This window comes from Schistocerca piceifrons, chromosome 3 (genome assembly GCF_021461385.2).
Source record: "Schistocerca piceifrons isolate TAMUIC-IGC-003096 chromosome 3, iqSchPice1.1, whole genome shotgun sequence".
Classification (NCBI taxonomy): domain Eukaryota; kingdom Metazoa; phylum Arthropoda; class Insecta; order Orthoptera; family Acrididae; genus Schistocerca; species Schistocerca piceifrons.
In genome coordinates this window covers 811,671,153-811,815,331 of record NC_060140.1, presented here as the reverse complement: position 1 = coordinate 811,815,331, position 144,179 = coordinate 811,671,153, and positions in this window count along the sequence as shown.

Below are 144,179 nucleotides of genomic sequence, written 5' to 3'. Positions count from 1 at the left end.
GTAATCAAAGCATACAGAGTAGCTGGTTGGGATTGGAAAGACGTCATTGATATGGAGTGATGTGCTGTAATACACACCACAGTTGATAGCGAGGTAAGTTTTAGCAATTTTACCCAGAAGTCGGAGAGAGCAATATCCACCACATTTTGCAACATGTGTAGAAATAGTGTGAACTGAGTTAATGCTATAGCAGCGTGTTTTGACCATTCGGTGGGAGTGGGAACATGTTATCGTAGCTCCGCCATTCGTGTACGATGTATAAGGTCAACATCAAATGAAACCAGCTGCTGAAAAACGACAACCGCACGAACAGTTAAGGTGGTGTTTCTTGGTGGGGAAATTAGGAAGACTCAACATCGAAGCAGATCCGCATCTGTGTCTTCAGATATATCGAAAACGAATACCATCTACATACCGGCATCGAGCATATGCGGCGATCCTATTAAATATACAGGTGTTTACCCACTAGAGCAGGTGGCCAGCGATCGACGTCGCTTGCACAGCCCCGTGTAAAGTTCATCACCCGTGCTGTATGAGAACCTTCTCCCACATTTTATCAGTCGCAGGACAGGAACCCTGTTACGTTGTATGATACACCACTCTTTTTTGCTGTAACACGCTTTGTTCACTGCCATAGATGTTTTTTCTGTCACGACTTTGCCGTCTCTGTCAGATTCTAAACTGAAATTAACACGTTTGGTCCATTGACTTCCTCAGGAACTAGACATCGCACAGTGTAAATCACATTATGTGGTAATCAACAGTGTACCTCGACTATTGGGATGGAAAAGACACCATCAATGTACTGTAATAATAAGCATCGTAGTTGATAGTGTGAACAATTTTAGCAATTTTATCGTAATTTCAACACCGACCAGTTACAGAGCAGCATGCTTACCAATTTCTGTATCATCACTAAATGGCCCCTCTACCATTTTGAGAGTACCATCGCCAATGTAAGTAGATCACTGTGCAGTACGTTCATTCATTGTTAATTCTCGAACATATACACCAAGGTATAGCAAACAGCGACCTACATATCTCTAGCACTTCGATCATAGTGTGTAACTTACGATCTTTCTCTATGTGGATGGGAGTCACAGGGCATTCTTGCATTCTTGGGATAAAGTTAGAGGTCGACAGATCTCCTCGCATTGTCTTTCACCAACGCTCGCTGCAGCCGACCATTAGTAGACCAGTGCATTCCTCGCTTCATGTAGGAACAGTGCAAACCGGGGCTGTAACTGCTGTCCCGCACCCATCCAAGAGCACAAGATTTCTCCGGATGGGCGAATGTCAAGGAGGTTGGCATCCCTTATCGATGTACATTAGATATGAAACTGTTGTGATGATATAACAGACGCTTAAGAACAAGAACCGGGTGGCTTTTATGGATGCTGGAGCTCCAGATGGACGGAGTTCTCTGAAGTTTTGTTCTAGTGTCTGGAAACATTACCGGGAAGGTACTGGTAAGAGAGAACATTAACGCAAGCACTCCTAAGGAGCTTGAGAGAGCACTAGTTACTCTCTCACCTATTTTTCGTGTACAGAAAATTATTAAAGATTTTATTACAACCTGACACACCTTCAGCGAGACTCCAGAAAGTTAATGGCCTAAGCAGACGTTGATGGTTCAAAAATGGTTCAAATGGCTCTGAGAACTATGGGACTTAACAGCTATGGTCATCAGTCCCTTAGAACTTAGAACCACTTAAACCTAACTAACCTAAGGACATCACACAACACCCAGTCATCATGAGGCAGAGAAAATCCCTGACCCTGCCAGGAATCGAACCCGGGAACCCGGGCGCGGGAAGCGAGAACACTACCGCACGACCACGAGCTGTGGACAGACGTTGATGGAGCTTGGTAGGGCGCTAAAGGCATGAAGTATTTTTATGGTTTTTAGCTCATAGCAATGGCATGTTGGGAGTTAGAAGCAATTGGTAGCGAGCCTATCCCTCAGTAAATCTTGCTGGACAGGCCGACAGCCACACAGAGCAGACAGAACAGCCCCTCGCCAATGCAGGTCTCCAGCAGAACAAAGCCGTGATACCTGCATTGGCACCAGCTGAAGCCTGGGCTGGGGGCGAAGGACTGAAGGAACACATCTGAACCGTTAATTTACTTTCAAAACCTTTTTTTTTTAAGAATTGCTTTTATCTACTAGCGATTCATCAAGAACATTAACACATTTAATCATACTATCTGAGCGTGGAAGTAGTAGCCAGTGGGTAACTGATGAAAATAAATCAAATTTCTTTAAACAAATGGAAATTTTATTCCTAAAGGCCTTTTTTTTTTAGAAACAGATCTAAAATTATAATCAGAAAGTACCCTCTAAATATCAAGTTACAATTTATTCAGAGGCAGAAAGAACAAAATGGCTCACAGCACTATGGGACTTAACATCTGAGGTCATCATCAGTCCCCTAGACTTAGAGCTACTTAAACCTAACTAACCTAAGGACGTCACACACATCCATGCCCGAGGCAGGATTCGAACCTGCGACCGTAGCAGCAGCGCGGTTCCGGACTGAAGCGCCTAGAACCGCACGGTCACATCAGAAAGAACAATTTTGACTGTATGAGCTTCGGGCTGAGAACCTTGCTGCTCCCCTCTGACACGGCCGTAGTCACGACCGCTCACAACAGCCTCTGAAAGACTACACTGGCGCAAATCTGCAACACACCAGATTACTTTAAACTAAAAATTTTAACAACTCACACAAGCACATAAACTATGCACCCCATAGGAGGGATGGAAATGGTACAAAACACTAACATTAAAAGATTAACTTGCCACCGAAGGTGCAACTTGATTTAAAAACAAAAAACAAAATTGGTCTTATGGTGGAAGGGTGGCAACTTTGGATACTAAAATGACCTTTTAAATAAAAACCCATGAAATGCAGTCTTACATAAAATATACAAGGTTAGCTAAACGTGCCCTACATTACACATATACCCCTCTCAAGATGATAGGCAAGATAAAAGCATATTTCAGGAATTCGGCCGTTACACTTCAAGCAATAAATTCGTTAACACCGAATACGACAAACACGACAGAGGCAGCTATTAACGTATGGCAGACCGACAGACAGACAGACACTAACTGCCTAGCAAATGCGGACGTGAGACAGACGAGCAAGCTTGGGACGAGAGACTGACCAAGAAAACAAGTAGAATTTAACAAGTAAATGAAACAACATATCACGAATCACTTAACTTCTAATAAACTGCGATGTCTGGCGAAGACCTGGCGCAGCACCCCTAAAACGCTCTCCCGATCCGTCCGCTGCCAGCCGCTTCAACGGACGCAGGAAGGCGCGCCGATCTCCCGTCTCACGGCGTCGCAGCTCGCACCGGCCAGACCGATGTCGTGGGTTGCCTCCTGTTGCTCTCGTGTCGGCCGCGAAGCCACTAGCCCTCGCTATACGGCGCGGCCCACTGGACTGACTTGGCGACCTCACATGCGCCGACACTCAAGGCGGACAAGTCATCTTGTCTCAGTGCATGACTGACTAACCGATCGATCCAACCGCCAATGACCATTGCCTGAACAAACTCGAGCAGACTGGCGGCCTAACACATACTAGCACTCCGGACGACAGACAGACACTGACTGCCCCACACTGACCCGGCTGACCAACTGACCGACTGGCGAGCTCATAGCGTCCCTTAAATGCACGTGAACAGGCAACCTTTCCCCTTTCCCACAAGAGGGAGACACCAAAGCTGCGATTTCCACAGCGGCGCCACCGCCAGAAACGGAGGGCGACTGCTTCACATTACGAGCTGCGGCGCGATCTTCAAAACAACAATTTTTACCACGACTCAACATCTACACAGTGGAGTCGTAAACCGGGCATTGTGTGCAGAGATACGTGTAATAAAAATTCACAAGTTTTCATCTTTACCGATACTGCAAATGGGCCTGTGACCCACTTCCATCGTCCACCCAACTTGTATAAGTAACTCCGGCGTCTGACAAACGTTAGAGATAGAGTCTCTATTACCCCTCATAGCTAGGAATAACAAGCTCCAAGGCAAAGACGATTAAGATAAAGAACTTTAAGATTGTATCTGTTCACTTGTTGCTGTAGGAAGCGAAGCGACTTGGGAGAAAAATGGCCGGCCGGTGTGGCCGTGCGGATCTAAGCGCTTCAGTTTGGAACCGCGTGACCGCTACGGTCGCATGTTCGAATCCTGCCTCGGACATGGATGTGTGGGATGTCCTTAGGTTAGTTAGGTTTAAGTAGTTCTAAGTTCTAGGGGACTGATGACCTCAGCAGTTAAGTCCCATAGTGCTCAGAGCCATTTTGGGAGAAAAATATCTTCCCCCCTCCATTTTCCTATGACACAAGTTTCTTAACTCTTGCCCTGGCTGGACAGGAGTTTGTGCTATTATGTGGGAGGCGAGAAATGGTTCAAATGGCTCTGAGCACTATGGGACTTAACATCTGAGGTCATCAGTCCTCTAGAACTTAGAACTACTTAAACCTAACTAACCTAAGGACATCACACACATCCATGCCCGAGGCAGGATTCGAACCTGCGACCGTAGCGGTCGCGCGGTTCCAGACTGAAGTGCCTAGAACCGCTCGGCCACTCTGGCCAGCGGAGGCGAGATTTAGCGCCTCTAGAGCGCTGTGATTGGCTCAAGACGGCATTAAGGCGGTTTTGCTCGTGCACTTTGCGGGAAAACGGATTTTTTCTGTAGATGTGTGAAGGACTCGGGTGTTGGATTTTGGTATGGTAAGAGAAGACTTCTGGTCGAAGCTCTGGCATGTGTATTTGGTGTTTGGGACCTGTCCTGAGACTGACTTCACTTGCAAGCAGTTAGACTGGTGAGCCTCTGGTGAAGTTCTTACTGTACCGACAGTGTGACTTCAAAAGTCTCGGACTAGTCGTTTGCCGAGGGCACATTTATTCGCTTTTGGTTTACCAGTCTTGAACTTTGTTATCCTTGTGCGCTCTGTCGTATAAGTGAGCCAAATTGGTCTTTGGTAAGACCAGTGAGCGGGTGTGTCACACACAGAAATCTACTGTAATTTCAGAGCTTTGATAGAGAGTAAATTGCGATCCAACTGCCTGATCGCTGGACCATGAGATTTTATGCATTTCTTTCATAGCCGCGATCTGTTCACAGGTGCCGCCTCATGTCTCACCTCCACTGCACCCATCTCACCAGCTGCAAATTACATCGCCACACGAAGCAAACAGGGTAATGTACTGCTGCTCCGGCATTGTCAGAGCATACAGATCCCAATCGCCACTTGCTCTCAGCTGCACCTATGTAGTGAAACTACTGTAGATTTAATCAAAGTCTGATCAGCGTCAGATCAATTCAGTTTGCATTATCCACATTTTTAGGGCCAGAGTACTTGATCCGCTTCTGCCACCTAGGAACCTTGTCCATTGTTGTCTTAAACCACCTGTTACTAGTTTACAGTATTCAATCAATAACTTGTTTAGCATAATTTATGTCTGTTTTTTTCTTTTGAAATATAAATGTAATTAGACCTCTAGTAAATTTTGCTTCATTCTCAATCATTTTATAACAGCCCCATAGGGTATCTTAAAAACTGTTTAGCAAAGATACAGAAATTGGTAAGCAGGCTGCTGCACCATTAGTCGGCGTTGAAACTACGATACAATTGATAAAAATTGTTCGCACTATCAACTATGGTGCTTCTTATTAGAGTACATCTACGGTGTCTTTTCGATCCCAACAGAAAAGGTACACTGTTGATTACTCCATAATGTAATTTACACTGTGCGATGTCTAGTTTCCTGGGGGAGTCAATGGGCCAAACGTGTTAATGACAGTTTAGAATCTGACAGAGACGTCAAATTTGTGCGGAAAAAAATGTATGGCAATATACAAAGCGTGTTACAGCAGAAAAAGCGGTTTATCATACAACAAAACGGGGTCCCTGTCCTGCTACTGATGTCATGTGGGAGAAGGTTCTCATACAGTACAGGCGATGAAACTTTACACTGGTCTGTGCAAGCGACATCGATCACTGGCAATCTGCTCCAATGGGTAAATACCTGCATATTTAATACGATCGTCGCATATTCTCAATGCCGGCACATAGACGGTATCCGTTTTCTATATATCGGAACAGAGAGATGCGGTAATAATCTATCGGGTGAAATTAAAGGAGCTTTTATAGTTCGTAATTTTTCTCTGCTGGATATTACAGAATAACGATACTAGAATGTTTCAGTGATAGACGTGACTGGATCCTGATGGATGCGGATCTGCATCGATGTTGAGTCTTCCTAATTTCCCCACCAGGAAACACCACCGCAACTATTCGTGCTATTGTTGTGTTGCAGGATCAGGCTTCATTTGACGCTGATCTTACATATCGTACACACTTGTTGCTGAAGAACATGCTATTAAACGTAGAGGTCATCACCTTAATACAGTCGTTTGGAAGCATTCCTCACATACGCTCCGATACCCTAAAAATGCCTTTCTTTTACATTTTTTATTTTTTCCACCAATAAGACAACTGTACCTCTTTTTATTTGTGCAACCTGACATGTGTTGTGAACAGCAACTTCCTACGATGGTCAACACCGGAACTGTAATCATGTACATGACTGCAAAATGAAGAAACAATGCTTTCCGTAATGGAGCACCGAGACATCTGCTACCTTTTCGATGGGAAGATGAGATCAACTGCACAGGTAATCACCTTCGAATTGTTTTGGAAGCGCTCTATAGTACCGCAAACTTTTCCAGTTTCCATATGTTGCAATGTCTTCCAAATTGTACGCGTATAGCTTACGCCATGCGACGTTCAGTATTCTGTGAGAGCCAGAAGATCGAATCGTGGTTCATATGGATCTGAGCACTATGGGACTTAACATCTGAGGTCATCAGTCCCCTAGAACTTAGAACTACTTAAACCTAACTAACCTAAGGACATCACACACATCCATCCCCGAGGCAGGATTCGAACGTGCGGCCGTAGCGGTCTCGCGGTTCCGGACTGACGCGCCTAGAACCGCATGGCCACACCGGCCGGCGGATCGGAACGTGTTAATGTCGGCTTAACAGCAGCTGACACGAGCCTATATGTCACGGTAGAAAAAACAAAGTGTATGGCAGTGTACACTGATTGGGTGTATTACAACCGAAACATAAAAAACCATGTACTAAGCTGCTTATGAAGGAGAAATACAGGAACCCTCTCGTGTGATCGACAGTCTGTTAGATATGGTCATCCTACAAAACAGGTGATGAACCTTTACACAGGTTTGTGGAAGCGACTTTGATCACGAACCACCTGCCCCAATGAATCAATTCCTGTATGTTTAATAGGATTGCCACATAATTTTGGGTGATAGACATGAATTCACCCTGAGAGACACAGATCTCCTTTGGACTACCTGTATGTAGTTTGGAGATGTGTCGCAAAATCTTCGTCTTTCCTCCATGTCATGTATGATGTAGTCTTCCTAATTTTCCCAACAAGAAACACCACCGTAACTGCTCGTACGATCTCTCCTACTACCTCGTTTTGCAGGGCAAATAATTGTTTGCCGGCGACCTTACACGCTGTAGACGGCTGGCGGAGCTATGACAACGTGTTCCTATTCCCACCGAGTGGTCAAAATGCGCTCCTGTCGCATTAACTGAGCTCGTCCTGTTTCCCCACAGGATGCAGAAGGTCTTAGATGTAGCATTCCCTAACTTCTGTAAAGGTCAGACTTAAATTGGGACGATCACATGAACGAAGGTCCAGGAAGGTCTGGGCAGAGACTTAGGAACAGTCACAAGATGCGGAGCGACTGTCTAAAAACAACGCTGGAGGTCTTGGTGCATGGGATCATAAGCAGATAGATTCGTGATTCACCAGTGGCTGTAATCATTAAAAGACGTCTCTACAGGATCCAGTGCAAAAATGTAGTTGAATGGATAGTGTTCATTCCAAATTGCGGACATCTTTTTGTGCAGCACTCCTGCCTGAAAGCGTAACACTATCAGCGCTCGTATGTGCCTGTAGGCTCAAGTCTGTTTTTTATGCAGGGTGATGGGAACGTAGACATTATGACCATGTTTTTAATAGTTCGGTCCTTATGCGATACTTGTGTTGTTGGTGGTAGAATCCCTCTTTGGCCTGCTTCAGATGTCTTTTCGCAATAGCGTTCCTCGAAAAGAACGTCGTGTTTCCACCATGGATTCACAGTTGTCCCACTTGGCGAGTGTAAACCGACTACTGAAAAAAAATTACTCGCCGTACAAAGCGACTCTCATGATCAATTTAATAAATTAGCGTATCAAATTGATATCAGTGACTTGCCGTCTGGCGGGTGGAAGAGATGGCTAGGTCACCACGGAATGATTGTTGGCAAGCTTTTTTTTTCGCTTTGGCGATATCTTTGGAAATTTCAATATCGCACCTACACAGGGCGAGACAGGCTCTCACGATTTGTTTCGTAAACGCTAGCATGATATAGCATCGCACTGGTAAAAGTGGACCTGTCATGGCGTACAAAACAGCTACGTTCTCTTGAATTATAGCTTCTTGTTGTCAAATGTAAAATGAATGTGTTTTTTTGCGACATGTGCCCAATGGCGTGAAAGATTGTCTGAAATGTTTGTAATACACACGTGCATGAGAGTTTATTTGCAGACACTGAACGTTAGAGACGCTCTCAGGTCGCAACAAGCTGGAAGAAATTGCTTAACATAGATGTTTTTCTATGGAGTTTAAATTCTCGCTTCTTCTTTACTCTGATGACGGTTTCAAAATGACGAGGACATTCTGCGGTGATCAGTAGTCCTCGCATTCTGTTTTTACACAGAGTGGGCATGGCCCTGCTGATTATTTGCGATCGGCCGTGATACACATCGCTGGACGTCACAAAATAATGAAATACGACTGCAGCTGAATGTAAAAACTATACCGATTTTGCTGATAAAACTAAAAGAAAATGGACTTTACCTACTTGCGTGGAAAGAGGACATCAGCGCAGCCCTGTGGCAAAGAAATTCCCACCAAAATTCGAATTTCCCGTCAAATTTCGTAATTCCCACCAATAGGGTAGTTTGGGGACAGGAGGGGCTGTGGAATGGGAGGGGAAGAAGGGGGCTGGGTCACATGTGCAGCTGAGAAAACTCGAGACGTCATCTCGGGGTGGGGGTGGCTGTGGCAGGGGCGGGGGTGGTCGGGGATAGGTGGGAGTTGGGGTGATTAATTGATCGATTTAATGAATTTGCATATCAATTTGATATCATAATTGCACCACAAACCCCACTATACTAATACTGTTACTCGCTAAGCTCAATAAAGAATAAATGAAATTGCGCACTTTTCATTTGTGCTTTATCTATAGTTATGAGTTTTTCCAGTGTAATTGTACGTCACTTTAACTGAGCGAAGTTAATACTCAAAATTTCAAATCCTTTAAGCCACTGTTATGCAGATTAAGAACGAACAGTTACTGAGGTAGCAAAATTTACTTTGAATCTGGTCATTAGGAAAGTAACAAAACTGGCAGTAAATAGTTAATCTATTTTATGTTTTTATGACACTCGGTGGCTGCATCGAAAGGAAAAGGACTCTTTTTGGTATTAATGTCTGAGGATAACGACAACACAGGTGCCCTATAAGTGCAAACTATTGCAGGTTATTGTTCGAGAAAGTTAGTCAAAGTTTGTGAAAGAAATGCTACTGTGCGATGCCTGCACAGTGTTTATTATACTCTGTCAGATAACAGTCTTACGATGTTGTAGCTACGCAGACGACGGAGAAGGTAGCGGTCGATAATGCTGAGCTGCTGCTGTTGCTTCTGGTTGCGAACCACGAGTCGTCTCCAGAGCCACGGGTAATTATGGGACAGGCAACAGTTAGAATTGCAGCTTCGTTCACCTGTTCATTCCTACAGGGCTCTCAATACCCACGGGTTAACAAAGTAGATGCGCCTACAATGGCGCCATCATAGCTGCACACCGCAACTGTGGGAGCGCCCAACAAACACTTCCGAACTCTTCCCAAGTCAAGCTCCTCTGCTTCCTCTCTGCTCACAGCGCGACAGAGACGCTCCATATGCAAAGAAAAACAACGGCACAGCGACTGCCATTTCGTCGTTTCTGTCGATACATTTAAATAAAATTCCCTTGGCTATTATCCAGCAATTTACTATATTTACATTATTATTACAAGCAATTATACACATTCACAAATAAATATGTTATTACATCCAATAGATATTAAATATATTTTCTGTAATAAGGCTTGCAGATTCAGAATTAGATGTACAGTACAGGTTATCAACGGATATTAAACTGCGAAAAATTTTGGATGGTGCAGAAGGTTTTTTATCAGCATTTTCAGTGTTAGAAGTTGGTCGTACTTCTTAAATACTTTGACTTTTGTTTGAGATTCGAAAATGGAATACTTCAACGTTTTCGGTGTTACAACGGTATAAAAGGGCAGTTCGTTGGCGGAGTTCTCGTTTGTACAGAGGTGATTCCGGTGAAAAGGTTTCTGACGTGTCTATGGCCGCACGGCAGGAATTAAGACACCGAATGGGGAATGGCATTTGATGCTAAACAAATGAGACTTTCCATTTCGGAAATCCACAGTGTCAAGAGTGTGTCGAGAATATCAAATTGCAAGCATTACCCTCCATCATGGAGAACACAGTGGCCGACGATCTTCACTAAACGACCGAGAACAGCGGCGTTTGCGTAGAGTTGTCACTGCAAACTGACCAGAAACACCGCTTGGAATAGGGGCAGAAATCAATGTGAGACCCACGACGAATGTATACGTTAGAACAGTGGGGTAACGTTTGGCGTTAATGGGCTGTGGTAGCACGCCACCGAGGCGAGTGTCTTCATTAACAGCACGACATCGCCTGCAGCGCTTCTCCTGGACTCGTGACGACATCAGTTGGACCCTGTTGTTGTTGTTGTTGTTGTGGTCTTCAGTCCTGAGACTGGTTTGATGCAGCTCTCCATGCTACTCTATCCTGTGCAACCTTCTTCATCTCCGAGTACCTACTGCAACCTACATCCTTCTGAACTCTTGGTCTCCCTCTACGATTTTTACCCTCCACGCTGCCCTCCAGTACTAAATTGGTGATCCCTTGATGCCTCAGAACATGTCCTACCAACCGATCCCTTCTTCTGGTCAAGTTGCGCCACAAACTTCTCTTCTCCCAATCTTATTCAATACTTCCTCATTAGTTATGTGATCTACCCATCTAATCTTCAGCATTCTTCTGTAGCACCACGTTTCGAAAGCTTCTATTCTCTTCTTGTCAAAGTATTTATCGTCCATGTTTCACTTCAATACATGGAACCTAGGCGGCTGGAAATCCGCGGCTTGTTCAGATGAGTCCCGATTTCAGTTGTTAAGACCTGATGGAAGGATTCGAGTGTGGCACAGACCCCAAGAAGCCACGGACCCAAGTTGTCAACCAGGCACAGTGCAAGCTGGTGGTCGTTCCACAATGGTGTGGGATTTTTTTTGCATGGAATGGACTGGATCTTCTGATTATGTTCGGCTGCTTGGAGACCATTCTCAGACATTCGTGGATTTCATGTTCTCAAACAACGATGCGATTTTTATGGATAGCAATTCACCATGTCACCAGGCCACAGTTGTTCACAGTTGGTTTGAAAAATATTCTGGATATTTCGAACGAATGATTTGGGCACCCTCATCGACCGGCATTAGTCCCATCGAATACAATAGAGAGGCCAGTTCGCGTACAAAATCCTACCGTGGCGGCACTTTCGCAATTGTGTGCAACTGCCGGCCGTTGTGGCCGAGAGGTTCTAGGCGCTACAGTCCGGAACCACACAGCCGCTATTGTCGCAGGTTCGAATCCTGCCTCGGGCATGGATGTGTGTGATGTCCTTAGGTTAGTTAGTTTTAAATAGTTCTAAGTCTAGGGGACTGATGACCTCAGATGTCAAGTCCCATAGTGCTTAGAGCCATTTGAACCAATTTTATGCGCAGCTATAGACACGGCTTGGCTCAGTATTTCTGCAGGGGACTCTTATGAGTCCATGCCACGTCGACTCGATGCACAACGCCGAGCAAATGGAGATCAGATACGATATTAGTGTACATTCAATATCCTGTGATATTCCTATTTAGTATGGGCCCCACACATTCCAGCAATATTCTAGGATGCGTCCACGAGTTTTTTGGTAAGCAATATCCTTTGTAAACAATTTGCATTTTCCACTACCTTGCAAATTAATCACATCACGCCTACTGCATTATGTGCGTCTAAGCCTATGTGGTTACTTCATTTCATGTGCCTGCAAATTTGTACGTTTTAAATGGATCCCGTTGTAGATTATTAGCAATGTAGTCATGATATATTATTACCCATAGGAAAACACGTGGAGGGACTGCTGATAACCAATAAAGTCAATAAGCAGTCGTCCATACACCGAGGTGACAAAAGTCATGGGATAGCAATATGCACACGTAAAGGCATTGCTGCTATCCCGTGCACAAGCGATAGGAGCGCATGCATTGGCGGAGCGCTCGTTTGAGCTCAGGTGATCCTTGTGAAAAGGTTTCATAGCCACACGGCGGAAATTAACAGAATTTGAACGAGCAGTGGTAGCTGGAGTTAGCTGCATAAGACATTAGATTTCGGAATTCAGTATTCCGAGATCTGCAGTGTCAAGGATTTGCCGAAAATACCTAATTTCAGGCTTTGCCTCTCACCACGGACAACGCAGTGGCCGACGGCCTTCACTTAACGAACGAGAGCACCGGCGTTTTCGTAAAATTGTCAGCGTTAACAGACAAGCAACTCTGGCAAAAATAACAACAGAAATCAATGTGACCCTGAATAAAGAAAAGTGTGAAGTTATTCACGTGAGTACTAAAAGAAATCAGCTAAATTTCGATTACACGATAAGTCATACAAATATGAAGGCTGTCAATTCAGCTAAATACTTAGGGATTACAATTACAAATAACCTAAATTAGAACGATCGCATAGATAATATTTTGGGTAGAGCAAATCAAATACTGCGATTCATTGGCAGAACACTTAGAAGGTGAAACAGGTCTACTAAAGAGATTGCTTACATCATGCTTGTTCTCCCTATTCTCGAGTATTGCTGTGCGATGTGGGATCTGCATGAGGTGGGACTGACGGATAACATCGAAAAAGTACAACGAAGGGCAGCTCGTTTTGTATTATCGCGAAATAGGGGAGATAATGTCACAGACATGATACGTGAATTGGAATGGTAATCATTAAATCAAAGGCGTTTTTCGTTGCGACGGGATCTTCTCATGAAATTTCAATCACCAGTTTTCTCCTCCGATCTGGAACCGCGCGACCGCTACGGTCGCGGTTTCGAATCCTGCCTCGGGCATGGATGTGTGTGATGTCTTTAAGTTAGTTAGGTTTAAGTAGTTCTAAGTTCTAGGGGACTGATGACCTGAGAACTTAAGTCCCATAGTGCTCAGAGCCATTTGAACCATTTTTTTTCTCCTCCGACTGCGAAAACATTCTACTGGTACCCACCTACATAGAGCGGAATGATCATCACGATAAAATAAGAGAAATCAGGGCTCGCACAGAAAAATTTAAGTGCTCGTTTTTCTCGCGTGCCGTTCGAGACTGGAACGGTAGAGAGACAGCTTGAAGGTGGTTCATTGAACCCTCTGCCAAGCACTTTATTGTGAATAGCAGAGTTATCACGTAGATGCAGATGTAGATGTAGACGTACGACGCACCTACCCGTTAGGACAGAGCGGCGAAATTTCACGTTAATGGGCTTTGTCAGCAGACGACTGGCGCTAGTGCCTTTGTTGAAAGCACGACATGGCCGTTCGTGACAGTATCGGTTGGACACTAGATGACTGGAAAATCGTAGCCTTCTCAGCCGCGTCCCGACTTCAGATTGGTAAGAGCTGATGGCAGGGTTCGAGTGTAGCACAGACCCTACAAAGACATGGACCCAAGTTGTCAACAAGGCACTATACAAGTTGGTGGTGGCTCCATAATGGTGTGGCTGCATTTAAATGCAATGGACTGGGTCCTCTTGACCACTTTAACAGATCGTTAACTGAAAATGGTTAAGTTCGACTACATGGACACCCTTTGTACCTATTCATGGACTTCATGTTCCCAAATAACGATGGGTTTTTTTGTGGATGACAATGAGCTATGCCAGCATGCCAGAGTTGTTTATGACTGGTCAGAAGAACATTCTGGAAAATTCGAGCGCCCAACATGATTCCCATCAAACATAGTCAATAGGTCAGACGGTGCAAAAATCTCACACCGGCAACGTTTTAGCGTTTATGGACGGCTCTAGAGGCACCATGGCTCAATATTTTTGCACTTGACTTCCAACGACTTGTTCAATCTATGCCACGTTAAGTCGCTCGGGCTAAAGGAGGTCCGGCACAATTTTAGAAGGAATCCCATGAATTTTGTAACGCCAGTGTAATGTATAATGGGTTTGTAATAGATGGATACGATGTCATGTACACACGAAACGTATTAAATCTCTCGTCCTCTAATACGAATACATTCTGTTTCGTCATTGGAAATATGGACGTTTATTTATGTTTATGCTTAACTTAAAGCAGATATTTAAATCGACTGAAGTGTGTAAGCTTTTTTTTTTTATTTCATACCTGATGTGTGTTTGTAATAAACATCACTGGTTCACGTTCAGAGAGTAGCATAGATATTGATAAGAATACAATATATAAGAGTAAACATGTTCTTGGGACTAGAGAACAAGTGGGGAAACACTGTTGATCAGGGGTCTACCAGAGCAAGGCGAGTACGTAGAACGCTCGAACGAAAGTAAGCGTACAGAATAAGAGAACTTGTACAATACATTGCCTCGGATTACGCTAGGGATATTCGCATTCTAAGAGTTTCCCCTGCGAGCTAACATCCCAAAGATGTTCGGGCTCACATGCGGTTCCTCTTCGTCGAAATGTCTTGGCTCAAACTCGTCTAGGGATTGAACCGCATGTGTCGCAACACGCCCTAAAGTAGACACTTGTGACCCTTTGGTTAAATTATTTGACGTATGGCAAGTTTGCGAAATACAAAGTTAATATAACATACTATAATAGTAATAATGATATCGGGAACTAAATTAACGACACATAAATGATGTAGGCCACACAGTTGCGATTTGGTTAGAACAATGTTTATTCAGAAAGCAAACAAGTAGCGAAAGTGGTCGTATATAAAGTTACTATTACACTCGAGCGCATATCCATTTGACACAGATCGATCATTCACAATCTCATCGCGAAATACAAATCTAATATTCCATCTCGTTATCGTCACGAAGGCCGGTTCCCACTAGAGCGCGGCAGCGCGGCGTGCGGCAACGGCAGCGGCAAGCGTTTTCCGCTTTGACGCGGCGGCTCGCGGAATTGGCGTTCCCACCTGGAAGCGGCAGCCGCTAGCGGTAGCCAATGACGGACAGCCACTGAGGTACGGGCTGGGACCCACCGAAACGACCGGTGTGTTTGAATAACTATATCTTACACCTAAATCAAAGAAAGACGAAGTTGGGTGATGACATACCAATTTTTCATTTTCTGTACAATGTACTCTTTCACATATTTCATTATTCGTGTTTTCTCATTTCAACATAAACATATTTCATGACTACCATTCATGATTGTTCACTATCTCCTAACACGTTGAAACAATGTACGACAAAAGAGATTATTCAGATAGTTAAGCGAGACAAAAATTTAAAATGTGATACGGTAGCAGGTACAGGAAAACAGTAAGAACACAAAGGCTTGGGGGGAAGGGATGAAAGTGGAAGCCACCAGATAGAATTTCGCACAGAGCATAATGTAATCATCGCCAGCACCTTGCTTAAGAATCATGAAAGAATAATACATATTTGGAACAAAGTTTTCGAAACCAGATTTTAAATTATAAGACATTTCCTGGTGCAGACGCAAACCTACAATAATTTATTGGTTACGAGCTGCGGTTTACAACTAAAGAAACAGTAAACGGTGGCAAATTACGGAAATGGAACTTGAATAACTCAAGACCCACAGTTTTTCGATAATCTTAAAGTTACCGTAATGCAACGACTGACTGAAACAGAGGGAGGAATCCGCTAGAATACGAATGGATATCTTTGAGAGAAGAAGTGGTCAGTGCTGCAGAGTATGTGAACGGGAAGAAGGTACAGTAGAAATCGTTAGATAAAACGTGATATATTAAATTTGATACGAGGGAAAAATATAAAAATGCAGCAAATAAAGTAGGCCATAGGAAATAGAAATGTCTAAACATGACGTTGACAGAAAGTCCAAAATTGCAACGCAATTTTGCACTTGGAAAACATAAGAGAATGAAAATGAGAAAGAACAAAGTAAACTTTGCTCAAAGGAGAAGCAACTGTCAAGAACTCATTTGGCAAGTCAGAACTAAGCAAATAAGAGAAGGCTAGAAAGTGGAAGGAATATGTAGAGAGGAGAGGGGGAGGGGTTGTACAAACTAACATAAGCACGATGTTAGATTCTTGTGAGATGTCTGAACATGCAAGCCAATACTGATCCTACCACTTAGCTAAGTAGACACACTGAAGAACTGCGAAACTGTGTTTATAGCATTTGCATGTTAAGAGAAAGGTTTTGACAATCTTAATTAAAACATTCCTTGAACCTCTGGAGATATCATCGATAAAACACAGGGCCACAAGATTATCTACAACTTGTACAGAAACCAAATTGCATTCCTGAAACTTGAGTGACTTGAAAGGGAAGCAGTAATTGAGAAGGCAGAAGTAGAGAGGATATAAAATGAAGACTGTGAATAGCAACAAAAGCGTTCTGAAAAAGAAAATTTGTTCACATCGAATATAAATTCTATTGACTGGGTACTATTTTACAAAGGTATTTGTGTGGAGTGCGGTATTTGTGTGGAGTGCAGCCTTGAATGTACGTGAAACGTGGGCGATGAACAGTTCTGTCAAGAAGACAATGGGCGCTTTCAAAACGTGGTGATCAATAAGAATGCTGAAGATTAGATAAGAGGATCATGTAACTAAAGAAGAGGTACGGAATTAAATAGAGGAGGAAGAGGGGTAAGTTGACAGGACATATTATGAGGCATCAAAGATTGAGGACAAAAGGGGTTGGGTGATAGTATTATGATAATAATCATCTGTTGAAATGCTATTCGACTATTTTATCTATTAATGTAAGCAGTGAATTTACTCTTCCATGCACTACTGCACAAAACATTTAAACCAAAACTGAAATCAGCTGAACACCAAATCTTTCAACCACTGTCTGACAACTACTGCATTCACTTTCAACTTTCTATAACTATCACTGGCTAGCCACACACACATACAGATATAAGGAGAACAAAAATAAACAAACATTAGTTTTCACCATATAATTCTTTAGGTTGGCAACATGTACATAAACAAACCAAACAGGAAGGGACATGAGGTGAACACACTGTAGTTACGACTTCAAATCAGTGTTTTCGGTAAAATGTCTACAGCTAGTCACAGAAGAAAAAAAAAAGAACATGAAAATGTGCTTATGTTCCATAATCTAAGTTTTAGTTCAACCTCCAGCATGTGACCAGGTGAGGGGAAACGCAGATGTCCGCCAGAAACTCGATTCACTGTAAGTAATCAGTTATTCACGTAAAAAAAGATGTGAACTGTTTTATGATCTGCAAGTATCACATATCAAAACAAAACTGAATCATTCTAGATTCCACCGAAGATGCCTTAAAGTAAAAGGCGAAACGCGTCTTAAACCAATCAAGTACACTGGATAAAGAAAAAAAACGTTTGTTACTTCCAAAGGAAATAATCAATAGCTGTAGATAATTAGCAAATTACATCTTATGACATACCAGCAAATTAGTCTCGGTTTAAGTTCTCATTACACATGCTATTAAATGCTGTTTAAAAAAATTCATCTATCCCTTCCGAAAAAACTGTAGTTTCTTTCATATCTTGGTAGTTAAACAGATTTTGGATATTTATCATGCGACGAAATACATGAGATTTTACAAGTTATCGTTTGCAAAAAAAAACACGTTTCGATTTCTTGAACCGTTTACGAAATTTGCGGTTGATACAACCACATGGTTTACGACGAGCAGGACGAAAGTATCGGTCGCGTAGCGAGCGACCCGCGCGCGGTCACCGCACAGCCCGTCCGTCGACATATCATCCAATATCTCGAGAACGGTGATAGCTATCGTTCTGCTCTCAGCTTTAAAAACAATTTCGATATGTTGACTAAATTTCATATGCAATAATGTATTACCTAAAATGAACTGTACGCAAAGTCCACGCAATGCGTTTTTACCTCTGCACACTCATTCAAATTTCGTGTAAAGGTTTACGTAAATGCGACACAGCAAGTAACCACGACGAATAACGAAAAGAAATTCGGTCCTTTATCGAGAGAAGATATCAGGCTGTAACATGCCCAAGAATCAAATTTTTCTACCGAATAGTTTCCTTGGAATAGGATGATAAGTATTTCATAGCTGCTGCCGCGTCCGCGCCAGCGGTTCGGCGAAAGTTCGTGTGGCCCGGGGGTCCGTACCTGACGTCACGCTCAGCGCGTTCTGTGATTGGCGGCGCGCACCTGGAGCGCGGCACGCGGCAGCGGAAGCGGTTCGACATGGTCGAACCGCGACGCAGAGCCCGCCGCGCCTTGCCGCTGACGCCATTTCCATGGCAACCACGCCGCTGACGCGCCGTTTTGACGCGCGGCAGCCCTAGTGGGAACCGGCCTTTAGAGTTCACACCACGCGCGGGGCTGCTCACCGCTCAGAGACCAAGTCCCGCGATACCACACAACGGGAAATTTTCTAAGTCGTTTCACTTCATAGCTGCCTAAAGACTGACTGTCTGCTTTCGCGTCTCAAGTCTAACTGTACCCTTTTGTGTCTGCAACCGAACTGTCCGCTTTCGCGTCTGCCTCCGAACTGTCCCCTTTTCGTGTCTCGACCAGAACTGAACTGTGCGCTTTTCGCCTCTGCACCAGCGCTCACTCTGCCCGTCCCCGGCCGCGTTTCCCGCGCGTCGAATATCGCTCAACTGACTAACGCAGTTCCCTTTCCTGAAGCTGTCCATCTGATTGGCTACTGCTTATTCTATATTATTTTACATTTTAACATGTTTAAATAATCAAAGCTTGACCTCTTTCACTTTATAAATAAAGTAACAATAATATCCTTTACATAATAAACGTTAAATTCATTTACATAAAACCAATACAATTTCCTTCTTAACTCTGAATGCCAAGGCCGGTATCCTTGCACCAGTGTGCTTTCTGATAAATAAATAAAGAACAAAAATAAGTATTATGCACTAAACTTTACAACAAATATTCTATTACCTAATGATTCAATATAGTGTCACGCTGTCATCGTTCATTGTCTTTTGTGTGGAGGAAATGATGATCTGCTGCTTAACTGAAAATACTGATATTTTAAATTTACTATATCTTTTAAACAAATGAAGTTACAGAGTTGATATTTACAACATTTGTCATTTTAATGATGCGATTCTATGTGAATGTCGATCGTTAAGATCGACCAAAGTGTTAAGATTTTAGCATTCAAGTCTTTGTTACAAAACTTATGAATTTGTAACAGTAAGTCCGAGTCCGCCCACGCTAGCTGAGTGGTCAGCGCGACAGAATGTCAATCCGAAGGGACCGGGTTCGATTCCCGGCTGGGTCGGAGATTTTCTCCGCTCAGGGACTGGGTGTTGTGTTGCCCTAATCATAATCATTTCGTCCCCCTCGACGCGCAAGTCGCCGAAGTGGCGTCAAATCGAAAGACTTGCACCTGGCGAACGGTCTACCCGACGGGAGGCCCTAGTCACACGACATTTCTTTTAGTGACTTTCGTGATGCAGCTAATAGACTACGACAGAAACATCAGTTGAACATCCAGCAATTCATCACCACCACCACACAATGTGTCGGGGAGCACTGGTACTGTAATAGCCTATGAATTTACAAACTTATATGGACATAACTGATAAATGTTTAAAGCTTACTTTGCCTTGCTGCATACAGTCCTTGACTGGACCCTATGCCTAATCCAGTAGTGTCTAGAGTCCCATACCGAAGACAGCTAAATTACTTGGACATAATTTTTCCTAATCAAGCATTAAAAAACTTGTATAGTATCCAAAAGATTCAGAATTGCATGGTGGTTATGGCAAGAAGTAGTTTGAAAAGTAGTGTTCTAAATAACAAATTCGTTAAATAGCATATTTAATGTTAAGTCAGAAGGTAAAAGATTTGATTGTTCTTGTGGACATATCTACTTAATGCGAGTAAACTCCCTAACAGTTTGTAACCATATTTATTACTGCAGTTTTGAAAATGTGCTTTCCTCGTGGGGCGCACGTGTGTTTTAACTTTACTCATTTAGTTTGGCTTGGGTAAACCTAGTTTCGTAGCTGTTGTGATTGTGAGTTATTAGAGTCGAGCAGTGGAGCTACGTAAATAGTTAGTATAGTATAGTAACTGATGCAAAATTTGACGATAATGCTGATGAGTAAAGTAGGGAAATAAGATGAAAAGAAAGGAAATTAATTACTAATATTTCTGATGATGAGAGTGTCGTAGGAAGCTAATTGAGAAGTAACACAGTAATTAACAACGTATCACATAATTCAAGCGCGTAGTATTCAAAAAGGGTAGCTTGTCGTACATGATGCTACTTATTAAGTCCAGACGAACAATAAAGCCACTTCCATAAAAATATTTTGCGATTAACCTAGAATGACACAGCCCTTAGCAAACGTTGAATTGCGATAATTGTGGTGTCACCGCCAGACACCACACTTGCTAGGTGGTAGCTTAAATCGGCCGCGGTCCATTTAGTACATGTCGGACCCGCGTGTCGCCACTGTGTAATCGCAGACCTAGCGCCACCACCAAGGCAGGTCTCGTGATACGAGAGAGCACTCGCCCCAGTTGTACGAGAACCTAGCTACCGACCAGATGTACGAAGCCTTTTCTCTCTCATTAGCCGAGAGACAGAATAGCCATCAGCTAAGTTAATGGCTACGAACTAGCAAGGCGCCATTAGCCATACAGTGATTGTAATTAAAGTCTCCTGTGTATCGTCAAGATCGATGTACCACAATGATATTAAAGATAAGTATTAATACAGCTACGTACTTTTCTTAATAACATTAATTACGTAGCCTGTTCCAGTACTTCACGCCCGTCTGCGTTAGTCTAGCTTGCCTTTTCAGCCATCTCAACTTCACGGTGTCGGCCCAGCTACCGACACAACAATAATGGTGGGAGATGGTGAACTCGAGCTATTAAGGTTGACTTCGCGTGCATGTCGAATAAACAGTGACTTTATTACGTGCTTCACTTGTTCTGTATTATAGAACAAATACGATTCTCCTAAAATTTATATTCGCTGTTACTATGACTGACCGTCAAACTACAGTGCTGAGCAAAGAAAGTGAAGCACCTATAAGACATAGTCGGGTATGACTGTAGCTTCGTAGGCATATACCTCTTCGGCGAATATACGTAACTTTCTTGTCGAGCAGTTTACATTCCAATCGAAACATGGACATGGCAAGGGCACTAGGCACACTACGACAGCTGTTGACCATCTTAAGCACCCCGTTTTTACCTGAAGGTACGCTCTGTCCTCTCCAAATAAGTAAATTACGATTCCTTTAAAAACGCTCCCAATAACGTCCTTGAGATGTAAGACGTGAAGAGAGGGGAAAAGGGGCAGGATGAAGGGCTGCAAGTTCATTAGTGTAAGGTGGAAAAAGGGGAGTTACAGAAATTTGTCAAAGACTGAACTATACTCTAAGACTGCCATTTTTCATATAACTTACTCCATGAGTCCGGCAAAGTATCGTGCGTGAAGAACAAAATTTGACGAGATATATACAAAATTTTTGTATCTCAAACGATTGATAGGAACCTCCTGATGTTTTTGCCTAAATGACAAGCGTATGTCATTGGCATAAGCACACTACATCTTTTTAGAGTGTTAATGTGAGTATGAATCCTACGTTTTTGATTCTGAGATAAGAAATTAATAATTAAACCCAATAATCTAACTAGTTATTCAAAAAAAAATATATTTTGTTCATGTGGCAATAACGTACAGTATCTCCAACAACGCAGAAATTTCTCAGTTTTTGAAATTTCTCGTGTTGGCAGTTTTCTCAGAAGTTATATATAAAGTACACTAGTTATTAAGAAAAACGCATTTTTCATGCTGCATATTAAGTTATTTTATTTACCTTGTGCACCCAGGCGCGTTTCGCCTTAGTTACACACCGAGCGAGGTGGCGCAGTGGCTAGCACACTGGACTCACATTCGGGAGAACGACGGTTCAATCCCGCGTCCGGCTATCCTGATTCAGGTTTTCCGTGATTTCCCTAAATCACTCCAGGCAAATGCCGGGATGGTTCCTTTGAAAGGCCACGGCCGACTTCCTTCCCTGCCCTTCCCTAATCCGATGAGACCGATGATCTCGCTGTCTGATCTCCTCCCCGAAACATCCCACCCCAACCCTTAGTTACAAGGCATCTTCAGTGGGTATCAGATCAGCGTTTAATTCATTATTTTTTAAGGCGGAAATCTTTGTAGAATACGGTAGTTAAAGTGCTATCATTGCGAAACAGTGACCAAAAAGAAAACTGCAAACTTTCAAACAGTTTGCCACATGAGTGGCGTATCGACGTACTCATCGTTTGTGTACTCGATCGGGAAGTCGCCCTACATGAACTTGGCAGGACCAGTTATGGTTGTTCACTGTGTGGTTAGTAGACACATGCATGCAGTTTAATGGATACCACTGTCACGTGATAGGCTATTGTAACGTAGCAAAATGGCCTGCTTATAAACGATGAGAACTAGGGAACGGACGTCTAAAAAATAAAAAAGGAACCTGGCGAGGCTTGGAACCATAGCTTCATGATGATGGGGGTTCGATGTCCGAGCAGTCTACTGAGTGAGCTGGTACAGTAGTGGGGGGGGGGCGGGGGGTGACAAGTTCCTCTGTACATTCCGATGCACTGCACAAGGTGACAGTGTTGTCAGTTCCCGCTTTCATACATGAGTTTTCAAAATGCACCCAATTTGATTTTAGTATATAAACTCTTGTCTTGACTCTAGGTGAGGACTCTTCTTCACCTGGATTCAGTTATGTTTGAATATCATGTCAAATATCAAAATGCGAACAACGAAAATTACGTGATGGGGAAATCGTGTTAGGGCAGAAGTGGCGGAGGTTTGTGTGTAGGGGAGGGGGAGAGGGTTGCCAGAGGACTGAAATTACAAATGAAACGTGCGCAACTGCGGATGCGTGCAAACGACGTACTTCTAAGTAAATACGGGCAGCTAAGTTCTATCATTTTGAGGCAAAGTCTTTATTTATCCAGTTTAAATTAAGGAGAACTGTGGAAGGTAGGCACGCAGCTCACGGCTAGAAACTCGCCGCTGCTAACACGAGTGTAATTAACGCCGGGCGGTGCCGGTGTTAAATGCAAATAAGCCCCGGATCCGTGCGTCCCGGGTTCGACCCCTGACATTAACCGCCGCAAGCCCGGCCGCCTCCCACGAGCGCCATTGTTCTTCCGCCCGATAATGGACCATCGGACAATGGCGAGTCGGCCACAATATCGGCAGTCGGCCAGCTCGCCTCCAACACATAACAAAGGCAGAGCTTCCCCGCCGCGCGTCTGCACCATTCCCCGCTGCAGTATCGGCGTTCCTACCACTCCAGAGCTCACGCAGCAAAACAAAGCGCGCACACACGGAAAGCGGTCGCAGTCGTTGAGAGGACGGAGAACATTACCGAAAGATATGGATTTTACTTCGTCAGTTAAGCACTAGAACCCATTTCCAGTGCAACTTGTATTTGCCCCTCAGAAGACAATTGTTTTAATCTTACTTAGTTATTCAACCCTAACATCACCCATTTCATTGTGAACGGCGTTTGTCTCAACTACCTTTCATGAAAGCATTACTTGCAATGATTAACTTGGCCTCGCCTAGTCCAGTAGATTTATTTTCTGCCATTTGCTTATCAAACTCGCGTAACAATATCGGGGAGAAGGACTGCATTGGGAACTAGCTTTTTTTTGTTTTTTAAATTGGTTTGGCCTACTAAGGACCACATGAAATAACTTGTTCATTCATTCTTTTCCTTTCTTTCTTTCCACTAATTTTTCATTCTTTCCTTAGGTATTTCTCTTCTTCCTTATGTCCACATTGCACCTGCCTTTTTCTTTGTTTTTTCCTGCAAGCCCTTGAAACCTTTTACTTTTGCTCTGAACATTTCTCTTTCTTCTATTTCTTCCTCAACTATTTCCATTTCCCTCAGATTTGCTTTAACTGCTTTTACTCATGTATTTGATGTTTTGGGGTTTCTATCAAAAAAGTTAAAAATTATTTTTGTTGCGCTATTTTCATCTACCTTTTTTAACTGTCCATAGAACACAGCTCTTCTCTTCCTCATCGTGTCTGATATTCGCAGTATTTTTTCATAAACTTCTTTATTATTTCTCAGTTTCCATATCTGATTCTCGTAATTTGGTCCCAAGATTCTCCTGATTATTTTCCCTTCCTTGTTTTCTACTTCGTCTGATTGTTTGGCTGTGTTTAACAAAAGGCATTCTGATGCATAAAGGAATTTTGCTTTAATGACAGTGTTGTAATGCCGAAGGTTTGCATTTATGGAAACAGATTTCTTGTTATACATGCTTTTTGTTAGCTGAAAAGCCCCCGCCATTTTCCTTACCCTTGATAAGTTAACTTCTTAGTCTAAAGCATTTGATTGCATTATTTCACCTAGATATTTAAATTTTGTTGCCTTTTTCATTCTACAATAATCAGTTTCCGTATATTTCAGTGCCTCCTTCACATCTGTCATGTACTCTGCTTTTTCAAAGGATATACATAGGCCTGCTTTTGAAGGTGTCAGCCGCGCGGAGTGGCCGCGCGGTTAGAGGCGCCATGTCGCGTACTGCACGGCCCCTCCCGCCAGAGGTTCGAGTCCTCCCCCGGTCATGGGTGTGTGTGTTGTTCTTAGCATAAGTTAGTTTAAGTAGTGTGTAAGTCTAGTGACCGATGACCTCAGCAGTTTGGTCCCATTGGAATTCACACACATTTGAACATTCGAAGGTGTCTCTTGTAGGAGATTTATTTACATTGTTGCATCTGCTACAGTTTTAGCGAAGATGGCAAGATCATCTGCAAAAGCCAGACGATCAAAACTCAGATTATCCCCTTTTCTCTCAACCGTGATTCTTCTAATATCTTCTTCTTCTTCTGTCCTTCCCCCCCCCCCCCCCCTCAATTCTCTGATTACTTTTTCTAGTACGAGGTGCATTCAAGTTCTAAGGCCTCCGATTTTTTTCTAATTAACTACTCACCCGAAATCGATGAAACTGGCGTTACTTCTCGACGTAATCGCCCTGCAGACGTACACATTTTTCACAACGCTGACGCCATGATTCCATGGCAGCGGCGAAGGCTTCATTAGGAGTCTGTTTTGACCACTGGAAAATCGCTGAGGCAATAGCAGCACGGCTGGTGAATTTGCGGCCACGGAGAGTGTCTTTCATTGTTGGAAAAAGCCAAAAGTCACTAGGAGCATGAGGAATCACTTCAAAGTTGTTATCACGAAGAAACTGTTGCGTAACGTTAGCTCGATGTGCGGGTGCGTTGTCTTGGTGAAACAGCACATGTGCAGCCCTTCCCGGACGTTTTTGTTGCAGTGCAGGAAGGAATTTGTCCTTCAAAACATTTTCGTAGGATGCACCTGTTACCGTAGTGCCCTTTGGAACGCAGTGGGTAAGGATTACGCCCTCGCTGTCCCAGAACATGGACACCATCATTTTTCCAGCACTGGCGGTTATCCGAAATTTTTTTGGTGGCGGTGAATCTGTGTGCTTTCATTGAGCTGAATGGCGCTTTGTTTCTGGATTGAAAAATGGCATCCACGTCTCATCCATTGTCACAACCAACGAAAAGAAAGTCTCATTCATTCTGTCGTTGCATGTCAACATTGCTTGGCAACATGCTACATGGGCAGCCATGTGGTCGTCTGTCAGCATTCGTGGCACCCACCTGGATGACACTTTTCGCATTTTCAGGTCGTCATGCAGGATTGTGTGCACAGAACCCACAGAAATGCCAATTCTGGAGGCGATCTGTTCAACAGTCATTCGGCGATCCCCCAAAACAATTCTCTCCACTCTCTCGATCATGTCGTCAGACCGGCTTGTGCGAGCCCGAGATTGTTTCAGTTTGTTGTCATACGATGTTCTGCCTTCATTAAACTGTCGCACCCACGAACGCACTTTCGACACATCCATAACTCCATCACCATATGTCTCCTTCAAGTGTCGATGAATTTCAATTGGTTTCACACCACGCAAATTCAGAAAACGAATGATTGTACGCTGTTCAAGTAAGGAAAACGTCGCCATTTTCAGTATTTAAAACAGTTCTCATTCTCGCTGCTGGCGGTAAAATTCCATCTGCCGTACGGTGCTGCCATCTCTGGGACGTATTGACAATGAATGCAGACTCATTTTAAAACAATGCGCATGTTTCTATCTCTTTCCAGTCCGGAGGAAAAAAATTCGGAGGCCTTAGAACTTGAATGCACCTCGTACACAACTGGACAACAGTGGGGACATTCCATCTCCCTGCCTTACGCCAGTTTTGATCACAAAAGCGTTGGAGATTTCGGTTAAAAATTTAATTTCGCATTTTGTATTTGTTAGAGTGCTTTTTATGATTGCCACTGCCATAGCCTGTCCCAAGCACAGTTGGGGAATGGGCAGGGGAGGAGAAACACCTCTTTAAGAAAAACTTGGTTCATCTGGACTGGGTGATAGTACCTCATGAGAGTCCCTAGCCAGGAAAAAGGCGGAGACCTCAACGATAATGAAGACGGAGATGAAGATCGTCGGTACAGCGGAACTGGCGGAAGAGGCAACCCTACTTTTAGGGATAATATAAAAACTAAAGATTAAAATCCAAATACACTCCTGGAAATTGAAATAAGAACACCGTGAATTCATTGTCCCAGGAAGGGGAAACTTTATTGACATATTCCTGGGGTCAGATACATCACATGATCACACTGACAGAACCACAGGCACATAGACACAGGCAACAGAGCATGCACAATGTCGGCACTAGTACAGTGTATATCCACCTTTCGCAGCAATGCAGACTGCTATTCTCCCATGGAGACGATCGTAGAGATGCTGGATGTAGTCCTGTGGAACGGCTTGCCATGCCATTTCCACCTGGCGCCTCAGTTGGACCAGCGTTCGTGCTGGACGTGCAGACCGCGTGAGACGACGCTTCATCCAGTCCCAAACATACTCAATGGGGGACAGATCCGGAGATCTTGCTGGCCAGGGTAGTTGACTTACACCTTCTAGAGCACGTTGGGTGGCACGGGATACATGCGGACGTGCATTGTCCTGTTGGAACAGCAAGTTCCCTTGCCGGTCTAGGAATGGTAGAACGATGGGTTCGATGACGGTTTGGATGTACCGTGCACTATTCAGTGTCCCCTCGACGATCACCAGTGGTGTACGGCCAGTGTAGGAGATCGCTCCCCACACCATGATGCCGGGTGTTGGCCATGTGTGCCTCGGTCGTATGCAGTCCTGATTGTGGCGCTCACCTGCACGGCGCCAAACACGCATACAGCCATCATTGGCACCAAGGCAGAAGCGACTCTCATCGCTGAAGACGACACGTCTCCATTCGTCCCTCCATTCACGCCTGTCGCGACACCACTGGAGGCGGGCTGCACGATGTTGGGGCGTGAGCGGAAGACGGCCTAACGGTGTGCAGGACCGTAGCCCAGCTTCATGGAGACGGTTGCGAATGGTCCTCGCCGATACCCCAGGAGCAACAGTGTCCCTAATTTGCTCGGAAGTGGCGGTGCGGTCCCCTACGGCACTGTGTAGGATCCTACGGTCTTGGCGTGCATCCGTGCGTCGCTGCGGTCCGGTCCCAGGTCGACGGGCACGTGCACCTTCCGCCAACCACTGGCGACAACATCGATGTACTGTGGAGACCTCACGCCCCACGTGTTGAGCAATTCGGCGGTACGTCCACCCGGCCTCCCGCATGGCCACTATACGCCCTCGCTCGAAGTCCGTCAACTGCACATACGGTTCACGTCCACGCTGTCGCGGCATGCTACCAGTGTTAAAGACTGCGATGGAGCTCCGTATGCCACGGCAAACTGGCTGACACTGACGGCGGCGGTGCACAAATGCTGCGCAGCTAGCGCGATTCGACGGCCAACACCGCGGTTCCTGGTGTGTCCGCTGTGCCGTGCGTGTGATCATTGCTTGTACAGCCCTCTCGCAGTGTCCGGAGCAAGTATGGTGGGTCTGACACACCGGTGTCAATGTGTTCTTTTTTCCATTTCCAGGAGTGTATGTCTGTTCCCATATCGGGTGGCATTTGGTCAGCGTTTGTATCCCAAGAGAGGGGCGGCTGGAAAGAAAAACTCTGGGACTTACAATCTCAGTTTTAAATGTTAATTAACATCCACCAATTCCCCAACAAGCACAACAAGTAGATTATGCATGATGGAACTAGCTTTATTGATTTTATTTCGTTTTATCTCATATCAGCATCATATGATACCCTTTACCCATAACCTAATCATGGTTGACTCTGTGCTATATGAATGTTTGGTTACTTTGGACTGCGTGCATGATTGCAGAATTAGTATAGCTTTCTTGGTTCTTGTGGTAGAAGTCTGGGAATATCAATCGAATTTTAACTTTGAAAGCTTGCTTCTGGCGTCACTGGACCAGAGGCAAAGTTTCTTCTGCTTTTTTCAAATTTCGTCTTGCGATTGGTCAGTCAGACCAATAGACGAAATGATGAATTTTTCACTGAACTCTTCTTCGAATTTTCTTCCATAAACTTGTGGGAATCTTGAGTAACGGGTGCTGGAACTTTTAGCAACCAGGAGATCGAGCGAAGTGTTTGGCATCATGGGATCGTTTGTCGTTTACGACAGGTTACTTGCCACTGCCATACCCACCTAGGATGTTGCACCAGGCCACAGAGTTTCTGAAGTTTTGGAAAGTTTCGCAATCAGTGAATCGAGGTCTGACGGTGTTGAGAGTAACACGTGCTGCTCTCGAGAGCACTTGGGATAAAACATTTTGGTTGGAAATCTGATTAGTTGTTTCGTTTCGTAATGTAGATAAACCACTGAGTAATTAAATTCAGTTATCAAGGGAATTACGTAGCTGAATTTCACGTTTGTTATTTTTATCGGTTTTCAACTTTAGTTTTTGGAAAGGCGACTAGGGTTTTGCTAGCCAACCACATTAGGATTTCTCCATTTGTGCTCTAGAATTCTCTTGAGCAGAATGAATGGTCACAACCCTGACAGCTGCTCGCAGCTCATAGGAGTTATTGGTGAATTTATCTTCTAGTGTCTTCCTTCCACTTTTGTAGCGATTTCTCGGATTTTTAATGCATTTACAAGAGTCGCGGTCCTTTGCTGACAGAATAACATCCATAGGATTTGTTAAGAAATCAAATTCCTTTGAAATCGTAACATTAATGTGATTTTTGCTTGTTAAATGATTGCTAAACTCGAGGAGAGTAGACCTCGTGAAAATAAACACCCTTTCTGATGACGTATGATTCCCTAGTCTTTTCGCCTACGAGCTTTCCACCGCTCCTTTCCATCTCCTGTTATTGATGAGAATAGTTGACCTGTTTGGGAAATTTCTTTTTAAATTATCAGTGAAATTCATTCTCTGCCAGTCTTACTGAAGTCGTTTAGTCGGATTCCGCTGCACGTTTTAGATAACTCGTAGGATCGGGAGTCGTTATATCCTCTTATTGACTTCAGACGACATTGAGTTCATTGGAATTTGTCAATAGAGAGGTTCTGCCTACTCTTGATGGAAAGCACAATTGCTCCACCAAGTCTATTAGATATGGCGAAAGGCGTATCCCGTATTTTAAATACAGCTAAAGTTCAGAATTAAGGTTAAATCTAATTAAGTGAAAAATGGACATATTTTAGTTCAATCCTTATATCCACAAATAATAACATCCAAACTAAGCTTCTCAAGAATCTTCGGACCACCACCTATGTTTGACTTGGGCACTTCCATCACTTCCATAAGTATTACCATTTCCATAGCCCACCTTCACACCCCCAATATCCTCCAAAGTTTACTACTATCAGACGATTTGACATCTGTGGTACAATGGACTAAAGAAAAACAAAAATTAATTCCTAATAAACCAAAGTAAAGCCCTCTGAACCAGTCATAATTTCGTCTCAAGCAGTCTCATCCCGAAACACAACTGATGCTGCAGTATATCACAAGAATCACAAATCTGCACCATCTAAAGCTATCTCTGAAGCGTACTGTTACACAAAATGTGTCAGATACAATGATCACATTTCCTTCACATTTCACACTTCACCAAAAACGGTTCTGCTCTTCAGCCCTTCAAACACGCAATTCCTGCACTCAATTTGTAATCTGTCCCCTTCTTCCTACTTCCATCTGTTGTCTACATTAGTCTTTTATGAAGATTTGAGAGGAGCGAAGATTACAATAAACTTTCTGGTTTACTTAGCTCGTCATCCAGAGTTGGCTCCAGTTCTTCTTGTTTTGGGTCCGATTCTTGACGCTGAAAATGTCACATTTTAGCTCCTCACGGTTGGATTGATCTAAATAAATTTGAAGATGATTGTTGCAGAATTTTTGTTTTCACGTAAATATATTTTTCAACATTTTTAGCATATCATATAATCTTTTGATTTTTCACATTAACAAACTCGAAATTACAGTGTCCGCAAAAAATATAAAAATACGCCCGATCATATCAGAGGCATGCTTACGACCCTCACAGTCTGTGGAAATAGCCATATTCCAAAAGGATTACAATTTTTCTTAACAAATCAGTTTCTGTTAATTTCTGTTACATTATTACATTCGATTATTATTTCATAAATGAATCCAGAAATAAACATAGTAACCACTACAGTATTGCGCAATTAATATAATGTATAAACTGTAAGTGTGACAATAGTTCGTATTTCAAATGTTTCTAAAAAAAATAATTTTAACTGTACATTCATAACAAGCACTTATCGATTATAACATCGAGACTAAAACATTTTATAAAGTAATTAATTTTTATAAATTTTAGATTGAAATATAACATGCTGTGTATAAAATTATATGAAAGTTTTAAGAAAAGAAACTGAGATAGTTTTCATCTGTCCAAAATTCGAAAAATAATACTGGTATCGGCAACTGATGTTGAGGAAAAGTAATATTAGAGGAGGCTGTCCCGTTACAAGTTCAAATTTGCTATGTGTGATTCAGGGTCCGTTTCAAGATAGGAACCCATTTGATCTTTCCACACCGATTGCAGAGCCAAATCACTTGCACATATTTCATTTTTTTCGATATTTAGTTATGCAATTCATTCCTTGATACGAAAAAAGCGGGGAACGTCCTCACGCTAATTCGTCGGTAGCGTGCAGACTGTAATGAGGTGCAGAGTACCGAGAGAAGTAATATTGTGTGTGAAGAAATTGAGTAAGCTTTAAACTTCCCCGTGTTTGCGGAAGATGTTTCCAGACGGTCACGTCGCGGACACACAGTTCACCTGCCGCACGCAACGGAAGCCGGCCAAATGTCTGCGAGGTTGGAGGCGTTCTACCCGACAAGACAGTGACCACTGACCAAGAACAATGTGGGCCTTCGACCTCTGTGTTCAATTGCCGCCGGAGGCACCCTCCTTGATCTCTACATCTACATGTACATTTATACTCCGCAAGCCACCCAACGGTGTGTGGCGGAGGGCACTTTGCGTGCCACTGTCATTACCTTCCTTTCCTGTTCCAGTCGCGTTTGGTTCGCGGGAAGAACGACTGCCGGAAAGCCTCCTTGCGCACTCGAATCTCTCTAATTTTACATTCGTGATCTCCTCGGCAGGTATAAGTAGGGTGAAGCAATATATTCGATACCTCATCCAGAAACGCACCCTCTCGAAACCTCGACGGCAAGTAACGCCGTGATGCAGAGCACCTCTCTTGCAGAGTCTGCCACTTGCGTTTGCTAAACATCTCTGTAACGCTATCACGCTTACCAAATAACCCTATGACGAAACGCAGCGCTCTTCTTTGGATCTTCTCTAACTCCTCTGTCAACCCGACCTGGTACGGATCCCACACTGATGAGCAATACTCAAGTATAGGTCGAACTAGTGTTTTGTAAGCCACCTACTCTGTTGATGGACCACATTTTCTAAGGAATCTCCAATGAGTCTCAACCTGGCACCCGCCTTACCAACAATTAATTTTATATGATCTCGGAGTTTAGAGTACGGGGCAATAAACTCTCGCAGTTGTCACGACGGCAGAAGGCTGCTTTTCGGCGAGAGTTTCGTATCGTGAAGAAAAAGGGCGTGGTTCAGCACCACAAACTGTAGGCCTTTTCAGTAATAATTCGCGGAAACGTCCACCCAATTCCGACCGAACCGCTGATGCACACGAAGCTCCTAACAGACTCCGTTAACGCCAGAAGCTTCGAGTATAAGCTGCTCACAGTAGCCGGGATTGGCTAGACGGCAGGGACGTCAGCTAAAGATCCCTGCCTTCAGAAAAACTAAACGGAAAATTATTCATTGTCATGAAAATTGACAGATTACGTTAGTGAGAAACTTAGAACACCTATTATAGGGCCTAGGATTGGTAATTTAATTGTTGAATGGTCACCAATGGCCAGCTCCTCACACAGTGAAGCAGAAATTCACTTTGTGCTGAGGAAGAGGGGTTCTCGAGGACTTGCTTTTTGACTGTCGCACCAGACAGTCATGTCAGTCTGCAGCGGGGAGTCTGCTTGTCTAGTTATCCGAGCAGTGCTAACAGGGATGGGCATCGATTGGTCTCCAGTCCGGAGGCTACCGATTTGGTGCTCAGGCGACTTACCTAGCAGCCGTCATCAGCGAGGTGTCCACGTGCAGTATTTGGTCGGCAACGCACGCAGCTCTAGCTTCTGATGTTACGATCTATTGTTGGAGCTCCCAAAATAGCAGCTCAGGGACTTTTACTTGTTGCATTCAACATTTCACGTTCACTTTGATAGGTAGGAGTGGGCTTCAGTATCCAATTTACGATTTCTTAACTCCTTTCGTCGTTTAATTTGCATCTTTCCGCCCCCTTGTTCGCAGTAGAGGAGTCTCAGTCCGTTTTGTGCAGTAGCGATAGATAGAGGGAATTACTGTCTTCTCAGTCACTTATTCTCTGTTTGCAGATTGATTTGTACTTTTCTCATGATAATCGCTATTCTGATAAAATATTGCTCTGAATCAATGTCTGTTTAAAGACTATAAATTTAACAGTATGCCGGCCGGGGTGGCCGAGCTGTTCTAGGCGCTACAGTCTGGAACTGTGCGACCGCTACGGTCGCAGGTTCGAATCCTGCCTCGAGTATGGATGTGTGTGATGTCCTTAGGTTGTTAGCTTTAAGTAGTTCTAAGTTCTAGGGGACTGATGACCTCAGAAGTTAAGTCCCATAGTGCTCAAAGCCATTTGAACTATTTTTTTAACAGTATGATAGTAAGATTGAATTTATCAGTTCATCAGATAGTCTTACCTTAATTCCTACCAATCGTTACTTTGAAGGAGACATTTTTTTATCAATCTGTTAAATTACGTGTGTAGCTAGTCCTCATACAGGTCTCGCAACAGGGTGAAATTAAGATAGCACACTGCCTTGCGCTGAATAATGTAGGAACTCTTGGGTGGAATTTGCGTTAGAGCATCACACTTCCATCATTTGCATTCCCTATGGGTCCTCACTGAGGTGGACATGTGGCTAGTTTCCACCGTGGGCTCGCTACACTTCACCACAAGCCTTTTCAGTCAACGCTCACACAATATTTTTATTGGCGGAGCAAGGTCGGACATTTTTGACATTTTCACTGTCTAAACTGCTTCGTCGAACAAACAATATTGTACTCATATTTCTGTAATCGATTTCATCACAAGTATTTTCTCCCATCCAAACCACCGCCCTTTAACCTTAATGCACAGTCCCATTATGTCCACTCATGACCGTTTTCCTGTATCATCATATTAAAAAGAAATGCAAGCCCCTAGTACCTGCTGTGGTACATTTTTAAGTTCCAATTACTCAAATAAAAGTGACGGCATACCTCGTAAGTTACTTGGTAGCAATTCATAACGTCCACGGGATCAGTCACCATTTTCATACTTCGAGGATTACCTTAAACACTGTAAGTAAATGTCTCTCGAAATTAAATTATATGTTATACTAGCGACTAGCTGCAGCTTTGCGCGGGTGGCACTCTGCGACCGGACGACTGGTTTGGCGTAGCGCTAATAAATCATATACACAAATCTTCCTCGTGAATCAATCTACATATTATCGAAAATCGTACCAAAATCCCTAAGTCCAGTGAATACTCTTCAGATGTAGACAGAAAAACGCTGCGAGGGACTTTAATTTGTAATAATAGATGACTTTTTTTTAGTGAGAAGTGCCTTAGTTATTACCAGTTGTAACCTGAAGTCATACCCGATCGTTTCCCACACCGTTACGCCAAGCGAAACACCGCTCTACCTCTCTAAAACATTGCAAGAGTTGGACCTCTCCCCTGGTCGCAGCAATAGTCGCTGACGTCGGCCGTCTGGGGTGTTCTCCAGAACCGAGATTCATCCCCGAAGACAGTGCGACACCATCATGAAGAGCCATACTTCCCCTGTCGTGGCACCACTCCAAACGCAGCCGCTTGAGTTGTATGGGTCGGTAATTCCTCATTCCGGCTACTACTAATCTCCTATCAACTGTGCGGGATGAGTGAATGTTGGGGGGCGGGTTGGGGGGGGGGGGGGGGGGAAGTGGATTACTTGTTCTCAAATGAGTGCCACAGAAGACGTGATTGGGTTACGATGTACCTGGTGCACAATACGGTGATCCTCCTATGTGGTGGCCGGACGTGGTCGGGTGGAACCTTGACGACGGGGTATGTCCGCCCCTCATGTTACGTCCGCAGCTCGTGGCCTAGTGGCTAGCGTTGCTGTCTCTGGATCACAGGGTCCTGGGTTCGATTCCCGGCCGAGTTGGGGATTTTCTCTGCCTGGGGACTGGGTGTTTGTCTAGTCCTCATGATTTCATCGTCATCATCATCATCATTCGTGACAGTGGCTAAATTTGACTGAGTAAAGAAATTGGACTGTGTGAAAAATTGGGACTTTGTGTGGGCGTTGTTGACCGCGCAGTTGAGCTCCCAACAAAACCAAACATCATCATCACTCTCACGTTCACATTTAGCCCAACGTCGGGACGGAGCGAGGTGGTGCAGTGGTTAGCACACTGTGTAAGCGTATTGTCATATCGCTGGCTTAGTTGTGGAGTATCTTTGCGGGCAGCCGCGTCTGTAGAGAGTCGAGCACGGGACACTGAACTTGGGTGTTGTGTTGTGGGTAGCTCTGCCTGTAAGAAGCTTTGTTAGTATTCAGGTTGAAGTGTTGCTACATGTGCTGTTACAGTAAAGTGATGAAATATGGAAGTGATTCAGAGGAAAGTGGGCCAAGAAGTAATTAAAAGATGAGCAGTGCCGCCGATAACGTATGTATGTATCCTCTCGTTGCGTGTCGTACCGTACAGTATGAGGACGTGCGTTCGATTATCGCGTTCCGCATTATCAACAATCAGCCGCGCCGCGACGGTTACGCGCGCGCTCGTACAAGTGAGAACTGAGATCTGAAAAATTAACTTTACGGACAGCGTTATATCATTACTAGTGTCAAGGAGGACTGGCACCAAAAGAAATCTGCGTATGCGTGGCGAGCGTCAGAACTTTCGTTCGATTATCCGGCTTTCGCATCATCAACAACCATCCGCGCCGTGTTCGGTACGTGTACGCTCGTCCAAGTGATATTGTGCACAGATAATCGTCAAGACTGTCAACTGGGATAAACATTTACGACTTAGAGTGTAAACAGTGCAACCTGTGATTTCCATATCGCCTCAGAATATAGATGTTCATACCAGACGTAGAACAGTGTTGTGCTTAACGTTGAGTGGCTCCCCTAAACCCGCTTTCATATTTAGATAGATAATTTTAGGCAAGCCAGCAGCAGTGTGGAGCAGAACAGTACGACCGCCGCAGGATTATCAGGTGCGTGGTGCGGACAGGGCGCACGGTCAAGCAACGGTCACGAAACAACAACCAGTTTAAAGGTACAACCCCACCCATTTGTACTCCCGGGCGTGTTACAACTGGACTCGCATTCGGCAGGACGATGGTCAATATCCGCGTCCGGCCATCGAGATTTAGATTTTCCACGATTTCCCTAAATCACTTCAGACAAATGAAGGGACGGTTCCTTTGAAAGGGCACGGCTTATTTCCTTCCCCATCCTCCCCTAATCCAATGGGGTCCATGACCTCGCTGTTCGGTCCGCTTCCTCCAAATCAATCAACGAACCAATCCAATCTCGGGCCGCTCTCATATCCGAACGCCCCACAAGTCTGGATATTTCACGGTTCCACCAGGCGGCCAAATGGAGACGCACAATGAGACCCCTTTCAAATTGTGTCAGGTGCTGTTTACGCTGCCCAATCCGAGTACGCGGATTCTCCGCGTCCTTCACAGTGACCGCCCTACACCTGACGCTGGTGACGCCCCATGTATACCCTACAAGGCCTCCTAACATTTACTTCTACTTGTTTGCTGTTTTAGTCTGGTATCTATATGAAAGAAGAGACCAAATGTCGCAATGAATTGACATGAAAAAAGCACGTAATATTTTAACATAATTTCCTCTGTGTTATTCATAAAGATTATGTTGTTTAAGGGACGAAATCTACATAGAATATATACATAAAATAAAAATAGTAAAATAACTAAAAAAACCTACATAGTGTCATTTGGCCATCTGGCGCACAGATACTTATCTGTTTATCCGGAATGCAGAAAGCACACGCTGCCGGTCTGTTACACTATGCAGCATTGGTAAATCACAAATTTTGTAATTTATAATTCTGTACTAGACTACTATAAAACACTACACTACGCAGCACTATACTACACAACACTGCACTACACTACTTCACCTGGTATCAGGACCAAGCTGCACCTCTCGTTTGTCTGGATGGTTAGGACCCAGCGTGCTGAGGATTCACAGAGGCTGCACTGCTGTGTCACCCAAGGTGTGGAGAGTGGGGGATGGTTGTCAGGGTCTGAGGAAGTCCTTCCTGGTCCTCCCTGAGGCTCATCTCGTCGCTGGATCCAGAAGGTTTTTGTAGGTATGTTCTGTTGTGGCGCGTCGCGTAATTATAACCATGTCCTCTTATACCGATGGTTAAACAGTGGCCTCCAGTACGTCCAAAAAGAGAGATGTAAATACAGTACGGAGCATTGTAATGACACGGGATTTCGGGAGGACATGATTAAAACGAAGGAATTTTCCATTGCGGCAGAAACTTCTCACGAAATTTAAATCATCAACTTTTTACTCCGAATGAGAAAATATTTTGTTGGCGCCCACCTACATAGGGAGAAACGATCATCACAATGAAATAAGGGAAATCAGAGCTCTCATGGAGAAATATAGGCGTCACTTTTTCCGCATGCTATTCGAGATTGGAATAACAGAGAATTACTGTGAAGGTGGTTCGATGAACCCTCTGCCAGGCACTTAAATTTGATTTGCAGAGTATCCATGTAGATGTAAATGTCTCTCAACCAAGTAGGCTTGCAGTTCATAAGGTGATACTTTAGCTGTTAGTTCAGATTATGCCGCAGCTCCTCATTCCTTATTATACACTGAAGTGCCAAAGAAACTGATGTAGGCATGCGTATTCAAATACACACATATGTAAACAGGCGGAATACGGCGCTGCGGTCGGCAACACCTATATAAGACAACAAGTTTCTGGCGCAGTTGCTAGATCGGTTGCTGCTGCTACAGTGGCAGCTTATTAAGATTTATGTGAGCGGTGTAGTCGGCGCACAAGCGATGGGACACAACATCTCCGAAGTAGTGAAGAAGTGAGCAATTTCCCGGACGACCTTGTAAGAGGTCCACGACTAAGGAATTTATTGCTAGTGCACTCGAGCCGTTGTTATTTCGATGGATTGCTCACGCGCTGCCTGCGATATGTAAGCTACAATAGAATCGCAGACCAGAGAGCAGTGGCGGCAGCAGTAGGGGTAGTAGCTCGAAGTCGGGCGGTTGGGTGAGGTCGGTCTTAGAGAGCAGTTGTCTACTCGTATAGCTCACAGAGAGCACTCGTGTGTCCTGTATGAAATTACCAAGGCCGGTCGTGGAGAACGATGGCGGTGCCTGAGCGACGTAGTATAAGGTAAAAGCAAAAAATATTATTATTTATTGCCGCGCACATATGTAATTTGCGACAACTCATTTTGCACTATTATTATATCAAAGTCACATGTAAATAATTTTCAATAATTTTTCAATAATAATCTTTCTTATAAAGATAACTTTCGACAGCCATTCATTTGAATTTAAAGTTTTTACTAATTTCTCCTATCCATAGTCATGCCAATTGTCGTAAATAAAAATCAGTTGCTGCTTTTTTTATACATAACAAAATCTAGTGGCCAGCATTGCACTGTGCTGTGCTAGAAAATTTTCTTATAGGATCAGATATATGCGCGTTATCCGGCGATATAACTGAGGTAAGAATCTTCAGTTTATTAAGAATGACTTTTCAGGGCCATGACGCAGCATTGCTGACGTCTAGATTCTCCAGTTTAGATTCACAGTCAGTTAATTATTGAAAGATTATATATGAGTCACATTTTCATTGGGAGGTTAGTCAGATTTTTATTCCGAGGTTACGGAAATAAACTGTTGCGAAGTTACAACCGTTTCACGAGTGTACCGTGCAACTCAGGAATTCTGTAAAACATCAGATCTCCAATATCGATGAAGCCGGAAAAAGATCCTGCTAGAACGGGACCAACGGCGGCTTAAGAGAATCGTTCAACGTGACAGAAGTGCAACACTTCCCCAAATTGCTGCAGATTTCAATGCTGGGCCATCAACAAGTGTCAGTGTGTAAATAATTCAACGAAACATTATCGATGTGGGCTTTCGTAGCCGAAGGCCCACTCGCGTAGCCTTGATGACTGCACGACACAAAGCTTTACGCCTGTACTGTTGATGACTAGAAACATGTTGCCTGCTCGGTCGAGTCTCATTTTAAATTGTATAGTGCGGATAAACGTGGACAGGTATGGAGACAACCTCATGAATTCATGGACACTGCATGTCAGGAGCCAACTGTTCAAGCTGGTGGAGGCTCTGTAATGGGTTTGGGCGTGAGCAGTTGGAGTGATATGGGACAACTGATACGTCTAGATACGACTCTGACAGGTGACACGTACATAAGCGTCGTGTCTGGTCATTTGCATCCATTGATGTCCAAAGTGCGTTCCACTGGACTTGGGCAATTCCAGCAGGACAATGCGACACCCCACACGTCCAGAATCGCTACAGAGTGGCTTCAGGAACACTCTTCTGAGTTTAACCACTTCCGCTGGCAACCAAACTCCCCAGACATGAACATTATTGAGAATCCCTCCTCCCTTGTATTCTTACGGATTTATGGACAGTCCTGCAGGATTCATGGTGTCAATTCCCTACACCACTACTTCAGACATTAGTCGACTCCATGCCATGTCGTGTTGCGGCACTTGTGCGTGCTCGGTGGACGGGGGGGGGGGGGGGGGGGAGGGGGCTACATTACCAGATGCGTTCCTGTCCTGGTCTATAATAACTTGTGTAACGATACACTCCCAGACGATGTGATTCGGGGTGCCGACCGCTCTCCATTCACAAGTGTCTGTGGTGCACTGTTGTATTTTTAGTAAGTAGCTGGGATATGGGCCATGTCTCAATAGGCGGTGCAAAGCCCCCTTTGTCGGAAGGAAGTGTCATTTTTGTTCTTTCTTTTATGTTGGGAAGGAACTGATAGGTTCTTCTCCCTGATTCCCCCCTGTCCCAGATTTCTTGGTATTCATTACCAACGCTTGATTTTATTTTCCACATTCGATATGGCTCTTGTGCTCAGTATCTCCTTTACCTTAACATATTCGCTCTTTTTGAATCATAAGGGTAGCAAGCCTAATATCACCAGCAGCGTCTCAGTCGATGTTTTCTACGCACACCTGTCGGGCGCAGAAGCACACTCCTTTGTGTTCGCCGTAGCACCTGTGCTGTCCTTACCTTTCTGGTTCTATGAGCGCAAACGCTCGACCCGTATCCCACAATGGCGAGTAAGACTGCGTTGTAGTAACGACATTAAACACGAACAACACAAATGCACTCTGGTAGTCGTTCTTTCTGTCACAGAGAATAGGCGGTTTTCATGTGTTGAAAATATGGTTCGGATAAATCGCATTTAGGTCAATATTCTCACAAAACATCTCTTATTTTCATGTAATCAAAGCTTAAAAACCAATAAATATCAAGATCTGGTCACGTCATCGAGAACGCTCTGGTAGGGGCTGAAGCAGTGGTGGCGTCACAACCTGGGAGTAAGACGAAGCTATATGTGTGATTCAAGAGTGTTAGCAGAAGTTACGTAAGAACCTTGTACTTTTTCTGAAACTAGTTTAGCTATTTATTGACGGAAAACGGATTTGCAGCATTTAAGTAACAATATAAATGAATTTTGTGAACGCAGCTAGTGGAAACTTTACGATTATTGATGCGTTTTATGCTCCACTCATTTAGAGCGGCGATGTATGCAAGGACGGACACTCTTTTGCCTGCTCTCTGCAACCTCATTAAACTTGCTCAAAACTAAGAGATTGTGGAACTTTTGCAAATGGGTCCGTATCTTGTGTCTAGACTGTCGACTGTCACTTATGAAATACGGCTCTAAGCACAATCAAATAATTCTTGGCAAATCCTAGTCCTGAGTTCCGCCAATACAAGATACTCTGCAGACGTACCGCCAGATGCACGCCTTTTGTGGCGCAACGGATAACGTATGTGACTACGGATCAGGAGAACACAGGTTCGATACCTAACACTATTATAAGGTTTTAAAAGTGTTACTCGAAATATGAAAACAGCTTTAGCAAGAACTTATTGTAGCAATACTTGTTTTGTAAGTAAAACCGCCTTTTCCTGCTGCCACTTAATTTATTTATCCCAGACAAGTTTCGCCTTTTTCTTGTTCTAAGGCATCATCAGTGGAATGATTTGCTGATCTGCTGTTCCTCACGTCTGGTCTAGGGGTCGTATTACCATTTTATTACCGACATATAAGCAAAACTTTGAATTCTGACCTTTATCACACTGTTCACCACATTTCTCATCTTTTTTGTAGTGTACTATTGTTCTTTTGTCACTCGATATAACTTTCTTCGGACATTGCTTTTAACAACATAAATATTGCAACTCCATTACACGTTTCCTCCTTACGTAATGGAGTTGCAATATTTACGTTGTTAAAACCAGTGTTCGAAGATATAGTTATATCGAGTGACAAAAGAACAATAGTACACCACAAAAAGTAGGTGAAACATGGTGAACAGTGTGAAAAAGGTAAGATGAGAGGAAACGCCAGGTGAGAGGAAACGCACATCAGTAAATCATCCCACTGATGATGCCTTAGAACAAGAAAAAGGCGAAACGCCTCTGGGAAAACTAAATTAAGTGGCAGCAGGAAACGGCGGTTTTATTTACAACAAAAGTTCAAAAATGGTTCAAATGGCTCTGAGCACTATGGAACTTAACAGCTCAGGTCATCAGTCCCCTAGAACTTAGAACTACTTAAACCTAGCTAACCTAAGGACATCACACACATCCATGCCCGAGGCAAGATTCGAACCTGCGGCCGTAACGGTCGCACGGTTCCAGACTGAAGCGCCTAGAACCGCTCGGCCACTCCGGCCGGCCTACAAAACAAGTACTTCTATGCTTGCTGCGGAGGATGGCCACGCAAACAAACTTGTTATTGTAGCAGTTGTTTCGATGGTGGAACCGAGCTTCCAACTATGTGCAAAGAAGCGGCTGTAACGTCAAATTTTACTAAGAATTTAATTTCGTTGACTGACGCTATCCTTATTTGTAACAATGGGAAAGCGTATCTCGGAGGTAAATTAATGTTAATTTCAGAGTGCAAGTCATGTTATATTAAGTAAGGCAACTCGTGAATCGACATGATGGAATTTTTCCGGTACAGTGCAACGAAATTTTATGCACCTTCTCATTCCCTGAGACAGTCAAAAATAATTTTTCAAGAGTTTTTATGGATGAATTTAGTTTGTACTGTGTGGTATTACACACTATTTGTAATCCATTTTCCGAAACGTAAATTCCAAAACAAGACATCATTGTGCTTTAGCTTTATGACAGTAGAAGAAGTGAGCTAGCCAGTGACGTCACAGGCATCGCATAACTCGAATGGAGCCTTTTGGCGGGCTTTCAAATTAGTTGAATTTCATTCCCATTTTTATAAAAGAACACTGAAATTCAATAAGGAAAAAAGCATGTTATGAGCATAAAATGACATAATTTAAAACGATTTCCAGAAAATAGTCAAATGCCCTGTTACAATCACATTCATTAACATATTTGCCGATTGTGTGTACATGTATAAATTTACATTGAAACCTGAACATGTCTTTCGGGACTTCACTTTTTTCTTTGTCGGATCGTGTCGATAGGTCAGACAAGACAGACCATCAAAACACTACATTATAACAAGTACAGTTGCAGAGGCAGAGATTTTAAGTAGATGAAAATGTCAAAATACAAGGTTAATTCATTTCACATTACTTGGTTTCTTTTAATACTTTTCATTCGTTAGGTGGTGCGGGCTGTTAGAATTCTGATCCATTTGAAAGCAGGGACGTTTTCAATCTTTTTGATAGAACGGTTACACAGAGTGGTACAGCGGTTACGTAATAGATGAATAACAAGCTTGGATTGCCGCTGGCCGCTGTAAGCTCGATGCGCCGCCAGCTACACAATCACTTTGCGTTGCTCGGCACTGCACTTTTTACCCTTTTATGATTCCTGTCGACGCGAGCTTTCCTCTGACCAGATTTTTCAACCGAGTGAGGTGGCGCAGTGGTCGGCGTACAGGACTCACATTTAGGAGGACGAAGGTTCAAATCTGCGTCTGGCTATACATGTTGGGGGTTTCCGTGTATTCCCCAAATGCCAGGATGTTTCTTTTGAAACAGCACAGCCGATTTCCTTCCCAATCCTTCCTTAGCTCGAACTTTTGCTCCATCTCTAATGACTTCGTTGTCGAGAGGACAGTAAACTCTAGTCTTCCTTCCTTGCATTTTCTGTAAATACGAACGTATTTACCAGTCGTATGATACTACATATTTCATTATTCTGTACTTTTCAATTCAATAATGATTTTCACTTTCTTTAGGGCGAATATTGATTGTCTCACTCCGGGTCCGAATAGTGCTTCGCAAGATCTTCACAGTGACACCCGAATCAATGTAGTAGGTAAAAGCGTTTCCACACACTACACCAATTTATAGCTTTACACGAAGCTAATTCGTAACAATGACGCGCATGCCCCTACACTAGTACTATGACATCACGGGCGAAACAAGTACTGTGCGAAAAACACGTACAGAAATGACTTATACGTTGTGCGCTCATCCATTCCTTACGCACTATTAGGCTCCTGTATTCGAGTGGCGTTCAGTAAGTAACGCAGACCTTTTTTTCCAAAGCTGGTTGGTTTTATACAGGATTGCAGCACACCATCTTATTCCCCATTCTTTTGGCTACAAAACACTATTTTTCGACATAATCTCCGATCACTGCGATGGTCTTACGGTACCTTACTGAGAGGGCCTTTATGCTCGCATGGTATCACTTTACTGGTCGACGTCGGAGCCAACGCCTTACTGCAATAACCTCCCAATCATGCACGTACTAATTTCAACGGTGTGCATCCCTCATGGAGGCAAACAGATGGAAGTCGGAAGGTGCGAGATCCAGGCTGTAGGGTGGATGAGGAAGAACAGACCCATAAAGATTTGTAACCTCCTCACTGGTGCTCAGACTTGTGTGAAGAAGGAGAGGTTCGTTTGCATTATTGTGGCGACTAACACGCGAAGTCGTTTCTTCTATTTTCTAAGGGTAGCACAGTGCACTTCAGAGTTGATCGTTGCACCACGAGGGAGGGCATCAAACAGAACAACCCCTTCAAAATCTCAGAAGGCTGTCGCCATGACTTCGCCGGCTGAAAGTGGGGCTTTGAACATTTTCTTTGGTGGAGAGGTGATTTCGCGCCACTCCATGGATTCTATCGCAGGGTATCAGTTGTCCTCTGCCGGCTCCGCATTGGCCATGGTTACCTACTCCGACGCTAGGACCCACCTCAGTGTCACTGTGACTCCCAAATGACAGTCGTCCACCTCTTGCTGGACTGCCCACTTTTAGCCGCTCTGCGGCGGACTTTTAACTTTCCCAGCACCCTGCCTTCGGTGCTGGGCGACAACGTCTCTACAGCAGCTTTAGTTTTACGTTTTATCCGTGAGAGTGGGTTTTATACTTCTATGTAGGTTTTAGTGCATGTCATTTGTCCCTCTGTGTCCTCCACCCTAGTGCTTTTAGGGTGGAGGTTTTAATCTGTTGCAGAGTGGCTGTCTTTCCCTTTTTATTCTCCTGTTTGGCCAGCCACTGTAATCTGCTTCCATGTTTTACTCTTTTATGTTTCTAGCGTCTCTCTGTTGTTTTCTTTCACTCTCTTTGTTCCTTTTAGTGTTCGTTGCCTTCCCTTCGCTCTTGTGGTTTTTCCTTTCTCCCCGTTTTGTGTTGTATGTTCCGTCCGTTTTATTCTTACACTTGTGGCATTGTTTTATTAGGAACAAGGGACCGATGACCTCGTAGTTCAAAGTCAAATGGCTTTGAGCACTATGGGACTTAACAGCTATGATCATCAGTCCCCTAGAACTTAGAACTACTTAAACCTAACTAACCTAAGGACATCACACAACACCCAGTCATCACGAGGCAGAGAAAATCCCTGACCCCGCCGGGAATCGAACCCGGGAACCCGGGCGTGGGAAGCGATAACGCTACCGCACGACCACGAGCTGCGGGCACCTCGTAGTTTGGTTCCTTCTCCCGCCTTTAAAGCAACCAATCAACCAACTCCATGGATTACCCTTTTGTTTCCGGTTCGAAGTGAGGAACCCAGATTTCATAGTGTGTGACGATATCTGACAAAAAATTATCATCAGCCTCGTAACGTGAAAGCAATTCCGCACAGGCGGTCCTTCGTTGTTCTTTATGGTCTTTCGTTAGGTGGCGAGGAACCTAGCAGGAGTAGCCGATCTGGTGAACTAATGTGTCTACACTAGGAACAGAGTTTTCCAGTTGCACAGCGAGGCGTTTGATTGTGATGCGTCGTTCATGATGAACGAGAGTGTCCGCTCGTTACAACATTGCAAGAGTCACAGGTGTGTGCGGCCGGCCGACATGTAGGACATCTGACAGGTTTGCGCAGTCTCGTGGTGATGGTGACAGACGCCTCGCCCAACGACTCACCATGCTTTTGTTCACTGCCAAGTCTCCGTAGGCATTCTGCAAGCACCTACGAATATCTGCGATGCTCTGGTTTTCTGCCATAAGAAACTCAGTGATAACTCTTTGCTTGGAACGTACCTCCATTATAGACGCCATTTTGAAGGCTACGTATAGCGCCGCCAGCCGGCCGCTGTGACCGAGCGGTTCTAGGCGCTTTAGTCCGGAACCGCGCCGCTGCTACTGTCGCAGGTTCGAATCCTGCCTCGGGCATGGAAGTGTGTGATGTCCTTTGGTAGTTAGGTTTAAGTAGTTATAACTCTAGGGAACTGATGACCTCAGATCTTAAGTCCATTGTGCTTAGAGCCATTTCAACTGTTTATAGCGCCGCCACCTATGAGAATTCCATGAGATTATAGTGGCTGAAGCGCGAATATTCGACGATATCGCACAAGAAACTCAGCATTTTTTCAAGCGGAACTGGTCGACAAAAGAGATGTGTTGCATTACTTATTAAATCCCGCTAATATTAGCGATTGAGATCTGACGGTAATGTGTCACACACGAAACTTCCACCGACGAGCAAATACAGGCTTTCAACATAGGAAAAAAAAATACGACGCCTCCTACATGAGTTTCCCAATATGGTCCCGAACACAATGAAACTGTGCACATCGATTGTCTAGTATTTACTCTGGGCTGCTTGTCCACCACAAGGTGTGATACGTTGCACTGCAGCGGTTGCGAGGTGTGTCAGCAGAAGGCGCGCGCTTTTGCCGGGTGCGGGATCGGCGTTAAGTCGTGGCGCCGTAGCCTTACGTCGCCAACAAAAGCCGCTGGTCTCTCGAGGGAGCGCTTATCGCGCGACCACCTGTTCCGCCTCCATTACGTCACCCGCCTTCCGCCCGCAGAGCGAACAACACGCACCTGAGAAGCGATACGGCGAAATGACTCCGACACTCACAGCCTGCAACTGCACTTTAATGCAGTGCTCCGACCGCGTCGCGTAACACTTCCAGCGCACACTCAGCTGCACACGGCACCGTCTCTAAGGAGAACGATTTGCTCGAGGCTGTCTACGTTTCAGCTAAAGCGATCACTGCCTGCATCTATGTCCTTCTCTTCGCAACATGTAACGCAGCCATTGGGATCTGCTACCAGGAGAAAGAAACCTGGCGTTCTATGGATCGAGGCGTGCAATGTGAGATCTCTTAATCGGGCAGGTAGGTTAGAAAATTTAAAAAGGGAAATGGGTAGGTTAAAGTTTGATATAGTGGAAATTAGTGAAGTTCGGTGGCAGGAGGAACAAGACTTCTGGTCACGTGAATACAGGGTTATATACGAAATACAAAAACAGATAATTGTAATGCTAGAGTACGTTTAATAATGAATAAAAAATAGGAACGCGGATAAGCTACTTCGAACAGCACAATGATCGCATTATTGTAGCCAAGATAGGCACGAAGCCCACGCCTACAACAGTAGTACAACTTTATATGACAACAGGCTCCGCAGATGATGAACAGATTGAAGAAATGTATGATGCGATAAAAGAAATTATTCATACAGTTACGGGAGACTAAAATTTAATAGTCATCGGGAACTGGAATTCGACTGTAGGAAAAGGAAGAGAAGGAAAAGTAGGAGGTGAATATTGACTGAGGGTAAGGAATGAAAAAAAAAGCCACCTGGTGGAATTGGTTTAAGAATCACCAAAGAAGGTTGCATATGTGGGAGAGGCCTGGAGACACTGGAAGGCTTCAGATAGATTATATGATGGTAAGACAGAGATTTAGGGACTAGGTTTTAAACTGTAAAACATTTCCTGGGGCAGATGTTGACTCTAACCACAATTTATTGGTTATGAACTGTAGATTAAAACTAAAGAAACTGCAAAAGGTAGGAATTTAAGGAGATGGGACCTAGATAATCTGAAAGAACCAGAGATTATAGAGAGTTTCAGAGAGAGCATTATGGAACGGTAGGCAAGAGCAGGGGAAAGAAATACAGTAGATGAAGAATGGCAAGCTTTGAGAAATGAACTAGTGAAGGTAGCAGAGGATCAAGTAGGTAAAAAGACGAGGACTAGTAGAAATCCTTGGGTAACAGTTGAGATATTGAATGTAATTGACGAAAGAACAAAATATAAAAGCAAGCGAAAAGAAATACAAACGTCTAAACAATGAGATCGACAGGAAGTGCAAAATGGTTAAGCAGGGATGGCTAAGGACAAATGTAAGGGTGCAGATGCATATATCACTAGTGGTAAGATCGACTGGAATACTCTTTTTCAAATTCTAAAGGTGGCAGGGGTAAAATACAGGGAGCGAAAGGCTATTTACAATTTGTACAGAAACCAGATGGCAGTTATGAGAGTCGAGGGAAATGAAAGGGAAGCAGCGGTTGGGAAGGGAGTGAGACAGGGTTGTAGCCTCTCCCCGATGTTATTCAATCTGTATATTGAGCAAGCAGTAAAGGAAGCAAAAGAAAAATTCAGAGTAGGTATTAAAGTACATGGAGAAGAAATAAAAACGTTGAGGTTCGCCGATGACATTGTAATTCTGTCAGAGACAGCAAAGGACTTGGAAGAACAGTTGAACGGAATGGACAGTGTCTTGAAAGGAGGATATAAGTAGAACATCAACAAAAGCAAAACGAGGATAATGGAATGTAGTCGAATTAAGTCGGGTGATGCTTAGGGAATTAGATTAGGAAATGAGATACTTAAAGTAGTAAAGGAGTTTCGCTATCTGGGGAGCAAAATAACTGATGATTGTCGAAGTAGAGAGGATATAAAATGTAGACTGGCAATGGCAAGGAAAGCGTTTCTGAAGAAGAGAAATTTGTTAACATCGAGTATAGATTTAAGTGTCAGGAAGTCGTTTCTGAAAGTATTTTATGGAGTGTAGCCATGTATGGAAACGAAACATGGACGATAACTAGTTTGGACAAGAAGAGAATAGAAGCTTTCGAAATGTGGTGCTACAGAAGAATGCTGAAGATTAGATGGGTAGATTACATAACTATTGAGGAGGTATTGAATAGGATTGGGGAGAAGAGAAGTTTGTGGCACAACTCGGCTAGAAGAAGGGATCGGTTGGTAGGACATGTTATGAGGCATCAAGGGATCACCAATTTAGTATTGGAGGGCAGCGTGGAGGGTAAAAATCGTAGAGGGAGACCAAGAGATGAATACACTAGACAGATTCAGAAGGATGTAGGTTGCAGTAAGTACTGGGAGATGAAGAAGGTTGCACAGGATAGAGTAGCATGGAGAGCGGCATCAAACCAGTCTCAGGACTGAAGACAACAACAACAACACCTCCTCGTTAGTCACTTGATCTGCCCATCTAATATTCATCATTCCTCTCTAGCACCACGTTTCGAAAGCTTATATTCTCTTCTTGCCTAAACTATTTACCGTCCATATTTCACTTCCATTCATATACATAGCTACACTCCATACAAATACTTTCAGAAAGGGCTTCCTGACACTTAAATCTGTACTCGACGTTAACAAATTTCTCTTCTTCAGAAACGCTTTCCTTGTCATAGCCAGTCTACATTTTATATCCTCTGTACTGCGACCATAATCAGTTACTTTGCTCCCCAAGTAGCAAATGTAATTTACTACTTTATGGTGTCTTATTTTCTAATCTAATGCCTTCAGCAGCACCTGATTTAATTCGACTAGATTCCATTATCCTCGTTTTGCTTTTGTTGATGTTCATCTTATATCCTCATTTCAAGACGATCTCCATTCCGTTCAGCTGCTCTTCCAGGTCGTTTGCGGATTTGACAGAATTACATCGGCAAACCTCAAAGTTTTTATTTCTTCTCCATGGATTTTAATTCCTACTCCAAATTTTTCTTTTTGTTTGCTTTACTGCTTACTCAATATATAGATTGAATAACATCGAGGATAGGCTACAACCCTGTCTCACTCCCTTCTCAATCACTGCTGCCCTTTCATGTCCCTTGACTCCTATAACTGCCATCTGGATTTTGTACAAATTGTAAATAGCCTTTCACTTCCTGTATTTTACACCTGCCACCTTCAGAATTTGAAAGAGGGTATTCCAGTCAACATTGTCAAAAGCTTTTTCTGAGTCTATAAATGCTAGAAACATAGGTTTGCCTTTCCTTAACGTAGCTTCTAGGTTAACTCGTAGGATCAGTACTGCCTCGCGTGTTCCGACATGTCTACGGAAACCAAACTGATCTTCCGGAAGGTCGGCTTCTGCCAGTTTTTCCATTCGTTTGTAAAGAATTCGTGTTAGTATTTTGCAACCATGACTTTTTACACTGATAGTACGGTAATTTTCACATCTGTCAACACATGCTTTCCTTGGGATTGGAATTATTATATTCTTCTTGAAGTCTGAAGGTATTTCGCCTGTCTCATCTTGCTCACCAGATGGTAGAATATTGTCAGGACTGTCAGTAGCTCTAATGGAATGTTGTCTACTACTGGGGCCTTGTTTCGACTTAGGTCTTTCAGTGCTCTGTCGAATTCTTCATGCAGCGTTATATCTCCCATTTCGTCTTCACCTACGTCCACTTCCATTTCCATAATATTGCCCTCAAGTAAATCGCCCTTGTTGTTGTTGTTGTCTTCAGTCCTGAGACTGGTTTGATGCCGCTCTCCATGCTACTCTATCCTGTGCAACCTTCTTCATCTCCCAGTACTTACTGCAACCTACATCCTTCTGAATCTGCTTAGTGTATTCATCTCTTGGTCTCCCTCTACGATTTTTACCCTCCACACTGCCCTCCAATACTAAATTTGTGATCCCTTGATGCCTCAGAACATGTCCTACCAACCGGTCCCTTCTTCTAGCCGAGTTGTGCCACAAACTTCTCTTCTCCCCAATCCTATTCAATACCTCCTCATTAGTTACGTAATCTACCCATCTAATCTTCAGCATTCTTCTGTAGCACCACATTTCGAAAGCTTCTATTCTCTTCTTGTCCAAACTAGTTATCGTCCATGTTTCATTTCCGTACATGGCTACACTCCATAAAATACTTTCAGAAACGACTTCCTGACACTTAAATCTATACTCGATGTTAACAAATTTCTCTTCTTCAGAAACACTTTCCTTGCCATTGCCAGTCTACATTTTATATCCTCTCTACTTCGGCCATCATCAGTTATTTTGCTTCCCAAATAGCAAAACTCCTTTACTACTTTAAGTGTCTCATTTCCTAATCTAATTCCCTCAGCATCACCCGACTTAATTCGACTACATTCCATTATCCTCATTTTGCTTTTGTTGATGTTCATCTTGTATCCTCCTTTCAAGACACTGTCCCTTCCGTTCAACTGCTCTTCCAAGTCCTTTGCTGTCTCTGACAGAATTACAATGTCGTCGGCGAACCTCAAAGTTTTTATTTGTTCTCCATGGATTTTAATACCTACTCCGAATTTTTCTTTTGTTTCCTTTACTAACTGATCAATATACAGATTGAATAACATTGGGGACAGGCTACAACCCTGTCTCACTCCCTTCCCAACCACTGCTTCCCTTTCATGTCCCTTGACTCTTATAACTGCCATCTGGTTTCTGTACAAATTGTAAATAGCCTTCCGTTCCCTGTATTTTACCCCTGCCACCTTCAGAATTTGAAAGAGAGTATTCCAGTCAGTATTGTCAAAAGCTTTCTCTATGTCTACAAATGCTACAAATGTAGGTTTGCCTTTCCTTAATCTATTTTCTAAGATAAGTCGTAGGGTCAATATTGCCTCACGTGTTCCAACATTTCTGCGGAATCCAAACTGATCTTCGCCGAGGTCGGCTTCTACCAGTTTTTCCATTCGTCTGTAAATAATTCGCGTTAATATTTTGCAGCTGTGACTTATGAAACTGATAGTTCGGTAATTTTACATCTGTCAACACCTGCTTTCTTTGGGATTGGAATTATTATATTCTTCTTGAAGTCTGAGGGTATTTCGCCTGTCTCATACATCTTGCTCACCAGATGGTAGAGTTTTGTCAGGACTGGCTCTCCCAAGTCTGTCAGTAGTTTCAATGGAATGTTGTCTACTCCCGGGGCCTTGTTTCAACTCAGATCTTTCAGTGCTCTATCAAACTCTTCACGCAGTATCGTATCTCCCATTTCATCTTCATCTACATCCTCTTCCATTTCCATAATATTGTCCTCAAGTACATCGCCCTTGTATAGACCCTCTATATACTCCTTCCACCTTTCTGCTTTCTCTTCTTTGCTTATAACTGGGTTTCCATCTGAGCTCTTGATATTCATACAAGTGGCTCTCTTTTTTCCAAAGGTCTCTTTAATTTTCCTGGAGGCAGTATGTATCTTAGCCCTAGTGAGATAAGTCTCTACATCCCTACATTTGTCCTCTAGCCATCCCTGCTTAGCCATTTTGCACTTCCTGTCGATCTCATTTTTGAGACGTTTGTATTCCTTTTTGCCTGCTTCATTTACTGCATTTTTATATTTTCTCCTTTCATCAATTAAATTCAATATTTCTTCTGTTACCCAAGGATTTCTACTAGCCCTCGTCTTTTTACCTACTTGATCCTCTGCTGCCTTCACTACTTCATCCCTCAGAACTACCCATTCTTCTTCTACTTTATTTCTTTCCTCCATTCCTGTCAGTTGTTCCCTTATGCTCTCCCTGAAACTCTGTACAACCTCTGGTTTAGTCAGTTTATCCAGGTCCCATCTCCTTAAATTCCCACCTTCCATGAGGAGGTACTGAATGGAATTGCGGAGAAGAGGAATTTGTGGCACAACTTGACTTAGAGAACGTATTGATTAGCAGGATACATTCTGAGGCATTAATTTAGTATTTTTTTAGGGAGGCGTGGAGGGTAAAAATCGTAGAAGGAGAGCAAGAGATGAATACGCTAAGCAGATTGAGAAGGATGTAAGTTGCAGCAGTTATTCGGGGATGAAGACGCTTGCACAGGATGGAGTAGGATGGAGAACTGCATCAAACCAGTCTCTGGACTGAAGACCACAACAACATTTAATTTCCCTCTTCAATTAATAAAAGTGACTGTTAGCATCGCACCCCCATGAACACACGGTAATAATATTTGTCGTTTACGAGCACAAAAATGTGAAATCGGAATTAAAAGGAAAGAAATCATAGACGATAGTTTTAGGGTTGACGTAGGCCTTGTTATGATGTAATATCCTGTAGCGCTGAGATACGTAACAATAATAAGGCAAAATAATAATAATCAAGGGCTCACAAATTAATTCATACAAACTATCGTACTAATCAATCACCAAGCAAAATTGATATCAGTGCAAATGAATATCATCCAGTTAATGAAACCTTCGATCTTACTGCAAAAGTTTTTGAGGTATTATACAAATGAGTTTCGTGGAGCGACTTTATACGGCTTTAGTGCCAAAATAATAGTTATCTCAACACTAGCATCTCCTTTCATGTACTGACTACTGCCTCTTTGCGATGATTAGCTGTAGATTTAAATGATGAGCAAAAAAGTAAGTTCGTTATATTGACTGTTATTTCGCAATTGTTGTTGTACCTACCCAATATTTTGCGGTGGGCGTCGTGAATTCAGTGGCAGGTTGACATTTACTCCATCAGTCTGACCGTGGCAGTTTTTGTGTTAAATATTCCGTTGCGATAATTCTTTTCCTCCAGCGTCTTAACAGAATGCTGCAACACACGTATTAATTCACGTGCTTCTCTTCAAACACCATAACGTATATAACCGTATTCATGCACACTGCTTCACTCACGCTCTATCCTATCGTCAGTCACAGACAGTTACTGCTCTACTCTTTTATCAATAAATTATGTTGTGCCTTTATATTTTGAAAGTGTGTGCCTTAAATGTATGTCAGTGTCTTGATTAACTGTGCCATTACAAACACCATGTATGTTACATAAGAATGGACGTATGAAGGATATTCAATGAAGACTGGCACTCAACGTGTTACATTTTGGCAACGGGGTAGGGAAAAGAGTCGCATGGTGTCATATCCGTTTTGTTAGATAGATAGGTCTTTCCCAGTCAAACATTATCACAGTTTGCAAAGCTTGAGGTCTGCCATCATCCTGATGAAGCTTCCATCGCCAAGAGAATTCGTCCTCCTTTTTTGGAATGTGTTCCCTCACCACTTGGTTCAGAATCACCCGTAGAATAATCAGTGCACGCACAGACGCATTTAAACACTCATTCTTCCCGAGCTTCATACGTGAATAGAACAGGAAGAAACCATAATATCTGCTATAATGGGATGTCTCCTCTCTCACGGGGGTTTGTAGAGTATAGATCTAGATGTAATTTCATATACTTACACGTTCCATGACCTTGGATATTTGCTCCTTAATTTGATCCCACGGAACTTGACGTGTAAATAGAATAAATAAAGCCGGCCGCGGTGGTCTAGCGGTTCTAGGCGCTCAGTTCGGAACCGCGCGACTGCTACGGTCGTTGGTTCGAATCCTGCCTCGGGCATAGATGTGTGTGATGTCCTTAGGTTAGTTAGGTTTAAGTAGCTCTAAGTTCTAGTCCCATAGTGCTCAGAGCCATTTGAACCAAAATGAATAAAACATAGATACTGTGCTACAGTGACTGCAGCACCTCTCTGAGTGTACGCCACGCCTTTGTAATAAAAAGAATATGAAGATCTTGGCCTTATTTGCAGACTTCTGAACATGTGAATATTTTGCGTCTGTTGTTTATTTCTGGGTAATATCAATACTCGCGCTGTTCATATGGCTCTGAGCACCATGGGACTTAACATCAGAGGTCATCAGTCCCATAGAACTTAGAACCATTTAAACCTAACTAACCCAAGGACATCACACACATCCACGCCCGAGGCAGGATTTGAACCTGCGTCCGTAGCGGTCGCGCGGTTCCAGACAAGCGCCTGGAAGCGCTCGGCCACACTGGCGGGCCAACACTCGCACGTTTTCATCGTTGTAAGTGAAGTGGGTGTCTGAAGAGATGACGTGAAAAGAGTCGAAAACACACTATATTAGGGTCGTATCGATAGCTTTTGAGGGCACTGTGTGGATTAACCACAGTCTCGAAGTCGTAGAACCCCCAGAAGTGTGGGTGGTGGTACGGAGATCGACAGGTAATGGATGATCCTGGAAATCTGGAAAATTTTTCACCCAGTCTGAGTTGCCATCTGGAGAAAATACCGAGGGGCTAGGAAACTGCGAGCTCTCGTGGGAAGGGGAATGTGATAACAGAGGACGTTGGGTGAACAGCGAGAATAACTCTGAAACACGACGAGAAATTTCAGTCGAACATAATACACATGTGGCTTGTTATACAGGGTTATTCAAAAGTACGTACGTTGTTTGAAAAGGCAACTGTGCAAAAATTACAAGACACACAGAAAACAGACACACATCAGAGGACAGAACATCTCTCAACAAGCGTTTGTGACATAGCAATGCGTGCAATTCATTGGCAGGAGCCTACTTTATAAAACTGTTTATTGGGTTGACTATCTGCAATCGCGAATAATTCGATGCGACAATATGAAGCTGATGATTCGTCTGTATGTACTGATACGCCTTCCTTTTATTGCTGCACTCTGCAGCTATTCCATGCCAAGGCACGTATTACGAATCGAAATCTAAAGAGATTCTCTATCCACTGACATGTTTGAGTTGCAGGATGTGTTTTAATTTTCGCACAGTCGTTGTCTGAAAGCCAAGAGGTACTTAACGCATAACTCTGTTCAAGGAAAGATTCTGTAGGGCACACGTAGTGACGCTTTTGTGAGGGTGTGTAGATCGGAAAGTGGTGGTGTATACATGATATTTGTAAACTGCCTGCTCTGTCTGTGTGCATTAGATATGGCGATTTGTTATTTTTGGATAATTTACATCATTGTTAAATTGCACTGTACAGCAAACGATCCTGCTCACACAAATTATGAGGATGTATCCCGCCGTTTGGCAGATGTACACAAATGAATGTATTTTGTTTTGATCTGAAGAGAGCTTGCACAACAGTCATTCGGAAAGTAAGGTGTGATCGGTCGCGAAATGTAAACCACAGTGAAAAATCCGATGAAGTTTTGCACAGATATGTTGGGCAGTATATTCAATATGCCCGTTGATAGCTTCACATCGCTCTTTTGAGTTCCGAGCGCATGGTGAGCACGTAAAGATGCCCAGAAAATACTGTACCCGCCAAGTACGGGTACCTGCTGACAAATTTCGACTGATTCCGTGCAGCCCACATAACATAATTGTCATGCATTTCCTACTTCGTGACGATTTTCTGCCGCAAACTGCAGGGGAAATGAGGGCGCTCCTACAGTGTTTTCGATGGGGTGTTTGATCACCCACCATCCAGCTCGGACTTGACTCTCCCTGCTTTTCATTCCTGCCCGCATTAACCGCTGGTTATGAAGATAACACAGATAACGAGCTGCAGGCTAGCGTAGAGAATCGGTGGAAAGCATCAGGCGGCTGCCTTCTATGACGAGGGTATATGAAAACTGGTATATCGCTACCACAAAGGTCTAAGTCGGAACAATGACTATGTAGAGAAGTAGCTGGAAGGTGTAGCTAAATGTTACAAACAAAAAATTTTGATTTTTACTGTGGTTTCCATTTCGCGATCGAGCGGGCCTTGCCGAATAACTCTCGTATGTAAGTCGAAACTAGTAACCAAATAAAATAAAATTGCGATCTCCATTATCAAGGATTCTTCTAAAATTCACAGCTAATTACGAAATTACTTGCTATTGGGAAAAATGCGGAAAGGGACGGCAAATAAGGCACACGCGCACCGGTAAGAGTGTGATGGAGGTGAGACTGGGAAGAAGGTGACACGTAAAAATAATCGAAAAGAATTAATGTTGAGTATGTGGTCTTAGGTATTGCTATGGTGCTTGGTGACAGTGTCGAAAACATTTCATCTGGAGAAGTTCAATGAGGATGAGACTGGAAAATGCCTGACGTAAAAATAAACGTAGTCAACCAGTATTAATATCGACACCATATTATTTGGAGTTTCTGGTGTGATGATAACTGACCCCTTGTGGGCGTGAAGTTGGAAGTGGGAAGACGACGACATATAAAGCGTTAGTGCGGAATCGGGGTGGGGGGTTGGAATTTCGACAAAATGTGATATACAGATTGCTAATTTTTTGGGGGAAACGGAGTGGTTAAGGTTTTCCTAGTACTCCTAAGTTAGAGACAGGGTGTAAGGTAGCAGTATTTTGTACCTTACTGTAATATAATAATTGTTGCAAAGACGAATTAGATATCGGTTATTATGTTATTTATCAGGCAATCAGCCTATTGAAATTAATATAGGAAGTATCAGACGGCATGAGACGCGTATTAACTTTAAGAAATTCGCATGTTGCGTGAAGTCGGGGTTCAGGTGATATTTTCACGGAGTTTGGTTGGAGCGGACGAGCGGCACTGCTCAAAGACATGCGAAAGCGGCCCAGTGGAGGAGACGCGCCGCCGGTGCAGGTAGGCATCCATTGCGTGGACAACAGTGGCAGTCCTTCGAGGGACGGCGCCTCGTTGGCGCTGGGCGTCACGCCGATGCCACTATGTCGCGACGAGCTGGCGCCTAAGGGAGCCTTCCCACAAGTCTTAACGTTTTCTGGGGCTTTCTAAAAAAACGCGGTTAAGCTAGTACAATGACTTTTCTCCGCGCGAGGGCGAACAGAGAGACACGATTGGTGGGTTCAATATTGAACGGAGTTTCAGTTTGTTCCACAACATTCAAGTCGCAGTAAGGCGCGGAATGTTTTATTGGCTGGAAGAAGCCAGGAAATAAGAGTGGGAGCGAACTGTGCTGGTCTAGAGCCACGGGATTGTCCAGCTCGAAAAATAGCGTGGGGGTGGAAATTTTTGCAGAGGGAAGCTTTTGGAGCTGTTATCATGGAAGAAGCGTCTTAGCTCCTGTAGCGGGCGGACCTCGTGCTTTCGGCTCTGCTGTAGAAGAGTAAATTCTTGTCAGTGTACTGTGCAGGACTTTGAATAAGTCTGCCAGCTGTAACTGAAACTAGTATTCAGTTAGGGGAACTGTCGTGTTTTACTGTTAGAGACAGGCTGATTCCGCCAATTACGGTTGGGAATACTGTCTCACAGAAAGCAGACAGGAACAGAGCAATTTCCTAGAGCCACACTATATTAAAGACGTTACTGGATTCCGCCTTTGGGCTGGTGAGTCCCGCCTTAACGAGTGCGAGGCGATTGGAAAGGAAGCAGAATTAGCTTTTGAATAGAAGTTTACGAACAGGAAGCCTGTTCGCGAAAATAAATTCACAATTGAGGCTCCTCGACGACGCAGACGCCAGCGTCAGCGTGCTGACCTGTTCGCGACGCTGCATTTGGTAACGTGATGCTCAGCTTCGGCATTTAATCCGATATTACGCACGTCTGTGTTTACCAGAGCTCAGTTTTACAGCCACGCTCTTATTTAGAATTTGGTAATTGAAGTAGGTTCGTCTGACGTATTTTATGCCGTCTGACAAAGGGAGAGAGTAGAAAATAACAAGTACAGATGCGTTATCCGACCTTAAGAGTTAGTTTCAGAATTTAAGGGCCATTGCCATTACTAGCTTGATTTTATCACTTGTAAATGTATGTCATTGTTCAGTTTGATGTTAAGAAGATTATTGTTCAATAAATGTGTTCAGTGCTATCCTTGTTTGTTTAGTAGTCAACAGTTCCCTGAACACTATTTAGTTATTAAATATTAATCAAAATTAGTAAAGGGGAAGTTTTAATTGACAGGTTGGGTCTCATAACAGGCCTTCAGCCAGAGCCAACGACCCGATCCAGTAGGGAAAATGAACAAGTAAAGGCATTCTTGTTAAAAAACTCCGACATTTGACGGACCCGCCAAGGATCCCTCATCCTCATTTATTGAAATAAACCCTTGCCAAGGGTTTGAATGTAGTGGTACGGTAAAAATCGAAAATGTTTTTATTAGTGATAGACCCGTAGGTGTTTCGGGACGTCGCTTGATTTGTGAAAGTTTCGTTGGCATTTCACTCGTACTGGCGAACAAGGGGTGGGAATCGCTGACATAAGCGCAAGTTACGAGGCAACGTGGGGAGATCAACTGATTTTAATTATTTGTGGGGGGAGCATGGAATGATATTGGCGACGTCAGAAATAGCCCCCATTGCTCGGTGTATCCTGTCCCTCTCCATTGACTTGCACTTTCCAGGTGACGGTAAATTCATTATATGATGTGCTTCGAAACACAATTCCATCTTCAGACACCATCTGCCATGACAGCGCACATCTTTATCGACTGTGTCAGCGGAAAATGAAGTGAACTTCTCACTATTTTTTTCATGTCCGCCATGTTACGTACGAGGCCTATTCGGAAAGTAAGGTCCGATTGGTCACAAAATGGAAACCAACGTGAAAATCAAAAATGTTTTATTTGCAACCGTTATCTACACCTTCCACCTACTCTCTACACAGTCGCCACTCCTATTTAGACATTTGTCACAGTCTTGTATCAACTTTCCAGTATCCTCGTCATAGAAGGAACCCACCTGTGCTTCCTGCCAATTCTCCACGCTGGTCTACAGCTCGTTGTCTGTGCCATAACATTGGCTTCATAACTAGCGGTTCATGTGAGCAGAGATGAAACTCAGGGAGAGCCAATTACAGGCTCTATTGTGGGTGATCAGACATTTCCCATCGGAAACGCTGCAGGAGCATCTTCATTGCCCCTTCAGAGTGCGGCCGAGAATTGTCATGCAGAAGGTTAGGTTAGTGGTGTTTAACGTCCCGTCGACAACGAGGTCATTAGAGACGGAGCGCAAGCTCGGGTTAGGGAAGGATGGGGAAGGAAATCGGCCGTGCCCTTTCAAAGGAACCATCCCGGCATTTGCCTGAAACGATTTAGGGAAATCACGGAAAACCTAAATCAGGATGGCCGGAGACGGGATTGAACCGTCGTCCTCCCGAATGCGAGTCCAGTGTGCTAGCCACTGCGCCACCTCGCTCGGTCATGCAGAAGGAACCGTATGACAGTTATGTTATGTTGACTGCATGACATCAGGCGAACTGTCACTCTAGGCTCTCGTACTTTGCGGGAGACACTATTGTTCTAGGCATCACTGTGCGCTCAGAACTGAAAAGAGGGACGTGACGCGATCGACGGCCATACTAGAGACACTGCCCAACATATCTGTGCAAAGCTTCATCGGATTTTCACTGTAGTTTCCATTTCGCACCCCATCGGACCTTATTTTCCGAATAGCCCTCGTATATATCAGCAGTAACGAGCACACTTTTTAACAAGGATATTTATTACATTTTAAATTCGCAGTAATTTTCTAGTAATTGTTAGTAGTCTTAAAAAAGATAACTAAGAAGAAACTATACTACAGGTAGACATGAAATAGTTCTTTAGAGTCATGTATCATTGTTCAGTATTCCAGTAATTTATTTTATATTAGGTTAATATTACTCCATTCATGTAAACGATCTGCGGCAAATCTAATGTTTCGGAGCACGCCGTTCAGCGCACATTGTTCAATATAGGGGCCTGCAGTAGACAACTCGTACGTGTTCCCATGTTGATCAAATGTCATCGTCATCAACGACTGCAGTTCGCTTTATCTTAACCCACTTGAATACATTTGAGACTTTATCGGACGTCAGTTTCACGCCCACAGACTGTCGACCGGTATATCTACCTCTACTATCTTCCTCTCTCCATAGTTTCTTTTTTTCTTTTTGTTTACAAAACTGACTATTTCTAGATGCCGTAGGAAACGATCCACTAACCTGTCCCTCCTGGCAAGGGTTGAAAGTGTACTGTTATGTCTTTAATACACGTCCTGCAAGAAAAGTCATTAACTAAAAGTATACCTGTCGATTACCTAATATGTTTAAAATAGCTTCCAGCGGGATAGGCTATGTGAAAACTTACTGTTTTATCTAATATTGATCTTGTTCATTTTCAATCTGATCTCGTTACTAAGAAAAGAGGAGCCGAATAGATATTGAAATTAATCTGAGAATTTGTTAATTCTTTATGAATTCTTCTGCACATCAGCTTCCTTGCCTGTCGCTTTGGTAAATATGAGGAATGGTTAAATCTAACGTTGCGCAATGCTAATGACTTCCTGCGCGCAGGTGGCGGAAGGTGATCTGTGGGATACGGTTTGCTTCTCCATCAGTGATGGGAGACTTGTATAAGTTACAAATGATCTTTATTTCTTGAGAAACGATTAACTAATGGAGCACACTTGTAGTACACCAAGACAAGTTCACAAACTACGAATGATTACCAAAACGTTAGACGGCAGGGAAGGGGCGCCCTAACAGAGTTGTACTCAACCTGGTCCCTATCGCCCATTAATGGGCGTTCCAGAATTCATGGTGGGCGGTAGGCGTTAGGGATTTTAAAAACGTTTTGATTAGGTTCTCACAATACTTTGAAATAAATTATTTGCAAGTAATTTTTTATTACAGTATTTGGCCAATTATAGACTGCTTAGAACCTAAAGCAAAGGTACAGTTTTTTTCTTCTTACCTTCCCACAACTTCTTCATGCGGTGGCTGATGGCCTGCCTCTGTTCATCTGACGTCACACTCCAAGGTTATGAATTTTCAAGAATTTTTTTCAGGCGACTGTCAACAGCATCGGTGTACTTGGACAAATGCAAGGTAAACACAGTGCTGTCTTACAGTATATTTATTCACAACCGGTTTCGATCACTAATCATCTTCACAGTGAAAAACTATTGTGACAACTTAACATGTCATACATGGTGTTTAACCAGAAAAGATGCCTTAGCTGACTTGCAACCACCATAAAAAGATACTTCGCGATATAATATCGGCTTAACCGAGCAGGAAACATTGAGAAAAGAAACCATGTAACACAGGAAGTGCACAGCACCATTGCCAATTGCAACTGACAATGCTGCTGTGCACTTACTGGTGTTACATGGCCTCTTTTCTCAATGTTTACTGCTTGCCTGAGCCGGCATCATGGTGCCTGATCAAGTTCAAACTTGTAACTTTTATTATGACATACATCAATATATTCCGACCAACTTTTTCCTTTCTAATTTTATTCAAAAGGTTCAAATGGCTCTAACCACTATGGGACTTAACATCTGACGTCATCTGTCCCCTAGACTAAGAACTACTTAAACCTAACCTCCTAAGGACATCACACACAGCCATGCCCGAGGCAAGATTCGAACCTGCGACCGTAGCAGCAGTGTGGTTCCGGACTGAAGCGCCTAGAACCGCTCGGCCACTAGTTTTATTATTAATCGCCACTTATTTTTTCTTAAAATCGTACATTTTACCTAAAGTACTCATTTGATCATTCTGAGACATAACAATGTTAAGATCAATATGCTTCAGCGTGCACTAACGAAGTTTGGAAAAGTTATTTTCACTTTTAAATTCACTCTTAGATTATGGTGCAGTCCTTTGTATGTTGAGCAAAGGCGGGTTGTGATGACGTAGCGCTGGTAGTTGTGAACTGTGGTAAGTCCCGGCAGATTCTCTCGCCACTGCACAATGGTGTAGTGCTTGTTTTGCCTCATTGTGTTCGTTGCTTTCTCCTCTTATATCTAAATCTACAGTCCCACATAGTTATTGCAGAGGTCTGTCTTTGTGCTCAAGGCTGCAAACATCTTATTCGAACTTTATTGTCGAAAGCTTCCTCTATAACCAAAAATATTAGAAAGTTAATGCGGTTTCCCTCGACTGTTCTTTCAATTAATGCGCGCAGAATCAGAATTGTTCTCAGGTATTTTTTCCTAAAACGAAACTGACGTTTGCGAAGCACCTCTTCATTTTTTCTTCTCTTCTTTTGGGTATTACCCAGGTCTGCAATTTACAAGTATGACATGTCAGACTGATCGTCCATGGATTTTCACATTAATTCCGATTTTGTCTTCTTCGACATTGTGGTAATGTCTGTCCAACATTTTGCCATTTTGTAAATTTTCGGAATATTTATCTTCATGTTAAATTTTTTGAGGGCACAATCCTCGAGTAAGTGCCAGTTATAACAAATTTATCTTAATGAAATTGATACATTTTGTCACCAGTGTTTGTGTTCGGTGCTGGTATTTTAAAAATAAAGTTTCAAATACATTTTTTATCCTCAATTGCGCTTACTCCTATCACTCCAGCATCCTGTGTGCTCTGCAATCACCTTTCAGAAGTAGGCCGCGGATAATCGGTTGTTGTTGTCGTTGCTGCTGCTGTTGCTGCTCTGCTCTTCCGTCCGAAGACTGGTTTGGTGCAGTTCTCCAAGTTACTGCATCCATCCTGTGCAAGCGTCTTCACCTCCGAATAACTGCCGCATCCTTCTGAATCTGTTTACTGTACTTATCTGTTGGTCTCCCTCTACGACCTTTTATGTTCACACTTTCCTCCAGTACTAAACTGGCGATTCGTTGATGTCTCAGAATGTGTCCTATCAACCTATCCCTTCTTTTAGTCACGTTGTCCCACAGATTTCTTGTTTCCCCATTTCTGTTCAGTACCTCCTGATTATGCGATCCACCAATTTAATTTTCAGCATTCTTCTGTAACACCACATTTCAAAAGGTTTGTTCTCTTATTGTCTACACTGTTTATAGACAGTTTTTCACTTCCATACATGGCTAAACTCCATATAAATATCTTCAGAAAAAACCTTCTAATACTTAAAGGCCGGCCGCGGTGGTCTCGCGGTTCTAGGCGCGCAGTCCGGAGCCGTGCGACTGCTACGGTCGCAGATTCGAATCCTGCCTCGGGCATGGATGTGTGTGATGTCCTTAGGTTAGTTAGGTTTAAGTAGTTCTAAGTTCTAGGGGACTGATAACCACAGCACCTGAGTCCCATAGTGCTCAGAGCCATTTGAACCATTTGAACCAATACTTAAAATGGCTCGGAGCACTATGGGACTTAACTTCTGAGGTCATCAGTCCCCTAGAACTTAGAACTATTTAAACCTAACTAACCTAAGGACATCACACACATCCATTTCCGAGGCAGGATTCGAACCTGCGATCGTAGCGGTCGCGCGGTTCTAGACTGTAGCGCCTAGAACCGCTCGGCCACCCCGGCCGGCTCCTAATACTTAAATCCATATTTGATGTTAACGAATTTCTCTTCTTGGGAAACGCTTTTCTTATCACTGCCAGTCTATATTTTACATCTTCTTCACTTAGACTGTCATCAGTCATTCTGCTGCTTAAGTAACAAAACTCATCTGATACTTTAAGTGTCTCGTTTCCTAATCTAATTCCTTCATCATCACTTGATTTAATTCGATTACATTCCATTACCCTTGTTTTTCTTTTGTTGATGTTCATCTTACATCCTCTTTTTAGAACACTGTCCATTCCATTCAACCGCTCTTCTAACTACTTTGCTGTTTCTGACAGAAATAGATTGTTATCAGCAAACCTCGAAGTTTTATTTCTTCTCCCTTCCTCAATATACAGATTAAATAACATAGGGGATAGGATACAACCCTAGAATGTCATCGAATTAAATCAAGTGTTTCTGACAGAATTAGGTAAGAGAATCAGACACTAAAAGGACTGAGTTTTGCTAATGGCCGGAGTAGAAAAGTTATAAAATACAGACTTGCAATAGTCATACAAGTATTGCTAGAGGAGAGACATAGTGACATTTGTTAACATCCAACATAAATTTAAGTCACAAAAGATTTTAAGACATTAGCTATCAGGGGCACTGATTTGTATAAATGAGGCAAGTTGAAAATTTGTGCTCGACTTCATTCGAACCTGGTTCTCTCGATTACTAGGCAGACGTGCCGACCACTACGCCATCCAACACACAGTGGTCAGCACAACAGCACAGACTATCATAGCACGCCTAGCTTCAGGCCCAAATTCTCAACTTATATCACACACTACCCTCATTCATGGGTTTCATAGCTCGAGGCATATCGCCGATTCCCGTAAGAGTTTCAGCTTGCCGTGCATCTGCACTGAAGGGATCATTGGCCGTCATCGCCTTCGTTATAGATATGTGGTGTCTGTGCTTTCGGACATGTCCGAAGGAATCGGCGAGATGCCGCTAGTAATGAGGCTAATGAACAGGGGCACTACATCAGTAGTGTGTGGTATATGGTGACAGTTTGGGTCTGGCAGGAGGCGTGCTATGTAGTCCGAGCAGGTGTGTTGACCAGTGTGTCCGCATGGCGTAGTGGTCACCGAATCTGCCTAATAAACAGGAGACCCAGGCTCGAATCCCAGTGTGGCACAATTGTTCAACTTGCCCCATATACATATATCAATGCCCACTAGCAGTAATATCTTTAATTTCCTTGGTTTTTGCTTCATAGTGGCTGCAGGACCAAAATGGTGTCTGTTCTTTTGGACATTTCAGAAAGAACAGACACCACATATATAAATTTAACTGACAGGAAATATTCTCTGAAGGGATTTGTCCAGACTGTAACTTCATATGGAAGTGAAATGTGGATGATAAACGGTTGAGACAAGGACAGAATAGAAACTTTGAATTATGGTGCTATGGAATAATGTTGAAGACCATGTAATGGGTTTGGTACTGGATGGAATTGAGGAGAAAACAAACTGTGGCACAAATTACTAAAACAAGAGATCTGTTGATAGATTGAGCCGTGCTGCGGCTCGCGTTGGTGCTGTTTGTAGGTTTCAACCCTCTGCTGGAGGCCACACCGTATCGTTTGGTTGGTATGGTTGCGGTTGTTTGTCATTTTTGTCGTGTTGAATGGCGCCACTCGCTTTCGCAAGCGTTGCCTGTCCACTAGTGGCAGCAGCGACGGTTATCGGTATGTAGTAATTGTTGCCCTATCTTTGGGGCGACGTCCTGGCTTTGACGGTTCGTGCGAGTTCGGGTGGGGACTCAGGAGGAGCCAGGTCCGCGCAGTGCGAGGAACACGCCGGGACCGTTGGCAGCGCGCATGGACTGCCAGATGGAAGGGCTGTGGTTACGAGGGTGCACGACTTCGTCGTAAACCGGATCCAGCAAGCTTTAAGATGAGTGCATTTCAGTCCAAGTAGAGAAATCTCCACCATTGTGATATCTCGCGATTATCCATGACTTGGGTTCATGTTGCTGCTCGTAGTGTCGCCGAGGCGAAGAGCAGCGAGTGGAGTGCTTGGGGAAGTCGGACCTGATTAGCTTTCCTCGACTTCTTATTACCATTTATTACGTTCAACTTGTTACAATCTGCTAAGTTCAACCAGCGGTAATTTTTCTTGCCTGGTGGCCGCTAACGCCCCGGTTACCTGCCCTGGGGGTTAGTGTACTCGTATGTAACGGCAGTGTACATTTCCTCGCCTTACCGCTGCTGTCCGGTAAGGCGTGTAGTTTTGACAGCTTTCTTGTTTGTAGGCCGGTTAGCGATTCTTCTACTCTGGTGGTAAGGATTCCTTTCTCGTTTAGACACAGTATTCTGGACGTAGTGCAGACCGCCGGTTCTGGCTTTGGCGTATTGTTCCATCGTTGCATATGGTTTATCGGACGTCAGGTAACTTCAGCAAGATTATCATTAGTCGTTCGTTAGACTGCCACTAGTCTGAGTTACCATCTTGTGAAGTGAATGCAACTCTTGGCTGCCTCTCTCATTGCTCGCGAAAGTGTTTGTTGCCGGACCTTCTCAGAGGTCGATTCCTGGAGCACTGCCTGGATGAGTTGCTTGTTCTTTTAATTAACTTTTTCTATTGTATTTGCTGTTTTACAGAAGATTTCAAAATTTTTATATTATTCCCGTTTCTGGCATGTAAGGCCTTCAGCCGTGATTGTGGTCATTTGCTTTAAAAGTCTAATTTGGTGTTTGTATTTTAATAGTAAGCCTTAAAACCTTATTTATTGCCATTCCTGGCGTCTGATGCCTTCTGCTGTGTTTGTGACGATTTACCTTAATATTTCCATACCTGTAAGTTGTAAATTGCACCGAGCTCTTAAACAATTCTTAATTTATTGCCATTCTTGACGTGTAAGGCCTTCAGCCGTGACTGTGGTCGCTTACCTTAAAATTCTAATTTGGTATTTGTATTTACGCAGTACACCTTTAAAACCTTATTTGCTGCCATTCCTGACGTCTGATGCTGTCTGCTGTCTTTGTGGCGACTTGCCTTTAATAATTCAATACCTGTAATTTGTAAATTGCACCGAGCTCTTAAACAATTCTTAATTTATTGCCATTCTTGACGTGTAAGGCCTTCAGCCGTGACTGTGGTCGCTTACCTCAAAATTATAATTTGGTATTTGTATTTACGCAGTACACCTTTAAAACCTTATTTGCTGCCATTCCTGACGTCTGATGCCGTCTGCTGTCTTTGTGGCGACTTGCCTTTAATAATTCAATACCTGTAATTTGTAAGTTGCAGCGAGTTTTCAACAATTCTTAATTTATTGCCATTACGGGCGGGTAAGGCCTCCTGCCCAGATCACAGTGGCTTGCCTTTAATACATTATCTGATGTGTCTGTATTTAATGATGATTTGCTAAATTGTAACTCACTGAAAACACTATTATTTACACTGTTGTTTATTCCTTCATTAATAACGTGTGGTGTTTTTTTATTTATTGTTGAGTCTGGAATTACTGATTTAAAATAAATTGTGTATAACTGGAAAAGGCAACCAATAATAACTTATTACGGCCCCGTCCACAATCGTAACCGAATCCTGCCTTCCCTTGACAACCAGGTTTCAGATGACATCCTGAGAATCGTCAGTTTAGTGTTGGTAGGTAGTGTGTGGGGTAAAAATTGTAGGGAGAACCAAGGCACGGGTACGGAAAACAGGGTCAAATAGATGTAGGTTGCAGTGGTAATGCAGAGGTGAAGAGGCTTGTAGTTGTCTGCCAAGTCGAACCTCAAGAAATGAAGGGGTAAATAATCAAGTCTACTGCATTTGGATAGTCCGTCTTTCAGGCAAGCTGGGCAAGAACAGACAGATTCGACGAATGAGGATTCGAAGCTCTGTAATTTTTTTATATTTATGGTACGTGAATTTGAGAACTCAGATGTCAAACAGCCAAAGCTATTCGATGCAATTCTGAAAAATTCTCGAGAAAATCGACTTTGAAGTTCTGGGAGTATCGTTAATACCCTACATTGAGATCAGTGTTTCAGAAAAACAGTGGTTCTGGGGTAGAATGTTTGCTTACCAAGTAGGGATCTTCGTTTCGATTACTGGATGGAAATTTTTAAACAAAAGTTCATGTTCTACGGGCATTTCCACGAAACACAAAACAGATTAAGATGAAAAAAGAATAGTAGTGCTAGTGACGTAATTGCTGGATCGCTGGTTCGAGTCTTATTTTGGTCATTATTTTTTTAGTTTGTTTACCATTCAACTCGAATTTAAGTATAAAATTTCTCATATTAATTAACACACACATTTCTCATTTTTTGAAAATCAGATGTATTCTTATTTCAAATTAAACATAGCGCACAAAAATCCAGCCTTCATTGCAGGTATAAATTCTTAATTACCTATCTTTTCTAAAAGATTTTTGATAAAGACCGTTTGATCTTAAAAAGAATTAGAAATTAGATTCTTCATGCTTATGTATTTTACGCTTTACACAAATGCTCATAGAACATACATCTTTGTTCAAAAATTTGCGTTGGGCAGTAATCGAACCCGGGTGTCCTACATGGCAAGCGAGCGTCCTGCCACAGATCTACAGTGCCTGTTTAGAGTATTAAAGATGATCGCAAAACTTCAAAATCGATTTTCTCGAGAAATTTTAAGTGTTGGATCAAACTGCTTTGGGCGATTGACATTTGAGGGTTGGGTTGGGTTGTTTGGTGGAAGAGACCAAACAGCGAGGTCATCGGTCTCATCGGATTAGTGAAGGAAGTCGGCCGTGCCCTTTCGAAGGAACCGTCCCGGCATTTGCCTAGAGCGATTTAGGGAAATCACGGAAAACCTAAATCTGGATGGCCGGACGTGGGACTGAAACGTCGTCCTCCCGAATGCGAGTCCAGTGTGCTGACATTTTAATTTTGAACTTTACGTACCATAAATATATTTAAAAAAATACAAAAATCTGTTTGCCGTATGGTCGTCTTGTATGAGTTTAATAATTGTCTGTAGCATAATTATGCATTTAGTACTTCTTGGATAATAAGTATAGGAGCACTACAGTTGTCAACAAAGACTGTGTGATAAACTATGCAGAAAAGGTTAAACATTTTCTCCAAACCACTGCAAAAGACACAGGAAGCTAGAAACGTACGGCTAATCGTTGCTATCACCGAACTACTAAAACCATAAGTTTACGAATAGAGGTTATACCGCAGGTATATATTCAGTAGAACATGAAGGTTACAAACACATAACGAAAGGAGCAATTATTTACAAAAGCAACTCACGCAAACAGGAAAATACAGGGCGTATCACAAGTGCGCGAGATCTGGTCACATTAATGTAACCACCGCCTATGTTCGACGTCAGCTTGCAATAACCATTCACGAACGGCAGATGGCAACACAAGCATTGGAGGGTATATAAATCATGTCGGGGGAGGCGGGAGACAGCGCAGTCGTTATCTTATCACTTAAATAGAACGATTTCTCTGATGGGGTCATGGTCATTGGCTATCGGGCCAAGGATGGAACATTTCCGAAACGGCGTTTCAAGTATACCGTGCATCGTAAAATGGCGCTATCCAAAACTGGCGCAGAGGCAACTGTATTGCACCACGGGCCATAGATTACGTCAGTCAACGATAGCTGCGGAGATATGTACGGGTGAACAGCTGTGCAGCTGTTGATTAATTGACCACCCAGATGAATCAAGGAGCTACCAACAGTGTCTCCTCAACAACTGTTCAGCGAACGTTGCTGCGCATGAGCCTCCACCTAGTACATGCACCTATGCTGACAAAGGATGAGATTTGCAGGCCAGTACGGCATCTGGACGTCACTGAGTGGCAACAGGTGACCTTTTCGGATGACTTCCATCGGACAAAATAGCGGTTGGCCTTTACGGCGTGGAACGTATGACAGCAAACATCCTGCAACAATCGTCTGAAGCGTCCAGGCAGGAGAGGGGGTAATGGTGTGGGGAATGTTCTCGTGGCATTCCTTGGGTTATCTTGTCATCCTGGAAGGCTCACCGGATCAACGAAAGTATACATTCGTGCTTGGGGACCATGTCGCCCCCTAAAAGTAGTTTGTTTTTTCCTGGCACGGTGGCATCTACCAGTAAGACAACGCAACATGCCACACAGCTCGCAGAGAATGTACGTGTGTGATTCTAAGAGCACCATGATGAGTAAACCGTACTGCCATGGCATCCAAAGTCCGCGGATTTAAACGCATGGCCGAGCGGTTCTAGTCGCTTCAACCCGGAACCGCGCTGCTGCTACGGTCTCAGATTCGAATCCTGCCTCGTGTGTGGATGTGTGTGATGTCCTTAGGTTAGTTAGGTCTAAGTAGTTCTAAGTCTAGCGGACTGATGACCTCAGATGTTAAGTCCCATAGTGCTTAGAGCCATCTGAACCATTTAAACCCAATCGAGACTCTGTGGGAGCACCTCAATCTGAGTTTTCGCGCCGTGGATCCTCAGCTGGGAGACCAAGCGCAGCTGCCCACGGTGCTGGAGTCGGCATCTCCCCATATCCTTGTCGGTACCTTCCAGGACCTCACTGAGTCTCTTCCAGCACGTCAAAAAGTTGGTTACTGAAACTTTTGACAGGTGATCACATTATGTATCTGGACTATGTGTTTTACTTTGCCTGGTAGGAGATAGACAAGGTATTAAAAAGCTCCAGCTCTGTCAGCATCGTATACATAATGTAGGAGATCCCCACGAAAATTATAGCCAATTGCGCAAAGAATACTTCAAATTTGAGTCAACCAAACAAAAAGCTGACCCTAGCGTTGGAGATAGCACAATGAATCATTTGAAAGTCATGAACAGAATCGTAGAATTGAGCAGTAAGTATAAATCACACTTTATCTTGTATTCACAGATTTTGAGAATGCGCTTGACTCGGGCTCAAGAAAATGTGTACTCACAGACACTGAGAAACGAGTCACTGATTTGGCCTATGTTAGCGTGCTGAAGAACGTCGGTACATCTATAAGCCAAAATATTATGAACAATGCCTATCACGAGACAGAATCCAAACTTGTGGAATTATGGGCACGCGTCGCGGTAAGCAAAGTACACAGGGTGAAAATTACACTACTGGCCTTTAAATTGCTACACCAAGAAGAAATGCAGATGATAAACGGGTATTCATTGGGCAAATGTATTATACTAGAACTGATATGTGATTACATTATCACGCAATTTGTGTGCATAGATCCTGAGAAATCAGTACCCAGAACAACCACCTCTGGCCGTAATAACGGCCTTGATACGCCTGGGCATTGAGTCAAACAGAGCTCGGATGGCGTGTACAGGTACAGCTTCCCATGCAGCTTCAACGCGATTCCACAGTTCATCAAGAGTAGTGACTGGCGTATTGCGTCGAGCCAGTTGCTCGGCCACCATTGACCAGACGTTTTCAGTTGGTGAAGGATCTGGAGAATGTGCTGCCCAGGGCAGCAGTCGAACATTTTCTGTATCCAGAAAGGCCCGTACAGGACCTGCAACATGCGGTCGTACATTATCCTGCTGAAATGTAGGGTTTCGCAGGGATCGGATCAAGGGTAGAGCCACGGGTCGTAACACATCTGAAATGTGACGTCCATTGTTCAAAGTGCCGTCAATGCGAACAAGAGGGGACCGAGACGTAGAATCAGTGGCACCCATACCATCACGCCGGGTGATACGCCAGTATGGCGATGACGAATACACGCTTCCAATGTACGTTCAACACGATGTCGCCAAACACGGATGCGACCATCATGATGCTGTAAACAGAACCTGGATTCATCCGAAAAAATGACGTTTTGCCATTCGTGCACCCATGTTCGTCGTTGAGTACACCATCACAGGCGCTCCTATCTGTGATGCAGCCATGGTCTCCGAGCTGATAGTCGATGCTGCTGCAAACGTCGTCGAACTGTTCGTGCAGATGGTTGTTGTCTTGCAAACGTCCCCATCTGTTGACTCAGGGATCGAGACGTGGCTGCACGATCCGTTACAGCCATGCGGAAAAGATGCCTGTCATCTCAACTGATAGTGATACGAGGCCGTTGGGATCCGACACGACGTTCCGTATTACCCTCCTGAACTCACCGATTCCATATTCTACTAACAGTCATTGGATCTCGACCAATTCGAGTAGCAATGTCGCGATACGATAAACCGCAATCGCGATAGGCTACAATCCGACCTTTATCAAAGTCGGAAACGTGATGGTACGCATTTCTCCTCCTCACACAAGGCATCACAACAACGTTTCACCAGGCAACGCCGGTCAACTGCTGTTCGTGTATGGCTTGTTTCACATCTACCCGGCAGCCGACGCCGGCTACCCGGTTGTGGGGGTGAAGAGCTTACGGGACGTTTCACACCTACCTGGCAGACGACGTGGCCGGCTGGACGACAACCGACAGCCAGGCCGATGCCGTAGGATGCCGGCGGCCCCCACTGAGTCAGCCCGGTGCCGGCTGTCGTGGGGAACACCCGGCACATGTAGTGGGGCAGACAACAGTGGGCTTCACATCTACTGTCGTCTGCTGATCAGTTGCGTTTTGCTTTGTTCTGGTGGTTCAGCCTGTTCTGAAGATTTATAGTGTGCCATGGCGGAAATCAATGTCAAATGGTTCAAATGGCTCTGAGCACTATGCGACTTAACTTCTGAGGTCATCAGTCGCCTAGAACTTAGAACTAATTAAACGTAACTAACCTAAGGACATCACACACTTCCATGCCCGGGGCAGGATTCGAACCTGCGACCGGAGCGGTCACTCGGCTCCAGACTGTAGCGGCTAGAACCGCATGGCCACTCAGGCCGGCAAATCGATGTCGAAATTCTGATAACATTAGTGCAGGATCGACCAGTTTTAAGGGACAAGACTTTAAGTAGTTATAAGGACAGAATACAAACCAGGAATGCGTGGATCGAAGTCTGCAAAGAATTGAACGAAAGGTTTGAACGGATGTATGACAAGGATAGAGACAACTATGGTAAGTACATATCTCTATTTTTTATGTTAAACTCACAACATTTTTTATAATCAGTGGTACATTAAATTTTAGATAATTGCCATTTCACAGATCCGTCATTCACAACATTTTTTACAATCAATGGCACATTAAATTTTAGATAATTGCCATTTCACAGATCCTTCATTCACAACATTTTTACAATCAATGGCACATTAAATTTTATATAATTGCAATTCCACAGATCCTTCAGGTGTCATAAAATAGTCCGTCATGATTTTTCGTACATTATTGGCAGAAATTCCCCCACATGCACGTTCACTTCTTGTTATACTTTCACGCTCAGTTATGGACAGAGTACCCTCGGAGTTGTAGCATTCGTTTTAAGAACAAAATTGTGCAAAACAACACATGCCTTAACAATGTCAAGAGCAAAATCGGGTTTTAAATTCATAGCTCTGTGGAAAATCCTTCATTTATTAGTCAGTATCCCACTCTACGTACCTCCGGGCTCTTGACAGACGATAATTGAGAGTTGCTGGATGACGTGCCGCTAGCTACAAGACAGTGCATCTGATTCCAGCATGACGGAGTCAAATTCAAATGGCACCGAGCACTATGGGACTTAACTTCTGAGGTCATCAGTCCCCTAGACTTAGAACAACTTAAACCTAACTAACCTAAGGACATCACACACATCCATGCCCGAGGCAGGATTCGAACCTGAGACCGTAGCGGTCGCGTGGTCCCAGACTGTAGCACCTAGAACCGCTCGGCCAGTCCGGCCGGCATGACGTAGTCGCCGGCATATTTCAGTCATCCTGTGCATTGTTTCCTGAACCAACAGTTTTCAGAAAAGGGGATTGGCAGTGGTGATCTTCTAGCATGACCTATTCAATTTAATGATTTTTTTCTTAAGAAGAGTCTAAGCAAATTATTGTAAATACTACATTTTGTCGATGTATGTACATTGGTGTCCAAAATTAAAGCAACAAATGGAAATGTTGCAAGTTTGCGCTTATTTTGTCACAAACAATATGAACGGGAGATAGTAACGTAGAAACAATATAAGGAATATAGAACGTAAACAGCTGCAATAAGTATGACAGTAGACAAAAGTGTTCTGCTGTTTCTCAAACTTAACGGATTTGCACGCACATTCAGACGACTGATTAATGTGCTCAGTAAGGGATGTGACCACCTCTGGCAACAATACATGCCTGACAACGACGGAGTATGCTCTGAATGACGTCATCAATCTCCTGTTGAGGCAATAACGCCCATTCTTCTTGCAGAGCTGCAAGCAAGTCTTGGAGAGTGGTTGGTGGATGCTGACGTGAAGTATCCCGTCTTCCTACTGCATCCCGGACATACTCTATAATATTCAAAGAGGGAGAGCGAGCAGGTCACTCCATGCGTGCATTATCTTCCATTTCCAAGAAAACATCAACCACCCTTGCTCTATGAGGTTGAGCATTATCGTCCATTTAATAAGAAATCTGGACTCACACCATCTCGCAACAACTACAAATCACGTCTCAAGATATCGTCACGATACCTGACAGCAGTTAAACCTTGGCGATTCACCCGTACAATTACATGAAGAGCTGTTCGAGTGGTCAACATAATCCCTGCCCACATCATTAGGGATACTCCTCGATATCGATCTCATTCCACATTGTTTGGGTCCTGAAATCGTGTTCCACGTTCCATCCAGATGCGAATACGTGAAGAATCACCCTCCAGACCAAATCGGGACTCATCTGTGAAAAGAACCTTGGCCCATTGGTCGACCGTCATGTGGCGTGTTGACGACTCCACTCTAGACGTTCCCTCCTGTGAAGGCCCGTCAGAGGTAAAAATACAGCAAGTCTCCGGCAGTGAAGGTCACTCTGCCTCGCTACAACTCGTTCAGTGAATGCTGCGAGGTCAGATGCCAGTTGCCGTGCAGTACTAAGGTGGTACCGTCGTGCCCTTACAGCCAAATAACGGTCCTCTCTTTCTGATGTGAGATGTGGTCGACCATGCACTGGTTTTCGGGATACAGTTTCGGTCTCTATAAACTGTCGCCACATTGGAGAAACAACGGAACGATTCACATTAAGCCTTCGAGCCATATCAGCAGACCGCGGATTTTAGGTAAAAACCTATTTTGTTCCTGAGTTCCTATTTGCATAAAAATTTGTACTAATGCGTTTCATGACTATTTACACTTAATAGCGTTAATTCTATAGGACCCAAAAAAGCCTATTTCGACGTTAGTGCCTATTTTTGCCTATTTCGGCTTTAATATCCTAAAAAGTGCCTATTTCATCATATAAGACAGTGGCTCCAAGTTTTTCCACACTATACGACGGATGGTAAAAAATATTTTCTGCCCAGCGTGCAGCAAGGTGGCTAGTTGATATGCCCTCATGCTTCGTATTTGCCTAACACTTCGGTCTTTATTTTTTTATAACGCTATCCCTGTTAATACCAAATACTCTTTGTAGGTGTTTTATTATTCATATGTAAAAAATATGATCACGGATCTTTAGGTTAAAACCTATTTTCTTTTCTAAGCTCCAATTTGCATATAAGTTGGTACTTATGCGTTTCATGACTAACTAAACTGAATACCGTTAGTTCTATTGGACCTAAAATTGCGTATTTCGACGTTGACGCCAAATTTCGCCTATTTCGGCGTCAAAATCCTGAAAAGTACCTATTTCGTTAATTTGACATAGAGTTTTTGTGTTTTCAAAGATTAGAAAAAGGAAGTAAACTTAGGGCTTGATGTCTCGTCGAAGGCGAAGGTCGTTAGAGACTGTTTACAATTCCTTTGCTTGCCTTACTACCAACAGCACTCGGCACGGTTGAATGGTCATCCATCCAAGTAGCCGCCGAGCGCGACAGTGCTTAACTTCAGTGAGCGAATGGGAACCGGTCAAAGATTTGAGTTACACATTAGAATCGAACGTGACAGTACTAAATGTTATATTTGAAAATATTTCGTTCGTAGTATTCTGGCCAGCTGTGGATTTTCGCAAAGAAACGGTTTCATAGGCCTTAAGCTGAGCACGGATTAAAAAATCACAATGTTAATCGTAGACGCTCTCTATAGCTAAATTACTGCCATTCGCGCATTTTCTCGCTGCTGTCTACAGGCAGTCCTATCAAACTACTCTGTTTCCTGAAAGGTATTATACGTGAATTTTCCGGTTCGAGAAATAATTTGCCGGTAGTGAGATGTTTTCATCTGAAGCACCAGTAGATTCCATTCGCTTGTTCAGAAGGGGCGGCCATCTGACAGGTGCCATATGTCCAGCAACGAGTACGGTACTTCCCCTACCGCTCCCATGCACCGCAAAAAAAAAAAAAAAAAAAAAAAAAAAAAAAAAAAAAAAAAAAAAAAACAGGTCGTCGTTCACTTTTTCCCAGCGAAAACAAATCAGCACATTTTGTAGCGACCGACGTGTTAAGTGTTACTGACGTTCTAAGTGCAAAATAAATTCTAGTTTCTGTTTGAGAATACTACGCCATGCCGAAAACAGCTAGTTCAAAGTCTACTCATATAAGGCAGTGGCTGCAAGATTTTCCGCATTATACAACAGATGGGAAAATTATTTTCTGCCAAACATGCAACAAGGAGGTTAGTTGATGTTTTTCTTAGACTTCTTATTTTCCTGTCACTGAGGATTCTTTTTTATCGCTATCCTTTAATAATACGAAATACTCTTTATATGCGATTCTAAATTGCATTTCCCTTTTCTCTCGTATTAGGTTTCGAGTGTTAAGAAATCTCACTTAACTCAGCATGCAGATGGAATCGCACATAAAGCTAATGTTGAACGAAAGTCAAACTTGAAGCAAACTCTTTTAACCAATAAATCTGGTGAATCCTCCGAAAAAAAAGAAAAAAAAGCAAGTTCCGCAGTGATTTGTGGCAGCAAACATCCCCTTTCGGAAACTAGAAAACACTATTTTCAGAGGTTTTCTTGAGAAGTACTGCCATCAGTCTATTCCTGCAGAGTCAAATTTTCGTAGGAATTATGTGGATTCAGCTTACAATGCTGCATTGCACCGAATCCGAGATGATGTTGGAGAATCTTGTATATGGATTTCTGTGGATGAAACTACAGACAGTCTTGGCCGTTACATTGCAAACCTGATTATTGACAAGCTAGATCCAGATGCTCCATCCAGGGCTCATTTGATTTACTCAAAACAGCTTCCAAAAACTAACCAACAATCAGTAGCACAGTTTGTGAGCAATGGGCTTAAGGTGCTATACCCAAACGGAGTGGATGAGAATAAGATGCTTCTGGCCGTCACTGATGCTGCTGCATATATGATAGCAGCGTTTCAACTATTAAAAGTATTCTACCCATTGATGCTGCACGTAACTTGTGTAGTGCATGGGATCAACCGCATAGCAGACCAAGTAAGGCTACAATTTCCTAAAGTAAATAAAGTAATATCCATGGCTAAGAAATTTTTTGTTAAGGCACCATCAAGAATACAGGCATTCAAAGAACAGCTTCCAGATGTCCCATTGCCGCCAGAGCCTGTTGTCACCCGCTGGGGCACGTGGCTAATAGCAGCAGAATACTATAGTACGCATCTCTCAGCTGTCCAGAAGGTGATTGAAAATATACCGGAGGATGCTGCATCCGTAACTGCAGCAATGGAGCTACTCAAAGATTCTTCTTCAAAACGGGACTTGTCTTACATTAGGGCCCACTACACATTCATGGCAAGAATAATTTTACAATTAGAAGGCTCAGGGAGACCTATCTACGACAATATTTCTTTGCTTGACGAAGTCAAAATGAAAATTAATGAAGCGCCAGGTGAACTAGGGGAAAAAGTACGGGCAAAAATGCAAATGGTTTTGCAGAAGAACACTGGCCTGAAGGAGCTGTGTGCAGCTGCCGACATACTTAGTGGAAAATCCAGCACTCCTGACTGCAGCATTCCTGTCCAACATGTGCCGAAAATGAAGTACGCCCCTGTCACATCTGTTGATGTAGAACGTTCTTTTTCGGCGTATAAATTGATTCTGACTGACAAGCGCCACAGTTTTTCACTAGAGAAGCTAGAAAAGATTTTGGTTATGTATTGTGAAGCCAACTATGGTCAGAATATGTGAAACTACGAATGTATTAATTAAACCATTGCCACATACTTTTTACGGAGATCTTTATCTTGCAGGAACTCAAAAAATATTTGGAGTTATGTTCAACATTAATGTTGTAGATTGCTGTGCTCTGTAACTGTGTAAATATTCATTCTCCTTGTTAAATGACTAATAAGATGTTCATACTGTCAACACTGTGTATTTTAATTTATTTTTATTTTCTCTGCATCATTTTTATTAGAGCCTATTTTAGGTTTTTTATAGCCTAAATGAACTACTGAAGGAGCCTATTTTAAGTGCCTAAAACACACTTTTTTACGACCTAAAAATCCGTGGTCTACACATCAGTTTTCGTCTGTTCTGCTTTCATTCTTCCCATGGCCCTCCACCATAAAGAGTCTGGTAACCGTGTTCCCTGTGCCATGTTGCGCCGTCTTCGACTGTGTACTCAGCAATTGTGGATGTGGGACTACCCGGCAAACACCATCCCGTTTGGTAGGTGCCCTGACATCATCGTTGGTGTGGTTGTCCGTTGACTGGATTGCCATCTTCCGTACAGAAGATGGTTTTAGGGACGTCTGTTGATAGTCTGTATGATTATGTCGTGAATTGGACACAGGACGGAGAAATAGCAGTTTGTTGTTTTAATTTTCTACACTAGTGTAATTATAGATCTTTGTTACCTTTAGGTTATAAGCTTTTTTGCTTAACCAACAGGTCTGCAAATGACAAATGAACTCTCGAAGCTAGTCATACCCCACATAAACTGTATAATCACGACTGTTTGAGGGCAATTTATATCATGTTTGCAAACGAAGAATATATACCTCATTATTTTGAACTTGGTTGAAGAATATGAAATTAAACTGCGTCAGAAAGGAAGCAAGTCACACATTTACAGCTGTTATGAATCACGTTATTCGCTGTTGTGGATGTGGTCATGAAGGAGATGACTATACCAGTAAAAGAGGGTGGTTCAAAAAGATTCATCCGGCTTCATAAAACTATGTCTTCTACTTAAATGAATATATAAACTCGCAGTAACATTTAACTTACGAATACACCTTCAAAGAATTCATTTTCTAAAGAACGATTCGATTTTGAAAGGTTATCTGTTTTACGTGCATGCACATACAACCTTGGGATACTTTTTACAATTACATTTAGGGTCAAACTTTTCATTTAACGTCCATAGATCTTCAGTGTGCCCTCCACCAGACCCACGACAAACATACAGAAGTTTCACTAGAAACTCTTTCCATACTTTTGTGAGCATGTATGGAGTTACAACTCTCACTGGTGTTGCTACAACGAGTCTCAGTTCACATCAACTTGTTGGAGGGTGAGGCACATAAACGTAATCTTCCACGACCCTTCACAAAGGAGAAGAAAAAGGAAACCAAATAGCATGATATTAGGCGACATTTTGGAGGACAAAGCTGCAATGCGAGATCCGTACGCCACTAGCTGTAAGAGGTGCAGTGCCGTGTTCTCGCCGAAAATAACGCCACACAGCTGTAAGTAGATTACACGTGTTGAAATGGGGAACAGAAACGCCTTTTATTTCTATGATATCGAGGTTTCAGTTTGATGCAGTCTGGGTAATAAGCGAGCGCGCGAGAGGGCTAGGTGGCAGACCAATACTGCGAACCACAAGAACTGGCAACTTACCAGAGGCGGTAAAGTAATCTTTTAGTTTTGACGAGAGAGTTAAATTCTCCTAAGCGTCTGTTTACATTCATGTAGGGGAAACAGTCTTATACAATTGGATCGAGTTTTTTCAAACACTCTGCACTATTTTAGCCACATAGAAGGCTAATTTTCCTCCTTGAATGCTTCCTTAGAAATTTCAGACATCCCAAAACATGTCTCTTAACCAGTGAGCGTAGTATACAACAGTAAAAGATTTTATAACGTACTAGCTGACAAATCCGGCATTTCCCAGGCATTCCTTTTGCCAGTTTTCTATTACAAACGAAAACAAAAAATGAACCGTGTTTGTAGTGTAATATCAAAAAGTTTCATTTTCATGTATTCGTCAAAACTCCTTTGAAATTATGAAGCAGTCGTACAAAGAAAAATGCATAATGCACGAACGTGTACGTACAGTATCCCAGACAGTTTCTATACGCTAGCGCAGTTATTTAGCGTATCTACAACGTGATTTTGCAAACATCTTTATGGCAACGTCTCTTCATAGCTTTATAGACGGATGTTGTTTTCGCTTATAGCTGTTTGCGGTTCGCAGTCAAAAGCTGTCAAAAGCGCTGGCAAGTGTCACTGTGTGGCGAAAAAAATATAAAAAAATTAAATTTATTGAGGTTTGCTGACAGCTAGGATGGGACTGCAGTACGGTGAATGCGAAGGTTCTATCATCTTCCACAGAACCATTCTATCTATTTCTTTGCGAACCGCTTCCTTCTTTGCCCATGGTATCGCATATGATTTATGGTAGTACGTTTTATGGGAGTAGACTTCCATTTTGTATTCATAATTTTTTATTATTGTCGGCTCTTTTCTAAAAAATGTCTCGGTATTCATAAATAAGATCTGCTAGTTTATTTTGTTGAGTTTCTGAAAGACAAGTGGATTTTCCTACGTTCTCGTGGGCGGCCTATTCGTTAATTATTTCCGTGTCTAATTCTTCAGGGAAAGGAATATCTAGCAGTAACACTTGTGGATAAACTAATTTGACTTCAGCTAGTTTCTGTAATTGGCCATTATGAACTTTTGTTGACTTTCAAAGGTTGACCTTCACACTACGACTCCCCACTCGGAAATAGCAAAGTTCACTGCCCATGTCGATGTCTACTTTATACTGTCGGAAAACTTCCATACCTAAAATACAGTTGACGATTAACTTGCCAAGGATTAAGAATGTACAGTTTATTGTGACACCGCTAATGGTAACAAGTACACTCCTGGAAATGGAAAAAAGAACACATTGACACCGGTGTGTCAGACCCACCATACTTGCTACGGACACTGCGAGAGGGCTGTACAAGCAATGATCACACGCACGGCACAGCGGACACACCAGGAACCGCGATGTTGGCCGTCGAATGGCGCTAGCTGCGCAGCATTTGTGCACCGCCGCCGTCAGTGTCAGCCAGTTTGCCGTGGCATACGGAGCTCCATCGCAGTCTTTAACACTGGTAGCATGCCGCGACAGCGTGGACGTGAACCGTATGTGCAGTTGACGGACTTTGAGCGAGGGCGTATAGTGGGCATGCGGGAGGCCGGGTGGACGTACCGCCGAATTGCTCAACACGTGGGGCGTGAGGTCTCCACAGTACATCGATGTTGTCGCCAGTGGTCGGCGGAAGGTGCACGTGCCCGTCGACCTGGGACCGGACCGCAGCGACGCACGGATGCACGCCAAGACCGTAGGATCCTACGCAGTTCCGTAGGGGACCGCACCGCCACTTCCCAGCAAATTAGGGACACTGTTGCTCCTGGGGTATCGGCGAGGACCATTCGCAACCGTCTCCATGAAGCTGGGCTACGGTCCCGCACACCGGTAGGCCGTCTTCCGCTCACGCCCCAACATCGTGCAGCCCGCCTCCAGTGGTGTCGCGACAGGCGTGAATGGAGGGACGAATGGAGATGTGTCGTCTTCAGCGATGAGAGTCGCTTCTGCCTTGGTGCCAATGATGGTCGTATGCGTGTTTGGCGCCGTGCAGGTGAGCGCCACAATCAGGACTGCATACGACCGAGGCACACAGGGCCAACACCCGGCATCATGGTGTGGGGAGCGATCTCCTACACTGGCCGTACACCACTGGTGATCGTCGAGGGGACACTGAATAGTGCACGGTACATCCAAACCGTCATCGAACCCATCGTTCTACCATTCCTAGACCGGCAAGGGAACTTGCTGTACCAACAGGACAATGCACGTCCGCATGTATCCCGTGCCACCCAACGTGCTCTAGAAGGTGTAAGTCAACTATCCTGGCCAGCAAGATCTCCGCATCTGTCCCCCATTGAGCATGTTTGGGACTGGATGAAGCGTCGTCTCACGCGGTCTGCACGTCCAGCACGAACGCTGGTCCAACTGAGGCGCCAGGTGGAAATGGCATGGCAAGCCGTTCCACAGGACTACATCCAGCATCTCTACGATCGTCTCCATGGGAGAATAGCAGCCTGCATTGCTGCGAAAGGTGGATATACACTGTACTAGTGCCGACATTGTGCATGCTCTGTTGCCTGTGTCTATGTGCCTGTGGTTCTGTCAGTGTGATCATGTGATGTATCTGACCCCAGGAATGTGTCAATAAAGTTTCCCCTTCCTGGGACAATGAATTCACGGTGTTCTTATTTCAATTTCCAGGAGTGTATTTGCGTCTGCCACTTAATACTTTTTGACTTGTTACCTACAGCTGTCAAGATTTTACAATTTTCCGTTGGCAACACTGGTACTTTTAATGCTTTGGAAACTTCTTTAAATAAACAATTAGAAATAATGTTCGTAGATGCGCCTGTATCTAAAATTACGTTGGTAATTATAGTCTCTATCTTTGCTGTTATTACAGCCTGCACGAGGTCACTTAGCTTGTTCGGTGCTTTCATCTCTCTTTCACATAGATCTTCTTCAACGGTAGCATCCTGATCATATCTTAAAAATAATTGTTTAAGATGTAATGTGCGCTTGTTTGTGCCCCCTGTTGTCAAATCGGTCGGCCGGTGGGGGCTCATTGCGACCGATTGTTGTTTACCGGAGGTGACACCGGCGTTGCTTGGTTACTGTCCGTTACCTCTACAAAGTCTATTGAGTGGCTATTCTGTCGCCAATTAGTTTCCGGACCGCTGCGTGCAACATCGTCTTGCGGCCGGCCGTCGCTATTTCTCCTTGGTCGGTCATTCCTATTACTGTAACTATTGTAATTTTCATTTGTGTGCCGCCTTCCATCACGCGGGTCTGACCAATCATTCACGCGATTCCTATCATTTCCATACTGGCGTGGACCGTAATCTGTATTATATCTTCGTTCTTCACGTCTCTGTGGCGCCGAATTCCTCCGATTTCCGTAATTCCAGTTTCCATTGTTTGACCTTGTCGCATACGGATGCCAACTGTGTTGGTTTTGTCCACTGCTATTAAAATGATTTCCGTTACCGTTGTTTTGATTGGTTACGGAGTGTTCATTCCGATTACTTATGCTCGGTTCTTCTTCATATATTAGATCAGTTGAGTACAGCACAGAAAGAAAGTATTCAAGGTCGTTCTTCGGTATGGTTACCAATTTTCGCGTAAGTTCACGGGTAGTCTGTTTTTCAGAATTTTGAGAACATCTACGAGCGGTATTGGATTGTTCCAATAGCGTGTCTTATTCAAATACTTTTCGAAATACTTTCTCAACCCGCCGTTTTTTAGGTTGAACGGTTGTGGGTTGAATTCCTCACGCCGCAGTCTTCCTTGGACCCCAGTCTACCAATAATTCTCCAAGAAAGCCCGTTCGAATTGTTCGTAGGTGACGCACTGTTCAGCCATGTCTGTGGCCCACAAAAGTGCATCGCCTTGTGTGAAGCCTACTACATATCTAATCTTCTGTGCCTCAATCCAGTTTCTTGGTAAGACATTTTTGAATGCTCTTGCGAATACGACTGGATGGGCTTTTCTGGATTCTGTGGAGAGGGAAACTGCCTATGTTTTAACAGGCTCTCATCGAGTAGAATCGTCGAGATGCAAGGCGGCATGCCTACTGCCTGTTGCAGCACCGCGTTTGGCTAATAGTCATTGTTTGCCTGCGCCGGTGCGTGTACATACGCCGGACTGGGCGTGTGATGTTCTGCGTTATTGACATCGTAATCTGTAACGGGCGAATGTGTGTCACGCTGCCTGTTGCTTGACGTAGGCAAATCATTTGAAACATTCAGCCTACCCGCAATTTCCTTACGTATTCTGTCCTCGGCTACTTTGATTTCGTTACTTACTTTTTCAAAAAGTTTTATTTCCCGGTCGGTTATTGATTCATTTGCATTACCGGTTTCTAAAGTTTCATTTATTTTGATAATGTCCGCGTTGATATGTCGAGTCTCCTGTTTCATAATACCGACTTCTTCGTTAACTTTATTGACTTGGTCAGGTATTTCTTCACATTCGGACTGTACTCTGGTTAAATTTAATTGGACAGCCTCTACGTTTTCATGTATTTCTTTTTGTACCGTTTGTGTTTGATTGTGTGTTTCTACGATTTCTGACAGTTCCTGTTCCTGTTTGTTTGTAAGATGTGACAATTTCTTTTCTAAATCATTTGCCCCAATACATTGTATACGCTATTGACTGTTTTGATGATTTTGTCTGCGATCTTTTGATTGATTTCATTGGTGAGTTTATTTAAGCGTTGGTCGAAGTGTTTGTGCATATTTTCAAATTGCGTGTTTACACTTGAAAACTGCTGTTGGAATCCAGTTACCATGCTAGACAGTTTTGTGTTTGTCGTGTTGTGGCTGATTTCTAGATTCGACAGTTCTGTGTTCATTGTGTTGTGACTGATCTTTAAATCAGATAACTGCGTGCTCACATTTGACACCAGACTATATAAATCCTCAAGAGTAACTGTCGAATCTTGTATGTTTGTATTTATGCCACTATTTTTAACTATTGTTTCTCTACCACAGTCTGATTGAATCGCAACTGGGCTAGGTTCACTGATTTCACGCGAAATATTTACATCTGATCTGATAATCGATGCTTCATCTATTGTGTACAAAGTTTCATTTGGAAGTGGTTCGTTATTGTTAGTCCCAGTGGAGTGCAATTGAATTGTATTTACTTCTACATTAAGTTGTGCTGAAAAACTAATTGTGTCATCATTTACGTCACTATTGTCAGAATCGGTGATGCGTCCAGGAACATTTGTCAAATTAAAATTCTCTGATTCCATTGTGAAGATGTTATTTTTATCTGGGCTTTTCTGTTAATCTAAATATTTAAATTCTTTCGCGATAATTATTTGGTGCGCGTCGGAAATTTACAAGATGGCGCACTACGTCTTCTAATTCTGCCATTGTTGAACATAAAAAAGTAATTATTAAAGTGTAATTGTGTGTTGCCACAAACACTACCAGGATTTTAATATGGAAAGGAAAAGGTTCTGCTTTAAGTGGAGCTAAGCCAAGGTGCAGTCGCTGCACGCGTTTGCGCTTTCCTACCTTAATACCTGCCGAGCTGCGTCACTCACGATTACGTTAGTTTTGTAAATCCTTGTTCTTGTTCCTTCTGGTTATTGTGCCATCCGTTTATACAATTAATATTGTTTCACCTTATTCGTCATTTTCCATGTGCGCCATGTAACAGAGAAACAGTAATTAGTAAAAGTGCATTTGTTGTACAACAATCAAGTACTTACTCTTTGTTCCACCAGCACTGTCCCTGTCAGCTGTCGCCAGTGTGGCGAAATAAATAAAAAAATTAAATTTATTGATTATTTGAAAAGAGGAAAAGATTATGGATACGGAACTGTAACTTTCGAATTTTTGAAAGGCTTTTCTACGGACTGTATTGACCGGCTTGAATGCGGACCAATTCAGTGCGCGTGCAATTTGCCTGTAATATAATTTACAATTCCGATTGATTACATTTTTGAATTCTACGTCATAGTTGATTTAATCAGAGTTCTCACCTTAGACGTAAAATTAGTCCTTCTGCCACGATATTAATTCATTAGTCGCCATCGATGCTCTTCTCTTTGTTGACCGTGTGTATCTTCCTGAGTCGGCATCGGTTTACTTCACGAATACGGTGGAAACCAAGGAATACAATGCTACCTCGCTTTAAATAATTATCGTAGAACTTAGATACTTCTCACTATTTTTTATTCATTAGACAATAAGACTTGCTGTGCTCGCCGCACAAACCATAAATACTAACAAGTGGCTGCTTTCTGCACACATCAAAAATTACGTCCGTCCCCTACAAGGTAACAATCGAAAGTGTATCTTAACTCCTCCATGGAGTATGAAACAAAAGAGAATCCAATATGAACATTACAAAGATTATATTCTACATGCCCCTTTGGCGCAGCCTTTAAGGTATTGTATGTCTCTGCGTCGGAATGTGTCATTACAACTGCTATCCTTAAGTTGACTCGACTGTAGGAGTGTTTTACAAGGGAACATTCCTAAGTGTCAGCAAACGGCCTTGATGAAACTTTGTGGGTGGTAGAGGGAGCAAAATAATGTCATATTTTTTTTGTCTGCAGTTTCGCTTTTAAGGGGTAAAACACACACTGAAATGTTATTGGGCATATTAGGATTGCAGGGAATATCTTCTAAACGATGATGCAGAAAATGTTTCTCATATGAAAGTCGATGTGTAATTACTGTTCTTCAAAACTGCATAATCGAATTTTGTAATAATTTGAAAGTTTGTAAAATACCCCACCGGCATTAATTAATTTTGAAAAATAAAAACTTATGTTACGACATAAAATAAAGATGCTTTCAAGCTACACACATCGATGTGTAATAAAGTTGGTTTCTGAAATGCCATTTTTGGAAAATAAACTGGACAAACAGTGCTGTCAGAGTATTTTCAACATACCTGATTAAAATATCTAAACATTAATTATTAGTCTAGTTATTTATTTTACTTATTTCTTTTATGTTTGAAATTGTTATTTTACTTTTTACATTAATTTTTCTTTTTGTTTTTTAGTTCACCGTTTCACATACATGTACTTTATTAACTGAGAATAATAAGTATCTCATTATTATGGTACAATATCATTACAGATTATCATAACTGTAATGACAATATGTAAATAAATGCTTAAAACATAACGTTTTATTAAACTATGCACATAAAATGAACAAAATTTTTTAGCAGGGCATACACAACACAGAACACAATACAAAGGCAACCGGATTTCAAATAGTCATGGCTGACCTTCTGTATATCCTGACCCCTATCAAGCATATTTCAGTACACTGGTAATCCTTGGCGAAGAGAATTGATAATGCACTGGTGACTGAAGCTTCATTATATTGTTTTTCAAATTGGAGAGTGACATCATAGTCATTAAACAGAACGAGATCTGAAAATTTTCTCACTAAGTTCTTCCAACATCGAAAACAATATACATCTCACAACTGCAAATGTACTGTCAATCCCTTGTGGATCTCCAAATGAACAAGTTCCTTGTCCTCAGGTATGATGGTCAAAACGGTTTTTTTTCACACGGACTGTCCGCCGTATTATAGTTTTAAAATGGAACTAATGGTGAGTTTGGACCAAGAATTCGAAAATCTCTCTTTAAAACCCCAACTGTCCTTGTTACAGCAGCGAAATATGGAAAAGAAACGTCTGGCTAGGTCAAAAGATCTTTGAAAGATGTTTTCTTTCCCAGTGTGGGAGAAAAGTCTGTGCTATTGTTAAAATCAAACAATGGAAAATCCAGGAACGAATGTAACATTATTATGAGAAGGGAACTTGCTACTCACCGTATAGCGAAGATGCTGACTTGCAGATAGGCACTCTGTTATTATGAGATTCTTGGAGCAGCCAGTGTGACAGTAACGCATATGGCATCGTACCTGAGGACAGGAATCTTGTTCGCATGGTGATCCCAAAGGGCTCTATGGCACAGGTACAGTTGTGAGATGTATACAGCTTTTGATGCTCGAAGAACTTTGTAACATCTTCAGATATTGTCCTGTTGATGATTATGTCGTCAATCTCCACTTCAGAAACAACATAATCAAGCTGCCGTCATTTGTACATAAGTAGTTCTCTTAGTCAAGGCTTACCAGCGTACTTTAATATGCCTAATGATGATCTGGATATTTAGAGAATCACCTGTGGCAATTTGATCTTTTAAGCATTTATTCGTAAATAATCATTACTGTAATGATTTTTTATCCTAATAATGAATTACTTATTATTTTCAGTTAACAAAATACGCATATTTGAAACGGTAAACGAAAAAACAAAAAATTAATGTAAAACTTAAAATAACAATTTAAAACATAAAACAAATATAAGTAAAATGACTAGACTAATAATGAATGTTTAAATATTTTATTAGACCTCTTGAAAATACTCCGACAGCACACTGTGATCCACTATTAGACATGGACGTATACAGAGTGGTCCATTGATCGCGACCGGGCCAAATATCTCACGAAATAAGCGTCAAACGAAAAAACTACAAAGAATGAAACTAGTCTAGCTTGAAGGAGGAAACCAGATGGCGCTATACTTGGCCCGCTAGATGGCGCTGCCATAGGTCAAACGGATATCAACTGCGCTTTTTTAAATAGGAACCCCCATTTTTATAACATATTCGAGTAATACCACTTTTTTCGCTTTGTGATAGATGGCGCTGTAATAGTCACAAACATATGGCTCACAATTTTAGACGAACAGTTGGAAACAGGTAGGTTTTTTAAATTAAAATACAGAACGTGAGTACGTTTGAACATTTTACTTCGGTTGTTAGAATGTGATACATGTACATTTATGAACCTTTCATTTCTGAGAACGGATGCTGTTACAGCGTGATTACCTGTAAATACCATATTAATGCAATAAATGCTCAAAATGATGTCCGTCAACATCAGTGCATTTGGCAGTACGTGTAACGACGTTCCTCTCAACAGCGAGTAGTTCGCCTTCCGTAATATTCGCACTCGCATTGACAATGCGCTGACGCATGTTGTCAGGCGTTGTCGGTGGATCACGATAGCAAATATCCTTCAACTTTCCCCACAGAAAGAAATCAGGGAACGTCAGAACCGTTGAACGTGCGGGTCATGGAATGGTGCTCCGACGACCAATCCACCTGTCATGAAATATGGTATTCAATACCGCTTCAACCGGACGCGAGCTATGTGCCGGACATCCATCATGTTGGAAGTATATCGCCATTCAGTCATGCAGTGAAATATCTTGTAGTAACATCGGTAGAATATTACGTAGGAAATCAGCATACATTGCACCATTTAGATTGCCATCGATAAAATGGGGGCCAATTATCCTTCCTCCCATAATGCCGCACCATACATTAACCCACCAAGGTCGCTGATGTTCTACTTGTCGCAGCCATCGTGTATTTTCCGTTGTCCAATAGTGCATATTATGCCGGTTTACGTTACCGCTGTTGGTGAATGACGCTTCGTCGCTAAATAAAACGCGTGCAAATAATCTGTCATCGTCCCGTAATTTCTCTTGTGCCCAGTGGCAGAACTGTACACGACGTTCAATTCATGGTGCATAGAAATATGGTACGGGTGCAAGCGATGTTGATGTAGCTTTCTCAACACCAACGTTTTCTCGATTCTCACGCAATTTGTCTGCTACTGATGTGCGGATTAGCCGCGACAGCAGCTAAAACACCTACTTGGGCATCATCACTTGTTGCAGGTCGTGGTTGACGTTTCACATGTGCCTGAACACTTGCTGTTTCCTTAAATAACGTAACTATCCGGCGAACGGTCCGGACACTTGGATGATGTCGTCCAGGATACCGAGCAGCATATATAGCACATTTTGATCACAATAACCATACATCAACACGATATCGATCTTTTTCGCAATTGGTAAACGGTCCATTTTAACATGGGTAATGTATCACGAAGCAAATCCGTCCGCACTGGCGGAATGTTACGTGATACCACGTACTTACATGTTTGTGACTATTACAGCGCCATCTATCAAAAAGCGAAAAAAATGGCCCAATTAGAACATTCATATTTCTTTACTTACTACAGGAATATGTAATAAAAATGGGGGTTCCTACTTAAAAAAACGCAGTTGATATCCGTTTCACCTTCGGCAGCTCCGTCTAGCGGGCCAACCATAGCGACATCTGGTTTCCCTCTTCAAGCTAGACGAGTTTCGTTCTTTTGATGTTTATTTCGTGAGATATTTGGCCCGGTCACTATCAATGGACCACCCTGTATAGCTTGAAAGTTTCTTCAACTTATGTTCTATCAAAAGTTTTCATTTATTAATTTTAATTAATGTTGGTGGCGTACTTAGCAAACTTTAAAATTATTATTAAATTTGATTATACAGTTTTCAAGAACATTAGTTACATATGAACTTCTTCATGAGAAAAAGTTTTATATATCATTGTTTAGAAGATATTCCATCCAAACGTAATATGCCAAATTAGCTTTCAGGATGAGGTTTACCCCTTAAAAATGAAACTGGGCACAAACAAAAATTTTGTGTTGCATTATTTTGCCCCCTCTACTCACCCACCAAGTTTCATCAAGATCATTTATTGATATTTAGGAATGTTCCCTCGTTAGTAGTAAAGAACAAATGTATTAAAACTTCATGCAAGATGCGGCATTTAACCAGGTATCTCAGACATATCTCCTGATCTTTGTTTCATACAGTGATATAAATTTGTTGGCACATTCACCGACGTACGTGGATACCATCTGCAAAATATGTTGCGCATGGAGATATTAGCAAAGAAGCAGCAAATTTAGAAATAATGCACAATGCGGCGGATTTTTACTCATATCAGTGTTTATGATCTCCAGAACTATGTGAGTTTAGCTGCATATGTTGATATTGCGTACGAAATATATTGCGAACAGAGTTAGTAGTACAGAAGCAATAAAGTAAAAAGTCATGTATGATGTGGCAGTTCGTTAAGCATCTCATTGATTATGATGTCATATCTTCTGAACTATGATAGACAAGGGGAGGGCACATCGAGATTCTGCTGGTGATTAAGCGAGTACATTGTTCGTTTGTTATATATTTTTGGGAGCTGCCTACAGGAGTACTTATTTTCAGTTATCTGTGTAGTTACTAGTTTATTTTTGTAATTCCTTGCGTGTTTAAGTGCTTACTAGGCACCACCTTTTATTTTAATAACAGTGTAGCGTACAGTACCGCCATTGTTACTGACGCTTGTATCTACCCTCGTATCGTGCAGGTTTTTGTTTGTTTTGGTATTGCTCAGTGTCGGTTAGACCGTCAGTGAGAGAGCACCTCGAGTTCCTGCTGCTAATAAGGCGAGTACATCGTTCGTTTGTTAAATATTTTCACGAGCTTCAAACAGGAGCTACTTCAGTAATGGATAGGAACTGTGATTGCTGTGTACAGATGAGAGCTGAGTTGGTGACCCTTCACTCATAGCTCCAGGGGGTATTGGCTTCCATCACACAGCTTGAGGCTGCTGCCAAGGGGCATCACTGTGGGGTGTCGGACGCGGGGATGCGAGGGCCGTTGAGCACGTCCCACGTGTCCCCCGATCGGTCCACTGCTGTGGCCGCCCCGGGTACTGCCTGCACTGCGGTTGACCCCTCACCCGTGGTCGAGTGGGAGATGATTCCAAAGTCTGGCAGGCGGCGAAAAACTTTCCGAGTGGTCGATCGTAGGGCCTCCCCGGCTCGTTTGACTAACAGGCTTCGGGCGTTATCTGTGGCTGACGAAGTCTCTAAGCCGGATGCAGTCGTCCACCCTGTTCCAGAGTAAGCTTCTCGGCCCGCAGTGTATCGTCATTCACAGAGGGTTGGTTTACTGCTTGTCGGAAGCTCCATCGTTAGGCAGGTAATGGAGACCATTAGGAACATGGCCGCCAAGGAGGGGAAGAAAGCCAGTGTGCACTCCGTGTGCATTCCGGGAGGAGTCATTCCGGATGTGGAAAGGGTGCTTCCAGATGCCATGAAGAGTACAGGGTGCAGCCAACTGCCGGTGGTGGCTAATGTCGGTACCAATGACGTGTGTCGCTCTGGTTTCGGGCGGCTTGCGGAAGTGGTTAAGACTGTCAGTCTTGCTTGCGAGATTAAGGCGGAGCACACCATCTGCAGCATCATCGATAGAATCGACTGTGGTCTTTTGGTGTAGAGCCGAGTGGAGGGCCTGAATCAGAGGCTCAGGTGGTTCTGTGACTGTGTAGACTGCAGATTCCTTGACTTGCGCCATCGAGTGGTGGGTTTCCGGGTTCCGCTTAGTAGGTCAGGAGTCCACTACACACAGGAAGCGGCTACAAGGGTAGTGAGGGCTGTGTGGGACTGGGCGGTTTTTCAGGTTAGAGAATTTCAGGAAACCACAGAAAGGGCGTCTGTCTAAAAGGGGGCTGGTAAAGCACAATAAGGTAGTTGTAGCAACAATCGATATTGCAGTTGTAAATTATCGTAGCTGTGTTGGGAAAGAACCAGAGCTCCAAGCCCTAATATTATGCACTGAAGCTAAAATAGTTATAGGTACGGAAAGCTGGCTAAAGCCAGAAATAAGTTCAGCCGAATTTTATTCAAACCACCAAACAGTTTTCAGAAAGGACAGAAAAAATACAGTTGGTGGTGAAGTATTTATTGCTGTTAGAAGTAGTTTACCTCGTAGTGAAATTGAAGTAGATAGTTCCTGCGAAATAGTATGGGTAGAAGTTATACTTGACAATCGAACTAAACTATTAATTGGATCGTTTTTCAGACCCCCCTCCCCCCATCCGGAAAATATAGTTGCTGAACAGTTCAAAGAAAACTTGAGTCTCATTTCAGATAGGTTCCGCTCATACAATTAGAGTTTGTGGTGACTTCAAACTGCCCTCGATGTACTGGAAAAATTATACGTTTAAAGGAGGCTGCAGGCATAAAAGTCATCCGAAATTGTACTGAATGCTATCTCATAAAATTCTTTTGAACAATTAATTCATGAGCCCACCCGAAGCGTAAATGGTTGCGAAAGCATAATTGACCTCTTAGCAACAAATAATCCTGGACAAACAGGGAGTATCATGACAGATACAGATATTAGCGACCACAAGGCAGTTGCTGCTAGGCTTAATACCGTAACACCCACAAACATTGAAAAGAAACGCAAAGTACATCTATTTTAAAAAGCTGATAAAAATGCTCTTAAGCGTAGAAAAGATGTGGAATGATTTCAGAGCGTTAGTATCGACAGAAATTGAGAGATATATACCACATAAATTAACAAGTGATGGTACTGATTCCCCATGGTACAAAAAACAGGTCAGATCGCTGTTGCCGAAGGAACGAAAAACGCACTCCGAATTTAAAAGGACGCAAAATCCCCAAGATTAGCAAAGTTTTGTAGAAGTTCGAAATATAGCGCTTGCTTCAATGCAAGATGCTTTTAATCATTTCCACGATGAAAGTCTGTCTCGTAATTTGGCACAAAACCCTAAGAGATTCTGGTCATATATAAAGCACACCAGTGGCAAGACGCAATCAATACCTTCACTGTGCGATAACATTGGCGAAGTCGCTGATGACAGTGCCGCTAATGCAATGTTATTAAACATGATTTTCCGAAACTCGTTCGTCAAAGAAGACGAAGTAAATATTCCTGAATTCCAATCAAGAATAACTGCCAAGATGAGAAACATAGAAGTAGATACCCTCGATTTAGCAAAGCAGCTTAAATCACTTGCGAAAGGCAAGGCCTCCGTTCCAGTATACCAGTCAGGTTCCTTTCAGATTATGCTAATACAATGGCTCCATGTTTAGCAATTATGTACAATCGCTCGCTCATAGAAAGATCCGTACCTAAAGACTGGAAATTGCTCAAGTCACACCAATACCCCAAAAGGTAAATAGGAGTAATCCGCTGAATTAGAGGCACATACCGCTAACGTCGATTTGCAGTAGGGTTTTGGTACATATACTGTGTTCGAACATTATGAATTACCTCGAAGAAAACGGTCACATAGTCAGCACGGATTCAGAAAATATCGTTCTTGTGAAATACAACTAGCTCGTTATACTCATCAAGTAATGAGTGCTATCGACAGGGGATGTCAGAGTGATTACATGGTTTTAGATTTCCAGAAGGCTTCCGACAGCGTTCCTCACAAGCGTCTTCTAACCAAACTGCGTGTCTACGGAATATCGCTTCAGTTGTGCCACTGGATTCGTGATTTCCTGTCAGAAAGGTCACAGTTCGTAGTAGCAGACGGAAAGTCATAGAGTAAAACAGAAGTAATATCCGGCGTTCCCCAAGGAAATGTTATAGGCCCTCTATTGTTCCTAAACTATATTTAGTACTTACGAGACAGTCTGAATAGCCGTCTTAGATTGTTTGCAGATGATGCTGTCATTTACCGTCTTGTAAAGTCATCAGATCACCAAAACGAATTACGAAATGATTTAGATAAGATATATGTCTGATGCGAAAAGTGGCAGTTGACCCCGAATAAAGAAAGGTATGAAGTTATTCACATGAGTAGTAAAAGAAATCCGCTAAATTTCGATTACGCGACATGTCACACAAACTTGAAGTCTGTATATTCAACGAAATACTTAGGGGTTACAATTACAAATAACCTAATATGGAACGATCACACATATAATGTTGTGGGTAGAGCAAACCAAAGACTGCGATACATTGGCAGAACAGTTAGAAGGTGCAACCGATCTACTAAAGAGACTGCTTACACCACTCTTGTTCCCCCTATCCTAGAGTGTTGCTGTGGGGTGTGTGGGATACGCAGCAGGTGGGACTGACGGATGACATCAAAAAAGTTTCAAGAGGAGCAGCTCGTTTTGTATTATCGCGAAATAGGGGAGATAGTGCCACAGACATGATACGTGAATTGGAGCGGCAATCATTAAAACAAAGGTGTTTTTCGTTGCGACGGGATCTTCTCACGAAATTTCAATCACCAGTTTTCTCGTCCGATGGCGTAAACATTCTGTTGGCACCCATCCGAGAAATGATCATCACGACAAAATAAGAGATATCAAGGCTCGCACAGAAAAATTTAAGTGATCGCTTTTCTCGCGCGTCTTTCGAGATTGGAACGGTAGAGAAACAGCTTGAAGATGTGATTCTTGAGTTTCTCCCGGCGTATTTGATAATCAAAATATCCACGGGTATGCTGCCGGTCTATAGTGTCCAACGGGCACAACATTTCGGCGATCAAACATGTCGCCATCATCAGGTGAACTGACGGACTGAGCTCCTGTGAACGTGCCGGCACGGAGATCCGTACGCTATGGCTGCTCAGAGGGAACTGGGTTCGGTCGCGGCGGCGGCCGATTTAAATACCCTCCGCCCGCGGCGCGCTCCCTCCGCCGTCCGCGCCCAGCGCCACGGTCGTGCGGTGGAACAGATTGCGAGGGCTTCTGAGATGACGTCGGTGTGATGGCTCTGTCCACCGTGGTCGTCACAACTATACGTCTGCTCCATTTACTCTTGATTAACCCGATCGCTGGTTCCCAAGCCTTGCTAAGATTATAGCCACAGTCACGGTTTATGAGGTCGTCATTGGTGCGAATTTCGATGGCCTCTCTAACAACGCTGTCCCAGTATCTCGACGTCTGTACCAGAATCCTCGTGCGGTCATACTCCATGGCGTGATTTTCCGACAAACAATGTTCAGCGACCGCCGACTTGCTCGGATACATCAGTCGAGTGTGCCTCTGGTGTTCACGGCATCGATCCTCGACGGTACGCATCGTCTGACCAATATACGACTTGCCACATTCACACGGAATCTGGTACACGCCGGCCTTCCTCAAACCGAGGTCATCTTTGGCGCTCCCCACCAGTGCACGAGTTTTATTTGGAGGACAAAACACAGTTCCGACCCGGTGTTTCTTCAGAATGCGGGCGATTTTCCCCGAGAGTGCGCCTGTGTATGGAATAAATGCAGTGCCTACCTCCTCCCTCGTGACTTCATCCATCTCAACAGGTTGTGCTGCAGTGGTTGGGCGGAGAGCACGTTGAATCTGCCACTCTGAGTACCCATTTTTTCGAAATACAGTTCTCAGATGTTCCAATTCCTGGGGTAGACTCTCTGCGTCAGAGATAGTGCGCGCCCTATGTACTAGAGTTTTAAGTACCCCATTCCTCTGTGAAGGGTGGTGGCAGCTGTCTGCATGCAAATACAGATCAGTGTGCGTAGCCTTCCGATACACCCTATGACCTAGGGTGCCGTCAGCCCTTCTCTTGACCAAGACGTCAAGGAAAGGTAATTTACCCTCCGTTTCAGTCTCCATAGTGAATTTGATGTTGTGGTGTATGGAGTTTAGATGTGTAAGGAAGTCAAGGAGTTTATCCATACCATGTGGCCAGATGACGAACGTGTCGTCCACGTAACGGAAAAAGCAAGTAGGTTTCCATACGGATGACGACAAGGCTTCCTCCTCGAAGTTCTCCATGTACAAATTCGCTACCACCGGTGAGAGTGGGCTACCCATGGCGACTCCCTCCGTTTGTTCGTAGTATTCTCCATTAAAAAGAAAATACGTGGAAGTCAAGACATGCCTAAAAAGTTCAGTGGTCTTCTCGTCAAACTTCTGACTAATCAATTCTAGTGACTCTCGCAGGGGTACCCTCGTAAACAAGGAAACGACGTTAAAACTCACCATGATATCTGACTCATCCAACCTGAAGCTATCAAGGCGTTTAACAAAATCCACGGAATTACGGATGTGATGAGGGCATTTACCCACATAAGGACTTAATATTCCCGTCAGGTATTTGGCCAACAAATATGTAGGTGCCCTGATGTTGCTGACAATGGGGCGTAATGGTACCCCCTCTTTGTGAACCTTCGGGAGTCCATATAGTCTAGGCGGTACCGGACCTTGGGGTAACAATTTCTTAGCGTCACCCACCGGTAAATCTGCGTCCTTGAGAAGCGCCCTCGTCTTGTTCTCCACCTTCTTTGTAGGGTCAACGCTGATCTTCCGGTAGGAATCGTCATTTAGCAGGCTCTGCATCTTATCAGTGTAGTCCTTATGGGAGACAACAACTGTAGCATTGCCTTTGTCAGCCGGTAAGACAACAATTTCAGAGCGCTCCCTCAGATCACGAATGGCCGCCCTCTCTTTACTGCTGATATTTGACTTCATCGGCTTGGATTTCGTCAACGCATGACAAGTTTCACGACGTATTTCCTCGGCTGATTCTGGCGGAAGTCGAGCTGCAACCTGCTCAACAGCACTAACAATTTCTGCGACCGGAGTGAACTTGGGGGTGGGAGCGAAGTTGAGACCTTTCTGCAAAACCGAGACCGCATCATCACTCAACACCATGCCACTCAAACTGGTGACAGTCTTGCACGGAACCTGCAAGGATGGTTTGTCAAGGAGACGTGAGAACTTAGCTGTTTGACGTCCTGTAGCCTTCTTATGGGCGGAATCAGCTGACACCCAGGTGACACCATCAATCCAATCCCAGGAACAAGAAGTGAACTTACTAGCCAGTTGCAAATGTAGTTTGAGTAATTCCTGTGAGATAAACTCAAGGCTCCGGCGGGTGAATTGCACTCTCTCACGTACCAATGCGAGGCTGGCTCGTTTCTTGATTCTCTTAGCTGCTGCAGAATCAATGTGATGCATAACCTTAGCAAAATTTGGAACAACATTCTCGGAACGACATCTCTTTAGAAAGGCAAGAGTACTTAGCAAACGACATCTACGGTGGCGCAACTTTTCAAATTTCTTCATGCTACGATACATCTCCTCCCCGTAAAGGTGTATGATGTGATTCTTGAGTTTCTCCCGGCGTATTTGATAATCAAAATATCCACGGGTATGCTGCCGGTCTATAGAGTCCAACGGGCACAATATTTCGGCGATCAAACATGTCGCCATCATCAGGTGAACTGACGGACTGAGCTCCTGTGAACGTGCCGGCACGGAGATCCGTACGCTATGGCTGCTCAGAGGGAACTGGGTTCGGTCGCGGCGGCGGCCGATTTAAATACCCTCCGCCCGCGGCGCGCTCCCTCCGCCGTCCGCGCCCAGCAGGACTACACTGATAAGATGCAGAGCCTGCTAAATGACGATTCCTACCGGAAGATCAGCGTTGACCCTACAAAGAAGGTGGAGAACAAGACGAGGGCGCTTCTCAAGGACGCAGATTTACCGGAGGGTGACGCTAAGAAATTGTTACCCCAAGGTCCGGTACCGCCTAGACTATATGGACTCCCGAAGGTTCACAAAGAGAGGGTACCATTACGCCCCATTGTCAGCAACATCAGGGCACCTACATATTTGTTGGCCAAATACCTGACGGGAATATTAAGTCCTTATGTGGGTAAATGCCCTCATCACATCCGTAATTCCGTGGATTTTGTTAAACGCCTTGATAGCTTCAGGTTGGATGAGTCAGATATCATGGTGAGTTTTGACGTAGTTTCCTTGTTTACGAGGGTACCCCTGCGAGAGTCACTAGAATTGATTAGTCAGAAGTTTGACGAGAAGACCACTGAACTTTTTAGGCATGTCTTGACTTCCACGTATTTTCTTTTTAATGGAGAATACTACGAACAAACGGAGGGAGTCGCCATGGGTAGCCCACTCTCACCGGTGGTAGCGAATTTGTACATGGAGAACTTCGAGGAGGAAGCCCTGTCGTCATCCGTATGGAAAGCTACTTGCTTTTTCCGTTACGTGGACGACACGTTCGTCATCTGGCCACATGGTATGGATAAACTCCTTGACTTCCTTACACATCTAAACTCCATACACCCCAACATCAAATTCACTATGGAGACTGAAACGGAGGGTAAATTACCTTTCCTTGACGTCTTGGTCAAGAGAAGGGCTGACGGCACCCTAGGTCATAGGGTGTATCGGAAGGCTACGCACACTGATCTGTATTTGCATGCAGACAGCTGCCACCACCCTTCACAGAGGAATGGGGTACTTAAAACTCTAGTACATAGGGCGCGCACTATCTCTGACGCAGAGAGTCTACCCCAGGAATTGGAACATCTGAGAACTGTATTTCGGAAAAATGGGTACTCAGAGTGGCAGATTCAACGTGCTCTCCGCCCAACCACTGCAGCACAACCTGTTGAGATGGATGAAGTCACGAGGGAGGAGGTAGGCACTGCATTTATTCCATACACAGGCGCACTCTCGGGGAAAATCGCCCGCATTCTGAAGAAACACCGGGGCGGAACTGTGTTTTGTCCTCCAAATAAAACTCGTGCACTGGTGGGGAGCGCCAAAGATGACCTCGGTTTGAGGAAGGCCGGCGTGTACCAGATTCCGTGTCAATGTGGCAAGTCGTATATTGGTCAGACGATGCGTACCGTCGAGGATCGATGCCGTGAACACCAGAGGCACACTCGACTGATGTATCCGAGCAAGTCGGCGGTCGCTGAACATTGTTTGTCGGAAAATCACGCCATGGAGTATGACCGCACGAGGATTCTGGTACAGACGTCGAGATACTGGGACAGCGTTGTTAGAGAGGCCATCGAAATTCGCACCAATGACGACCTCATAAACCGTGACTGTGGCTATAATCTTAGCAAGGCTTGGGAACCAGCGATCGGGTTAATCAAGAGTAAATGGAGCAGACGTATAGTTGTGACGACTACGGCGGACAGAGCCATCACACCGACGTCATCTCAGACGCCCTCGCAATCTGTTCCACCGCGCGACCGTGGCGCTGGGCGCGGACGGCGGAGGGAGCGCGCCGCGGGCGGAGGGTATTTAAATCGGCCGCCGCCGCGACCGAACCCAGTTCCCTCTGAGCAGCCATAGCGTACGGATCTCCGTGCCGGCACGTTCACAGGAGCTCAGTCCGTCAGTTCACCTGATGATGGCGACATGTTTGATCGCCGAAATATTGTGCCCGTTGGACACTATAGACCGGCAGCATACCCGTGGATATTTTGATTAGCTTGAAAATGGTTCATTGAACCCTCTGCTAGGCACTTTATTGTGAATAACAGAGTAATCACGCAGATGTTGACCACGTAGATGTAGAGGTCGCCCTTATTCCAAGTTAAACGAGCTACACACACACACACACACACACACACACACACACACATTTATATATACACTACCGGTCATTAAAAATGTTACAGAAAGAAGAAATGCAGATGAGAAACGGGTATTCATTGGACAAATATATTATACTACAACTGACATGTGATTACATTTTCACGCAATTTGGGTGCATTGATCCTGAGAAATCAGTACCCAGAACAACCACCTCTGGCCGTAATAACGGCCTGATACGCCTGGGCATTGAGTCAAACAGAGCTTGGATGGCGTGTATAAGTACAGCTGCCCATGTAGCTTCAACACGATACCACATTTCATCAAGAGTAGTGACTGGAGTATTGTGACGAGCCAGTTGCTCGGCCACCATTGACCAGACATTCTCAATTGGTGAGAGATCTGGAGAATATGCTGCCCAGGGCAGCAGTCGAACATTTTCTGTATCCAGAAAGGCTCGTACAGGACCTGCAACATGCGGTCGTGCATTATCCTGCTGAAATGTAGGGTTTCGCAGGGATCGAGTGAAGGGTAGCGCCACGGGTCGTAACGCATCTGAAATGTAACGTCCTCTGTTCAAAGTGCCGTCAGTGCGAACAAGAGGTGACCGAGGCGTGTAACCAATGGCACCCCATACCATCACGCCGGGTGATACGCCATTATGGCGATGACGAATATACGCATCCAATGTGCGTTCACCGCGATGTCGCCAAAGACGGATGCGACAATCATGATGCTGTAAACAGAACCTGGATTCATACGGAAAAATGACGTTTTGCCATTCGTGCACCCAGGTTCGTCGTTGAGTACACCATCGCAGGCGCTCCGGTCTGTGATGCAGCGTCAAGGATAACCGAAGCCATGATTTCCGAGCTGAAAGTCCGTGCTGCTGCAAACGTCGTCGAACTGTTTGTGCAGATGGTTGTTGTCTTGCCAACGTCCCCATCTGTTGACTCAGGGATCGAGACGTGGCTGCACGATGCGTTACAGCCATGCGGATAAGATGACTGTCATCTCGACTGCTAGCGATACGAGACCGTTGGGATCCAGGACGGCGTTCCGTATTACCCTACGTAATTCGGTGCTCTCCGATACACACGATCGAACAGTGGAGGAGTGGTACTCAAGCGTCAACTTTAGGTTACGATATCTCCGGACGAAATTAACATTTTACAATGCAACAAACGGCACTGATTACGTATTTGTTTATATGTTCAGATGTGCTAACAAAACTAACGGGGTTCCATTTAAAAAAACGTAGGTTTGTGTTAAAAAACATACTTCCGTGCATTTTTTTATGGTTTGTATTAACCAATTACACTAGCCCCTCTCCTCACGTTCGGTCTGTGAAATCGATTCGTCAGTATTTGATGTGGTTTACGAAATATATCCAGCGATAACGTTAGGTGACTCACCCTGTGTATATATATATATATATATATATATATATATATATATATATATATATATATATATATATATATATATATCAGGTAAACTAACTCTTTCCACATAATTTCAATAAGCCAAACGTTCAAATGATCTATGGAACATGTAACTAACTAACCAACTCTTCAGTCCTTATGCTAAAACCGCCGGCCGAAGTGGCCGTGCGGTTCTAGGCGCTGCAGTCTGGAACCGCGAGACCACTACGGTCGCAGGTTCGAATCCTGCCTCGGGCATGGATGTGTGTGATGTCCTTAGGTTAGTTAGGTTTAACTAGTTCTAAGTTCTAGGGGACTAATGACCTCAGAAGTTGAGTCCCATAGTGCTCAGAGCCATTTGGACCATTTTTTGCTAAAACCAATGTTTATTTTTTCTAGTTCAAAGAGTAAACTGAACTTTCTGTGTCTGTTTGTGGCGTATGCTTTACACCACGTGCTTTCTGTGTGTCACTTGTTTACGTTCCTGCATGTTCCCAGAAAATGGAAGAATCTGTTAGAAGAAAGCTGTTTGACAGGGTCAGCATGGCTTCGAGCGATACAAGCAATTTCTGTTGGTTTTTAGTAATTTTGAACTAGAATTTGTTATTTTAAGCTACGACATGCTAATATTCCCTACACTATCCAATAAGTTATTGTTTATTTCATCACAGCAAGGCAGTGCTTCTTACCTGCTACACTGGGTCTGCATTCGACAACCATTTATACATTAATATTCCAGTGTCACTATTTTCATAATTTTTTAGGTGTTTAATACTCTCAGTATTACATACATTTCAGTTATTTTCCAAGATAAATAGTATTAACTTTGAGCAAGTTCTAATATTTTGGTGAGTGACGCCAAGATTTTAAGTGGAATACATATGCTGAAATTGGTCAAAAAGTGACATTTTACGATTATTGATTGTTAATAATACAGGGTGGAGCACGGTAAATTGGGTGTTTATAATTCACGTTGTGGCAGCACTGTTGGTCGAATAGAGGGGAGAGTGGGCGTGGTTTACAGTGATCGATGGGAGGTTTGTACTAAATTGTTGTGCAATTGTGATAATGCAGTGGACACCTGAAGAGCTCTCATTTTGTGCTGAAGTGTATCTCTCCAATTCCCACTCGATCATTGCAGTGCAGCGTGCTGAAGCGTATCTCTCGAATTCCCACTCGATCATTGCAGTGCAGCGTGCTTTTCGTTTCCGATTTGCAGTACCCCCACCCGGACGTGTTCCTGGACGGCAACCAATTTTAAATTGGGTAAATACATTCAGGACAACAGGGAATCTATCATCTGTACGAAGAGGACCTGAGAGAAGCGTAATGACACCGCAAAATGTCGAACGAGTTAGAGCAGCAGTACAGCAAACTCCGAAATGCTCAGTTCGGAAACACGCACTTGCCCTTGGCATTTCAAGACGTTCTCTCCGCCGGTTTCTTCATAATGAACTGAATTTTCACCTGTATAGAATATGTGTGGTCCAGAATTTGCCAGTACGGGATTATGTAACACGTTTGCGACCATACCCCGTGACGCGAATGGGTTCTTTTCTGATTAGGCACATTTTCACCACAGTAGGTGTGTAAAGAAACAAAATTGCGGTACTGGAGCGACAGGAACCCCTGGAAAATTCACCAGAGACCCCTGCACTCAGACCGCGTCACTGTGTGGTGCGCCATACCACGAGTAAGCATCATTGGCCCTTACTTTTTCCAGGGAAATCGTCGTGCTGTGACTGAATTCGGATCGTTACTCAACTATGCTGCAAGAGTTTTTCCCGCCGGCTTTGGAGGCAACGCAATTTCAGGATACCTGGTTTCAACAAGATGGTGCCACTGCACACACAGAGGGCATTACCATGAATTTTTTGAGGCAAACGTTTCCTCGGAGGCTTATCTCTCGGTTGGTGTATGTCCGCTAGCCCGCACGATCACCGTATTTAGCGATTTTTTTATTTGGGGTTACGTGAAGTCAAAGGTTTACTGCAACCGTTCCAACATCCTGGAAGACCTACAGAACGATACTGAGTCTGAAATTGCAAGATACCAGAAGATATGCTTGAAAGAGGGCAAGAGAATTTCAGAAAACGACTGCGGCGTTGTGTTGATTGTGAAGATAGACATTTGCAAGATATACTGTTTAAACCATGTAATTAGAAACTTCCATTATTCTCGAATTTGAGAAAAATAGAAATGAAAGTTTCTAAGTGTACATTATTTTTTTTATTTCATTCCCAAATAAGCACTTTACCGAGCTCCTGAATAATTTGATGCATCATTTGTCGATTAATTCGAAATGGAAATGTAGCTTTTATTGTTTCAAAGTTAATAGTGCAAGTGTAAAAAAATCAAGTCATTCTGCACTGACTTCCTTTAGTACCTCCATCTCCAGAACTATTCAGCCTAGAAGGCGGTGGTTTTCAGCTATTTATTCCTCGAATTCAAGTTAATGTGCGTGTTAAGAGGTTGGATGCACTGTGTAAACAGAAGCGGCGGTGTTGCACATGCATTTTGCGGAGACTTTAATTGGTAAAGGTGACTTACAGACAAAAACATTGGTGAACTCCAACAATATTACGGAATGGCAATAAGGAACAATATACATGACCTACAAGCGATGAAAAGAGCAGTGTGAGCTTCATTCTTCCACATATCGAAGGATGATACACTTGTACATGGCCTTTGCCCGCCTGGTGCTGACTCACGGCGCAAGTACAGCAGAGCTCAGGGAGCGGGTACAGAGGAACAATTTAGGCACAAAAACAGCATACCAACTGTAATGATGGAAGGTATTCAACCAATATATATATATGTAGTTAGCTCATCCTGATCTTCTTTCCAAATCTCTCCATGGTCGAACGCAAGACCCGAATGAGTTTTGAATAATGTCATTTGGACCCGCATAGCCGGCCGTGGTGGCCGAGCGGTTCTAGGCGCTTCAGTCTGGAACCGTGCGACCGCTACGGTCGCAGGTTCGAATCCTGCCTCGGGCATGGATGTGTCTGATGTCCTCAGGTTAGTTAGGTTTAAGTAGTTCTAAGTTCTAGGGGACTGATGACCTCAGCTGTTAAGTCTCATAGTGCTCAGAGCCATTTGAACAATTTTTTGGACCCGCATACCAAAAAAATGTCTTCGTAGGAATGAAAACTCTTGCTGCATGTTCAATGATGGTAATACGGGAAAAAGTAGGATACAAGAGCAACTTGGTATCACGCCAGGAGCCAACACACTGCAGACCTTCCAGCCAGTGGATCGACTTAGGATCATGAATTCCCAGCGTGCAGCAGAGAAAATGACTAAAGAAGCAAGAGCCAGGAAAAGAAAGAAGCTTTTGTGTTTCCAGGATGATCAAAAACAGGGTCCAGATAATGCTGATTGTGGGCCTAGCTGTTTCTAGGAGATGGTGTACGTTAATGAGTTAATAACAAATGAAACGTTTAAACTTGATTTGCTGAAAATTACTTTTTTTATGTTTGACTCATTATTTGAGGACTATTACAGGTAGGTACATTTAGTTTAACACTAAGTTACCCCATAGTATACTGCTGCTGGACCACCAAAACAATTCTACTTACAATTGTTTTTTACTTACAGACGCAAAAGTGGATTTAAAAAAATTCAACATAAGTCTTTAAAAAACGATAACTAACTAATTATTTGTCTGTAATTTATGATTCTGGCTCAGTAATGAGAAATGGAGTGAAACTATACTTCCCAAAAATTTCAACTCACTATTTTTCAATGGTTCTGAGATAATGGGTCATCAATATTGCAAATCTAACACTGTAATTATAGGGTGTACATACTCCCCTTAAATTTTGCGTTTTAGTCATATCTCATCCCATAATAATGCTCCGACCATCAATATAAACTTTTCACCCATAAACTACAGGATGCTCCAGAAGGAATGGTCAATATTCAGAGAAATGACAGGAACGAACATTCCAAGCAAAAAAGTCTAGTAAATATGGACTCTAAAATGCATACCTTAATGGCTATAAGCACTTGCTCATCTTCACTACTGTGAAACACATCGCATACACTGAACAAGTGCTCATAGCTCCTAAGGTATGCATGTTAGAGGTCATGTTACAAGACAGTTTTTTCTTATTTTAGTTCTTACTACCTCCTTCCGAAACATGGAAACCAAAGAGCTTGCAGTAGAAGAGATTTGTTTCGCAATATCGAAGATGTAGTGCTCCTGCTCTTAAGGTGTGTATTTTTGATAATTGATGTTTACTAACTTTTTATTTTTTACTTATTTATTTATTTTTTGCTTCTAACAATTGTTCCTGTCATATTCCTGAATACTGTCCATTCCTCCTGGGACATCCTCTATAAGCTCAGGATATGGAAAAGCATTTTTATTATTGAGCATAGCTGTACGTTCAATTTCGGAATTGAGATGAAGTAACTTTTACTCTCCTTTGTTACATGTATATTTAATGTGCAAAGTAATAAAATGCAATGCAATAATTTAAAATTTACCGCACAACAATCATCACAAATGCTTATTTTCACAAGAGGCCACACATTGCGGCTATCGCTGCGACTAAACGGTAAAATAAACTTTGCCACTCCAGCAGAACAGATAAGTCCGAGCATGGAAGTGGCCGTGAAAACTTGTTTGTTTCTCAAACAAACCCTGACCCTTGCCTGAAGTGGTATCGGGAAAAGCATTGCTGGCGAACACGGTTTCGGTGTCCGAACTGTTACGTCAGTCAGTCCGTTCGATCCTTTGTTTTGAACGGCGCTGCGCCGTCCCAGCGGGGCAGCGGCTGACGTCATACGCCGTGATATATTATCCAGCGCGGGCGTCGATCTGGCGGGCGCGGCAGAGCCAGCCGTTGCCGTGACAACAGGATATTGAGCTTCCTGAGGCGGCGGCGCTGGCGCTGGCCCGGCTGTTATCTGCTCAGAGCCGGCGTCGGGCCAGCTGTGGCCAAAGGTCAGAGGTCCCCAGGCGACGTCGGCGTGTCCGCGAATGCGGGCAGCGCCGCCGGCCACATGTCACACGCCACGCGCATCCACACAGTCGGGCGGTGAGGCGGCTTCTATTGTCATCGGGTCGCACGTCGCGTCATGTGATGTCACCAGCCAGTGGACGGCGACCTCCTTTGTCCTCCTTCCGCACGTGCTCAGCATCCCAGCAGCACTTGTCGGCACGTGAATAGAGTTCAGAGGTACAAGATGATTGGAAGGACTGCAACAATTCGTAGTTTTTTGGCCGGCTGCATTATATATGCATTTTAAGGACATTATGTAATTACGATTCGATAAATGTTGCTAAGTCTGATCGTTTTATTCGGTACAACAGGCCATACATCGTCAGATTATCTGTTACTGTTGTTGTTGTTGTTGTGGTCTTCAGTCCTGAGACTGGTTTGATTCAGCTCTCCATGCTAATTATCCTGTGCAAGCTTCTTCATCTCCCAATACGAACTGCAGCCTACATCCTTCTGAATCTGCTTAGTGTGTTCATCTCTTGGTCTCCCTCTTCGATTTTTACCCTCCACTGTGCCCTCCAATACTAAATTGGTGATCACTTGATGCCTCAGAACATGTCCTACCAACCGATCCCTTCTTCTAGTTAAGCTGAGCCACAAACTTTTCTTCTCCACAATCCTATTGAATACCTCCTCATTAGTTATATGATCTACTCATCTAATCTTCAGCATTCTTCTGTAGCACCACATTTCGGAAGCTTATATTCTCTTCTTGTCCAAATTATTTATCGTCCATGTTTCACTTCCATACATGGCTACACTCCATACAAATACTTTCAGAAACGACTTCCTGACACTTAAATCTATATTTGATGTTAACAAATTTCTCTTCTTCAGAAACAATTTCCTTGCCATTGCCAGTCTACATTTTATATCCTCTCTACTTCGACCATCATCAGTTATTTTGCTCCCCAAATAGCAAAACTCCTTTACTACTTTAAGTGTCTCATTTCCCAATCTAATTCCCTCAGCATCACCCGACTTAATTCGACTACATGCCATTATCCTCGTTTTGCTTTTGTTGATGTTCATCTTATACCTTCCTTTCAAGACACTGTCCATTCCGTTCAACTGTTCTTCCAAGTCCTTTGCTGTCTGTGACAGAATTACAATGTCATCGGCGAACCTTAAAGTCTTTATTTCTTCTCCATGGATTTTAATACCAACTCCAAATTTTTCTTTTGTTTCCTTTACAGCTTGCTCAATATACAGATTGAACAACATCGGGGAGAGGCTACAACCCTGTCTCACTCCTTTCCCAACCACTGCTTCCCTTTCATGCCCCTCGACTCATATAACTGCTATCTGGTTTCTGTACAAATTGTAAATAGCCTTTCGCTCCCTGTATTTTACACCTGCCACCTTCAGAATTTGAAAGAGAGTATTCCAGTCAACGTCAAGCTTTCTCTAAGTCTACAAATGTTAGAAATGTAGGTCTGCCTTTTCTTAATCTAGCTTCTAAATTAAGTCGTAGGGTAGTATTGCCTCACGTTTCCCGATATTTCTACGGAATCCAAACTGATCTTCCCCGAGGTCGGCTTCTATCAGTTTTTCCATTCGTCTGTAAAGAACTCGCGTTAGTATTTTGGAGCCGTGACTTATTAATCTGTTACTAATAGTACATAATTTCGCTACAATATTTCTAACTTTTATGAAAGAAAAGTCTCTGTTGCAAAATCGTTATTATTATTATTAGTTACTGCTACTCGGGAGCTTGCTGAAATTTATAAATCTTAACTAATTGCCCAGCTGTTTTCTCCTTAATTTTGACCAAACAAGCCCCTAGCTGTAGAAAATTCTCTCAGTGGTTGCAGTACTGACAGGGCAACCAATGAATCGCTAACACAGTAAATGTAACAATGAGGTAGTGTTTTAAATAAGTGAATTATAGTATTTGAAAATGAACTATTTAATCGTCAATGCGAAAGAATTTTTAAAAAAAACAATAAAACCTATAAAACCCAATTTTACCCACTACGTTGGTTTTTTTAAAAAAATAGCAGAGTTTTCCCAACCCCAATTGCATATGACGGGTATTTCGTCAAAGACGATATATCTGTAATTTTTCTGTATTATATAACTTGTATCATAATAAATTATTAAAGTTTTCATTTGAATCACTGTCATATCTGCAACAAAAACTCTCTAACACTTTTGAGAACATTACGTATTTACGAGTCGAAAAACGTTGTTAAGTCAGATCGCTATATTCGTTAAACAGGCCATCGTCAGACTATCTGTCAGTAATCGTAGGCCGGCCGCTGTGGCCGAGCGGTTCTAGGCGCTTCAGTCCGGAACCGCGTTGCTGCTACGATCGCAGGTTCGAATCCTGCCTCGGGCATTGATGTGTCTGTTGTCCTTAGGTTAGTTAGGTTTAAGTAGTTCTAAGTCTAGGGGAATGATGACCTCAGATGCTAAGTCCCATAGTGCTCAGAGCCATTTGAACCGTTAATCGTACACAGTTTCGCTACAATATTTCTAATATTATAAGTAAATATTAACTACAAAATATTATTCTATAATTTGTTAATAGTCAGATGGGTCTGACGTCAATACCTTATCGTGGTTCTGACGTCTGTTTTAACTGCACTCCATTAGCGTTCTTCGAATAATAACGGTTTGTTTATACTGGATATGACTTCTTATGCGATATAATTTTCAGATTGCCTCCGTCTTCTGTAGAGCAATAATTATATGACTGCTTATTTGAAAGAAGCACCAGCGAGACAGTTTCGTTCATTGTGCTGTAATTTCGGTAATCTTTGCTAGTGGTATCGTTTGTGGTCTTGCGTAATCTCTGGTTGTTTCGTATTATTTGTGTCTTTATCCCTTTTTTAATTATAATTTCAATAAATTTTTCGATTTATTAATCGTGTTTTAGGTCGATTTTCTCATTAAGTATTTTTAGTGGGTAGTTGTGTGTATGTAAATAGATTTCCACCTCTCAAAATTTTCATTGGTGGTCCTCTGTACGTTACGCGCTGAATCCACGTAGCTTGTTGTAAATTGTCTGCTGTGTTGTTCAGTTTTTAAGTAGTGAGAAAAAGTAGATGGATTGCTTTAGCTGTATCTAATGTGTTAGCGGTATGTAATACTGAAGTTTCACCCCTCTCACCTAAGCAGAATATACTGCAGTCTTTGCATTGAATTACGTGTATGCCTGGCTTTGAGTAAATTGGTAATTTCGTTTTATCCGATTCATTTTGTAAACTAAGATTTTGTCGTGTTTTAGTAGCTACTAAAAAATACTAATATAAGATTTGCTTATCAAATACGAAACAATCATAATTCACTAAATGTATCGGATAAAACGAAATTACCAATTTACTCAAACCCAGACAAATGCAATATTCAATGCAAAGACTGCGATAAGTTCCACATAGGTCAGACAGGTGGAAACTTCAGTACTAGATACTGCGAACACTGAAAGGAATCTACTGGGGCAAATTTGTGTGTGGCACCCGAATATGATTTTATAAACGATGTATGTTTTTGATAGGCTGACTGTGTAAGACCTCATACCCAGAGATAACTGCTTCTGGTCTGAGATTATTATAGTGTCGGAGAAAGAGAGCGCTTGGCGCACAGTTGTAGGTTGCTGTCTGTGAGCGAAAGACAATGGAGCAGGCAGTTTTTGTGGTGTGGTGACATCACCTACAACCATGGACGACTCGATTTTTGCATTATCTGCACAATTACCGTTATTGAAATCTGACGGATTTTTAAAAACAGACTGAGTACTTTACACTATTGTTTCCTCTGACATACTATTGGCAATCTAATTAACTTTATGAAAAGTAGGTAAATAACTGATCTTATTCGGTAAACGATCAAGTTTTGTACTGTGCACATCATCCATGTGCAGATCAGCCGCAATACCGGAATCTACCGTCTGATTACTAGTCAAATTAGCGTGGTGCCTTGCAACTGTTGCACCGCACAGTGGTCACTATCATTCTCAATATTGCTATCAAAAATCGGAGGATCTTTGATTGTGAGATTACGCGCAGGACATTTTTGCGCGGCATCGTAAATCACATCCAGGGTGCCAATCCAAAGACAAAAAATATTGAACAACCAAATCAATTAAAAAAAAACAAGGCAGAGCATAAGAATGCCGATGAACGGTGGAAAAATTTTGTATAAGTAAACTGCAAAAAAAAAAAAAAACCTCCTATTATCGCTACAGAGTGGTTGAGAGAACAGAATATATACTCCTGAATACTCCTAACTATTTTAATATCAAAGATTTCTCCAAAAGAACGAGTGGCAGAGCTGTTGCCAAGTACAACGTTCTTTGAAAAATGAAAAATTTACGATTACGTTGAATGAATGTATGAACTGTGGAATGGATACAAAACACAAAATGTCGTGTGGCGTGTTGTACGTGCAAGTGGTGTGCTTACTCTGTGTTATTGCTAGCAAAATTTTATACAAACCGATTGGGCGATGCAAGTCCCAACACTAATAAAGAAATTCAGCCCCTGATAAATACATTCAGCCCCTTAGGCACTGAATCAACTGGCCCTTTTCAATACTGATAGCTTTGGTCCCTGTGAACGTAACAAATACATTAACTTATCTTACTTCTAAAGCAGCAACGGAGTAATGCGATATATTCTGGTCTCTCTTAAAAAACAGGCACAGCAGTGTACTATGCTGCCCATAAGACTTTGAAATGCACATGAAATTCTTTTGGCTGATAAATGAGAACATTTAAGAAAATCCAACTTCTTTAAAAAATATATGAATTACTAACAGTGCGTCTTTTTTATGGCAAAATTATATTGCAAGTTAAGTTTGTCTTTTCAAAAACACTGACAACTGAAGTTACATTACACACAATTGATTCACAAACAATGAGATTCAAAAAGCTAGTATTAACTAACCTTACTAATACAGTATAAACGCAAATCATCAAATTACATATAGCTCTGTTAACAAATCTTAAAAACATTACAAAAGTGAAATATCTAACTAGCCTTTTTATCAAAACGGCTTACGTACATTCTGGGGTTACTCAACAATTACAAATTATCAGCCAACTCATCTATACTAAAGCACTGGCAAAACAAAAAAAAGTCATAATTATTTAACATCTTTACCTTGCTTTCATAAAGACTTCTGCTTCCATTTTCAACAATATTGACATACGTACATTAATCTAACACTTGGTGGCTTCACACAGCACACCACAAAAACTGCCTACTCCAACGTCTTTCGCTCAGAGGCAACTGTGTGCCCATCTCTTTCTTACTCCAACACTACAATAATCTCAGACCAGAAGCAGTATCTCTGTGTCTATGGTCTTACAAAGTCAGTGATATAAGGCCTATCAAAGACATACATCGTTTATAAAATCAGACTCAGAGATACTGCTTCTGGTCTGAGATTGTTATAGTGTTGCAGTAAGAGAACGTTTGGAGCACAGTTGCAGATTGCTGTCTGTGAGCGAAAGACGTTGGAGTAGGCCGTTTTTGTGGTGTGCTGTGTGAAGCCACCAATTGTTAGATTAATGCAGGAATTACGAGAACATCTAAGCAGAAGTCGTCATGCAAGCAAGGTAAAGTTGTTAAATAATTACGATTTTCGTTCTGCCAGCGAGTTAGTATAGATGAGTGGGCTGATAATTATCAATTGTTAAGTTACTCCAGAATGTACGTAAACTGACTTGATAAAAAAGGCTATTTAGGTATTTCACTTTTGTAATGTTTCTAAGATTTGTTAACAGAACTATATGCAATGTTATGACTTGCATTTATACTGGATTAGTGAGTATAGGTAATATTTGCTGTATAAATCTCACTGTTTGTGAATCAGCTAGTAAATATGATATATTATTCTAAGCAATGTAACTTCAGTTGCAGATGTTTTTGAAAAGCCAAACTTAACTTGCAATACAATTTTGCTAATAAAGTCAGTGTTAGTAATTCACCACAATCAGTACCGCCTCCCTATCCAGGACACATGTTTTTCAAAGAAGTTGGATTTTTCATAAATGTTTTCATTTATCGGCCGAAACAATTTCTTGATCATTTCAAGGAATTACGGCCAGCACTGCACACCGCTGAGCCTGTAGCTAACGTATTTTTTGTGAGAGACCAGAATATATCGCGTTCCATCGTTGCTGTTTTAGAGGTAAGACAATTTAATTTACTTGTTATGTGCATAGTCACCAAAGTTATAATTTTTAAAAGAACTTTACCACACGTTAGGTAGAGCGACAACAATCCGTCTACTTTTATCCACCTCTTAAAAACCGAACAACGCACAGCAGATAATTTAGAATAAGCTACCCATATTCTACACGTAAAGTCCAAAAGACCACCAATGAACTTTTTGGAAGAGATGGAAATCTATTTACCTACACACAACTATCCACTAAAACTACTTAATGAGTAAATCGATCAAAAAAAAACACAAAAAATACATCGAAAACTTTATTGAAATTATAATTAAGAAAGGGATAAAGACACAAAATATTACGAAGCAATCAGACATTAGCAAAGTTTACCGAAATTACAACTCAATAAACAACACTTACTTTAACCATACAGTATCTTTGGTAAATCTGTCAAATAAGCACTCATAAAATCATTGCTCTACCGGAAAGGGAGACAATGTGAAAATCATATCACCTAAGAATTCATTTCTAGTATAACAAACCGTTATTACTCCAAGAACACTAATGGAGTGCAACTGGAACAGACGACAGAACCACGATAACAGATTGATGTCGACCTATATGACGTATGTAACAAATTTTATAGTAATGTTTTGTATTTAATAATTACTTATAATGTTAGAAATATTGTAGCAAAATTCTGAACCATTTAATAATAGATAAGCTTACGATGTTTAGGCCTATTGTAACAAATATAGTGATCTGACTTAGCAGCGATTTTCGCATCGTAATTAAGTAATGTCCCTCAAAAGTCTTAGATAGTTTTTGTTACAGAAGTGACGGTCATTCATTCATTTCACTGTTCGGTCTGCATTTCCAAAAAACAGCAGCTGCAATAGGTTTGTCATTTCCTTCGTAAACATCTTGTATTGTGCACGGGTTGTCCAGGAGGGGGATGCAGGTAGATGGTTTGGATCTTCTTCAGATCCGCAGTCGCAAGAGGTGTCTGCGCTCGCTGGAAGGATTCCCCATTTCTTCTGGTTTGTCTTGCATTGAGGGACGCCCACTCTTAGGCGGTTGCAGGTTTGCGCCAGGAGGTAGTTCTTCTTTTAGTGAGACGTCTACGGGCAGGGAGCTCTTCTATGTTGCAAGACGAATTGCCTCCGGCGCTCCCTCCAGTGACGCGGTCCTAGCAGGGAAACTCTTGCGCGATTTAAGGCGGGAACTTGCTGCCTGCGGGCCATACAGAGGATGTCGGCGGTCATTCTCCTGCTTTGTTCTCTCATTGTCTGCAGCAGTGGCCCTCCGGGTATTGGGTGGGGCTATTTCAACAGTCGAATATAATTTCTGCAGTGGTGTTGGCTTCAAGCATCCTGAGACGATCCTAGCAGTATCGTTGAACGCAATATCGACTTGCTAAGCACAATGTAGTGGCGACTCAAATGAAAACATTAATAACTTATTATCATTAAAGTTATATAATGCATAAAAATTGCAGATATATCGTCTTTGATGAAATACTCATCATGTGTAATTGGAGTTGGAAAAACCCTGGTATTTAAAAAAAAAAAAAAACTTTGTGGGTAAAATTGAGTTTCATAGGTTTTATTAGTTTTTTTTAATTTCTTTCGTAATGACGATTAGACAGTACAGTTTCAGATACTATGAATCACTCATTCAAAACACTAACCCATTGTTACAGTTACTTTGTTAGTGGCTCTTTTGTTGCCCTGCCAATACTGTATCCATTAAGCGAATCTTATCCACCTAAGGGCTTGTTTGATCACAATTAAGGAATAGTTTGGAGGAGAAAATTAAGGAATAGTTTGGGATAAAAAAGGACTGAGAAATTAATTAAGATCTATGAATTTCTGCATGCTTTCGAATAGCAGTAAATAACAATAATAGCTGACCGGAGTGGCCGTGCGGTTCTAGGCGCTACAGTCAGGAACCGAGCGACCGCTACGGTCGCAGGTTCGAATCCAGCCTCGGGCACGGATGTGTGTGATGTCCTTAGGTTAGTTAGGTTTAATTAGTTCTAAGTTCTAGGCGACTGATGACCTCAGAAGTTAAGTCGGATAGTGCTCAGAGCCATTTGAACCATTTAATAATAATAACAATTTTGCAACAGAGACTTTTCTTCCAAAAAAGTAGTAATCTGTACTTTTCAGTCATTACGATTCTACATAAAGTCATTTCTTTTCTGGAAGTGTGATTTAGCCGTGTTTCCTTTAGTCAAGAAAAGTTAAAACACAATATTAATGAAATAAATTCACTGGAGGAAAAAAATCACAACATCCAAAAATAATTGATGCAGAGTAACACTGCAAGATCACAGATTAATGTGAGGGCGAGATCCGCCGTTGCAAATGTGAAATGCTCGTACATTAATAACCAACTTAACTGCCAGAATTCTGAATGGAACCATGCAAACGTGCCTGAATTGTGTTTTACAGATGCCAGATGTCAGTTTGTGTGATGGAGTCCATGTCTGTTGCACTTGGCCGGTCAATACAGGGACGGTCGATGCTGTTTGTGGACGACGATGGAGTTGTCGTCCGATGATGTCCCATATGTGCTCGATTGGAGGCAGATCTGGCGGTCGAGCAGGCCAAGGTGGCATGTCCACACTCTGTAGGACACGTTAGGTTGCCACAGCGGTATGTGGACGAGAGTTATTCTGCTGGCCGCCAACTCCTGGAATGCTACTCGTGGATCGCAGACCAGCAGTTCAGATCAACATAATGACCTACAAATTTGCAGTCAGGGTGCGTGGGATACCCCCGAGACTACTCCTGGTGACATACGAAATCGCACCCCAGACCATAACTCCAGGTGTAAGTCCAGTGTGTGAAGCATGCAGTCAGGTTGGTTGCAGGCCTTCAACCGGCCTCCTTGTAATCAACACACTGGTACCGTAGCGGAACCAGCTTTCATCAGAATACGCTACAGGCACCCACCGTGCCCTCCAATCAGCTCTCGCTTAACGCTACTGAAGTCGCAAATGGCGTTGGTATGGGGTCAGTGGAATGCGCGCTACAGGTCGTCTAGCTCGGAGCTGTCGTAGAAACAATAAACAATTTTTTCAGCCTTCAGTTGTAAGGTAATTTTTACTCGTTTACCTAGGTTTCGATTCCAGTAATGGAATCTTCTTCAGAACCTACAAATTAAACCACATACGGACATGTATTACTCACTGAAATGCATCATCAGTCTAATAATTGAATAATAAAGAATCGTGATACTTACAAAAAATTAAATTATTTTGAGAGCCAAACACAGGCCATGTCACAGATTAAAAATTAAAACAATAATGTCACATAATCATAAGATTATGTCTGTCAAAATTAAAACCATTAAGGCGAACGTAGACGGAGCTACGCCGGCCAGAAATAAGGACCACACGTGAGCGGCACGGAAACTAGGCGTCGCGAGCAGTTCCGCGGCGAGGCTCGGCCGCGGCCAAGCGCATGCGCGAGCGCAAGCGCAAGCGCAGGCGCAAGAGACAAACTGCCTCAGAATTACTTAGAGCAAATATACATATAAACAAATTGTGACTGAAAGCCGTCCTACAAATGGACAAACCTATCTATTGGTATAGCAACATTAAACAATTTACCTGAGAACAGACTACAAAGCCATTTTATGGGCCTGAGGATGGGTGGAATCAGCTGGGATGACGATGTCCGAATAGGTAATATTTAAACGTAAAAAAAAAAATTTTTTTATACCTTGGCTTTGTAGTTTGTTCTCAGGTAAATTGTTTAATGTTGCTATACCAATAGATAGGTTTGTTCATTTGTAGGACGGCTTCCAGTCACAATTTGTTTATATCTATATTTGCTTTAACAAGGGAACCTCCCCATCGCACCCCCCTCAGATTTAGTTATAAGTTGACACAGTGGATAGGCCTTGAAAAACGGAACACAGATCAATCGAGAAAACAGGAACAAGTTTTGTGGAACTACGAACAAATAAGCAAAATATACAAACTCAGTAGTCCATGCGCAAGATAGGCAACATTGAGGATAATGTGAGGTCAGGAGCACCGTGGTCCCGTGGTTAGCGTGAGCAGCTGCGGAATGAGAGGTCTTTGGTTCAAGTCTTCCCTCGACTGAAAAGTTTAACTTTTTATTTTCAGACAATTATCAGTGTTCAGGCACTCACACATAATCAGCTTCGCTCTACAAAATACCAGGACACGTTCAGATTTGCTTGGACATATGCAGGATTTGACGGTCTACACGCGGAAAAATTTGAAAACGTTAAAAACATAGGTTTTGACAGAGCACAGAGAAAACTGTGCGACTGTGAAATTGTTGCATTCATTTGTTGCAGTTTATGTGACAAACTCTTATGTTTTCATCACATTTTTGGAAGTGATTATCACATCCACAAGAAAACCTAAATCGGGCAAGGTAGAAGAATCTTTTTACCCATTCGCCAAGTGCACAAGTTAGGTGGGTCGGCAACATATTCCTGTCATGTGACGCACATGTAGTCACCAGTGTCGCATAGAATATATCAGACGTGTTTTCCTGTGGAGGAATCGGTTGACCTATGACGTTGCGATCAAATGTTTTCGGTTCCCATTGGAGAGGCACGTCCTTTCGCCTACTAATCGCACGGTTTTGCGGCGCAGGCGCAACACACAGACACTAAACTTATTACAGTGAACAGAAACGTCAATGAACGAACGGACAGATCATAACTTTGCAAAAATAAAGTAAGTAAAGTTCTCGCTCGTGGGAAGACTTGAACCAAAGACCTCTCGCTCGGCAGCTGCTCACGCTAACCACGGGTCCACGGCGCTTCTGTGCTCATACTATCCATGATGTGGCCTATGTTACCCATGGGCTACTCAGTTTGTATATTTTGCTTATTTTTTCATAGTTCCCCACAACTTCTTCCTGTTTTCTCGATTGATCTGTGTTCAGTTTTTCAAGGCCTATCAACTGTGCCAAATTATAACTAAATCTGAGGGAGGTGCGGTGGGGAGGTTCCCTTGTAAGTAATTCTGAGGCAGTTTGTCTCTTGCGCTCGCGCATGCGCTTGGCCGCGGCCGAGCCCCGCCGCGGAACTGCTCGCGACGCCTAGTTTATTATTCAATCATTAGACTGATGATGCATTTCAGTGAGTAATACATGTCCGTATGTGGTTTAATTTGTAGGTTCTGAAGAAGATTCCATTACTGGAATCGAAACCTAGGTAAACGAGTAAAAATTACCTTGCAACTGAAGGCTGAAAAAATTGTTTATTTTCTGTACATTTCACGGTTGCTGACACGCTGTACTATGTTAAAGATTTGTAAAGCTGTCGTAGAAGTAACCGATTTGTAACAGGTCTTTGTGTTACTGTGGTGCCACCCGCTGCTCAGATTGCTGCTCCAGATTCAGTAAGTATGATACGCCAGACCCATCTGAGGAACACGATGGTCTTCCCTCTCGGTAGTGTCACATGGCCGTCCAGAGCCCGGTCTTCTTGCTACCGTATTCTCACGTGACCACCGCTCCCAGCAATCATGTACAGTGGCTACATTCCAGCCAACTACTTTTGCAGTATTGCATAAGAAACTTTCGGCCTCTAGTAACCCTGTTACACGACTCCATTCAAACTCAGTGAGTTGCTGGTAATAGCGTCTTTGTCGCCTTTAAGGAGTTATTAACTAATAACATCACACGAAGTCCAGTCTCAAAGTTAACTAATGCCCACGAACGTTACAGTATGTACTTAAAGCAAACCTGCACTGATTTGCATCATTACAGTGGCGCCACTTGCGCAACTCTTATACGACTGGCGCGAAACATGAATAGACATCATCTTCCAGATGTAGAATCACGCCTACCAACTTTCGTTTTTGTCGCCCGATTCCTCCTTAGTGCTGCGATTTTTGTCGGTCAGTGTAGCTGCGGCCAATAAATATGATGGCTCTTTTAAACTGTATAAGTCTAATAATGATTTAACATTCTGTATGTTAATTAAATTTTCATAATTACACAGCTGGCTATTAAAATTGCTACACCACGAAGATGACATGCTACAGACGCGAAATTTAACCGACAGGAAGAAGATGCTGTGACATGCAAATGATTAGCTTTTCAGAGCATTCACACAAAGTTGGTGCAGGTGGCGACACCTACAATGTGCTGACATGAGGAAACTTTCCAACCGATTTCTCATACACAGACAGCAGATGACCGGTGTTGTCTGGTGAAACGTTGTTGTGATGCCTTGTGTAAGGAGGAGAAATGCGTACCATCACGTTTACGACTTTGATAAAGGTCGGATTGTAGCCTATCGCTATTGCAGTTTATCGTATCGCGACATTGCTGCTCGCGTTGGTCGAGATCCAATGACTGTTAGCAGAATATGGAATCGGTTGGTTCAGGAGGGTAATACGAAACGCCGTGCTGGATCCCAACAGCCTCGTATCACTAGCAGTCGAGATGACAGCCATCTTATCCGCATGGCTGTAACGGATCGTGCAGCCACGTCTCGATCACTGAGTCAACAGATGGGGACGTTTGCAAGACAACAACCATCTGCACGAACAGTTCGACGACGTTTGCAGCAGCACGGACTTTCAGCTCGGAAATCATGGCTGCGGTTATCCTTGACGCTGCATCACAGACAGGAGCGCCTGCGATGGTGTACTCAACGACGATCCTGGGTGCACGAATGGAAAAACGTCATTTTTTCGTATGAATCCAGGTTCTATTTACAGCATCATGATGGTCGCATCCGTCTTTGGCGACATCGCGGTGAACGCACATTGGATGCGTGTATTCGTCATCGCCATACTGGCGTACCACCCGGCGTGATGGTATGGGGTGCCATTGGTTACACGTCTCGGTCACCTCTTGTTCGCATCGACGGCAGTTTGAACAGTGGACGTTACATTTCAGATGTGTTACGACCCGTGGCTCTACCCTGCGAAACCCTACATTTCAGCAGGATAATCCACGACCGCATGTTGCAGGTCCTGTGCGAGCCTTTCTGGATACAGAAAATGTTCGACTGCTGCCCTGGCCAGCATATTCTCCAGATCTCTCACCAACTGAAAATATCTGGTCAATGGTGGTCGAGCAACTGGCTAGTCACAATACTCCAATCACTACTCTTGATGAAATGTGGTATCGTGTTGAAGCTGCATGGGCAGCTGTACTTATACACGCCATCCAAGCTCTGTTTGACTCAATGCCCAGGCGTATCAAGGCCGTTATTACGGCCAGAGGTGGTTGTTCTGGGTACTGCTTTCTACCAGGACTACAGTTGGTCTGCTCTGTGATGACCTACCTACCAATATCCTTCAACTTCGACTGACTCTGCTGTGGGTTTGCTCTGTTGTGGCCCATTACCTGTCTGCATGTCAAGAGTCAGCACTGTCTTTCTGTTGGAAGGACAACACTACTTCTTCAAGACTGCATGGAAATCCACTACTTCCGTGTGCATTTTCTTTACTGCTCAGACATTGAGAAAAACACTGCTATTTTACTGTGATGAACTATCAGGACTGTCTTTATGGACTGAGAGAAAATTTAAGCTTTTGACTAACATTGTATCAATAAGTGTGTGCATTTGATTTCTTTGTTATTGTAATTATAATTATAAAAAATTTTTTCAAATCTGTATTGGCCAGTGCCCAAAACAATTTGTAAAATTTTTTGTGGGGAGCATGGGGGCTATGTAAGTAGGCTGTTTAGGTTTTTGTATTGGTAACGCCACCTCTGTATGAAAATCACTGGCTGTGCTGTGTGTAGTCTGTGGCTGGGTGGCATTATTGTAATACTCGCCATTGTAGCGTTGGGCAGTTGGCTGTTAACAGCGCGTGGCGTTGCGCAGTTGGAGGTGAGCCGCCATCAGTGGTGGATGTGGGGAGACAAATGGCGGAGTTTTGAAATTTGTAAGAATGGATGTCATCAACTGCTATATATATTATGACTATTGAGGTAAATACATTGTTTGCTCTCTATTAAAATCTTTAGTTTGCTAACTATGCCTATCAGTAGTTAGTGCCTTCTGTAGTTTGAATCTTTTATTTAGCTGGCAGTAGTGGCGCTTGCTGTATTGCAGTAGTTCGAGTAACGAAGATTTTTGTGAGGCAAGTAATTTGTGAAACGTTTAGGTTAATTTAGTCAGGGCCATTCTCTTGTAGGGATTACTGAAAGTCAGATTGCGTTGCGCTTAAAATATTGTGTGTCAGTTTAAGCACAGTCACGTACAAATTTTTGTAAGGGGGCGTTTCATATGTCGACACTTAGCCTAGGATACCTCACTGGAATCTTCAGATTTTTTCTTGTAGTTTTTGTAATTAGTGTAGATTTTGTTTATTGCTAGCGCGTAATGGTAGAGAGAATCTCCTTTGTAGTTGCAGTATTTCATTGTTGTACAGTAAAACAGTTGTGGCACGCATGTAAATTTGCACCAAGTATTTCGCAGCTGCGCTTGCAATTAACTAGATATTATTTGCAGTGCTATGTTAATGTGTTCTCTTATTTTTGCTCTTCAAATTGTGTTTTTATGTGTTGTCGTGTGAAATATTGTGACAATAATGGCGTGTGAAAAACGTAATACTAGGCTCCAAAGTAAACTGAGAAATGACAGTGAAGACGAAAGCCGTGTGTTAGCGCCACCATGTAATGAATTAACTAATGTTCAAAGTAGTAATTTGGTAATTGTGCATAGGGAAATGGAGCGGGCTGCAAATAATGGTGTAGGCAGCGAAACAATTTGTGAACAGGGAAGCATTATCGATCGATCGGTCGGCAACAGCTCGCCTCAGGATTCCGAAATGACAGGACACAATCTTGCAAATACTGTAGATTCAGGTTTTGCGTCCTCATCGTTTTCTCAAATAAATCAAGACACATTTTCTGCTTTTCAAAATTCGAATGTACTGCCGAATAGCACTGAGGAACATGTTTCGGACACCAGTGCACTGTTATTACAGTTAATGCAACAAATGGGACAAAGGCTACAAAAGTTAGACACAATGCTTGAACAAAATCAGAAACAAATGGGACAAAATCTTCAAAAGTTAGACACAATGGAACAACACCAGAGACAAACACAGCAACAGTTAGACACAATGGAACAAAATCAGAGACAAACACAGCAAAAGCTTCAAAAGTTAGACACCACACTTGAACAAACACGTGAAGATTTAACTAACATTGAAGATTTACATAACATTGAATCGAAATGCCAAAAAGCCTGTAATGACGTAAAAACACAAATTTGTGAGCATTTCCAACCTATTTTTTCGCGTCATGAAAATGCATTACAGAATCACGAAGCAGCCATAAAAGAACTGCAAACTATTGTTCATGAAAATCATGAGACCTTGCAAGCTAAAATTGACTCAATTGCATCTACCGATTCGGTTCCACAACTTGCAAAAACTCAGGAAAACTTAAAGGACACAGTAGATACGATTTCAACACAAATGGACACTCTGAAACTTGGTTCAGAAAAACACACAGAGGAAATAATTTCACTATCGGATAAAGTAGCTGAACTTTCAGATCAGTTCACTAACTTATCGCCGGCCGCGGTGGTCTCGCGGTTCTAAGCGCTCAGTCCGGAGCCGCGCAACTGCTACGGTCGCAGGTTCGAATCCTGCCTCGGGCATGGATGTGTGTGTTGTCCGTAGGTTAGTTAGGTTTAAGTAGTTCTAAGTTCTAGGGGACTGATGACCACAGATGTTAAGTCCCATAGTGCTCAGAGCCAACTAACTGATCTACAAAGGTAGATGATGATCTGAATGACACAAGACCTGTAGCCTTCACGGACACTGAAGAGTATGAACAAATTAGAAAGTTCAAACAAAATCAAAATCAAATCAATACACAGCACAAAAGAGAAATCCGGGAAGTACAAGATCAGTTGGCACAAGTAATACAAGTATTACATATTTCAGAGGACACTCTCGCTCCAGTACGGGAAGAGGGACATAGAAATACGGACCTACCACAAAATAATAACACAGGACACTTCGGAAATTATGATAGAAATTGGCAAGGCGCATTGGATTTTGAGATGGAACCGCTGTATCGAAGTAACAATGAGCGATGTGCGACTCGCCGACACGATGATTTTGATTATAAGCTGTTCATTACTACAAGTAAATTCAAAACATTTAAGAACTCTAGCAACGACATTCATCCACAAGCGTGGCTCCATCAATTCTCTCATTGTTTTCCTCCCAACTGGTCATTAGAGCACAGATTAGAATTTATGTGTGGCTAACTTAGAGAATGAACCAGCTGAAAGAATGCGATCGGTCATTCACGATTGTCACAGTCAAGGAGAATTTTATCATGCCTTCCTCTCAGCATATTCGTCTCAAGCTACACAAGACCGAGTAAAACATAGCATCATAATGATGAAACATTTCGAACAATCTGAATTTTCCAGTCTTGTGAAATATTTTGAAGACATGTTGCACAAGAATCAGTACCTGTCAAACCCATACAGCCCCTCAGAACTCATCCGCATTTGCTTAATCAAACTACCTGAACATTTATGACATATTATTTTGGAAGGAGGTTGCAAAGACGACATTGAAGCTTTTCAGGGACTCTTACAATAATTGGAAATTGACACTGACAATCGCGGAACGCGAAAACAGGGACACAACAATTACAGGTCACATCCGTCGCAATTCCGCGATGAAAGAAATAATAACTGGACACGACAATGCTATTCTCACAACACAAATCGTGACCAAAACAGACACCACCCGTATGACAACCACTGGCAGAGTAATAGTTACAGAGAAAGATCGCATTTCCGTAGAAATGATATAACAGACACAATCATAGAAACAGACAATATGGCAACCAGAACTATTATTATCATGGGAGACAGAATAACTTCAGACGCAATGGTCCACCGTGCAGTGATAATTCATGGAGAAATTCTCCACCACATGACCGACAAGAAAGAAACTATGGAATCTACCGACGTGACGACAGACGATATGATCGTAACGACAGAACTGAATTGCATCAGAACTGGCGGGATTTAAACAAGGCAGGGCCCTCTCCACAAGGTGAATTTGTAGAAGTTAGGTCTCCAAATCCCAATAACGACGCGCGCCAACAAAGACACAATAGGCAATGACTCATACCGCTGGCAGCCACAAAACGTACTTACGAAACTGACGACGCAGCTGCTGTAGCTAGTAATTACGTAAAAATGAAAGACATTAGGGACATCTTACTCCAGGAACACGACGTAAAACATAACAACATTGCATATCCTGTGATTCACATTACTGTAAATGACGTAAAATTTACGTCAGTACTTGACTCTGGCAGTCCCATTTCAGTAATTAGTGAAACATCCTTTAGCAAATGCAACAAATCGAACGATTGCCCCACACTTTCGTTACGTAAGATTAAATTACAAGGTGCAATCGCTGAAAAAAGTCTAGATGTACGCCTACAAACCAACTTAGAATTCTTTTGCCAAAGCCACAGTTTCTCTATGAACTTTCTTATTGTTCCATTATTCTCGACGGAAATTATATTGAGAGTAGACTTTTTGATTGAATACAAAGCAATCTTAAGCTTTCACGATGCTGAAATAAGTTTAGAGAAAGAAGGTAAGTCAGTAGCTTTGAAATTTGAAGATTGGTTCTCAAACCATGACGAAGAAATTAATCGGCTTTACCTTCTGTTACACAACAGTTCGGAATTTTCGACGGAACTTGACACTAACAATCACTCTGCAAGTACTGACAGGGATGATATCGACGGTGCATTTCATACTAATGAGTTAATTCAGAATAAAATTCAAACAATTGAGAATTGTAATGATAGGGCCGGCCGAAGTGGCCGTGCGGTTAAAGGCGCTGCAGTCTGGAACCGCAAGACCGCTACGGTCGCAGGTTCGAATCCTGCCTCGGGCATGGATGTTTGTGATGTCCTTAGGTTAGTTAGGTTGAACTAGTTCTAAGTTCTAGGGGACTAATGACCTCAGCAGTTGAGTCCCATAGTGCTCAGAGCCATTTGAACCATTGTAATGATACTGATAGGCAAGACCTTTTTGAGATTTTACAAGCACATTCCACAGTTTTTACTCACAAAACAGGAACAATCAAGGGATTTCAATACCAATTTCGTGTTCGTGAGCATACTAAATTTTGTGTTAGACCGTACGTAATTGCAGCACATTATAGGGACTGTGTTAGAACAAAAATACAATCTATGCTTGATGAGGGCATTATTGAGCCTGCATTAAGCTCATACAACAATCCATTACATGTTGTTGAGGAGAAAAATGGATCGATCAGGCTTGTCTTAGATTCGAGACAAATCAATACTATCATTATTCTTGATCAGACAGGCTGCAAACGTTGGAAGAACTTCTTCAAAATTTTAATGGTGTAAAAGTGTTGTCTTCCGTTGATCTCAGATACAGCTTTTATCAGATCGAACTTCATCCAGAATGTAGAAACTACACAGCTTTCCTTTGTTTCGGCGTTTGTTATCAGTTGCGGAAACTTCCTTTTGGTTTGAACATTTCTTCGGCAGCATTCATTCACGGGCTAAATTCCATATTACCTGAGTTCTTAAAACGTCACATCACCTTATATGTGGACGATATTCTAATAGCAGAAGCTTCATGGGAACAACATAATCGCATCCTCAACAGTTTGTTACGTATTTTTGCAGAATCTGGAATTACAGTTAACTTGGAAAAGTCTGAATTCGGTAGGTCAAAGGTGAGGTTTTTGGGTCATATTATTTCTTCTGAAGGCATTCAGCCAGATCCTGGAAAGTTCGAAGCAATCAGAGCCATTCTAGTTCCATCCACAAAAAAACAAGTCCGCAGTTTTCTAGGTCTCGTAAATTTTTACCGTCGTTTTCTGAATATGCAAATTCTTGTTACACCAAAACTTTGTTCTCTCACTGGAAATAATACTATTTGGAACTGGGACGAACAAGCACAGTTGGAATTCAATTTTTTGAAAGAAGTGTTACTTAATGCGCCAATACTAGCTCATCCAGATCTGTCACAAGATTTCTTCCTTAGCACGGATTCTTCTAAAGTCGGTCTTGGTGCCCATTTATTTCAAGAAGCCATAAAAATGATACTACCGTTCAGAAAACCATTGCTTTTGCTAGCCGAGTGCTAATAAAATCTGAAAAAAATTATTCCGTTACTGAATTAGAAGCTTTAGCTATCGTTTGGGCATTTAACAAATTCCGTGTCTTTCTTTCTGATAAGCACGTGAAAGTATACAGTGATCATCGTGCATTACAATTTCTTATGTCTTCAAAATTAAATAATGACAGGTTAAAACGTGGGGCATTGTTTCTGCAAGAATTCCACTTCACAATAGTCTACATTCCTGGCAAGGAGAACATTGTTGCGGACGCACTGTCACGCGCACCGGCTGGGCTTGAGAAAAGTAACACAGAAGGCAACCTCGAGAAAAATTTCAGTATTCTTTACATTCAGAAAGTCGCCTTTGAAAACTTCATCACCACATCTTTAAAGGACATTGGTCATGAACAAGATAAAGATCCGATTTGGAAAGAAATCAAAAGCAAATGGCATGAAAAGACACACACACAGATTCGGCATTATTATCTGGTTAGAAACAACATACTGTTCAAATGCTGCACTGTTGATGGCAAGCTATGGGTACTTTGCATTCCTGAAGATTTTGTTAATAAGCTCATTTGGTACATTCATGTTAGCTATGCACATTTTGGCCCACGAAAATGTTATCATATTCTTCGAACGACTTGTTATTTTAACAATGTGGAAAAGAGAATCCGAAGAGTCTTGTCTATTTGTAAACTTTCTCAAAAGGCGAAACCATCTACTATCTCCCATCGTGCTCCGCTGTTTCCTATCATTCCTTCTAAATTAAAAGAATTTACTGCTGTTGTTCTCTTGGGACCACTTGTCAGAACATCTAATGGATTTTCTTACGTTCTAGTCGCTGTTGAACTTACTTCAAAATTTGTTTATTTCACACCGTTACGTAAAGCCACTGGACGGTCTGTATCCAACGCCTTTGTTAAAAATTTCTTACGTGAAGTTGGACACGTTAGTAAAGTAATTTCAGATAACGGACCGCAATTCAGATCTGCTGTTTGGTCACGCATGCTTCAGAATCATAAAATCAAACCTGTTTTTATTTCATTGTACTCACCACATTGTAACCCCTCCGAACGGATTATGAAAGAAATCAATAAGCTTTGCAGACTTTATTGTCACAGAAAGCATCAGCATTGGGACAGATATTTACACTTATTTCAAAACGTGCTGAATGAAATGCCTCATAACTCCACCGCTTTACCACCTACTCTTGTACTGAAGAATGAAGAACCACCGAACAGAATCAGAGAGCTTGTACCTTTCCCGAATACACCTAAACTTCGACGCAAAGACATAATTGATTTGGCTATTATAAATATAAAATCTGCAGCAGACAAAAGGAGAAAACTACACGGTAAAGCAAATGCAAAGAAATTATATATTGGTCAGAAAGTTCTCATTAAAGCTCATTCATTGTCACATAAGAAGAAACACTTGAGTCACAAATTCTTTCTAGTTTACAATGGACCTTACAGAATCTGACGTATACCACATGATAATTGCGTTGAAGTTGAAACTCTGCATACTAGGAAGAGTAAAGGTTTACAACACATTTCACATGTAAAACCGTTTATTGAAAGATAATCTGCTTTTTAACTTTGTCTTTGCCATATAACTTTTCACAACAATGTTTGAAGTTAAATATCTAGTCAAGAACCAAGAGAACTTATTTAAACAGAAATTACGAATGCATTGTTATTGTGAACAGAAGACACAGTGTTATTGTGTGTGTACATTCTTGCTTGTTAGTTGCACGATTACGTAACGACTATAAGGCTCACATACTTAGAACATTTGCCAGTACTGCTAATGAGATTTTAATGCAACATTTTGGTTTACTTGAAAATATATTCTGGATTTAAAGTACTTTCTGTGAGATACCAGATGACACAGTGGTTAGTTTATTTGACAGCTACACAATTATATCACGACGCTACTAATGAGTGACACAATTTATAGTATTGCTTTTGCGCTGTATCTGTTTTATATCTGCACAGTTTTTCTGAATTATTCTGGAAAGCAATACATGTTTTAGTAGTAACTTTTGTGGTATAGCTACAATGAGACAGCCTTTTCCATACCACAACAATACGTTACAGCACAGTACTTTCTTCATCACGGCAATAAGCGTAATAACTAAGATATCTATACGCAAAGCATTTCACTTTTGTTTATCATGAGGTAAGTACATTAACTTCTGCAGAACTTAGCTTTCGGAGGACGATAACTACGACACTTCCACAAAGAATATCTTACAACAAGATGCACAGTTTAGCGCTACAGTACACGTATTTGTTTGATTAATTTTGTACTTAAAACATTTATTTTTAAAGATATTTGAAGTACAATGATACGAAGGTTTTCCGTGATACATTTCATTCCATTGTTGTAATCTGTAACACCTCAGGGTATAATTACATTAATGCTCAAGGGGGTACACACTTACTTTGTGTACCATGTGTTTCGCAAGCACAAGGAGTCCTAGCTAATGTGGTATTTGCTTATACAACTTTACACATCGGTACCATTTTTCTCTAACACATAAATTACACAGCTATCTGATCATTTAACTGAGAGAGACAAACAAATTTTTTACTACATCAGTGATATGTTTACGCAATTACACAGTTGGATAACTTCACACTTATGAAACAGTATTTTGTCTGTACTTTGTGAACTCTTCATATATTTTCATAACCATTGTGATACTATGAGGGCTTTGAATGATGTATTTGGTATGAGATCATGATTTTTAAAGTACGTTCGAGGTAGATGACACTATTGAAATGAGCAGAGAATATTTTTTATGGTTTGAAATTATTGCAGAAAGCTATGACGATTTTAAGATTTGACTGAGTTTTTATGATGTTATTATTACGATGACAATGTGTATTATGCTGCTGAGGTATGTTTATGATCAATAAGCTGATGCTATATGGGGAATGTGATTACGTGTTTATATGTATATGAATAATGAATAGAAGTTAGGGACTCTGGTTTGTGAAAAAGGATGTTGGAAACCGAGAATCGTACTTTAAGAGTTATGAAATGTGTGTATATGCGTAAATGTATCACTATGCTGGCGAAAATTTTTTGGACACTGTTATATTTACAGGATTTTGTTTCAACAGATTTGAAACGCAAATTCTCGACCTGTGAAATTTTTATATGAGACTGTCACTCTAGTGCAAACTGGTGTCATAAATATTTCGGTAAGAAAGTTAAGTGACCACCTGCACGTAATGCGTTGTGGGCACCCAGCTGCGCGACAGTCGCCTGGAAAAAAAGCCATTAGTGTGTGTCTTTCAGAGGCACAGGTGGAGAGCAAAAAAAGGGTGCCATTATCCTCGCTATTGACATTCCTTTGTAGAAAGCATCGCAAATACGACATACTCAAACTTGAAAACATATGATTATACTGTGGAGCTCTTAATTTATGATATTTACTAAAATGCCTAATGAAACGATGAGAAACATTTCACGGCTATTGTCTAGTTGGTTGAGAGAAATGCCATATGGCTTGCTTTATGTATTTATTTACTCATTTTGTTTAATATCTAGTTTCTAGCTGCACTGCAGCATTGGTTAAAATAAAATTTAATAGATGTACTAATATAGTTATTTTATGCCTACAGATCCAGTCAATAATAACTTTATAATCTATTCCAAAAAAAAACGAGGGAGCAAAAAAAGAGATTTCCCTTCACAGGAATTGCGTACATAATTGTTGTCAATGACTGGGTAACTTATTTAGTAGTGTAAGTTAAGGTGATGCATCACCATAGAGTTAAGATGTGACATGGGTATTAAACATGGCCATTTTTACTGTAAAATTTTTTTCTGCTTGAGCTTTGTCATGTTTAGATATAAATTATTGCATTTGCTGCTGCTGTTTGCCAGGCATAATTTTACTGAATTTGACTTTGTATTACTCTGTTAATCCAGTTTTACTACGGATTTATTTTTCTTGTTTGCTGCGCATTAGTTGTAATATTGCATTTGCTTTGCTAATTTATGCTGCTTGTTTTGCCAATTTCCATTTTTTTTCTGTCATTGCCATTTGTGTTAATTGTTTTGTGCTACTGCATTGCCTCATCCCTTAGTTTAGCATCTGAGCTCAGTAGATTTAAGTTAGCTTAAGAGGGGATAGACTATATAAGAGAATGAGTTGCGATGAATTGGAAGAAATGCATTGAGAAGTTATACGAAAAAAGTACAGAAAGCAGGTATAGGTAGGATCTTCTTGGAAATAAATGATGAGGTAAGATAATGGAAAATAAATAATGACGTAAGAAAAATGTGAACATATAAATACAGAAAGCATGCTTGGATAGGTTTTTTTGGTGGAAACAAATGTTGAAATAAGAGGAAAGATCTATGAAATGAAGCTTTGGGTTGGACTGCAGTACCAAATGTTACACTGAACACGATCCCTGTCTTTCCATTAGTATTATTCCGCTATGTGTTTATGTACTCTTGTGTATTTGTCTTCTTCCTGAGACATGGTTGTAGCCTCTCCCCGATGTTATTCAATCTGTATATTGAGCAAGCAGTGAAGGAAACAAAAGAAAAATTCGGAGTAGGTATTAAAATTCATGTAGAAGAAGTAAAAACTTTGAGGTTCGCCGATGACATTGTAATTCTGTCAGAGACAGCAAAGGACTTGGAAGAGCAGTTGAATGGAATGGACAGTGTCTTGAAAGGAGGATATAAGATGAACATCAACAAAAGCAAAACGAGGTTAATGGAATGTCGTCGAATTAAGTCGGGTGATGCTGAGGGAATCAGATTAGGAAATGAGACACTTAAAGTAGTAAAGAAGTTTTGCTATTTAGGGAGTAAAATAACTGATGATGGTCGAAGTAGAGAGGATATAAAATGTAGACTGGCAATGGCAAGGAAAGCGTTTCTGAAGAAGACAAATTTGTTAACATCGAGTATAGATTTAAGTGTCAGGAAGCCGATTCTGAAAGTATTTATATGGAGTGTAGTCATGTATGGAAGTGAAACATGGACGATAACTAGTTTGGACAAGAAGAGAATAGAAGCCTTCGAAATGTGGTGCTACAGAAGAATGCTGAAGATAAGGTGGGTAGAACGCGTAACTAATGAGGAGGTATTGAATAGGATAGGGGAGAAGAGAAGTTTGTGGCACAACTTGACTAGAAGAAGGGATCGGTTGGTAGGACATGTTTTGAGGCATCAAGGGATCACAAATTTAGCATTGGAGGGCACCGTGGAGGGTAAAAATCGTAGAGGGACACCAAGAGATGAATACACTAAACAGATTCAGAAGGATGTAGGTTGCAGTAAGTACTGGGAGATGAAGAAGCTTGCACAGGATAGAGTAGCATGGAGAGCTGCATCAAACCAGTCTCAGGACTGAAGACCACAACAACAACTGTCTTTATGTGTTTAGCTAATAAGATTTACGTTGTAGAATTTTTCTGATAATATGTTATTTACCTTGTAAAGATGCTTAGACATTATTTATTCTGTTTTCTTTTAATGCTCATGTGTAAAGTTGATGTTTCAAAACTTATTCTGATATTTTATGTATTTACTTATGTCATAATTCCTATAACACTGATGTAAATGTTAGTTCGATTCTTTTGTAAAGCCCATATTACTACAAATGTTATCTGTATTGTTATGTTCTTTAATGATATATTTTGTACCTTTGTCGTTGTATTCTCATGTTATAATATTGTAATTGACACCAGTTCAGCAAATTAAGTAACTTGTAAGCATTCATTTCACTGCACACATTTCTGTTGGTCATAGTATAGGGACAATATGTGAGAAGTAGGGACTAATAGTGTTTGCATGTGTGTTGATAATTCAGCAAGGGACTGGTTAACAGCATTGCTGGTTCTAAGGATATTCCAAAAACTTTTGTGGGTACACAAGTGGTGGTTTATGGACTCGCTATATTCTCTGCAAGACTCTTCGATGGTGGTTGTGTACATGCACAGTCGCAACAGATGGCTGCTGGCCATCTCTACATGGACTACAGTGGATCTGCATCTTTAATGGACCACCAATACCATTATTTCTACAAGGACTGCACTGGGTCTGCACCTCTGGTGGCCCACCAATACCGTAGTCTCTACCAGGACTACAGTTGGTCTGCTCTGTAATGACCTACCTACCAATATCCTTCAATTTCGACTGACTCTGCTGTGGGTTTGCTCTGTTGTGGCCCATTACCTGTCTGCATGTCAAGAGTCAGCACTGTCTTTCTGTTGGAAGGACAACACTACTTCTTCAAGACTGCATGGAAATCCACTACTTCCGTGTGCATTTTCTTTTACTGCTCAGACATTGAGAAAAACACTGCTATTTTACAGTGATGAACTATCAGGACTGTCTTTATGGACTGTGAGAAAATTTAAGCTTTTGACTAACATTGTATCAATAAGTGTGTGCATTTGTTATTGTAATTATAATTATAAAAAAATTTTTCAAATCTGTATTGGCCAGTGCCCAAAACAATTTGTAAAATTTTTTGTGGGGAGCATGGGGGCTATGTAAGTAGGCTGTTTAGGTTTTTGTATTGGTAACGCCACCTCTGTATGAAAATCACTGGCTGTGCTGTGTGCAGTCTGTGGCTGGTTGGCATTGTTGTAATACTCACCATTGTAGCGTTGGGCAGTTGGCTGTTAACAGGGAAGTAATATATTGCCTGACCTTTCCTGGAACGCACGCTCTTGGAATGTCATCATCTCGCGTCTGCCTGAGGCTCAACGGTTCTCTTGTATAGTCTTAAACTGGTGTTCTTCCCTGTTTTCCGTAAGCTCCTAGCCAGATGAGCAAGCTATATTGCTAACGAGTGGACCAGGCCTAGTTGTCATCACCGATTTCTTCCAAATATGTATCTATGTGCAGGGCTTGGCGAGAAATGAAATTGACTTAAGTGGGAGCTGGCCAAGCGTTTAGAAAAAATAGCATTTTTGAGGTGGATCGGACGAGACATGAACCACATACTTTAGCGTAGTCTGCAGGCAGTGCTTTGCGCATGAGAAAGAATCCCGAATGGTAATCCGAGGGTCGTGGGATCGTGTCCGTATACAGAAACATCTTTCAATTTTTACATTACTGCAAATAAACCGATATATGAACAAAATAACTCACATTTATACAGCACAGTATGTTATAACCCTTTCTGGAAGGTTATTACCAATCGTCTATGTATGCCTACAACGCTAATGGCCCTTTTGGAGCGAGGATTCGAAAAACGGTGGATGAAAACTTGATAAAACATAGTAATGCCGTCATTACTTCGACAAAATGTGAAAAAATTACAACAGCCTTATACAAAATTTTTTGACTCACGTGGTAAATCTTGACATGCAGGAGCAAAAGTTTCTTCTGTTAACTGACTCGTGGGGATGACAAACAAATCCATTATTGTATGTCGACATTTCTCATGATAAAAAATAATTTCAGTCGTACAATATTAGTGATTCCTCCCCAAAATCACTTCGCTAGTGCAACCCTGTGATGCTTATTTTTATTGTCAGCTAAATAATTTGATGAAAACGCATCAAAACAGGTCTTATCTCATCTAGAGAGAAAAAGAAATCACATCCCGAGAAGACTGCATCAAAATACATTCCATTGCACATCACCACCAGCTAGCGTCGTCAGTGCCTGGCGAAATGATGCGTTACACGTGGTTTGCTGTCAAACTACGTGATGAGAGTGAACCTTTCATGAATGTAAACAAAGTTTCTTTTCCCATGGAAAATTTAAAACAACCACGAAATTGCAAGAATACGACATTTACAACGTGTGCAAGGCACCGGGAAATTACTGCTTCCCCTGTTTTTACGATGAATATCACTCCAGGCCAAGTAAATCATTAACTTTAAATTGGTGAAAGTATCCAATTTTATATACAAAGATCTCGTGTGCGCCTTATAACCCCTTCCTGGAAATTTACTCCCAATCCCAAATTTACGTTCAAATGGTTCAAATGGTTCTGAGCACTATGGGTCTTAACATCTGAGATCATCAGTCCCCTAGAACTTAGAACTACTTAAACCTAACTAACCTAAGGACATCACACACATCCATGCCCGAGGCAGGATTCGAACCTGCGACCGTAGCGGTCGCGCGGTTCCAGACTGTAGCGCCTAGAACCGCCTAGTGGCCACATACAGCACTGAATATATCTGCAAAATTACATCACTGTTCAGGTTATATGACGACGTAAATATTGAGATGCATGAAAAACTGGTTTCTGATTAAAACGGAACGCAGATTACCAGAATATACTTACTCAATGTTTGATAAAGAGTGCAGTTAGCGACTTCCAACAAACTTCAAACATAATTTCAAACGTTTTCTGAACTTTTCCTCGCTGACATGGTTAACGTCAAATATATAACTTTAAAAACTCCCGCATCACGGTACCGTGGGTAATGGCAGACCTGCACGACGCAAGTATTGAGAGTGTTTCCCGGAATACCTCTATCTGTCACGTACAGTTTTGTCTGACTACAACGAAGATAGTGAGGAACTGGTATGTTCGTAACTACAGGATGCGTAAGAAGTTGCTCCCTAGTTTTAAATGCCCCAAAAAATTTTATTAATTGATACTTGCAATTAGAACAAGCTAGAGTTGGTTCTCAGGACCATGGGAATATGTGTACTACGTGTGCTATACTACAATTCTACATATGTTCCTGCGTTGTCGACCAAACGACGTAAACGTATAGGAATGTCATCAAAGAGACGATCCGTGCTCATACCTGTTAATTTTGGTGGACTTTGAGATTTTTCAGTTGTTATTCCTGGAATTTTTCTGCCTAAAACTGACTGTTGGGTCGATTGACGAATCCCTCAACGTGAAACACCGCCTCATCGCACCAAGTAATGTTGTTGAACAGATCGGGCCAATCGTTATCCCATGACAGCATAGTTTTGCCATATTCCATCTGCCTGTCACAGTCCTTCACAGGTAACTCCTGAACATAATGGGGTTTCGATGGTTTCCACATGAGGTCTTTCTCTAACACAACATGCAACCTTTGTCTACTGATTCCACTTTCGCGAGCTGCCTGGCGTGTTGATTTACCAGGACTGCGCACTGAGACATCCCTTAGTGCCGCAACGTTTTCTGGAGATCGCGTCGCTGAGGGTCGTCCTCCTCATCGTTTATCTACAATTGACGCAGTTTTAATTACCTTTGTGTGATAATTCCTAATTTTTTAACATCAAGTGTGGCGAGATGGCCACGAAACCACTCCAACATCGCTGAGCAAGGACTACAGATCGCCACACTTAAAACCGCGCAGCGACCTGAGCGCGCTCTTGTAAGGTCAACTTTCCTGCTTAAGAAGACGCAACGGACGCTCATGGTATTCTCAAGGATCCTGTAACAAAACACAACAACGTTCATTAGTAAACCACTACGATTACAAATCTTATGGATATTTGAAACTAGGGAGCGACTTCTCCCCCACCCTGTAGGAGGGTTGACTGTGGTGCTCCACGGATGTGCGCGAGAGTTTATGGACAGTGCGTGTGGAAGAAAGCGTCACGTATACAGCTTTAGAGACGAACAGTAGGCCGCCATAAGGAACTCCTCTAGAACACAGAACTCAGAACTCATTGTCGCCACTGTGTGCATACCGTGAAGCGGGAGATGCGAAAGTGATCCCATCATTTAAGTTTATTTTACATCCAAACGGACACGGGTTCTTTATCATGCCCCTCTACAACTCCTACACGAATATAACAGGAATTGTGAAACACCCTGTATGTAAGATCAGAATCAATTGCCAGCCCTGCGCCAATACCCACAAATGAAGGCAATAACTCAGTCCTATCTGATTTGTTACAACGTTTTCTTTAATTACCTAAAGGGGCAAAAGAATTACTCACCAGGCCATGCGTTTGCCAACCCTGAGACGACTGTTAGCACAAATTACTGACATTTTTTTGACAGCTTACTCTGTGCAAACCCGTAACCTTACTGAAAGTCCAAAACGCAGAAATTAAAAAAATGTATATATATTATCCAAGATTGGGCTCTGAGAGAAACACTAGGAGGATAACAGTAAGTCCTACAAAGCCCTTTATGCTCTGCTTAACTCACAGAAACACTCGAAATGGCTTGGCATAGCATCCACTAGCGAACATAGAATACCAATATTTGCAACACTGCCTTCTCGTTTAGCGTAGCTTGCTTGAGTTCGAGGCGCTGTCCCGCTATATATAGTATTTATACACTACTGGCTATTAAAATTGCTACACCAAGAAGAAATGCAGATGATAAACGGGTATTCATTGGACAAATATATTATACTAGGACATATGATTACATTTTCACGCAATTTAGGTGCATAGGTCTTGAGAAAGCAGTACCCAGAACAACCACCTCTGGCCGTAATAACGGCCTTGATACGCCTGGGCAGTGAGTCAAACAGAGTTTAGATGGAGTGTACAGGTACAGCTGCCCATGCAGCTTCAACACGATACCACAGTTCATCAAGAGTAGTGACTGGCGTATTGTGACGAGCCAGTTGCTCGGCCACCATTGACCTGACGTTCTCAATTGATGAGAATGTGCTGGCCAGGGCAGCAGTCGAACATTTTCTGTATCCAGAAAGGCCCGTACAGGACCTCAACATGCGGTCGTGCATTATCCTGCTGAAATGTAGGGTTTCGCAGGGATCGAATCAAGGGAGAGCCACGGGTCGTAACACATCTGAAATGTAACGCCCACTGTTCAAAGTGCCGTCAATGCGAACAAGAGGTGACCGAGACGTGTAACCAATGGCACCCTATACCATCACGCCGGGTGATACGCCAGTATGGCGATGACGAATACACGCTTCCAATGTGCGTTAACCGCGCTGTCGCCAAACACGGATGTGACCATCATGATGCTGTGAACAGAACCTGGATTCATCTGAAAAAATGACGGTTTGCTATTCGTGCACCCAGGTTCGTCGTTGAGTACACCATCGCAGGTGCTCCTGTCTGTGATGCAGCGTTAAGGGTCACCGCAGCCACGGTTTCCGAGCTGATAGTCCATGCTGCTGCAAACGTCGTCGAACTGTTCGTGCAGATGGTTGTTGTCTTGCAAACGTCCCCATCTGTTGACTCAGTGATCGAGACGTGGCTGCACGATCCGTTACAGCCATGCGGATAAGTTGCCTGTCATCTCGACTGCTAGTGATACGAGGCCGTTGGGATCCAGCACGGCGTTCCGTATAACCCTCCTGAACCCACCGATTCCATATTCTGCTAACAGTCATTGGCTCGACCAACGCGAGCAGCAATGTCGCGATACGATAAGCAGCAATCGCGATAGGCTACAATTTGACCTTTATCAAAGTCGTAAACGTGATGGTACGCATTTCTCCTCCTTACACGAGGCATCACAACAACGTTTCACCAGGCAACGCCGGTCAACTGCTGTTTGTGTATGAGAAATCGGTTGGAAACTTTCCTCATGTCAGCAGATTGTAGGTGTCGCCACCGGCGCCAACCTTGTGTTAATTCTCTGAAAAGCTAATCTTTTGCACATCACAGCATCTTCTTCCTGTCGGTTAAATTTGGCGTCTGTAGCACGTCATCTTCGTGGTGTAGCAATTTTAATGGCCAGTAATGTATCATCAGCCTTCGAATTCCATCGTATGAAAACTATTACACCATATCTCATAGAAACAGGCCAGTGTTAGAAATAAAAAATGGCTCTGAGCACTATGGGACTTAACTTCTTAGGTCATCAGTCTCCTAGAACTTAGAACTAATTAAACCTAGCTAACCTAAGGACATCACACACATCCATGCCCGAGGCAGGATTCGAACCTGCGACCGTAGCAGTCGCGCATTTCCGGAATGTAGCGCCTAGAACAGCTCTTTCACAGCGGCCGGCTCCGATGATGTCCCATACGTGCTCGATTGGAGACAGATCTGGTGATCGAGCAGGCCAAGGCAACGTATTGACACTGTGCACAACATCTTCGGTTACAACAGCGGTATGTAGGCGAGCGTTAACCTGCTGGAAAACAACACCTGGAACGCTGTTCATGAATGGCAGCACAACAGGTCGAATCTCTAGATTGACGTACAAATTTGCATTCAGGGTGCATACGAAATCGCATCCCACACCGTAACTCCAGGTGTAGGTGCAGTGTGTCTAGCATGCAGACAGATTGGTTGCAGGCGCTCAACTGACCTGCTACTGACCAACACTCGGCCCTCACTGGCAACGAGACAGAACCAGCTTTCATCAGAAAACACTCCAGACCTCCACCCTGCCCTCCGATGAGCTCTCGCTTGACAACTGAAGTCGCAAATGGTGGAGGTTTTGGATCATTAGAATCCACGCTACAGGGGGCATGGCTCGGAGCTGCCCTTGAAATAACCCATTTTTAACAGTTCGTTGTGTCACTGTGGTGGCAGATGCTGTTCGAGTTGCTGCTGCAGATATAGTACGATGTGCCAGAGCCATACGACGAACAAGATTGCCATCCGGAGTCCGGTCTTCCTGCGATCTCGTGACAATCACTGTCAGATATCATGTGCAGTGGCTACATTCCTGCCAAGTCTTTTTGCAGTATCGCAGAATGGGCATCCGGCTTGTCGTAGCCCTATTACACGACCACGTTCAAACTTAGCGAGACGCTACTAGCACCACTCGTACGCGACTGACACGAAATTTGAATATACATCATCTTTCAGATGTGGAAACATGCCTACGAACTTTCGCTTGTGTCGCACAACTCCTTCTTGGTGCTGCGATTTTTTTCCGTCAGTTTATATACGAAGAGTTTTGTGAGTAAATAACAGTACACCATAAGAATGGAAAATCATGAAATGGTGACAGAATCATCAGTACACAGTATCTGACGAATCAGTGTCTGACATAGTCGTGACATACAATTGTTATGCTTCCCGCTTGTTCACATTCGGTAAGCGCACAGTGCGTTCGTGAAAAGCATACACAATGGCAGCCCTCCGATCGACAGACAACAGTCCCATCCGATAAACATACCGTCTGTCCGTGTCGGACGTTCCCAGTCGGCGACAACTTCCTGCTTACTCGGGCTACTGATTCCAATTACGCGCTTCTGTCACTCCCTTTCCGCGGTGCGCTCGCGCAGGTAGGCCCTTCTGTCTGCCAGAGAGATAACAAGCAGTGTAGATAGGAAGTATGGCGAACCCAGAATAACAGTTTGGCTGTTGCCACTCTAGTCCATAGTGCCAAACACCAGTTAACATGAAAAATCAGTAGTAAGACAAATTAGACTCGCTGAATGGGATCGTGAGAAAGTGCAGCACATATGTTAAGGAAACAGCATGTGCGAAATGGTAGTGCGACCAGTTCCACAGAAAGTTTTGACTATCTGGAATCCTTATCTAATAGTACTTACAGCGGGTGTCCAATAATTCAGTGCTGGGTTGTTAAGAGTGGCAGAGGTCTGTACCACCGGCTATCATAGTGAATCAGAGATAGCCAGCGAGTATAAATAGAATTGCCGGCCGCTGTCGTCGAGCTGTTGGCGCTTCAGTCCGGAACCGCGCTGCTGTTACGGTCTCAGGTTCGAATCGTGCCTCGGGCATGGATGTGTGTGATGTCCTTAGGTAACTTAGGTTTAGGTAGTCCTAAGAGTAAAGGACTAATGACCTCAGATGTTAAGTCCCATTTGAACCATTTTTGTAAATAGAATTAGGGGAGACTGTGAGACAGTGGGCACATTTTTTGTTTTAGAATATTTTGTTATGAAATTTGATAATTTTTGCGGATTATTTCGTGTCACGTGGGTGGCCTATACCATCTCGCATGTACCGGGTGATCAAAAAGTCTGCATACATTTGAAAACTCAATAAATCACGGTATAATGTAGATACAGAGGTACAAATTGACATACATGCTTGGAATGACATGGGGTTTTATTAGAACCAAAAAACTACAAAGGTTCAAACAATGTCCGACAGATGGCGCTTCATCTGATCACAATAGCAATAATTAGCATAACAAAGTAAGACAAAGCAAAGATGATGTTCTTTACAGGAAATCCTCAATATGTCCACCATCATTCCTCAACAATAGCTGTAGTCGAGGAATAATGTTGTGAACAGCACTGTAAAGCATGTCCGGAGTTATGGTGAGGCATTGGCGTCGGATGTTATCTTTCACCATCCCTAGAGATGTCGGTCGATCACGATACATTTGCGACTTAAGGTAACCCCAAAGCCAATAATCGCGCGGACTGAGGTCTGGGGACCTAGGAGGCCAAGCATGACGAAAGTGGCGGCAAAGCACACGATAATCACCAAACGACGCGCGCAAGACATCTTTCACACGTCTAGCAATATGGGGTGTTTTTTTTTGTTCTAATGAAACCCCATGTCATTCCAAGCATGTGTGTCAATTTTTACCTCTCTATCTACATTATTCCGTGGTTTATTAAGTTTTCAAATTTATATTGACTTTTTGATCACCCGGTATATTATTTACGTGTTTTGTTCTGATACAAACTTTACAAACAGAGTAACTGACAGCAAAGTGATGCGAAAATGCCCACTCTACTCCTATTATGGGGAACCCTTAGCATTAACCTGGGTCACAGAGTGCAGCGGCAGACTGGAAACATTTATTTTTCTTAATAAACATTGTATCATACATTGAATCTCCACACAATAAAATCACTGGACATTGTAAGTACCCATGTCAATAGGAAATACAAATATTGCTGGGGGACTGATGACCTTCGCTGTTTAGTCCCCCTTAAACTTCCCAACAACCACCACCACCACCAAATATTGCTCCAGGTCGTTTTGTGCCGTCGACTGAGGAAGGCTTTGGTAGTCTACAAACGACATCTGTGAAGCTAATTTCACATGTTTCTGCATCTGGAGCAAGCAAAACTTGTCTGTCAGACTTGCCCGACTTCTATAGATAAGTCACACTAGCACTGCTTTCATTTTTATTAACTGAATTAATATACGCCACGAAATCGTATTTCTATTCCTTTTGCTCCCACTTTCACAATAACATAGTCATTTTCTTCGCGCTCAGCTTCTGTTTTAAATTTTTCTTCAACGTAAAAACTCGAATTATCATCACTGTCAGTCATCAGAAGAATAGCAGAGTCTTCATATGCTGCTCTCTGCCTGAAGTTGCCTTCTGACATTTTTAGAAATGGGCCTGTTGGTTGTTTGATTTCGAGAGCTTGGCCACTTCGTTTGCTTTCCATTTTCACATTCTAGAATCTCCTGCTTCTCCGGGGTATCAGTAAGAATTCTTCCTTCTAATGTGAGCTGTTGTCTTACAGATGGTTCCTTTTGGAAAACGTAGAAATTCCCTTTACGATACCACGTGTCTTGAACTGTTTAAACACACTTCCAATTACTACACCTTTTTTACAGTCACATTACAAAGGTAACTAACCTTTCTAGGGTCTGTCTAGGGATTTTTTATTGTTTTGCTGCTGTCAGAAATTTTGTGCCATCTTGAATTACACAACTCACACCCTTCGTCATTTCTTCAGCAGATGTTAAGCCAAAAGTAGTTTTTCTTTCTCTGTAGGGAACCATTTTTGTTTTCTGTATATATCCTCACTGTACCCCAGGAAAAAGTTGCTAACTCTGCCCCGTATCCCATCAGCACAACTGAACGTATTTATTGGGTCACATTCACATGTTATAACTCTATATTTAATGGTATGAAGACACAATACCTATGATAACTGCTTACCTTCTCAATATTTGGTTTCTACAAAATGAGCAAGTACAAGTCATTGCTGCAGGCTTGGCAAACTTTGCAGAGGAAGACAGTAAAACACACGAGTAACAATTTCAATACTCCAGCACCATTCAGTCATCTAGTTTTTAACAGTGTTCTAAATGCTCAAAGAGTGTAGGGTATGTGTGAAAAACTATGAAGGTATCCTGGCAGTCATATATTTTATACAATCGATTGCTCACTCTGCCCCAGTTTCCTCTAATCTTTTCAAGCGACGTGCCGTTAATGCCGCGAAACCCTTTTGACTAGCTTTCGAGAATTGTCATTTCGAGAAACACTCTACACTACAACAATCCTTCTACCTCTATCGTGTATCACGCCAACAGATCTCGACAATGTAATAAGTGAGATGCGCGTGCCCGAGCGTAGAGGGAGTCATTTTCCCTTTTGCTGCCCACGCATGGCTAAGATTGCTGCAATCTTCCCCATGACATACACTGTAAAGTATGTCTCGGAGTTTGTATATTGATGTAGACCTTTACAGTACACAAAATCTCAAGTCGTCGTGAAAGGTATCTCGCATAATTATATCCATTACAACTGGTACCAGAATCGTGGTTGTTCTAATGCAAAGTAAGGAAGATTAAGCTTTAACATCCCACTGACTACGACGTCATTGTAACCGGTACCCAGGCCGGGAATTGGGGAAAGAGCGGGACAGTAATCAGTCATGCCCTTTCGAAGGAACCATCCGAGAATTCACTTTATGCGATTTATGGAAATCACGAAAAATCTGAAGCTGCATCGGCGGATCGGTATTCGATCCCTGGCCTACCGAATGCGAGTCTGTTGTCTAACCACTGCACCAAGTCGCCCAATTCTTCTAATGTTGAAGATGGCATCACTTGACACGATATCATCCTTGCGTACGCAACGCTGAAAAACTGTTGTGGATTTGAGGGTTAGTCATAGCTCTAGTTGTAACATAGAAACAATGAAGCTACGTAATTAATATCTGCTTGTTTGCAGGCACAAGTCAGTAGTCTTAGTGCACAGTTACTGCAGCGTCGCTGTTGTATCCACCACCATTAAAGCTCCGCACCGAACAGTGGCACGCTGCATTACGCGCGGCCTGCAAACGCATCGTTAGCCGCACTTCTCCGTGCGCGGACCGCTGTCAACAACGCAGACCTTCGCGCAAGCGCGCTTCAAACCCCTGCGATTGGCCACCCATAAAACTCAGCGATTGGCCGCCCAGGATACACAGCGATCCCAGCCGCCAGCTCCACCAACAATGGAGCCTTATTTAACGACGCTACTGACGTCCACAAGCCAGTCTTGGGGGCTGCACCACCGTCCGATCTTAACAAAAAAAAAATGGTTCCAATGGCTCTGAGCGCTATGGGACTTAACATCTATGGTCATCAGTCCCCTAGAACTTAGAACTACTTAAACCTAACTAACCTAAGGACATCACACAAGACCCAGTCATCACGAGGCAGAGAAAATCCCTGACCCCACCGGGAATCGAACCCGGGAACCCGGGCGCGGGAAGCGAGAACGCTACCACACGACTACGAGCTGCGGACGATCTTAACACCCTCATCGTCACACAAGACATCATCACCACACTCCGCGCCAAACACAACATGGCTCCCAGTTACGATCGTACTACATACCACCATCTCCTTCCTTACAGTCCTAGCCACCCTCCGTAATGTTATTCTCTCCACCAGCTTCTACACCAACCTGTGGAAGACTTCCCAGATCCTTATGTTTCCCAAACCTGCTAAACCCCCTTCCAACACCTCCTCCTATCGCCGTACCAGTCTCACGTCGGTCTTCAGCAAGGTCCTGGAGTCCATCCTTACCTGCCGCATTCACCACCACCGCCACCTGCATCACCTCCTTCCCTTGACCCAATGTGGCTTCCGACCTTCCTTCTCTGTCAATGAGCTCCTCCTCCACCTGACACACCTCCTTTCCACTCACCTCAATTCCCATCGCTCCGCCATCTTTGTGTCCCTTGACCTTGAACGCATCTATGACTGTGCATGGCATCCTGGCCTCCTCTTCAAACTCCAGACTTACGCCCTCCCCATCAACTATGTTCGCCTGATAGCCTCCTTCCTCTCTCCCCACCCCTCCTATGTTACCATCAACAACTCCAACTCTTACACCTTCTACCCCTCCGCAGGCATGCCCCAAGACTCCATCCCTTCCCCTCTCCTCTACTTCTTATACACGGCAGACATGCCACAGCCCCACCTACCGTCCATCTTCCGGCAATAAGCCAATGTCACCGCCTTCCTTGGTCTTGCCCCCTCCCTCCAACGTTCCCAGCGCCTCCTCCAGTCCCACCGTGACCTGTTCACCACATGGTGCAACCAATGTCTCCTTAAGATCAATCCCTCCAAGACCCAGGCAATCATCATAGCCCACACCACCCCCTCCTTCAGCCTCCTGGATTTCTACCTTACCATCTATGGCCACCTCATTGCCCTCACTCCCACCCTCAAGTATCTTGGCATCACCCTCGACCGCTGCCTTTCCTGGACGCTCCATCTCCTCACTGTCCAAGCCAAGGCGCATAACTGTATCTGTCTCCTCAAACTCCTCTCTGATCGAACATGGGGATTAGACCCTTCTACTATCCTACATACCTATAAGTCCCTCATCCACCCCATCCTATGGTATGCCCACCCCTCTTGGATCACCACGCCCCCCCCCCCCACACACACCTACTACAAATGCACTCCTACTCACTTATCGCATCCATCTCCCATCCCCCACGCAGACCCTTTATGATCTGATTCCCTTCCCCCATCTACTCCTGTTCCTTGAACGAATATGGATCCTCTACACCTCCCGCAAACTGGATCCTTCCCATCCTTTGGTTTCCCCCATCCTCTCCCACCCTAGGCCGCTGCCACGCCTGTACCACAGTGTCCCACCTGGTCTCCATCTCCACACGCTCCATACCCTCGCCCAAGGTGGCTTCTGCCATGGTATACCAGCAGTATACCATGTTATTTCCTTTCAGTAGCATTTTACTAACGCAGGAAACAGCCAAACCAGATTCATAGAAAGTGGGCCGCAGGGTTGCAAGGTTTAGGGCGAAAATGTCATTTTGTTATTCCCATAGGTCAGCAGTCCCATGCAGAAGAAATGATCAGGGACATGATCATCTGGGGTATTTCAGCAGGGATTTCCAGCACGAGGCACTTCAACTTGAAGACCCTCATCAGGCGAAGTTTTGGGCTTAGCACAAAGCTTCGCAGTGACCCCAGCAGCAGCTAAGAAAGTCGTGAATCGACATGGCAACCATTAATG